We start from the raw sequence: 144,179 nt of genomic DNA on the forward strand, positions 1-144,179 counted from the left end.
ACCCCACACCTACAGAGAAATTGGGTACAGAACATTCAGTGAAAGTATTTAGGGCTCTTCACAACTATTCTGGTTCCTCTCTTTCTGGTCACATGGCTTTCCTGAGCCTCCAGCATACTGACCCATCCTCCAGATCTTGGGACTTGCCTCCCCCATAATTGTGTGAGCCAGTTCCTTTATAATAAATATCTGTCTTTCTCCGTCTCTCTGTCTCTCCCTCCGTGTCTCTCCCTCTCTCTCTCTCTCTCTCTCTCTCTCTCTCTCTCTATATATATATATATATATATATATATATATAAAGAATGTATATATACACACATATACATATATATACATATACATATACATCTTATTGGTTTTGTTTCTCTGGAGAACCCTAATACAGCATGGCATGTAAAGGTGGACCTAGAAGGACTGTATATTTTCAAGTTTTTTCTCTTTGACTGGTGCTCAAGGCCCTTCCCAATCAGGCCTAGACACCAGCCTTTCTACCCAACACAACCAATAATGCAGCCTCACTGGACTTCTCAAACATGAGGGAATTCATTCCTCCATGCCTTTGCATACTCCTTTTCCTGTGCCTGGAGTGCCCTTCCCTTCCTCTGGAAGTATCTTTTTTTTTTTTTTCTTGTAGCCATCACCACTGTCTATTTCCAGAACTTTCATATTATCCCAAATATAAACTCTGTACCTATTGAACAATAACTCCCACTTCCCCTTTCCCCAGTCCTTGGTAGCTTCTATTATTATACTTTCTCTCTTCAAGAGTGTGCCTATTTTAGGTACCTCATATGAGCGGAACCATACAGTAGTTGCCCTTTTGTGTCTGGCTTATTTTACTTAGCACAGTGCTTTCAAAGTTCATCCATTTTGTAGCATGTATCAGAATTTCATTCATTTTAATGGCTGAATAATAGTTCATTGTATATATATGCCACATTCTGTGTGTCTGTTTTTGAATTGGGTTGTTGATTTTGTTGTTGTTGTTGAGTTGTAGGAGTTCTTTTTATATTCTGGGTATTAATGTGTTATCAGATATAGGAGTTGCAAATATTCTCTCCTATTCTAAGGATTGTCTTTTTAGAGTCTTGATAGTGTCCTCTGATGTAAAACATTTTTAATTTTGATGAAGTCCAATTTATCTTTTTTCTTTTGTTGTCTGTGCTTTTGGTTTCATATCCAAGTAATCACTGACAAATCCAATGTCATAAAGATTTCCCTTTATACTTTCATCCAAGAGTTTTACAGTTGTGAATCTTATGTTTAAGTCTTTGATCCATTTTGAGTGAATTTTTATATATGGTGTGAGGTAAGGGTCCAACTTCATTCTTTTGCATATGAATATCCAGTTTTCCGAGCACCATTTGCTGAAAAGATTATCTTTTTCCCATTCAGTGCTCTTCTCACTCTTGTCTAAAGTCAATTGACCATATAGGTGAGAGACTATTTTTTTAAATTACATAAAGGTTTATTATTTTTGGTCTGTTATCTTGAAAGCTATAACAGAATATAAAGAGGTAAAAAATTTCTCATAATTTACTACCCAGATCAACATATTAGTATATTCTTGTTTTTTTTTTCCGATTATATAACAATGCAGATAAGTGTAGTAGGTGTAAATGGAAGACAAATGGAAAAGGTTAAACAGTATCTGTCTTAAATTTGTATTTATGTTTGTTTTTTGTAATCATTCAGATTTTGCTATAAAAGATATATATATATACTATATACACACACACATTTATATATATTTATATATAAAAGTGTGTATGTGTGTGTGTGTATATATATATATATACTTTCACTCAGCATTACACCCTGGATATCTGTCATGCAATACTTATTCTTGGAAACATATACCATTGTTTAAGGTACACCTCACACGTCACCATTTCTGAGAAACTTTGCCAGCTCTTCCTGTCCCCAGATAAAATCTAGGTACATTCTACACTCTTGGTACCCTTGGGTACATTCTGTCTTCCTGCATAATGGCACTTGTGTCACATACAGAGCACATAGTAGGTGCTTAGTAAATGTTTGTTGCATTAGAGATGGTGCTTCACAGAGATTGTGTTCAGTAAATAGTCAAGATGAACATGTGACATCCTCCATCCCCTCTTCCTTTCTTTTTTTAATCATATCACTGGGCAGCAGCAGGATTTCAGGATAGGTCTGACGAGTGCCGGCTAACCAGCAAGTATTATGGAGACCATCAATATTGTGCACATGGTCCAGGCTTGGTTCCCAAACCCTCAGTGACTGCAGAATATGGAAGAAGTCCTGCTCAAGATGCCCATTCAATTTTATTTTGCTCTGCTGCCCAAAAGATAAGGCAAACTATTTGCAGGAAGGAGGAAATGAAGTGATAGTCCTTCTACACAGGTGTTACCTCACTACTTCCTTGGTATCCCTTGTCTTGAAGGTACCTGCAGTCTGAACAGTACTGCTGTTCCCAGGCATTAGGTAGCCTGCCATCCTGACACCCTGTGGCTGTCCTCAGCTCCTCAGGGCAAGAGTATAGCAAATGCATCCTCAGGTAGTTCCAATCGCTTCAGCTCCTTTCCCCTCTCTCCCCATACCTTACACTGAACCCAGGAAGTGGCAGTGGACTCAGAGCACCTCGACTCTGGCTATACTACTTATTTAAAAGATTATGAAAGTCATAAAAATGTCAACTTCTGTATTTCAACTCTGTAAACTGCACATGCAGAAAGCCCTCGACTCAATCCCCATCTCTACAGCTTGAGCAAGAAGCCTTCAGCTTCATGCTTGAATAACAGATAGAATGGCATCCACCCCTTTGACAGGCTGTCTGCGGATGTTTCTCCAGCCCCCTCACCAGAAACAAGTTCCAGACTGTAGAAAAGAACACTCTGGGACTGTCATTCTTACCCTTACCCATTGGCATGAACAAGGCCCTTTGAGGAAAATCTGTCTGGTTAAATGGAGAAATATCAGTTACAGAATGATACAAGGCTTAGAAAGTATGTGATTTCATGGTATTTATGTAAGTAGCTAATGCTAAGATAAAATGGCAGCAAAGACAAATTAAGCTTCAAGTCTCTGCCAGACAGTCAGCTGAATGCTCTACACACTTTATTTAATTTTGATGACACTATGACCATTTTATAGTTTAGGAAATAGATCTTCAATCGCTTGTTGAAGGTTGCACAGCTAGTCGGTAGTTTCTTGAAAATTGGCAGTCTATCCTCACCAGAGCCTAATCTCTTTCTCTCATACCATCCTCCCTCTTATTAACCTTTATTCAGGCTCTTTAATTAAAAAGAAAACCAATGTATATGTCTATGTCTATGTATATATTTCACTGCAAAGTTAGAATGCATGCTGCTTAAATAGTTAAAACTAGTATCTATGTGTGGGCATTGCTGGAAGAATTTCTCCTCTAACCTGAGAAAGAAATGTTAACAATACTGGCTGCCTCAGGAGGGGGAACTTTCCATCCCTGGGAGTATTTAGGCAGGGCTGAAGGATTATTGTTAGTCAGTAATGTTGCAGAACAGATTCTGCTGTGAATGGGTAGATGGGATAAAGCTCTCTTTTGTTTGTAGGATCACAGGTGAAAAGACTCCAGAGGATCCCTTTTAGATTTTCTGTGGTTTGCTTTCTCTGGGACATTCCTCACCACAATCCAGAAGGACACAGGAATAACCTTTTTGAACTCATGTTGTTTCAGCCTGACTCTGTTCCTTGCCATAAACAATTGGACCAGAAAAGTTACCGGATCCAAAATGAGCCAGTTCGCTTCCCATCCTCCAGAATTTGGAATTGGGATGAAGAAAAGCAAGTCCGGGTTGGTCTCTTAAACAGGGGAAGTTTAAACCAAAGAATGCTGTGCTCACGGTGGAGATCAGGGTTAGAGGGACAGAGTGCATGGAGTGGGAGAAACAAGGGTGACAGGTGGTGGGGAGATACCACTGTATCCCCAGTGGCCTCTAAGTCCCAGTTCCAGTTCTTACTGAGGATTTCGGCTTCTGTGAGACACTCCTGTATCTTTATAGTCAATGGGTTTCTGTTACTTGCAGCCAACAAGAAGAGGCTCAACTAAGAAAGGGACGAATAGGGATCAGCCCTCTCTTTGAACGTTGGCAAAAGGACAGGCTGGCAAGTCTCTGGACTGGGATCCCATTCCTCCATTTACTTTGCCTTTGCTGCCCAGGAGTCTGTGAAATCTCAGGAAGATCCATTTCTGTGTTAGGGGAGTTGCATGAGTGCAAGGGAGATTTGTGGGGCTTTGTTTGATTTAGCTGTGGCTTAGAAGGTTTACTAAAGAGAAGGGCGCAAGTGAAAGAAAGGTTACCCAACAAAGGAAGCTCAGGAAATGTGTGTTTTAAACCAAATCCAACCATTACATCTCAGAGTTTGGCCCAAGTCTCGTTCTCTTTAGGTGTGTGAGACGTTGTTGTCACTTCTATAGAAGTTCATAGAGAGTCTTGGTTCGTACATCATAAATCACCTCTGAGAATGGCTTTAGGGTGAAATGAGTGAAACCTGTCTGCTGCTTTTCAGTGAAAAATTTGGGGCCACCTCTTGAGCAAACTCTCGCATTGGGCATGCTTAACCGGGAGAAACATTACCCCAGAGAGACAAATAATCTTCCCATTCTTAAGGAAGTCTGGACTGTTTTTCTAGCACACATGGACAACTCATAATTATTCTTAAGTAACCCTGAGAATTTTAACATGAATTGAGTTATGTGTTTCTTGTTAAATGGATCAAATTTCAACAAAGCCCGGGAAACATCTTGAAAAATCACATGAATGCAATTTCCAAAGAAAACAATCCAAGAATTACTGCCAAAGAATTTTATTTCCACTAGGAAGGAAGAGAAGAGTTTCATTTTGCCCCCCACACAGACTGTATGTTCAATTTGTGGTCTGCAATGGAAAATTTTGCTGATTTTGCTGAATTCAGGGGAGGAGTGAAATGAAGGAGACTATTGTTGTTTGAGTGATAAAACTGTCTTTATTTCCCTTAGTGTTAATATATTAGCATTTTCATTTTGATTCTATAAATACTAAGTTTTAATGGCATGTGAGGTACCATGGGAGGGGAGACAAAGAACTTATCCCATGATGCTGTCCCATGAGCCTTATAAATAGACCTACAAGTAGGGTACTGCCAAGCCCACACAGTGCCCTTGTGTAAATTAGAAAAAGATGCCCCTTCCCAGCAGATGTAGCCTTGTGGTCAACCAGTGAGCACAGGGGACATTTGTGGAAATTAGGAAAAAAACACCTCTTTCTCTGGTGGGTACAACCTTGTGCCAGGGTGCAAATCTTGATTTTAGCCTCCTTCCCTTTGGCCAGTTGCCCTTATGCTGGACACAACTTGACTGCACCGTTTCTGCTGATAAGACATGTAAAGGGCTAATCTGGGAGTCATCCATCGCCTAAAGAGATACAATACAACTATCATTCTCCATCTTCAGTGAGTAGAAGAATCACCTGGGAACTTGTTAGAAATGTCTGAACTTCACCCCAGATGTTCTGATGCAGGTCGACTAAGATAAGGTCTAGCGATTGCTGCTGCAACATACACCCCCAGGTATTTCTGGTGCTGGTGATCCAAGAACAATAGTTTGAGAAGTAAAGAGGTAAGAAGTAAATGATCTGGGTCATCTGGAAAGAGACGAGATCAAGGCTGACTAAACTTATTAGCGAAGACCTACAGAAGATGGGGAATTTTAGTTATGTGATAACTAAACTGTAATTTCTGGAACTTTTGCCTTAGTAGAAAAATGTTTTTATTTCCCAAAAATGGATGAGAAAAGCTCAGCTACGCTTATTTGAAATTGTCCAGAAGAGAACAATGATAGCTGAAGAAAATTGTTTCTAAGATTAATGTCTGAAATAAGCTTTGTTTGGGGAACTAAAAACTTTGCAGCCACTAGTGCTAACTTCTGCCTTTGGACAAAGAATAAGTATAAAGAACAAACATGCTAGCTGGGACTAGGCAGAGATTGACAGTAACACCAAGACACCCAGAGACATGAAACCTCTGCAACTGTCTTTCCCTTCTCCTTCCCAGAATGTTCCTCCAGCGGCACCCCCAACTCTCCAAGGCACCTCTGGTAATATTACTGCATACTTAATAACAGAAAACAACTCTGGCTTCTGGCACAACAAGGTTTCCTTTGGAAATGGGATTGTGGTGCACATGGAGTGGTGGTTTCCACTGAAAAATTTCATTAGAGGTTTTGAGGCCTTCAGCCCAGAGCTTTATGTTTTTCTAAAGAACAATAATATTCTATAATAATAAGCAAGATATAATCTAAAATATTCTCTGGCACAGAAAACTTTGTTGTTTCATTCTTTCCATAGTAACAATTATCTTTGTTGATTATATTATATGAGGTGGTGTCCTCCCCATCATTATTGGGCAACCCTCTATCTTTGCATTTTGTCTGTGGTGGAGGCAGTAGTTTTATCTATAAAAATCACATTTGAAAAGGCCTAGAATGAGAAAAGTGGGAAGAGAGAGGAGTAATTGCAATCCATAATATAGCAATCCACATGCACCAACAGTCTGCATGCTGGATAAGAACAGGTGAAAAGCATTGCAGCTGTTGATCAGTCATTAGAAACATAACAAGGTCTTCACCTGTATAGAACCTTGAGCAACAGAGCATTTTCAGTCGGTTCAGATAACCCCAGCACAAGGGCAACAAGAAAACTGGAAGTTACCCCACTTGAAGTGATGGTGGGCCTTTCCATCCTCTCTTTCATAAATCAAGTACATATCCAAGTAACAACAATTCAGTTTATTTCTTCTTTCTTGTCAAGTTCATTGATTTGTTAGTGCTTCCTCTTGGAGACCAAAACTGAAGAGAAAGTCTATGTGAAAAGGGGAAAATTAAACTCTTCTTTCCTGTCAGTTTTCTCCAGGCCATTCAGGCCAGTTCATTTAGGAAAGCACCCTGGCAGGTAAATGATCTATTAAGGCTCAAATAAAGTAAGCAAATATCTTTTAAAAAAAAAATCCTGATTCCATTTCAATTCAACATCAAGTATGAGTACCTTTTATGAAACTGGAACTATGTAGAGGGATGGAGAGGCAGTATAGGATGTACAATGGTTAAAAGCATGAATTTTGGGTCAAACAGGCAGATCTTGGTGTGACTCATAGGTCTGGGACTTATAGGCTGTGTGTCTTCAAGAAAATTGTTTACCTCTCTGATTTCTATAGAACCAAAGTAAGAACATGTAACCTCATAAAGTTGTTTAGGATTTAAAATAAGCATGGTAACAGTGATTGACACATAACAAGCATCCAGTGTACGGTAAGGATTATTATATAAAGTTGAAAATCATATCGTTCTACCTTCAAGGCACTCAGAGTTTAATCTTAGGGATCCACAAGATTTTTCTGTGAAGAGACAGGTAGTAAATGTTTTGGGCTTTGCAGGCCATTTACTCTCTTTCATAACTACTCAACTCTGCTGTTGTTGCATGAAAGAAGCCATAGACATTTGTAAATGAATGAGCATGGCTGTGTTTTAATAAAACTTTATTTACCAAAAGAGCTCACAGACCAAATCTGATGACCCCTGGTCCAGTAAAACAGCTTATCATACTAAACTCACTGAAAGTTAGAACTAGTGCTTATGCTGTCCTCTGTTTCCTGAAAAGAATGTTTGGTGGCCCACTAAATAGTTTTTTAATACTAATTGGTATTCTCCCTGAATACACCTTCTACTTTATGGAGGAAATAGGTTATGTGTAATGATGTCAGCCTTGATGTTAAATTTTTCTGTTTCATTGAACCGTGGATTCCTGTTAACTAATAAATTAACACATTTGTAAGCAATTAGTTTAGAAATGTCAAAAAGCAATAAGTTTATAAATGTCAAAGGAATAAGTTCATAAATGTCAGTGGCTCAATATCAGCTTTGTCTGGAATATGACTCCAAGGAGAAAGCATAGCTCCTGATGGCAACAAGTGATTGAGGCTGTCTCCACCAAATCACTAATTTTAAGGACTTATTGGTCTTTCTTAAAAGAAAGCATCATCCAAAGGTGTTTGATACCTAATTATGGTCATACAAATAGTATTCTAAAAATTCTACTTGGACTATGAGATAGTAGTCTAAGCAAACCAACACAAAGGGTCTAATGAACCACTCCCAGGGTCCTGCATGCCCAAGGCCTCTAGCCCAGAGTCTGTCTTCTACATCTGTAATAATCAATTAAGTACTACCAGAAATTAGAATCTCTCTATATTGTATTTCAAATATTTTTTTTTGAAAATAACAAAATATTGACTCAATTTAAGCTGAATAGTAAGGGGACCTTATTGGTTCATGTATATGAAAAATCCAGGGTAGGGATTTATTTCAGATGAGGGTTGATCCAACAGCTCAAACAATGTCAATAGAGTCTTATTTCTCTCTCTCTTTCTGGTCTGCCTTCCACTGTGACGTCTTATTCTAAGACTGTGTTCTTTCATATTAAAAAGATGGCTTGCAGCAGCTTCTGGCTTACCTGTTTCTTTAGTCACACGCTGCGGTAATGAGAATGTATTTTTGTCCCAATATTCTCAGCAAAATCTAGAGAACTGCCGCTTTTAGACCAGCTTAGGTTGTGTGTTTACAACTGAGCTAATTACTGTAACCAGGCAGCTAGGGTGCTCTGATTGGCTTAGCCTTTATCCCACCTTCCAGTGCTGGAAGTCAAGGTGGTGTTGGTTCCCCTGGGAAACTGGAGCTGTTGGAATAGGGAAAAGAGGAACTCTTTTCCCTATTCCCTATACAAGGAGACAACCAACAAAGGACCAAGAAAGGTCTTCTGCACCCACTGATGAGTGATTTATGCAGGTTGAGGATAGCACATAGAAATGAAGAGTGTTTCCTGTGCTATCACAACCCCTCACCCCCATCCCCTGCTACCTGCCACTGGCCACTAGAGGATGTGGTGACTTCTTACCTTGGAAACTTGCAGCCAGCTAGACCCAACATGTCCTACATCCCTTGTAATCTTTGGCCAACTCCAGATGTGAGGCCACCTCCTCTGTCATCTGTCCTCTTATGTACTCTTGCTCCATGCTTTATGCCTGGCCAAACATCCCTCTTCTCTTTTCTTTCCCAGCCCTTCCCACTATGCCCTCTGAAACCTCTATTAGATGAATAACATATACGCTGCCTCTTCAACTGTTTCACAGAGTCAACCTCACCCTCCCTACATGTCCCTCTGTCATTTTTGAACTGAAACCTAGATCTCCTAAATTCTAAGTTTTATGTCTCTGTCCAAATATTTATTCAAAGTTTCTACTTGAAAATTGGAAAGAAACCTAAAAGCCAGCATGCCACACATGTCCACTCTTAGTTCTGTGTTGCAGAGATTTCAAAGCGTGGCTGAAAATTCTGATGTTCCTCCCTTCAAGAGGTGGGACTATGTTAACTTTTGGATCTGGGTGAGCTTGTAACTTGATCAACAGAGTACATACAACAGAAGTAATGCAGTGTGATTTCTGAGGATGAGTCATAAAAAGTCTCATGGCCTAGCCTCCACTGTGCTCACTGGAGCACTCATTCTTAGAACTCTCACCTTCCATGTAAGAAGTCTGACTACCTTGAAGCTGCCATGCTATGAGGAAGCCCAAGGCACGTGGAGAGGCCATGTGTAGGTTCTCCGGTCAACAGTCTTGGCTGAGGTCAGCCTTCAAGTCATGCCAGCCTAGACCCCGACATATGAGAGAGGAAGCCTCCAGACAATTCCAGCCCACAGCTGTTCTAGTCACCCCTAGCTATTTGAATGATCCCAGCTGAGACCCCAGACATCATGAGGCAGGGATGAGACATCCTCAATGTGCCTTGTCTGAATTCCTGACGCATAATATTTGTGAGCATACTAGATGGTGGTTGCTTTATGCCACTCAGTTTTGGGATAGTTTGTTATGCATCAATAAATAACTGGAACGCCTGTCGTTCTTAGTTTGATTTCAAAGCTTAGTGGCTCATGGCCTAGGCTTCCTTTTTAAAATAAAAGCAACTGTTAATAATTTTGAGAAGAGTTTGTATATTTCATGACTCCTCCTTTCAAACTTTGATGTAATTTGAGACACCCTGGTTAGAAAAGGTGTTTGATATTGAGTTCAGTTTCCTTCTTCTAGAATTTGAAGGAATAAGATATAGCTCTTGAAATATATAAAAACTAAAACTTTTTCTGAAATTCTCAGTTCGGTGCTGTGTCTCTCTGTATCTGTCTTGAGAGATTTTACTTATTGGACAAACTTTAAATCAGTTTTTTATACAATAAATAGCTCATTAAAATCAAAGTACCCTTACCCTCTAGTTTTGCTTTTCATTATCTTTGCCCTCCTACATTGTAGGCAATATTGAATAGTGCCAGACTTTTTAGCATCTGGAAATCATATAAAATTCAGTTTGTGAATAAAAATATTCTCCCATTTCCTGGTCAATTCATTTTGCTAAATACCAAAATTTGGCTTATTCCTTTGTAAATGATGAAGAGGGGCAAAAACTAATGTAATGAACATCCTGTTCCATAAAATAACTCCATATATTAAGTAACTTAGAAAATATGTTTCTGACTAAAATCCAATTCTAAAAATGAAACCATTCATTGATTCATTCATATAAATATTCGTTCAGTAAATATTTATTGAGTACCCACTATGTGTTAACCATTATATTGGGTAATGAGAATTCAGAGGTGAGAAAATTCAAAGATTTCTCTCAGAGGGATTCTAAAGAGTCATAGAAAATGCATTCCATGGGCTTTCAGTCCCAGTTTTGCAACAGCTGCAGAAGTTTCTCAGAAACACATTTGCGGTATCTCCAACTCCTTTGTCACTGCTGGCAATAAGCAGAAAGAATCTTAGGTGGAGCTGTTCTTTTAGCAAATTAAACACTAATCAAAACTTTGCTCATTTTTTCCACCAGTATTTGTCATCTACTTTTCCATGACCGTTAAGACACTGTGTGCGTGACAAGTATATACAAGATCATACATATAACAAAAAGAAAACATGCACACGCACAGAAAATAAAATATACTAGGCAAGGCAAAATTTGTCATGTAGTTAAAAAAATGTGTATTCACCCCTTAAAAAATATTTGCTACTTTAAGATTTTGCAAGGGACATCTGTTGTTTTGCCTGATCAGTGTAAGTTCCTTTTTCTAGTAATATCACCCTAATTTTGCTTGGGGAAACCAATGCTGTTCCATTCTCAGTCTATGTGTTCTAAGTGTGGTGAATCCTGCTCCCCAGATCCAGGGGTGGGCATGTGACGTAAGCTGCCAGTCAGCAAATGCCAATCCTCAGGCCACAGTTATTGGCTCTGGGGTGTTCACGTGACTCAAGCTAGTCCAGTGAGAGCTTTACCCAAGTTCCCAGAAGAGCCTAGAGAGGCACTTGGTCTTCCCTTTAGGGTTACTAACAGATTACGATGCATCCTTGAGGCTTCAGGCTGCCATCTTACTACCACATGGGAAGATTCATCCAGAGAGTGGAGCCAACCCAGAAGGCAGGACAAAGACGAGGAGAGAGAAATCACACCTCCCAAGATATTTAAGCCTTTTCCCCCCAGACTAAAAATCCCTTAAAATTTTTTTGTTTGCTTTTTTTATTAGCAAGTCTGTCACTTCTGGTAACTTCTGCTTCTCTAGATGTTTATAAACCAGCATATATGTAGTACTTAAACACTCCCTTTGCTTTAATAAGCTGCCTTTCAAGCCATTAGGGAAAGATTTAGAGGTTAAAGAATGATGTGATAGGTAATTTATGTTTGAATCAACCTCCTATTTTATAGACTATGTTAAAAAGTACTTATAAATATTTCCACTTGGCATCTTCAGTAATCTTAATGGGTTAAGTGCCAAGCGTGTTCTACATGTTCTTCAGTTTACAGTGATCTACCTGAGCAGACGTGGGCTTCCCTCCCATTTACCATTTCCCTTTTCTTATTTCCAACACACACACACACACACACACACACACACACACACACACACACACACACACACACAGTTGACCCTTGAACAACATGGGTTTGAACCGCCTAGGTCCACTTATCTGTGGATTTGTTTCAGTAAATATGTACTACAGTAATACATAGACTGCGGTTGGTTGAATCTGTGGATGCGGAAACACAGATACAGAGGGCCCACTATAAAATTACATATGGATTTTGGATTTTCTACTGCGAGGGGGTGGATTCTCCTAATCCCCGTGTTTCTCAAGGGTCAACCATATATATACATATATACAGTTCTTGGCTTTAACTTCCTGATTCCAATTTCAAGATTCTGATTCCTATAAACCCAGGTGGAAATTTAGAAATATACATTTTTCACTAGAAACTCAGTAATTCTAATCCATGTAAGCTACTCTTTGTGAAGTACTGGTTTAAGGGATTAGAGTCCTGGAGAATTATAGCTGGAGGAAACTTTACATATGATCTAGTCCAATCTTCATCCCCCACATCTATTTCACAGTTGCGGAGACTAGGACCCAGCCCCAGAGGTGAATGCAATTGGTGCCAGCGCTAGAGTCCAAGTCTCTTGACTCTGTCCAAAGCCTTTTCCACTGCACTTGTGTGGTCTTCACACTCAAACCTGAAAACAGAACACAGCTGTGCTCTCCCCTGCAGTCTGAACTCAAGGTTAAATTTTTAGAAAAAGAAAGAGTAAAAGAATAATGTGAAACCTCTTAGCTGATTTCATGCTATCCTGCTGTGGTCTCCGGTCAGTTATTTCACATGTATAATGATCATACACCTACAGGTTTCTCAGGCTATAATATGTGCCAAGCACTATGTTAATGCATGTGCTCTCTCTTGTGATGCTCATATCATCCTTAGGAAAGAGGCACTAGCACTGCTTCCGGGTGTGAAAAGTGAGGTCCAGTAATTTGCCCGAATCCCTCAGCCAGGACTCAACTATGATTTCAACCCTAACAGGCACTGGTAGCTTGCCATACTTCCTTCTCCTCTTCTTCTTTCTCTCCCTCCGTCTCTTCCCTCTTTCCTCCTCTCTCCCCTCCTCTCCCCCCTCCTCTCCCCCTCCCCCTTCTCCTCCTATTTTTTCTTCTTCTTCTCCTTCTCCTTCTTCCTAAGGACTAGACTCTTGACCTCAGCCATCAAACCTGCAAATGTAGGCCATTTGTTATGATATAGGAGTAGCTAGCAATGTGTACTATGCCCACAATGTGTAATATTCCCTGGCACTTTGAGTGGGGTCAAAAGCTTTGTCTTTGCCGACAGAAGATGACTTGTTCTAAAATAAAGGCCTAGAAAATTTGGCTGCCTGGGACATGTTGGAGATCATTGAGCTTGAATCCCCTGAGGTAGGAGGAAAGTCTAGAATAATCCTAATGGTGAAGATGGTGATGATAGTAATGATGATGATGATGATGATGATGATAAACAATAGCTCTCACTGAAAGCTAGTGAGTCCCAGACAATGTTCTTAGGGTTCTGTATACATTATTTCTTTTACTCCCCACAACAGTCCTAAGCCGTAGGAATTCTTATTACTCTCATTGTTTCTGTAAAGAAACTGAGTCAGAAACAGTTTAAGGAAACTGCCACAGTCCTAAGTAAGTAGTGGAGCTGTGAATCAAACTCAAATAGTTAAGTTCCTTAGCTTATACAAGATAGGATTGTGGCGAAATAGTATAATTGAATGACTTGCCCAAATCGGGAAGGGTAAATCCCCAATTGAGAGTCTTTAGGAGTATCCAGGAAGACTGTATCTCGTGCTTCTTTCGTACCTTTTCAAGTCCCTTGGACAGTATTAGTATGGAGAATAATGACAATAATATTGTTTACTAATACATTTGGAGAATGAACGTTGGACACTTTAAGCCCTTTGATAGCATTATGACATGTAACACCATAGTCAGCCCATGAATTGGGTACTGTTACTAGATTCTTCTTGCAGATAAGGGGTCGCATAACTTGCCAATGTCATCGCCCAAGTTTATATCAAAGTCCTTGCTCAGACACACTTACTGAGTTACTCAAGAGAAGTACTTGAGCTCTCTTTCTTCTAGGTCTAAAAGTGCTAGAAGATTCCACTACAAGAGCTTGCTTATCCCTTACAGAAATAACCCAAGTCTTAGTGTGGCTCTTGGTGGCTGAGTATCCTTCTGGGATATTGTATCTGGAGTTGTCATTAATGTTTTTCTATGACACCAGAGGGCAATGACGCAAATCCAAGTGTAACTCATAGCAGAGAGGCCAGATAGGGTCGGTCCAGGACTCACTTCTCCTGAATAGAAGTGAACTTGGTATTGTATTCTTCCAGAACATTCCTGATATGGGGTCCATTGGAAATACCCAAAAGGCATACCCTTTCAGAGACTGCTTGATAATTCCTCAACAATGAATTACCAAAAAGGAAAATTTAGAAGTCATTCAGCTTTATATCCTGCAAGTATAATTTTAATAGTTCTCTTTCCATTAAAGCTTCGTTATTTGTTGTTTTTTTTTTCTCTCTCTTACTAACAAAGCAGCTCCCTAGCTGATTTCCTGTCTGTGGTTTTGAGTTGAGTTAAGAGTGTGTGGGTTGAACCTGCAGCCCACAGTGTGCTCTCTCCGGTACCATCTGCACACCTCATTTAACACTGAATCATGCATTCTTCTGTCTTAATGTGTTTCTCATATTGCAGCTTGTATTGTTATTTAAATTTTTGCCTGCTTAAGTCTTGTCTCCTCAATTAGCTTGTAAGTTCCCTGAGGTCAGGGACTATGATTTATTCTTCTTTGCAGCCTCCATATTGACATTCAGTACGTTGTCAATGAAACCTATTAAAGGAAATTACATGCTGGGTTCTCCATGCCTTACACATTGTGGTGACTTCATAATCTTCATAAACTTGAAGTTCTGTCACTTTTCAAGGCACAGTGATAGATTCCCCAGGAGGGCTTAGTAAGAAGTGGTGGATAAGGGTTAGACTGCATTGGCTTCTATACCAGCTCCATTACTCATTAGCTGTCTGACTTCAGCAAATTTTTTAATCTCTCCAAAGCTAAGTTCCCTCAGATATTACAGTGCTAATAATCGTGCCTACATCCCAAATTTGGTTTAGGGATTGAGTAAGTTAACACATGTAAATTGCTTGGAAGGGGCCCTGGTGTTTGGTAAATGATCAATAAATGGTTGCTATTATAATTGTTATCACTATTATCAATGTCCTTCAGCCAAAGACCACTAAGAACACATTTGTAGTTGGACAAGTTGAGTTTGTTACTCATTGCAATGAGGGAGAACACACACCATGAGGAACAGTGGGTCATCTCAGTAAGAGGGCATTAGAAAGAACTTATTACAGGATTTGGACGAGGGTTTAAGAAAGCAGGGTTTTGCTCTGGATGGATGCTTTGAGAAAGTAGGGATAATCCTATGATTGCCTATATAAAGAAGTCTTATTTAGAAGGAGAGACTATAGTTGAATAGCTAAATGAATCTTATATAGAAGTAGGGAACACCAGACAATGCTAAGGCTGTAACTTGTTAAGAAGTAACAGTCACTCGTATCAGCCAGGAAAGAGGGAAGTTTGGTTATTTTTCTGGTTTGGATGCTGTTCATGTTTTTTCTATATTCAGACATAATTATGGAGCGGTCTTATTTTTGTCTTGATCCACTGTGGTCACAGAGTGGTCTTGTCTGATGTTGATGCTCTGTGAAATGGTTTATGTTACATAGGAGAACATCATGGCCTGGCTGACAGAGCTAGGCCAGCTCCTGGATGTCTGAGGTGGCTTGTCTCTTTCTCAGTAAAGTAATAATAGCCACCATTGATTGAACAATCTTTGCTTCCCAAACATTGCACTTACATCATTCTTACAACCACCCTGTAAAGTAGGTATCATTATTAACAATTTACAAATGAGGAGATTTAGGCCCGGAGGGGTTGAGCAAACTCAGCCAAGGTTACAGAGCTGGGAAGTGGTGGAGCATTGTGAGAACCCAAGACCACTCTGAAATCTGTGATGTTCAGCCCTATGACAGTAGCAGCTGATTGAGGACCTACACTGGGCCTGGTGCTTTGCAAGCGCTATCTCATTTATTCATGATCATTCTCTCAAAATCTTGTCGTCTAGGATGAGATGCACGACTAATATAAACTCTATCATGCTAAGCAGTCCCAACTGTGTTATAAGTGTGTAAAAGAAGGAGTGATACACTCATTTGTTCAGTGAATATTTATTGACCATCTCCTCTAGTGTGGAGGTATCATGCTAAATGCCAAGTCTAGAGTTGTAGGAATGAAATAAATTAAGTCCCTGACCTCTTGCAAATTATATTTTGTGGGAAAGATTAGCATTAAACAAATAAACAAATATATATATATTATATATATGTGTGTATATAGATCTATATATACACACATACAATCAGAAAAGGCCTATGACCAGGGGGTAAGGTGGGGAGGGATAAATTGGGAGATTGGGATTGACGTATACATACTACTATATATAAAACAGATAACTAATAAGGACCCTACTGTATAGCACAAGGAACTATACTCAATCCTTGGAATGTCCTATATGGGAATAGAGTCTAAAAAAGAGTGGATATATGTATATGCATAACTGATTCACTTTGCTGTACACCTGAAACTAACACAACAATGTAAATCAACTATACTACAGTAAAAGTCAAAAGAAAAAAAGAAAGAAAGAAAAGGCCTGTGAAGACAGGAAACACATTGCTATAGTAGGCAGAAACAATACAAGGGTAGGACAGATGGATAGCCCTAGGTAGGCAGGGAAGGGTCTCTGAAGAAGTAACATTTCAGCTGAGACCTAACAACTGAGGAGACAGCTTTGAGAACAAGCAAGGGAAGAACATTCCAAACAGGGGGAAAAGAATCTGTGAGTAGAAAAACCTAGGGAAATCCTGGAAAGTGAAGAGGATCCAGGGCAGCTGGAACATATGGCTTGAGATGAGATGGGAAGACAGCAGGGCAGATCATTTAGGGCCTGCTAGGTTTAACCAAAGAATCCACAGACTCTTCCCTCAATGCTATGGGAAGCCATTAAAGACTTTTTAAGTAGAAGGATGAATTGATTGTAAACTAGAGCCTAAGGGTAGCAGAGAGGTGTTTGAGTTGAGCCATGGAGGATGGATATTATTAAGAAAGGTGGAGAATGATATACCAAAAAAAGTAGAGTGTGAAAAAAAAGGCACAGAGTGGGGGAACCACAGAACAGGTGTCAGGATAGGTAACTGCGTGCTGCTGGAAAGGAGGGTTCATGCTGAGGCCAGAGGGTGCAGTGGGAAGGTCATTCTGGGAATTGTCCTTGGAGTCAGAGTGTGGGACTCAAAGTCCAAATTTCTGTAGAGAATGGAGAGTCATAATATCCAGGGATGTATGATTGACAGAGGAAACAAGGACCTAATTTCTGCTCCTCTTTGATGCTTTCTTATTTCTATGGTTTGGTTTGTGAGTACTCATTGTTTCTTCTCAGATAAAACCCAGTGAAAACAGAGCCCGAAAGACAGACTTGGTTTGCTTATGAACACAAACAAAACAAACACAACCTTTGAGGTTTACAATATCAAAGAGATCATTTTTCCATGTTGCTAATGCTTTGTATTGTGATTAGTATTATTAATTAAGTAGTTCTTCTCAAAAAGCCTCAGACTTCTAGGTTTTGGCTGGTACTAGAGAAGCCTGATCAATATTCTGGACAAACATGTGGCTTTTCTGTTTAAGGAACAAGGACTTTATAAAAAAAATCTTTTCATAATATTGTCATTTTGGCCATATTTAGAAGTTCAAATAAACAGCAAAACTTTTTGCAAATGAGTGGCAAGATACCGATATGGCTGAGGGCCTGGCGTCTGTTCCTGTGAAAGGACCATGTGAAACTGTAGAGAGGCAGGAGATTTCTGGAATGTTGTGTTGTAACTGTGGGCTGTATTATTATAATTGTTAGAATTCTTTTTAGTTGTAACAAACTTAGTCTTCCTTAGCTTAGGACAAAAATGAGGGGTATTTAAATAAGAGTAGGGGACACTTCTTATGATTTTCGATCCTTACTATCTATCCACCTTGTATATGGTAACCATGTATTAAAGCCCTCTGGGCAATCACCTCTTCCCCACCTCAATCCATGGGCTTCAGCAGAGCTGGCTTGGCTTTCGCTCTGGCAGCAGCCTGGCCGTGTGATTCAGGCCTGCCAGGAGTGCCTCACATTCCCCCAGGCCCTGGGTATTGGCTTAGGATGGCCAATTTGAGCCATTGAGAAGTGTTCAAACTTCTACTGGCAATCCTGAAAAAGGGTCTCACCGAGAATAAACCTAGCAGAATACAGTGCCGGGAGATTCTGGGAGCCATCTTGTGAGTATGAGGGGTGAGTCTGCCAGAGAGCTGGGAGGAAGCAATGGAGAAAGAGACACAGTTGCATTGCTTGAGGCCTGGAGCACGCGGTGCCTGAAGCTGTATAACCCCGAATTGTTCACTAACATGAAACAATAAACTCTCTCCCTGCTTTAGTCAGTTTGGATGGAATTCTTCTGTCCTTGCAACTGAAAGCTATAAGAGGGTGGAGGGGATCTTATGAAACCAAAGAACAGGAGTCCTGATGGGGGTCAGAAGGGGCCTGGAAGCAGAAAATAGAGACCCATCCAGAACTCCAAGCAGACTTCCTTTTTCTTTCTCTCTACTCTGATTCTGCCTGGGTGCCTTTTTACCCTTCTCTCACTGCAGACTGGCTGCCTCTCTTCAACAGTTGCCTCCTCAGGACCTGGGAGCTACCAACAGCTCCCAAGTATGCATGTTACACCCCAGTTGTTGGAAGGGATGAACCTAGAGCCTCTCTAGATCCTACTTCCAAATCAACTGGAGAGAAGCCCTGAATGGCTTGAGTTGGACTGGGTAGTTTTAGGAATAAATTCTATTATCTGAGCTCCATGGGAAGCTTTGGATGTAAAACGTTCTGCTTCAGAATGGGTTTATTAGCCCCCCCTCCCCCCAACGCCACCCCTCCTTTCTCAGAGGTTTAGAAACAGGGGTCATGACAGGCATGCTCAGCTTTGACAGAGATGGGAAGTCATGTCCATTGGAGAAATATTTCTAACTTTGACAAGAGTCATCTGTGGTCAGTCCTTTACAAGCTGGACCAACTATCTCAGTTTTTCCAGGACTGCAGGGTTTCCTAGCACAAGGGATTTTAGTGCTAAAGACAGGACAGTCTCACACAAATCTGGATGGTTGGTCACCCTCGATTTGCTGGGGGCAGACTGAGTCTTTATTCCTAGACTAGGACAGGAAGCTAGCTTCATGGTACTCCAACTAAAATTGTGGTTTCAGGAGTCATGCAGAGGCATTCAACCATCTTCTCCTTGTTCGTACCTCTGATCAGTGTCATCCTGTGTTCTGTACCATTGGACGAAAAACAGCAATCGCTCATTAGCATTTCTGTGTAACTAATGAATGCAGTGCTGGTAGGTTTATGAACTGATAAAAAGAGACCACTTTCTGATTTTGGCCAGGGATGCAGGACTCAATGGAGAGAAGGTGGCTGCACAGAGTGGGGGCAGATACAGCATCTCATGGTGTGACTTTCCCTGGGCCTTTTGGTCTCCTACAGGGCACACAGCTGTCACCGACCCTCTCTGGAACTCAGGGACCTGCAAAAAGAGAGACAGAATCTCACTTCTGGTTCCACCACTGCCCTTTAACATTCAGGCTTGTATCACCATCATGGGAGATTTCAAACTAACAGTCTAGAGTTTCAACTTAGGGAGGTAGCTCCTGACCCTGGATGCATATTAGCATCACTTACAGAGCTTCCAAAAAATATCCCAGTGCCTCTTCCTTCCCACCAGACTAATTGGATCAGGATTGCTGGAGTAGGAGTTCAGGCTTTTGTGTTTAGAAATTCTCCTTGGGTGATTCTAAGGGGCAGCCAGGTTAAGCATCTCTAGTGTAAAGGACCAAACACTGCATTGCAGAGTGGGAAGAAGTCCAGCCTCCTAACAATGAAGATTTTCCAGCTTCCCCATACAGCTCAGGTGTCCACTGTGTTCTGTCAGCCATGTCCAGAAAGGTAGGCATCATCTAGTGTGGGCTTGGCTACTGGGGCCCCAGCCTGACCCTGTGGATCTGGGGGCAGTGCCTAGTCAAGGGAGCCATTGAGAGTTGGATAAACACTCCAAAAGTGTCAATATAGTCATCTTTTCCAAAAAGAAATGCCATTAGTGGAGATAAAAGGGACATTAATGGGGTCTCATCTCCTGTACTTCTCATTAATGAAACCTAACATCCCCTCCAAACCCTCCATCCACAATTTGCTGTTCTTTGTGAAGAGAAGAGTGTGCTTGGGAGGAGAGAGAAAGAAATAATGGAGAAATATGGCAAAAAAAAATGTGGGTGAAGGGCTGCGAGGGCCTTGGGGAAGTGTTGGAACCTGCTTAGAAACAAAATGTTTGAGCCCAAGTTGCTGAAAGAATAGAGGGCAGGGAAACCTACTCCCTTATCCCAACCAGTACCATAAACTTCAGGGGGGAAGAAAACCCTGACTTTGAACAGCTGGAGTACGGATTTAGTCTAGTGCACTTGATCTGTCTGGGTATGCCCCTCCCAGGAGCAGTTAAACCCCTAGCATCAGAGAATGCCTGGCCTGCAAAGGGCCTTAGTGCCTGTCAACTCCAATCACTCACCTTACCGACGGGGAAATGGAAACCCCCCTCCAGGGGAAGGGACTTGCTAAATAAATGTCTCAGCTAGTTAGGGGTGGGGCAGGGACTAGCGATGTCCCCTGACTTTGGAGATTGTGAGTGTTCTACTTAGAAATAGGACTTCCCAGAAAGAGCCCCAGTGGACCCTATGTCCCCTCTTTCAAGACACAAGGACATTACCTTCCCAACTGCCACTCCCACTTCCAACAGGGTCAACCCTAAGTCTCATTGTGAAATAACCACTGAACCAACAGATGGATTTCACTTTTGAAGCAAATATCACACTCACAGTGAGACTTACACTGAGAACTTTCAACCATTTTGCCATTCTGCAGTATGGCTGTTTATTATATCATCATATAGCATTTTGGCTTTTAAAATTTTTTTCTTTCATTCTTTTTTTTTTCTTTTTTTAAGACAATAAACCATATTATTTCAGAGTAGTGAGACATATCCACGTAGACTAGTGACTATGACAAATTTGACCATGTTTTCAAAGAAGAGTGTTTTCATTACTTGAAAGTATGCTCCATAAACCCAGTTAGGAGACTCAGTTTCTTATGAGAGGTCATTAAGGTCTTCTTAAGTAACACACATTCAATAAATATTTTTAGTGCCTGCTCTGTGTTGCTGTGATTGTTGTTGAAATTACAAAGATGAAAACAGTTAATCTCTGCCCTTAAGTTTACAGTAGAGTGGGGGTAGAATAATCAATTAAGATGATAGTTGTTTGCAGGATACTAGCATCTCTAAACTGGTTGATAAAATGGAGCTTTTCCATGCATCTGAAACATTTTCCAGTCTTCTGCCTCAGAATTTTCTGCATGCTCTTAACATCCTCAGCAAACCTTTTTGTTATGCAAAGTACAAACAGCAAGATCAGCCCAGCTCCGCTTCAAGGGATTACAAACTCTGACTCAGTGGGGCAAGATTCGATGAGGTAGTCCTTGTACACAGCAACCCCCCGCAGAGCACATGACCTTTCTCGCCCCAAAGTAACGAATTGGATGTGTGTATATGCTGGTCTGTAAAAAGGCAGTATATCTCAGTGTCCTGACCTCTGTGAAAGATGTGAGGGTGTGTCTCCCTCTGGCCCCATCTCTAAATACCCTGTAGCCCTGAAGTCCCAGCCTGTCCCCAGGTGTCAGGGAGAAGGGGCTCCTGTTATCTGGCTTTGCTGATATGCCAAGCTAATGGCACGAAGCTCTCTTGGCCGTCCAGAATGGAAGAAACAGAACACCAATTTAAATCATGAAAAAAAGTCAGTGAATCTATCATCATTAATCTTGCTGTCAGTTTTAATTTGGGGGACATTACCTCACTCAACACCAGTTGAAAAGAGCTGCCAAAGCCGATGATGTCATCATCACTAGCTGCATCTGACCCTGCCTGCTGATTCTCAGAGCTCGGAGCAAGTTAATAAATCCCCTGGTACTTGGACACACAGTGGAGTTTTATTACAATGAAGGTATAACCCATGATGTTGTTTCAATTAAATGGTCTGAGAAAATACTTTCTTGTGTTTAGCAAAACTGTAAAACATAATTATCCTCATGCAGTTGGGCCTGTTCACTGTGCTGATGTGATGATTATATTCTCTTCCCCCCCCCAATACACATGCATGCACGCGCACACACACACACACAAACACACAAAAACAACCTCAGAGAGGAGTGGAAGGATGGCTCTAAGGACAACTGAATATTCCACATAAGTACCTTTTCTAGGTCACCACCTAGAGACCTGGCTGGTCGCTGCATAGCTTCATAACTACACCGAGGCATCCAGGAACCTTTTGTGTACCAAGCAATTGAGGGAAGTCTGGGGCTTGGGATTGGAAATCTCAGTCGGGGCAGAACGTTGACTCTCTAAAAAGGGGGCTGATACACTGAGGAAAACCTGGAGACCAACAGCTGCCCACTCAAAACTCGGACCTCTTTGCTCTTCAAATATTTATGAATAATTTCCTTTGACATGTTTGCTAACCGTTAAGCATATGAGGTTTTGCCGGTTCTTACTCATGGCCCATCTGAAGTCCCCTGGCCTGACCCTCCTGTGAAGTCATCCTGCTGAACGGGCGCCATCGTGTCAGGGCCATTGCCATAGCGTCGGCACACTGGGAGTAAACACAGGCTTTGGCGGATCCCTGCCATTTCAGCAGGAGGGGAACTGGCGGTAGGTGAGAAGGCTCCTTCCTTTCAGCCCAATGTTCTTTTCAGCAACACGGCAAGTTTAGAGGACACCACACTTGGTACGTGAAGTAGATGAGCAATGTTTTCAAACACTCCTTTGGGGGTGATTATCAACTCTCTGCACCGAATACAGGATGTTAGGTATGTGTGACTGCATGAATGTATACATGGACACACACACACACACACACACACACACACACATTTTAAAGCTTTTAAACATAGTGAGAATTGGTTAGCATCAGAAACCTGGCCCAATTCCCCATGAGTCCTTTCCCTTTGACTTATTCCAAGTGACTCCTACAAACTCTTCTTTTCCCCCACCCCAGTGAGCTCCCCTAAATGGCCCTCATCAGTCATGCCAAATGGTACAGTTGGTTTTGCACGGAGCACAAATGAGGGCGAGGGGAAGACCCCCAAGCTCATTTTTCATGCCCATCTCACACAGGAACTGATCCTAGGTCTCCAGGGGTGAGCAAGTGGTACACAAATTCACTGTCCCTCTTGCCCTCCCAGATAGAGGCCCTCGGAGATTCTTTATTATCATTTTTAATGGTCTCATATAAAGTGTATCTATTCACAAGATACATTGCCTGATGTAAGAATCTATAACTGCGTCCTGTTAGCAATTCCTGTTGTTTATGGAGTACTGTCTTGACATACTTGTTAAACCTCAATAAATATGTTTTTAATAACCATATGGTATTTAACATATAATAACTGTCTTATTAGGTTTAAATTAAATTCTTGCTCTTGACACTTAATTTAGAGTGTGACCAGTCTTTTCCTGGCTAAGAAGGGATTTGAAATAACTATGGTAAGGATACTTCTTTTGGAGAGAAGAGAATGTTTAAACATGATGTGTTTTGATGATATGATTAAAGCAAGTTGCATTTTTAAAAATTCATACATGGGGGATCCTAGTGAAAATAACCTACAGTGGAGTTGTAACGGTACAGGAAGTTGACTAGTTAAAGGGCCACATTCAGAATGCAGTTATTTCATGCCTGGTGCACGTAAGTCTCTAAGGTATGCTAAGAGTACAGCTGGGGCTTATCTCCTTTTTTGTTCTTCGTGTCCTTTATCACTGCACAGCATGAAGGTGGTAGACAGTGCTGATTCTGGGCAAAATAGTGAAGAACAAAAAATTAGGTCACAGTGCACTCACTTCCTTTATAGGTGACCCCCCTACCCTTTTTATTGTTGTTTTGTCACTACACTCATATTGTCCCTTGGTTACTCAGTTTCCCACACAGGTGCCTGAAAAAGGCTATATATCCTTTCATGCTGCAACACTTTCCTTAACACTTTGATAGTCCCCAGTGTGGAGCGGGAACAGACAGAAAGAGGCTTGCCGAGAGCTGGCTGGGGAGATGCGTGCCATGGTTGTGTTTGGATGTTGGAATTTGTTCAGGCAGGGAGATTGCCCATAGTGTTCTGGAGAAGCCAGAGAGAGAAAGTGAGTGTAAGTCTCGGCCTAGGAAGCACCTGCTGTGCGGGGCTGGGTGAAGCATGAGGGAAAGAAAGCCCAAGTGAGAGTTGGGATAAGTGGAAGAGAGAGATTGAGAGGAAAACCAACTGTTTGAGGAGTCTAAGAGTGAGCTGATTTCAGGAAAGGCTCTGTGAAGGAGATGGCACTTGATCTAAGCCTCAAAAGCCTTATTTAGGTAATAGTAAGCCCTGGTGAAAGCAGAGGTCATCTTAGTCTAGGCAGTGGTCCTGTGGTCCCCGATCAGCAGCTTCCGCCTCACTGAGGAACTCGGTAGAAATGCACATACTTGGGCCCCATCCCAGATCTATGTAACCAGAAGCTCTGGGGACGAGGCCCAGCACTCTGAGTTCTCTAAGGCCTTCAACTGACAGATGCATGCCACCATTTGCAATCTGCTGCTCTAGACCAGGCTTTCTCAACCTCAGCACTGCTGACATTTGGGAAGGATCATTCTTTGTTGTGGGGCCTGTCCCTTGTGTGGCAGGATGTTGAGCAGCATCTCTGGGCTCTACCCACTAAATGCCAGGAGCACCTCTGCCCCCTCCAGTTGTGAAAACCAAAAATGTCTCCAGACATTGCCAGAAACCCCCGGCGAGCAAAATCGCCACCGCCCCCCTCCTGGTTGAGACTCACTGCTCTAGAAGAAAGAACATATAAAAAATTATGGCAGTAGAAATCTCAGGGCATGTTTGGGAAATCATGAGTGGTCCATCATGATGAGCATTCCAGGTACGAATGTAGGAGTTCTGGAAAATAAGCTACAAAGGGAGATGAGAGACTGAGTCTGGACACCATTGAATGGTGGGTACATTTGTTTGGACTGAATCTGGAGGGTACTGTGGAGTCACTGAAAAGTTTAGACAGAGGGAGACATAACTAAATCTCTGCTTTGGAATACATTAGATTAGGGCAGTGACTTTCAAACTATTATAAGAAATTTATTTACATAATAGTTTAGAGCATAAAAATACACATTTAACAAAACTTTTACAAACAATGTTTATGTTACATGTAATGCAGTCTGATTTTTTCCTATTTTGTTCTTAAAATGCCGGTCGTGATATATTTTATGATTTATAACCCATTAGTGGGTATGAAAGACATAGGAAATGAGGGACCAAAGTGATTGAGAGGGGAATATTTCAATTGCTAGGCAAAAGTTCATGAAAATCTAATACTAGGATGGGAAGGGGCAGAGGAAAGAGCCGGCAGAGACATTTCAGATATAGAGACAGTAAGGAAGAAGGAGAAGTTAAAAAAAAAATTCATGGCTTTTATCAATTTTCATAATTATTATTTTTTGTGCCACCAACATAAATTGATGCCAAAGTAATAGAGTTGGAGAAGGTTGGTTTTTTGTTTTTATTTCTTTACTCATTTTTGGCAGGGGGGAGATACTGTTTCTGGCTCTGGGCCTACAGAGTTTGAGCTGCTTAGCATGGTAGAAATGTCCAGTAAACCACAGGAAAGGTAGGCTGTGGCATGGAGGAGGGTCAGTGTGGTGGTGTGGATTTATGAGTTGTGCCCATGTAAGGCCTGGTGGATGAGGTCACCAGAGGAGAGGGAATGTGGTTTCTGAGACTAATAGCCTCTCCTTGTATATTGATATCTATCTGAGTAATAATATTCGTTTCTAGTATAATAAAGACCCACTCAGCAGATGGTATCACATCGTAAATAAGTCAAAGCAAACTCAAGACGTGATCCTTGCCCTTTGTGAGGCTATAATTCATTTAGGCCCCCTGGCTTGAGCTGAATGGTATTTTCATATTTATTGAGCACCAACTATCAGCTACACACTATTCAGAGTGCTGAGAATAAAGCAGTGAACAAAATAAATATTCCTGCCAGCATGGAGCTTATTCTCTAGTAGAGGGATACACACAACAACAAAAAAAAGAAACAAATAAACGAAATATATATTATGTCAGATGGAGGTAAATGCTATGGAAAAAAATAAACCAGGGGAAGGGAAGGGATGCTGGATGGAGAAACTGCAATTTTAAATCAGGGGCGTCGTCTTGAAAACTGGTGATTAAGCCCCCTGGGAGTCCCTGGTTTCTTGGGATGACTGACATGATAAAAGCATAATGAGACTAGTACTGATGGTCTCAAGACAGAGCATGGGGGAAGGCTGTGAGGGATAAGGGCAGGAGGCAGGGCAGGGGGTAGGGATCTTCAAGGAACATTCGACTCTGGACTCCACTTTTCGCTACTGCTTTGGAGGCCAGGGGAGAGGTTGCCCGACTTTGATTCCTGCCTTCTTTGTCTTCCTACTTTCCCATTTTTAAAAATATTTATTGGGGTATAATTGATTTACAATGTTGTGTTAGTTTCAGCTGTACAGCAAAGTGAATCTGTTATACAAATACATATATCCATTCATTTTTAGATTCTTTTCCCATATAGGCCATTACAGAGTATTGAGTAGAGTTCCCTGTGTTATACAGTAGGTTCTTATTAGTTATCTATTTTATATATAGTAGTGTGTATGTGTCAATCCGAAGGGAGGGGCAGAGATAAACTGGAAGATTGGGATTGACAGTACATTCTCATTTTTTAATCTCTTCTTTTCCAAAGCTCTTTCCCTTCTTAGTTTTCATTTGGAAGTCACAAAACTCTGAACCCGAGGATCTTAGGACTTAACTCTTGTGCCAGGTGAGAGGCACTGGTCTTGTGTTCTAGGTGTGTCTGCTCATAGCTGACTATGGGGCACTGGTTCTATGAGATGTTAAGAGTTATTACATGAAACTAGGATTTTGTGGTCAAATTAGTTTGGGAAATTCTGAGCTAAACAAGCTTAATGGGATTTTTTACTGTAGTACTTCACAAAATCTGTACTGTGCTGTTGAACACTGCAAATCTCCAAGAGGAAACAGAGTATGCATGATTTCCCAAACTTATTTAGCCATGGAAACCCGTTGTCATGGAAAGTCTCTCAGGGAATCGTCGTTGGAAGGTACACGCTTTGGGGAACAGTCAGCAGACTGTATTGTATGATGATGGGCTTCTGAGTCTTACTTTTCTCATTCATAAAATGGGAATGTTGGCCCGCTGCCCAAAGAATGTCAGCAGTACCACAGGGCTCTGTCCTTGGCCTTGAGGTTGTTCAGAATTTTAACAGTGAGCTCGGGAAGAGAAAAGAGATAATTATCACATCCGGAGATGACACAGGGCTGGGAAGGGTGACTAATAGGTCAGATGACAGAATTAAGACTTACACTTGTCTTGACATGTTAGAATGGTAGGCCAAATGGATTTGCAGAAAATTTAATAAGGATAAATATATGGTCCTGCTTTTAGTTTCATAAGACTGGTTTTTAAAGTATAAGACGTGGGAAAGTAGGTTTGACAGCAGTTTAAGTAAAAAAAAGAAAAAGATCTTAAGATTTTGATTGACCACAAGTCCAAGATGAGCCATCAAAGGATGTGGCAGCTCTAAAACTGAACGCAGTGAGGCTTTATTAACAGAAATGATTCTATTCTGAGGGAGCTATGGGCTCCCTTGGGGCTGGTCCTTCTGGTCTGTTGCCACCTGGAGTATTAATAGCTAACATTTTTGAGTGCTTGTTAAATGCTTGTCGCTCTATTACGCGTGTTGTGTGTGTTATCTGGTTTAGTTCCCACAATAGGCGCATCAGGTACTGTTATTATAATCATTTCCAATCTACAGATGAGGACACGGAGGCCCAGAGAGCACACAAAAGTAAGCTGTGGAGCCTGGATTTGAATGCAGGCAGACTATGTCCAGAACCTGGATTAGCCTCACTTCTACCAGGATGGCAAGAAATCTGGGAATCGTAAGATCTGAAGGCATGAGTGATGCTGTTTGAAAGGATGAAAGGGCCAAAAATGAGCCCTGTCTCCTAACATACAGAAGCTCCTCTGCTGAAGAGGCCTCAACTCTTGCTATGCTAGTTTATTGCGTGGAACTAGGAATGGCTAGTGGAAATCACGGGGAGAAAGATTTCAATTCAATATAAGGAAAGACTTTCTAAGGGCTAGACTAATCCAAATTGCATTGAGAAACCTCATTAAATCTCCCTCTCCTCTCTCTCCCTTTCTCTGTCTCTCTCTCTCTCTCTCTCTGTTTCAGAGTATTCAGGTGGAGGCTACATGATCATGGGTTCCAACTGTTGGTAACATTTTGACCTTTTACTGGGCTCATAATTCATGAATTTAGTAACTCAGTCGATCTATTTGTCTATAATGCTTGAAACACTTTGGGATGCACAAAATAATGTGACAGAGTCCCTGCTTTCAAAGAGCTCTTCTAATCTAGTCAGAGAGAAAGATATGTAAACAAATTACAGGTGATCTTGGACCTACAGTAGCTTAACTTGTGAGCTCTGCTTTCATGACCCTTTTTACCCTAAACGTTACCCCCTCAGAAACAACCAAAACTTGTGTTTGGGGTTGTCCAGTGGTTGCAAAAGACATAGTCTTTCAACAATTAATGGTAGTCAGGGTCTAAGGCAATTCAGGGCGCTCTGGTTGAAGTGAGAGAGCAAGGGATCATGAGGAGGAGGGCGGAGTTGGGGCGGAGGGGAGGAGATGGGAGCAGTCTCAGCAGCTGAGGAAGGGTAACATGGGGCCGTGCCACCAAGAAGCTGTTTGTCCCCGACACCTTCAAATGCATTCAGAGTCATTAGTACCTATGGAAACCTAGGGTTTTGAGACTGGTGACCATAGTTGTGAATACCACGCAGGTCATGGCAGCAAACAGCACCTATGTTTACCCCAAGGAGAGTAACCAGGAAAAGAGAGCATGTCCAATCCAGCTCACTGGACTTTGTTTTAAGAAGCCTCATCAAGTCTAACCCTTGATGAAACAGTCCCCCACAAAGCACTTTCAGAATGAAGCATTTGTGTTCAGTGTTTTACTCTTAAGCAGTGCATTCTTACAAAATCATTTTTTTTCAATTCACTTATTCATATTAAGTTTGGAATTTTTATAGATTTATGGGCTTACTTAGAACAAGCTTTACCCTCTATGTCAAAGAACCAATTGGGTCAAAAGTAGAGGTCATCAAAAGTAAGGCAGTGCCTCTCCTGTAACTGAAATGTATGTAGTTACAATGGAGGCACCAAGGAGGGGGTGACCTACTGACCCCAGGGGCCTTGGGGGTCGGGAGGGTTCATGGTGAGGTGCTACTTGAAGTATCAGTAGGAATTATTCAGGCAGACAAGAGGAAAAAGGGCTATACAAGTGGAGGAAGTAATGGAATCAATACCACAAAGGCCCAGAAGAGTGTGGCTATGGGAAAACCTTCCACTTCTCAAATTATTCTGTAACTAGATCATTCTCTACCAGAATTATGGGATATCTGTTGCCTAAGGCATACAGGGTGATTTTAAGTGGGTGGCACAAACTCATGGCGTCAGATAAGGCTGAATACTGAAAAAGTTATTCCTTTTGAAATTCTCTTTTAATCCTTCTGATTATGTCAAGGAGAAAGTCTTAGATTTGTGCTGGTTTGCACACTCACACAGCCTTTAACAGAGAGCATAGGTCTCGAGTTTCTCTCTCTCTGCCTCAATTGTCTCATCTTCAAAATGAGGGTAAGAGGGTGATAATAGGTACTAAGTCATAGAGTTGTAAAGATTAAATGAAATATTATACATAAAGCACTCAGAACAAGGCCTGGGACATACTAAGGTCTCAATAAATATTGCATCTGATTATTTTTGTTTGCTATTGTCTTCCTAGACAGGCAACACTTATCTGGTTAGAATTTAGTACTATGGCTTTGTTTTTATCAAGTATATTTTTACAGTTACCTTTTGTATATTGTAACTGACACCTTTTTTTTTTTTTAAAGATTAGATTTATGAAAATGAATAATAATAAAAGGGGGACATGGAAAAGGCACAAATCAGTCAGGCAGAATGTGAATGAACACAGTTTGGGGAATATAAACCTGAATGATCTCTAAGGGTCTTTGTAGCTGTCAAAGTCAAAGGCGGTACTGATGAAGGAAGGAGGCCCAGAGAGGATGGGAGCATTACCCAAGGTCACTGGGCTCATTAGTGACAGAGCAAGGAGTAGATCCAAGGCCTCCAGATGCTCAGACTCACGTTCTTCCCTCTGGGTCTTGCTCATGGTCCAAAGCCCTGGACTTCGCAGCTGAGAGAGCCCTGTCTTGGCCTTGCCCTGGCAAAAGGGCTACTAACAGGGGTGCAGTCCTACAGAAAGCTCTGCTCACTCACGACTTCAGCAAACCGTGCCATATCCTAAAACCAACAGTTGCCTGCCATAATCTCGCTGCATTCTTACTGAGCCCTGACACCACGTTCAACACTTGGAATTTGGGTGGGCCTAGAGTGCCTTTAGTATTACTGCTATAATTCAAAACATCCAAATTATTATCTTCACAAGATGAAGCCAGGAGAGTGCTGTTAAGTGGAGAGAAAAGTGATTGTTACGCTAGGCATGCCAACAAAACATCCTCCTTTGCTGTTAAATCATAGCATATCTTTTTTTTTTTAATACATCTTTATTGGAGTATAATTGCTTCACAATGCTGTGTTAGTTTCTGTTGTACAACAAAGTGAATCAGCCATATTTTGCAAACTTTGGCAGTGCCTGAAATTTGGACATTGTGCAGAATTTTTTTCCTCCTCTTTCTCATTTTGTGCTTTTTCTCCAAGTGATCCAGAGAACTACTATTCGCTGGCTTTACTTTTCTTGTTTGTCTTTCCTTACAACCCAAGTTGTTCACTTTCCCCAAAGACCTCAGATAACTTGATTTTTTGCCTGTAACTTATTTTTTCAATAAATAATGAGGGTAATAAATAGAGACTCAAGAGAACAACCCATTGCCTAAATGGGTTGTTTCTCAGTATTCCCCTTTCTCTAGGATTAATCATGAAAGGCTTCATGGAGAGAGATCTGTTTGTTACCTTGACGTCCTCAAACAGAAAATTAATGAGGGTGTATCGACATGGCAATTAAATCCACAAAGACTAAAGCTGATCAATTAAATCTATGAAAAATGGCGTTGACCATATTAAACCCTCCACTGAACTGGACGAGTGCAGTCTTGTGTTCTCTGTGTGAACAGGGCTAACATGTACCTACCCATTCCCCAGTCACCTCCACTTCCACAAGGCAGCTCTGGGTGGAATGGACTTACTCAGGTCCCAACTTTCCTCTCTTCTCTTAGTCTTTACTAACAGGGTCTGCACAATTCAGGAGGGTAGCTTCTGCATCCACAGCCTCAGTGTTGGAGCTCAAAGACTAGGATTAGCAGCCGAGAAAATCCATTGACAGGCCTGGGGTGTGTCTGGGCCTACAGCTGGGCGGCTGTCCTCCTACAAGACCCTGGGGACATGGAGTAGGCCTGAGGTTGCAAGTCAGACAACTCTGCCTGCAGTCTGGTTTACATTAAGGAAAATCCCCCCTGGTGATTTGGGAGGCAGGACTTGCCTGCTCCCCTGCTCCCTGGCCCAGGAGCACACCAGCCCACTTCTCTCAACGTCTTTGGGCAGTGTCTCTCAGTAGGCTTGGCTGTATCTCTCTCTGGGCCTCCTCTTTCTCCCTTTCCTGCCAGCTCTCCTTCCTTAAACAATTATTTAGGCCTATAACCTAATTTTGGAATGTTTGGACTCAGAACTCAGGGTACAAAAATGATAAATAAGAGCATTTTGGTTCCCTGGCTTGGCCTGGGACTGGGAGATGCTCATTAATTGAGTATCTTGGTGTTCATTCATTCACTCACTCATTCATTCAACAAATATTTATTAAGAATTGTGCCAAGCACCATTCTAGATGTTATCTATGAACAAAACGGAGAAGAATCTCAGCTTACATTGGAGCTTACATTCTTGGGATCAGGACCAGCTTCAATGATGTGCAGGGCCCAGTGCAAATGAAAGTACAGAGCCCTTTGTTCAAAAATTGTTAAGGATTTCAAGACAGCCACAGCAGAGTATTAAACAAAAGGCGGGAGCCTTCTAGGTCTGGGGCCCGGTGTGACTTGCACAAGTTGCACACCCAGGAAGCCGGCCCCCAAGGGATAGGTAGAAAGTGAACATGTGCATTACCAGTGGATGGACAATGCAAAGGATGGGGCACAGTAAATCTTTCTACAGGAATGACAATAGTTGGATTCTTCTTTGGTAATTCAGGAGTCAAGACAATTTTGGGGTGTCTCAGGTTATCATTACATTATCATTTGTCATTGCACAGTTAAAGTATTGGCTTTGGGAGCTCTGAGTAGCAGGGTGATGGCTTACGGAGAGCTGGTGTGCTTGGGGGTTCTAAAAGGAATCATATGCCTGCAAAAATGATACTTTTTAAGATTAAACTGAGTAGGGTTACTTCTTCTGATTGCTTCCCACAACCTCCTGAAAATCCTCTCAATATCCAAACAAATAAAAGTAAGCATGCCATGTGAATACCAAAATTGTTACAGCTGCACATATGTTATTCTGGTAATGTGGGACAATCTGTTTAGAAAGGACTCCAGTGGAGTACCCGTGCAGAACACGGGTTCAGGGGTTAACTTCTGGATCTATAGTCCATATAGATCCTCAGTGTGATTTTGAATGCACTGACTGCCGATATCTGTGAATGGCTAGTCCATCATTTCCTGCATTTCAGGCCCCAAGCTTATGCCAGGCCCTTCCATTACCCTTGTTCAAATGTTTTTCTTTCATCCAAAAGTAATGAAAAGAGAGCCAAGGCTCTGACCGTCAGATTCTGTTAACTTCATTTTTGGAAAATAATACCGAGAACATGACTTTCAATTCCAAGCCCAACTGACAAGGAGAGAAACTCAAGTGAATGTGCTGGCATATGCATCCTGGAGTTTTATGAAAATAAAAGAAATCATGTAGTCTTTGGAAATGAAAACCAATTGGTAATAGCACTGTGTAGGAAAGGTTTTGTTCTCAAGGTGACCATTTCACAACTTGGACTATTTGGGGGCTAATGCATTTAACAAGTCACGTGGCTTGTCATCATTGACTAGTCCAGTGTATAGAAAGATCACTGAATGAAGAGTCAGAATAACTGGTTTTGAGTCTTATCTCTGCCATTAGGTCAAGTTTCTAGTTCTCTGAGCCTCAGTTTCTCATCTGTAAAATGAGGAGACCAATTATCCATCACTGAGTGTTACTGCGATGTTCACATTATTGATATGTATGAAAGTACTTGTAACCTGCATAGTGCTTTACAAAATGTAGGGTTTATTATTATTGTCATTGCTATTATTATTAGTTTCTGTTTTCCCATGGTGAACTCTTTACATGGCAAATGCAAAGATGGGATGAAAGAGACATTGGAGGTGGAGCCCTCTGATTATTCACTTTTGGGGGGAAGCGGATAAAGTACAAGATTTTGCCTGGCAGTGATGGTGGAGGGCAGCTGAATTCTGTCACAGAAAATTTAAAGGCCCTCCCCTTTTTCATTTCCCTCCATGAACTTCTGCCTGTAGTAATAAAAAATCCTGTGTTCATGCCTGTGTCACTTCATTTTAGGAGCTTGACTTTTATATGAATCTTTGTCCCTGTGTGGGTCTGCTGAGTATTATTTCCGCCTCATCTTACCAATGAAGAAAGGGAAGTGTGTGACATTAAGTGATTTGTCCAGGTCACCCAGAAAGCCAGTGATGGAGTCTCCGAAAGAGTCAACTGTTATTTTTCATTCTCCACCCCAGTCACCAGAGGAAACCCCACAGAGTGTCCTGGATATTCTAATATTCAGCCCTACTTTCTGCCAGGACCAGAGGCCGTGGTTATCCCTACATGGACACACGTTTGACCTCCTCCTTGTCCCAGTTTGACTGGTAGAGACTTTTTTCCTGTAAGACCAACACATTATCAGCACATAAGGATTATAATCAGTATTCACTAGGTACAGAATCCTTAAGGCTAGATACTGGCAGGTACCAAAAGGGGACCTACCATATTGACAGCGAAAGCACAAGCCTAGGGAATGGAATTGGAAGAGTTTAGAAGGACCTGCTCTGAAGAGTCGTTTATGACTGGCTTTGAATCTCAGGGTAGCCACTCACCAGCTCTATAACTTTGAACAAGCGAGCCTATACTTGTATATACAAATATGGGCATATGTGGAGAATGAGGTTAAGAGAAAGAAGAGAGAGAAAGAGAGACTAGTTGATGTTTAGTACATGCTAGTAGTGAGAGAAACAGCATTTCCATCTTTCTTTCCTCAAAATTGGCCTGCTATTAATCCCGACAGTCTTGACTATAAAACACTTCTCAAGGGCTATCATAAAGCATTATGGTTGTATTTGAATTGAGCACTATATACATCGTATTCCCAGAGAATTGCTTGATTGCTTGTTTGTTCTTAGAAAGGACAGTTATTTTATGATTTCTTAAAAGAGGATAGGCCTCAGAGCAGGTTAGGCCTTAGGTATTGTGTTCCTGTGGCTCCCTGTATTTCCCCACCATAACCCTCAGTAGGGCTAGTTGCTTTGACTTGTTTCAATTTCTGTCTTTCCTGCCGAGCTCTCAGCCCCCTTAAGGCAGGGACAGTGTCTGTTCTGTTCATCATTGTTCCCATAGTGGCATCAAGCCTACTGCTGGCACATTCTGGCCAACGTGTAAATGTCAAGGAATGATTGTGTGAAAGATTAACAGGGCTTAAGTTCATGGGTGCTAGGTTTAAAATGGGTTATTAAGAAGCTCAGTGCATTTCAGGTCCATTTCCATCTTTTTGATATTGGTGTTTGTAGGACAACCTGGCTCTCAACACAAGTTCCTTGTGAAAGCAAGAAACTTGGTCTGGCAGGGCTACATGTTCATTCATTCAACAAAATACGTTAAGCATCAGCTATACCACAAGGACTGTTCTACCTGCTGGGATACATGCAGAAGTTTCCTAAAGAAACCTAAGTCCCTACATTCAAGGAGATTATATTCTAGGGGGAGAAAACAGACAGTGAACAAATAAACATACGTGTCAGGTGGTGCTAAGTGCTGTGAAGGAAAAGGAAGCTGGATAAGAGAGCCAGAAAGTGAGAGGGGTGCTATTTTGGATAGGATAACCAGAGAGGCTGCAGATAAAGGGCAATTTGAGCAGAGGCCTGAAGAAGTGAGGGACTGAACCTGTGGGTACCAGAGGAAGCGTGTTCAGAGTCGAAGGATCAAAGTTGACGGTCACGATTGGCTTTGATAGAGGTTGGAAGCCATAGGGGTGAAGGGAAGCTATTGGAGCCAGTATGGTGATTGCGAAGAAAATATTATGCTTCGCAGAGCTTGCTTAGGGCAGTCCTGGCTCCTCTTTCAGGCAAATGCAGGTGACCATTCTCGTCTTTGGGTTAGAGAAACAGTTGTGGCTTTGTTTTATATCTCGGCCAATATTCTTACGAAGTTTTTAATGATGGAAAATGCAAACCTGCAGGAATGATTCCCACACTACCTGAAGGCCAAACACCTATTTACATTACCCAGGTTGCTGCAGGGCCTGGCCCTGATTCATTGGCTCTGGGAGGGTACTGGCCAAGAATATAGCTCCTGGGAGCCAAGCAAGGCAGATAGCAGCCTGCCAGCCACCCCCTACCCCCGGCCCCACCCGAATCCTTCGCTGTTGGATAACAGAAGAGCTCAGGCAGGGAAGAGGAGCATGCCGCTCATCCATGAACATCCACTGCAGCAGTGACACAGTTAATCTTCCATCTAGAGAAATTTTCAGGCAGCTTAGAGAAAGGACATATTTCCAATTTCTCCTGAGAGGAGAAACTGATGGGAAAGTTGCACCTCCCAGTCAGTCCCCAGTTCACAGTGAAGAGCCTGGAAAATCACACATGAGGAGATGTGAAACAGATCATCGGAGCTGAGAGCTCCTCTGAGAAGCTCTGAAGCGCAGTGGCAGCTGGAAAACCTTGTTTTCCTCAGGTTTCCAGACTTCCCTCAATGAACTTCACTGTTGGTCTCCGTCTGGTGTGAAATGATTAATTCTTTTAAATGATGCAGGGAGTTGTAGAGATCCAGGGCTGCTTTTCTCTTTTCTGAAACTAGCAAGAAACAGACTTTGTCACTACCTTCTAATTTTTTTTTTTTAACCTGACCCCCTCCTCCATAAATATTTATGGTGGCAATTTAAAATGGCCAAGTGATACTGTACTTACCTGGGGTGAGCTTACCCTCAGTCATCGTTTTTTTAAATTTTATACCCTATCTGCTTTGGCCACAGGACACATTTGTCTGCTGATCTAAAGAACTAATATTCAGGGACTTCCCTGGTGGCGCAGTGGTTGAGAATCCGCCTGCCAATGCAGGGGATGCGGGTTCAAGCCCTGGTCCGGGAAGATCCCACATGCTGCAGAGCAACTAAACCCGTGTGCTACAACTACTGAAGCCCGCGCGCCTAGAGCCCGCGCTCCACAACAAGAGAAGCCACCGTGATGAGAAGCCCGCGCACCGCAACGAAGACCCAACGCAGCCGAAAAAAAAAAAAAAAAAGAACTAATATTCACTTATTCCCTAATCCCAGGGTGATGCAGTACTTGGTAAAGTGGGGGGTGGAGGGTGCTGACCTGGACTAAGGGGCTATGAGAAGGTCAAGCAGGTTGAATGGCTGCTCAGTTTTGAAATTGTCTCACAGTGTTTTGTGAATTGTTCATTGATCCAAAATTATTTTTATGAAGTGCTGTTTTGTGCTGGGTGTGGCGGTTACAAAATTGAATAAAATGTGACCCACAATCTCAAGGAGATCACAGATTGGTAGGAGAACAGTATGAAAATAGAAGACCAGTATGACAGTAGTGTTGGTGGTGGTGGCCCAACGAACAGCTTTCCCCCCCCCTTTTCTTTTTCTCTCCCTCCCTCCCTCCCTTCCTTCCTTCCTCCCTCCTTCCCTACCTTCCTCCCTCCTTCCCTCTTCATTACATATGATTGAGCACTTCATCTGTCACAATTACTAGTTAACAAACAGAGCACAAGACTGAGCTGTTACCCTCAATACACTGACTTTTTAGTGTCATCCAATATTGTAGTGAGAAATGTCTGCTTTAGAGGAGCACTTCCTCCCAAATTGCTGGTCCTTCATTTTTCACCCCTTCAACTACAATCTCTAGAAACCTCTCAGCAGACTACAAGCAGTTCCTGAGGGCAGGCACTCAGTTTTTCTGATTCTCCTGTACTTCCTGTTTACCTGGCACAGAGTAACAGCTCAGTAAGTACTGAATGAGTGAGTGAATGAATGAATAAAATATTCCAATTACCACAAAGTGTCTGGGAGACTTGACAATCCACCGGAAAATTGGATCTCCATAGGTGGCCAAACCAGATAACTCAAGCCACAGTTGGAAAATTTACTTTGGGGTTTGAGTTGTATGCCATAGACATAACTCACTAAAAATATGTGGCTTTCCTGCCCAGGAGGTTTCTAGACCCATCTAGGAATGACACTCACTCAAAGTATTCTGGCAGCTCTTTTCGCAGTTTTTTTCACTGCTTGCAAGCTGGGTTTTAGTAGCAAGAATGTTTTACCGACTCTTACCTGGAAGGTCCTAGTTATGCCCAAAAAGGGAGCCTGAGGATGCCTTGGGTGGAGTCCACTGTGCCTCCCGCCCGGGCTGATCCCATGCCCTGTTGCTACAACTCTGGGCCTTTGGATTTTGGCTTGCTTTGTGTCAAGTGCCTGATGTGATGGATACTGCAGAAGTTAGAATTTGAAGTTATAGGATTGAAGGGCAAGTAGCAATATAGGCACAGTGATCTTGAGCCCCCTATCAGTTTCCTGTCGAAGCTATAACAAATTACCATGAACTTAGTGGCTTAAAACAATACAAGTTTGTTCTCTTATAGTTCTAAAGGGAAGAAGTAAAAAAATGAGTGTTAATGAGGGTCAAGTAAGGTGTCATGTGGGTCAGCTGTCTGGCAGCTTCAGGGTGAGTCTGTCCCTTGCCTCTTCTACTGGCTGCATTATCCCAGTCTCTGCTTCCGTGGTCACATTGCTTTCTCCTCTCTCTTGTACTCCGATCTCCTTCTGCATCCTTCTCATAGACTCTTGTGATTACCTTGGGCCCACCCAGATAGTCCAGGATAATCCCCTCATCTCATGATCCTTCATCACATCTAAATGTCCTTTTTGCTATATAAAGTAACATTCACAGGTTCCAGAGATTAGGAAGTGGATAACTTTGGGGAAACATTATTCAGCCTAGCACAAGCCCTTCAGTCTTGCTGAAGATGTGTGTGTGTGTGTGTGTGTGTGTGTGTGTTTATGGCAATAAAGATGAACAAATGTTTACCTGCTGTTTTCCATCACTCTTATACTGTAAGGACTATTAAAACACACAGTTTATTGTCATTGTTATCATTACTAATACTCTACTGAAGAATCCCACTACATATGCCAGCTAAAGCAAGTTGTCCTCAAACAGGATTGTTTTAGTGGATTCCCCCATCTCCATCCAGGCCCAAATAAACTGTGGAACAGCAAAATTTGATTGATTGTTGCATTTCTTAAGGTGCATTACATTTAGTAAAGCATACAAATCTTAGCTACAGCTCAATGAAGTTTTATATATGTTTACCCTCTAGTAACCAGATGCAGATCAAGATATAGAAAATTCCCAGTACCTTAGTATGGTTTCTTCATGCCTCCTCCCAGTGGGTTCCCCCAGGTAATTACTCTCCTATCTGGATGCTTTCATTCAACACTATGTCCCTGCGGTTCCTCTGTGTTTTTGCAAGAACCAGAGGTTCATTCTTTTTCCATTGCTGTATAATAATCCATTATGTGAATATGCCACAATTTATTTACCCATTCTATTGTTGATAGATATTCAGGATATTTGCATTTTGGGGCTATCATAAATGAACCTGTTGTTAATATTCTTGCATATGCCTTTCGGTGGATATAAGCAGTCATTTCCAACAATCAAGAAAAAGTCCACTGTAAGGGAGAAAAATATGGAGAGGCAAAGCCAACTTCACTTTTAAATACAATTTCAAAAATGATAACAAATTCCATCCAGACCCAGATGTGGAGTTCTATAAACACAAAACACAAGGAAATGTTCTCATCCAAGTTAGGGAGGTCAGCTCAAATCCAGTGGAAGAATATCTGAGAAATTCACAGTCAATTTCATGGCCATGATTTTATAACTGAGGAAAGAACTTGGGTCCTCTGTAGGAGCAGCAAGCCCCAATCAGATCAAGTGTACTAGCTGACCCACATCCATTAGGATAGAAATCTCTGGCAGGAATTGAATCAAACTCTGGCATGTCTCTCTGTAAAAGGTGGGTAGGTAGGTGGTAGAGGGCACAGTTCAAAGACAACTAGGGAGGACTGTGGTTGATGACAAAGGAGGAGGAGTCATTGGCAGCTTAAGGCCATGGAAGTGTTGAAACAATCCATGTCAGTTTATTTTATGATCATTCCTCAGAGTTTCCTCCCGCATCAGATTTTTCTGGAGCAGATTAAGAAGGGGAATCAATTAATGTGAATCTCATGTTACTGCAAACAGTTGGAGGTTTTAATTGGGCCAGGAGTGAGCAGGTGGTCCTTCACCAGTCAACTATCCTTTCACCTGTCAGTCAAATGAGAAGAGGGCCTCCATTGCTCATTAGCAACCATTTGTCACCTCGAACAGAGCTTTGAAAGGATTTCTTTGAACTTCGTTTGGGATTGATTTTCTGCATATGCTGAGCTGTTACTGACAAAGTCTGGGTGACTGCTCCTCTGTAACAAATACGTATGTATATGTATAGCTGATTCACTTGTTATACAGCAGAAACTAACACACCATTGTAAAGCAATTATACTCCAGTAAAGATGTTTAAAAATATATAAAATAAAAGCAATAGTAGAACCTAAAAAAAAAAAAAAAAAGAAAGGGTGAGAGGATTTTAACAGCCTCCACATTACGTAGCCTGGAAGGGTAGGATTCTTTCCCCACCTCCAATTCACCTCACAAAGCCTTCGCTTTCTGGAACTGCGTTATAATGAATAACAAGAACTTTCTCCTTCTAAGAGAACTGTCCTGAACTTTCGATTTTTTTTTTTTTTCACTGCCACTGGCTCCAGACTAACACTGATTCATAATGATTCTTTTTTTTTTTTTAATAAATTTATTTATTTATTTATTTATGTTTGGCTGCGTTGGGTCTTTGTTGCTGCACGCCGGCTTCCTCTAGTTGTGGAGAGCAAGGGCTACTTTTCATTGCAGTGTGCGGGCTTCTCATTGTGGTGCCTTCTCTTGTTGCGGAGCACAAGCTCTATGCGCGCGGGCTTCAGTAGTAGTGGCACGTGGGCTCAGTAGTTGTGGCTCGCAGGCTCTAGAGCGCAGGCTCAGTAGTTGTGGTGCATGAGCTTAGTTGCTCCGCGGCATGTGGGATCTTCCTGGACCAGGAATCGAACCCGTGTCCCCTGCACTGGCAGGCGGATTCTTATCCACTGCGCCACCAGGGAAGCCCCTCATAATGATTCTTAACTAAGAATGGACTTTATACTTTGGCTTTGTCTCTTACTTTTCAAGGAATATTTGGGGAGAGGATTTGCATTATCCAGGACTGGTTTGGAGCCCTCCTCATTTGATCCTCGAGATGCTCTTTTAGCCTCTTTCTTCCTTTCTGACCCCTCTTAACGTCAGGGGCTATGGCTGGTTTGCTCAGTACTGTATCTTAAGTACATTCCACTGTGTCTAGCACAGAGGTGATGTTTAGTAAGTATTTACTGAGTTAATCAATTCAAAAAAATAACTAATTATTATTTTGTCTTGTGGCTTAAGCGTAAAGACACATTGTGACTTGTCATAGCCAAAGAGAGTAGCCATAGTTCAGTAGCCAAATAAATTATTGGGAAGAGCCAGTTTTATTGATTGATTTATTTGTTTTTACTGAGTATAAGAGCAAAACTTAGGCATTACGGAAATTTTTGAAGAGATATGTAATTCTTGTGTAGCTGTGATATCCCTTCCTACAGAGCAGAGCTGTATTTAAAGAGGCATGGGTGGTCCAGCCGGAAGTAACCATCTTCACCCACATTTCTGTCAAACATGGAAAGACACTGAAGACCTTACAACATGTGAGCTCTTATTTAAATCTCTTATTCACATTTCTTCTCTAGTACCAGAAAATGTCGAGGGTCTCCATTTCTCTTTCCCTCTCCCTCTCTCCTTCTTCCTGCTTCTCTCCCTCTCTCTTCTTTCTTTTCCTCCCGCTTCCTTTTTTTCTCCCTTTCTCTCCCTCCTTCCCTCCCTCCCTCCACAGCAGAACCTCTCATCCCACTGCTGCTGGCTCCGCCCATTGCCTTCCCAGTCCCCTTGCTTCTCCCACCGCAGGAGGGAAGTTCATCTGCTGTGGCTCTGAGGACATTTTCTAGAGAGAATCTGTCTAAACAGCTTCAGTTCTTTTTCAGAGAACAAGGAGGGATGAAGGGATGGAGTTACCCTGCCACACACACATTAATAATTATCATCCCATCTCATGTAAAAAATATTAGAAAATTAAATTTAAAATTAAATCTCACCATATACACATAGCCATTTTACACTATTTTGGTGACTGTACTATAAATTCCCGTATTGAATCCCACTTTCTAACTTAGCATTTTGAATATTTCCTCATGTAATTAAATAATATCCCAAAACCTGATTTATAGGGGCTGCTAATTAATACTCAGTCTTATGGAGACCACGTTGTTTTAGACAATTCTGTTGTGGGCATTTGGGTTCATGTGAGTTTTTGATACTTCTCTTCAATTCCATGCCATAGGGAAGACCTTGGCTCTAAAGAGTGGACTTTGCCAGAAGATAGGAACAAGCGTAATGAAAGGAGGGCACTTTCATTATGGACCTAGGTCTCAACATTTACTATACACATTTCCTTCTTGCTGGTTTGGCCTCCTGGGGGTCAGAAACTGAAGCTGTAATCAGGGGAAGCCAAGTGTGTGGGCTGCCAACTTGAGTCACATTAGGAAGTTCCCAAATCTCCTGGGCTGTATCTTTCTTCAGAACCTGACAGATCCAGGCATCATGCAAATTAAATAGTATGAGCCAAGCCAAATCTCCCCATCTTTCAAATTTCTGACTGTAGGTCTGGAGCAGCAAGGGGACTTTTAACACTGACCTCTGGTAAAAAATGATAACACTCTTGTGTTAATGGACCTGGAAAACCCCCATGTGCTAGAAACAGTGTAAAGGGGGTTATTTTGCATTCTCAATTTTATTAGTTTGGTTCACTCCACCAGATTTTTATGCTCTGTTCCTTAGGAACCATGGAATGCCTATAAACTCTGAAAATTGCAGCGAACTTTGGGAATTGATCCAGCCTCTGGTTGCTAAAGAGATAAAAAATAGAAAAAGAGGAGCTTGTCAGAAGACAAGCTTCATTTCAGTGCTTGACGTTCTTCATATGGGCAGTCCTGGGACCATTTCTGCCTTAGCTTATTTATAAGGGAGATAAATGATTGTCTTGGGGGGCAGGCATCTGCCATGTGCCCTGTATATCCCACTGCTGAACACTTGCTTTCTGGAGGACATGGGCTTTCAGTGGGCAGAGTTCTTTGGGAGTCAACACAGATCTATATGGAAAGCCATGCTTATCCTTGCCTTTTGGCCACTCCAGGTATTCGTTTCGGGCCAGGATCATGTTTTCGGATCACCAGAGAACGCATGCTTTTTGGTGTGTTTTCTTTTCCTCTGGCTAACATTATGCCATTTGGTTAGGGAAACGAAGTAGTGCATCATCTCCCTGGTTTGCTTGCAAAGGTGGTCATTCTGGCATTACATGAAAAAAAGAAATAAATGTGAAAAATGTGACCAAAACCCAGATAGTGACATTAATAAGTGATCAGATTGGGTTGTATGTGAGACAGGGGTGAATGGGACACTGGTATCTAATGGCTGTCTCTTCAGGGATGTGTCATAATTTCTTGACACTGAGCATGGACAAACCAGAGGTTGTGTTAATTGGGAATGACAGCCTGTATCCTGCCTGTGCTCATGTTTTGTTGAGGTTGACAAAAGTTGACTAAGCCAGGTACCTTGGGCTGGCAATCAGGCATTGTTTTTGACACTGACCTATCCTTTTCTACTAATATTAGCTCTTTAATGAGGTCATGCTGCTATCAATTTTTAATATGTAAAAAAATTCGTAAATATCTGACCTTTTAGCTGCTGAGGAGGCCTTCATAATCTTGTCATCATCTGCACAGATTTCTGTTTTGCATGTTTTCCTCATATCTTCTTTTATCTTCATGCTTTTTTCTTTTTCTTTTTTTTTAATTCAGAAAAACCAGAATCAGTTTTCGTGTGGGAATTATGTATCATACCGTTGTTTTAAGAGCCACTCTATGAGTCAACTACCTCAAAGGATGGGACTTACATTCTTCCCATCTCTGTATTAATATACTTATATCATTCTTCCTCTAGTGTTATGGCAACTTTGGAGCCCTTTAGAAACCATAGAGTATTCTCATGATGCACTCCTTCCAGATCACTCCCCCAATGAATACCAACACAAAAAACGCTCTTCTAAAGATTTAGTCCTATATGGTACTATGACAGATCTTCCAACCTTCTGCATTGAAGTCAGTGTTGAAAGCAACCTTTCGAGTTACTATATATGAGATATAAAGTATCTGTGTCTGGCTTGCTATTTATGATTCTAACCCACCCATCATATTAGAGAAACAGAGTAGCTTTGTTTAACAATCCTTGGTACTCTCTGAAAATTCCTTCATTTGCCTCTTTGTTTTCCTCTTCAGTTTTGCCATGTGATGTCAATATTGAAATTAAACTCTGCCAGTCTGGATTCGGCTAGATCCCACCAAAGAGCTAAAGAATGGAATTCATAGCTTAGATTTTCCCACCTGTACTTTGGGAATAGTATTTAAACATACAGCACCAGGTACTGGCAAAACTATAAGTTAAAAAGGACTAGAGGAATAGGATATCAGAAGTTCAAATGAGAGCGGGAATTGAAGAGGTAGAGTAGGTAGCTTCATAAGACAATTTGGAGCAAGAGAGAAACTAACGCAAAATTAATAATGGCTTAAAGTGTTGACTCTTTTGACAATATTTCTATTTACTAAACTGGAAAATCTTTAAGAACCAAAAGACTGACTCTGTAACAATAGAGTATCAGACCAAATGACAGGTGGTGAGGATAATTTGGGGGCAGGGATCTTAGCTCAGGGCCCTTAAGTCACTGAATAAGCTGTCCCTGTTAAGAAGCCTTTTTAAGCTGAGTTTTGATAGGCAATGCCCCTGGGCTCTAAGTCTTTGAAATAAGGCAATTTCTCAGAAAGAGTAATTAGTGCCTTGCTGTAGCACTGCCCCTGGGGCCTGTGCTTTGGGACCACTTTATAACTGAGGCTGCCTTGTCACAAAGTGCTTCAGGTGATTGTCAGAAACAAATCCTCCTTAAGCATCCCCTTTCCTTCCACCTGATGGTTTTAATCTGTTGAAATCTGGAAATCTGGATAAAAGTGAGGTGGCAAAGGCAGCTTTGAGCAATGGAATCTGTACCAGAGTTTCCTTGGACCTGGGTTACACTAGAGCATGCACGGCACAGGCTCCTGACCAGACTCACAAGGACGTGGCAGGAGACACTGAGAGGTCTCAGTACCGAACTATTTTCATGGGAAATGTCTGATCCCAGGTGCCACTGGATAGATATTTTGGGAGCTAGCTGATGGTGGTACCTGGAAAGTCTGACAGTAGGAAATGAGCAAAAATTCCAGACAGGTAGGCAAACTCCATTCTTACTATTTCTAGAAACTTCCCTGATCTATTCCTGCCTGCCTTTGCACACCATCTCTCACTACTCTCCCCTCATGCATTGTACTCCAGTCAATAATGATTTTGGAACAGGCCAAGTTGGTTTCTGCCTCAGGACATTTGGACTTACTGTACCAGGTGTCCCACCTTCCTGTGTTTGACTTCTTTTCATCTTTCAGGTTTCATCTTTAATATTATCTCCTAAGATCATGTTCCCCTAATCAATCTACGTGAATTACCCTATTACTACCCTAGTCGCATAAGTTATCTGGAATCATCTTATAAATTTGCCTGTTTATTTCTATCTTCTAGAATATAAATTTCTTTGAGAATAGGGAGGTGCTTCTGTTCTGTTTGGCACTGCCTTCTGGGTACTAAGAACAGTTCCTGTCATATAGTAACCACTGTGTATTTCTTGCATGAATGAATTAATAATAGGACAAATAGGGGAACCAAGATGGGAACTGAGAGGTAGGTAAAAAGAAAGCTTTGAGATATAAGGTCATGCTCTAATCACAAAGAATTAAGTAAGGAAACAATTACCAGGACCAAATAAAATGTCAAGCTGAGCTTAGCAGTAAATACTGACTTGACAAAAAGCCACTGACGTGGTGTCCTTAAAGTTTCCTCTAATTAATGGTCGTTTTTAGGCTTGTAGCCTGGAGTATGGCTGAGCCCGTAGTGGAGGGTAAGTCATTTCTAGAGATAGATGACTTGAGTTAGAAAGCTAAGTCAGTATTATGGACAAAATCTAAAACCAGAGTGGAAAATCCTGGGCTAGCATTGGTACTGCCACACCCATCTCTGGACCCATGGCAGACGTCATTAATAGATCACAGAATCTTTACTGCTAATCCAGCAACCACCAACCACTAGAATGTAAACTCCTTTAGGGCAGGACTTTTGTCTGTTTTGTTCACTGTTTTCTTCCTTGCATCTAGAACAGTGCCTTTTACTTGTAGGTATGCAATAAATATTTGTTGAATTAAATATTTGATGAGTGACTCAGTTGGATTTGGCATATGAGATACATTTTACTTGCCATCCCTGACCTAAAGCAAAAAGATAAGGAATTAAAATTGGATTCAGGGAATTGTTATCAAAAAAGAGTAGCAAATAATGTGATGGTCCTAAGAAGTGTATCCATGCTGAGAACAGACAACTGTCTTGACATCACCCTGAAGTACAAAGCCCAGGGCTGTTCCTTCAGTTAGCTGTGTTTGAAGCAACTCGGCTAAGGTCCAGAATGCATTCTCTTTGCACCAAATTATACTACTTAGCAAAAAATGCTGTAGCAGTATATCAGGTAATTGTCAATGCTGCAAGGGTATCAATTCAACATTTTTAAAACTGCCTACCATATACCTGTACTATCGTCTGTGATGAGATTTTTGAGCCTGAATTTCCACTTCTGAAGAGAAAGATTTCTCCAGCAGTCATTTCTCAAAGAATGACTGTTAATAGAGAGATTTCTCTGGCGGTAATTTTATGTGTTAACATACTGTTTAAACATCAAAGGGACTATAGCTTGGATCACACGTGGGTTTCATATAAAAGAACATGATCTCTTTTTACTCATTCGTTCATACAAACAGTATTTTTTGAGAACCTACTGTGTGTCAACCCTGTGCTGAGGATACAGTCATGAGCAGTAATGTTCTATAATAAACAAAACTAAGTTATTTTCATGGAGACTACATTTTAATAAAGAAGATAAATAATGAACAAATCAAATCATAAATATATAATTTCAGATAATGACAGATTATTTGTTTCAGTAGAGTAGTAAAGACAGGAACTTGATTAGAATAGGTTCAAGAAGGAATGAGATGTTAGGAAGTAAAAATAGCAATGTAAGACAAATTTTAAAAATGGGTTTTGTTTTACAGGGATGCCAAATAGAATTGGTTAAAGGTGTAGGAGTATTGAGGTCAAAGATTTTGTTACGGTAAGAGGTGGTTTCAGAGCTGATGGCAGTGATCCACTGGATGGGGAAACTTTGCAAAAGAGAGAGAGGATAACTGTAGGAACAATGTCCTGGTGGAGACATGAGGGGGTGGGTTGCGGTGAACAGATGCACCTCTACCAGCACAGAGCTTTTCTTTTGAGGAGGGTCAAGGCCAGTCTATGCGTGAGTGCTAATCTGTCCAGGAAGAGTTCAGATGTGCTTCTTATTGTTCCCATCTGTGTTTCTTCATGCCAGTCTATTTTCAGCCACATTGGGGAAACTGAGGCAGTTCAGTAGCTGGCTCACAAGTGAGCCCTGGGATGGCAAGAAAAATTAGGTAGAATTCTTGTCCTCCAGGACATCTCAGTCTAGTAGATTCCTGGAAAAATGTATTCCTCTCCTTATGTTGACAAGAGGTTTCTCTCAAAGAGTGACTTGATTATTTAGTGATTTAGTTGAGTCATTTTAAATCCAGATTTTTATTAACCCCTCTTTTTTTATACCCATTCTTGAGTATATTGCCTTGAATTCACAAACTCCAATTAAGTATGCTTGGCTAATAACTTCACCATGAAAATATCTCAAATTATTCATGTCCTGAATAAAGTATTCTGCTGTTGACACTCCCCACAAACCTCATAGGATTTGAAAAACTTGAAGTATGCAGAGGGAAATCAGACTAAATGCTCACATATATTTTATTAGAAACATTTCTTTAAACATATGAAGACAAGGAAAAAAAGAGACCAAGTTCAGTTTTTGAGCCTGGCACTACAACTTCTCTACACATCACTCTATTCTAAACGGGAAAAATAAAATCAGCTTTGTTCCTGAGCGTATGTTTTGACATTTTTTTTTTCCTTGAAGTCTGTGAATTATTAATGAACTAATTTCTCTTTATAGTTCAATCTTTGGAGATTTAAAGTGTTCACTCAAATGCACAGGGAAGAGATAGAGCTTGAGTTCCAATCAGCTCCAATCCTCTCTGGAGATGCTGGCCTTGAGGTATCTCTGAGCCTTTGATATCAATCTTTGATTCAACTGGGAATTTCTGATCATTTTTAGAACTAGTCTATTAATACCACTTAATGCCCTGTTTAAGTTGGGCCATTTCTGCTAGCTGATTTTATGCTTTCATTTCGCTCCTGAGATATTTTATGTGTGTGTTTATGGCATATATATGTACATCTCTCTCTTTCTCTAGTTATACTTGATGGATTACTTCTTGGCGAGTTGTACTGGAAGGGCAGGGCTTTTGATAACAGAGGATGTCCAGTAAAGTGGCAGCTCCTGTAATAAACCATGCGGGATCTAAGTACCACCAAGAGTACCTCCTCCCTCGTCAGTGGAGCTTATCGAAGAGAGCTTTTGGCTCTGTAGAGAAAATAAGTTTGCAAAACCCAGAGCTGGGCAAGAGTAGAATGCATGAGCTCTGGGTTAAGTTCCTTCGCTCCACCTTGCACCAATAAGTGTGTTAAAAGGAGCATCTGGGTGACCAATAGTCAGAGGTGAGGGAGAGGGGATTCCTCCATCAGCTGGGAGTTCACATAATTTAGGTGAAGTCCCTGAAGTCACTTCAGACATTATAATTCTGTTGCCTCCTGTGGCCTCAGTGTATGAAAAGTATCATTCCTTTTTTTGTTGGTTTGTTTGGCAGGGGGTAGGGGAAGCAGAGGAAGAAACTGAGACACTGAATTTAATTGACTTGCCTGATACCCTGCATACTGTATTAAGGGACTGAGCATGCTTTCCCATCTATTTGATAGGACTTAGGGGGATTCAGATTCTGGATGAGGTCTTCTGCCTCTCTGGTCTATTTATTGATCAAAAAGGGGAAAAAAACATCTAGCAAACACAGATCAAGCTGTATGTACCAGTTCCCTGCTCTTCTCTCCTCTGAGGGAACTGGTTTCAACACTGAACTCACCCCCACCTTTATTTTCCCTCTGCTCCTCCTTTCATAACCTGCTGGATTACCAGGGTACAGTGATCAAGCAAGAGAGTCACCGGGCAACCATGCTGAAAGGGCCGCTTAGTGGGAGTGCAGAAGGATTGAGATTCCACACTAATAAGAGAATCTTTCCCAACGTGGCCAGCTCATGCAGAGAGCAGACTTGCTTCTTTCCCGAGGAGGCCTGGATCAGAACCTGAACCACAAAAAGGAAGGGGGTGGGGAGAAGGGAAGGCAGAAGAAGAAAAGAAAGCTTTTCCCTTTTTATTTTTAAAGCCAGTTCTATTCTGGGACTTTATTTACTTTTGTGTTCGGCTCCAGGGGTTAAAGGGCTCATAGTAATGGAAACTGGAGGTCGCCGATTTATTGCTCTTCCTCTGGACTCTCTGAGCCTGTTTGCTTGGTGGTGAGTACCAGCGTCCTCAGCCTTTCTCACCCAGGACCTCAGCCTCATCCAGCCTAAGGACTCCCTCACTCCGGGACCTGGGAAAACTCAGCTCCGCTGTGGCCAGTGCTGGGCTCCACCAATCAGAGACTCAAGTGATTGTCCGTATAAAACAGCATCTCCTGTAACCAATATCTGCCCTTTTCTTTAAAGACCTGGAAAGCTTTGGGATGAAAGGACCTGTTTGTCAAAGAAAAACTTTTTTTCTGTTTTGTAAGATTTTCAGACTTCCCAAATTTCCTTTTGAAGGGTTTGGTTTTCCCTGTCCCCTCAATCAAACTCCTGGACTTCGTATAAAGAGATACTTTCTCGTTCCACTATTATTCATATTGCCAAAATGTGCGTGCATGAGCCTGTCACATTTCTTTGTAGAGGTGGAGTTGATATAATTCGCATCTTATCTCTTCCCGGAAGGGACAAGAATATCTAGGAATGGCATGAAGAGTCTTTAATAGGCGCTGTATCAGTCAGGATTCTCCAGAGAAGTAGAACCAGGAATTGGCTCACATGATGACAGGGCTGGCAAGTCTGAAATCCATAGGGCAGGCCAACAGTCTGGAAACTCAGGCAGGAGTTGATAGTACAGTCTTAAGGCAGAATTTTTTCTATTCTGGGAAATCTGAGTTTTTCCTCATAAAGCCTCCAAAGGATTGGATGAGGCCCACTCACATTATGGAGGCTAATCTTCTTTACTTCAAGTCAGCTGTCTATAAACGTTAACCTCATCTACACAATACCTTCATAGCACCACCTCGATTAACGCTTGGTGAGGTCACTGAGCTGTATAACCTAGCAAAGTGGACACATCAAATTAAGCATCATGTGCATCAAGTCCTCTCATTTCTATCTACTGTCTCTCAAGTTCATTCACTTCTCTCTGTAACTCCACTCACCACCCTAATCCAAAATGCCATCATCTCTCCTGAACCAATGCAATTGCTTCCTAATTTGTCTCCCTGCTTAAGCTTTCCCCAAGCCATTCTTCACCCTGTAGCCAGAATGATCTTTTCAAAATGTGCACCCGATCCTATGCTCCTCTGCTTAAAATCACTCAACTGCACCTGCCTAGGTCTAGGATCAGTCACAACTCCTTAACGCCACCTAGAAGGTTCTGCTGGGTCTGGCCCCTGCCCACTTCTGCAGCCTCCTTCGTGCTTTCTGCATTCCAGCCAGACTAGCCTTTCAGTATCTTGTGTTCTTCATCTGTTCCCTTCTGCCATAGAGCCTTTGCAAGGGCTCTGCCTTCTGCCTATTAGCCGGTCCCTCTCCCTGGGCCTGGGTAACTCCTACTTATGGCCATCGTAGTCAACCTTATTCCCCTTCTCCACCACCCTGACCGGATCAGATCCTCTAAATGTATATTATCATAGCCCACACCTCTCCTTTGGAGGACATGTGCATTGGACAGTTTACATTTATCTGTGCGATTATGTGATTGGTGTCTGTGTCCACACAGAAGTTGCTCTGTGAAGATGGCAGCAATGCCTGACTCGTTCACCACCACCTGTATAATGTCTGGTATGGTGCTGAGGCACAGAGGTACTCAGTAAATATTATGGACTGAATATACGGGTGAATTATCTGAGTTAGGATGGAGGTCAGGAGAAGGATGCTGGTTACATCCTGCCCCTTCCCTATACCCATTTCCCATTCTTCCCCACACATCTTGAACACAACCACAGCTTCCTCTGATTACAACTTTATATCACAGTTGGGCACTGAGACTAGGAGTTTTTAAAATGGCCAGGAAATCAATGGTGTTGACTGCATTTCCATTCATTTGGCTGTTCCGCTGAGCTTGTTGTGGCACCTAGACACATATATCTAGTGTCTTTAGTTCACTATCCAGTTTTATAAGTTTGAAGACATCCCCAATATTTTAAAATTAGGAGATTTCATCTAAAAATATAAATTTATGAGTTCTCATTGAAGAGGAAAAGAAAAAAATATCTGTCTACCCTTGGCCTGCCATCCCATATGGCAAAAATCAACTTGAGTTGAGCAGCAACTGTCCATATAAGAAAAGACAGGTGGTATCCTCAGGTCAGCACATTCCTATAGGCCCCCCTCACTCATTTAGATTACCTACGTGGCCCCTGTGTATACTGGCGTTTGAGTTCCCTGCTGTACATCGGTTGCTTTTGTCTATAGAATGGGAGTGAAAATACTTATCATAACCGACAGCCAAAATGGCACAGTATGAAGGCCACGCACACGAATCTTTTATGGCCTGACTTCTCCCGGGAATTTAAGTAAATTCCCTGAGCTTGTGACCTTCCATTGGACACAATACAAAGGGTCATTATTTGCTTGATTCTCATGCTTAAAGGGGGAAAAAAAAGAAAGGAAGTCCAGATGAAAGTTAAAAATAGGGCATGTGAATTTAATGCAACTTTCTCTGGGATCATAAGTCTGGTGAAGGGAAGTAAAGAGAGAAGAAAAAAATAGACACCGTATTAAATGAACTTCCTGGAAGAATGTTATTTGCTCACAAATGTTTATCCAAAGAACTCCTCAGACTAATTCCTCATTAACAAGTTCGTCCCGGAATGTAGGTGGAATCCATCAGAACATCCTCGAAGGAAATTTGAGAGCTAACTCAGAAAAATCTCAGGCTTAGAGACATTTTTTTTTTTTTCCTGCTCTGTTGATCTTTCCCAATTACTCTTCTCCCTTTTTATTAAGTATTTTTTTCACCATACCTAGAACATGTACATATAATACTCCCACCTTCTTGGAAGTTGAAATTTTGCTTTGGGTCATACGGCTGAGTTAGAAAAGAATACCCAAATTCCAGGAGTCCATAGTAAAAGGGGCCTCATCTACTTTGCAGATACGATTCACTATAATAAACAAAGATTGTTTTCTGCAATTTGGTCTGGGGGGATAGCTGAATCTGAACTTCCAACCCTGCTTCTGAAGCATAATTCCAATCAGGGAATTATGTCGCAGGTGGAGACATGTCCCTGGGAGAGAAAGCATCTGCTTTCATACAAATGTCATCAGTAATAAGGAAAGATGGGGAAGTCATGTGATCTGGGAATTGGATCGTGTTCATATCAGATCTGCTTTTCAGTTGTAAAAACAGTAAGTTATGCTCCATTATTCTTATAGATGCTGTAAAAAAAACCCTTTTCTTAGGGTCCAGAGAGAGACACGAGACCCTGACGAAGGCTTTAGAAAATGATCATTTCTGAATTCTGCCACAAACTCTAAATGCCACTTCCTGGTTCAGAAGCAAGAGGCTTGGGGGAAAATAAGTTTAAGCTCATAAAAACACTCAAAGGGCATACTGGTCATCAAACAGCTCTGAGCAAACTGCATTTGCAAATGAATCTGAAAACATGTGGATTCAATTTTCCTTGAAATGCCCAGAGGTTAAAAAATTAAGGGGGGAATGTTTGGCAGAAAGAGCCTGGGGTTTGGCTGTGTGCACAAGTTTCTGAAAAATAAATTGATTGTTTTGCCAGAGAGAAAATATTACCTGGTCCCCCTTCTCAATCACATCTCTAACTTAATTATCAGTGGTCCCGTTTCTCCTTGTGCTTGCAAAGTGGACAGGAGAGTTGAGCACATTTGAAAGAAAGCAAGTTTTATTCCTTCCCAGGGTGGCCTTCTGTGTGGCCGGCCCAGAATCTCGGCACCGTCGTGGGTTTCAACCCAGTGACATAGTGGCGAGAAGACCATCTGCTCCTCTGCCTGTTGCCTCCCATCTGCCTCCACCCACTTTCTTCCTTCCGCCAGCCCCCCAAATAATACCTTTTTTTACGACCACATAAACACAGGCAAATGTGGAACTGCTTTAGAGCAAATCCAAACTGTTTTAAAAGATCATGAAAATAGAGTGGGTGGGGGAAAAACTACATCTGTGAAAAAGCAGCGATTAGCCTTAAAACAATGTGAGGCCAACGGCACAGAGTCCCATTACGAGATGATGTGTGGTGCCTGTAAGTGGCTGTTCCTGGTCTCTGAGGTAGCACAGTTGTCACATGATTCCATTGTTGCCATGGCAATAATCTCTAATGGTGCAGAAAATCCACAGAACTCATGAGCAGCTCCTTAGTGGATTGGGCTGAAAGAAAATCAAACCCGTGAAAGCCCTGAATTGATGTGGTTATGAAAGCACATTGGCCAAGCTGGTCCAGTTGAAGCTGACCTGATTTTGTGGATTTCCTTCCCCTGGTCCCTATCTACCTTTGGTGAACTCCCTCTTTATGTATATTTTCCACAATTTCATGTTCATAAGTGGTGAGAGGTATAAATCCTTGTCAACTAGGGAAATGCTTCAGCTCCTTAGAATTCTGAGCATGCAGTTTGGAATCTACAGGTTGGGAATGATGGCTTCTTTGGCTGCTGGAACCTCTAAACCCTAGACTAGCACTGAGGACCAAGGCCTGATGTGTACATATAGGTGAAAAAAGATTAGAGGGTCCATAGGGCCAGGTGGGTATTTCTACCCCCGCAAAGGCACCAAGGATGTACTGGGCAGGAGACTGGTGCAGCGAGGATGTGTTGTTTCTGGGGTAACTTGGCAACAGAGTACACACACATGGACAACACACCCATCTGAAGGCATGCCAAGACTCGCCTTCTTTAAGGCAAGCTAATACAAACCATGCCCCCAGTGCGGCCGGGAAACAGAGGGTAGGTAGCGTTTCTCCCTCCTGCGCTAGATGCTGTATGACGTTTATGCATGTATCAGCCGTCAACCCCAAACGGTTGAGGGCATGAGTGAGTGTGGGGTCCCCTGATAGAAAATTGAGCAGGAAGAGGAGCCAGACTAATCACTCTCATGTTCCAAACTTCAGTGAGAACCCCATGGGAATGCAGCTTCCAAGTAGATCCCATGAGAACATCTGGGATGAAGACACTCAGGCCAGGCCTTAAACCCAGACTCATTAGTAATAATGCTTCATTTTTTTTCTCATTTATTTATCCTCCCCTCTACCGCAAGTATGATTTGCTTTCCTTCTGCCCATTTTCCTACTGGGAGCAGGAAAAGGAAGGTAGAGAATGAACATCAAGCTGTACATTCGGGTGATTTCGCTTGGATACCCCCTCATTTGAGGTTAACTAATGGCAGGTGACACTTTGCTTAATTTAGACAGGAAGGAATGTAACATAGGAGAGTGGAGGGCTCGTGGATTTGGAGAAAGTCTTGAGAATCAGGGTAGGAATCAGACAGGAATCTGACAGCTTAGGGGTCTATATAGCAAGACAAAAATATTAACAGCCTGGTCCTATTTCGTTACTAGAATATTTAGCTTCAACTATTTTTTTTTCTGTCATTCTTTGCAAGATTCAAAGTCTTGGGGGGGGGGAAGTCCAAATGGCCTAATTTGGATCATGCACCCAGTTCTCTATGCGGGAGATGGGTGTGAGAGGGAAAGAAGGGAGACAGTAGACCTTAATTTAGAGTTTCATCAAGACTCCATGAAGTGAGTGAGAGATAATTTCTCAAAATGACAATTAAAGTGCACTTATGGAAGGAAAGAGATCAGATATGGTGATGGTTGTGGTGTTGGTGTGGGGAAGGGAGAGTCCAACAGCAAATGTCCAGCAATACGGCTTGAAGGGAAAGTTGAACAGTGGAAGTGCCCATCGACTGACATATTAGTAAGCCTGAGCTGAGACTTGCTGAGGAAGATTGCAACAGAAAGGTAGGTACATGGAGAATGAGGGAGAGTCTAGAATATAGTTTGTTTGGTGCCCTCTTCCTGAAAGAATCTAGAGGGAAGACAGCCACGTGATTTGACACCGGACAGCCACGTGATTTGACACCGGCCATACTAATAGGGCAGACTTCCTGCTAGTCAAAGCTCCTGGTTAATGTACACTTCTCAGCATGTCTGATTATGGGTTGAAGTTGACCAACCAGCAAACTACTCAATTATCAGCCCATCTTCTCCCTGTGGTGCCACTAATTAAAACAGGAACCACGTTGCAGCTCCCACATTCCGTGGAGGTCTACCTTCCCAAAGCTGAATTAGTCACAACCATTAGCCACTGTCAGTGAAATTCAGCCTCCTCTTTCCTTTTTCCAACCCTATTCCTGTTTGGTGTGAATTCATCTCTGAAAAACCTTCCCTCGGGATTATTGATCCCCCCCCCACCCCATACCCTTCGCTGCGAGAAAGGAGCACATGTGGCAGGAGCTTTGAAATGGAACCTCAAAATGCAGCTCTGTGGAAATCTCAGTGTTCTGGAATGCTCTGACCAAGCGCCACTTTTCTTCTGAACTCACGTCATTAAGGGTATTCCTACGTGCACTTAATTTTTAAGAAGAGAGAGAAAAAAGATATGGCTCAGTACCCATCCATTTGCAGGAGAGCTGTTCTTCAGACAGCTGGGACAAACTGCAGTCCCCCTCCTTTTTTTTTTTTTTTTTTTTCTGTCTTGATAAACATAATGGGCCACTTTGGTAATTTCAGCTGTAAATGCACTTCTCTATAACAGGACAGTGCTTTCATGTGCAAGAGTGGAGAGAGAAAAGATGTTGAGAAGCATTATGGTGACAGGCTAGCAGAACAGGGGCTTGCTACACAACCACCAAGCATATGCCAGACTCTTCTTGAAGGCCAAGTCCATGGCTTTCTGACCAGAGAGAGAAACTTTTGTAAACTCCTCAAGGTCCTGTTCAGATCTCCATTAGTATTAAGATCGATACCCCTGGCTGGAAACAAGATGACACTTCTGGCATCCTTCCAGAGAGACTAGCCTCTAGCGGAAAGCTCCCTGCCCACACTCCTCCTCTTAATGTCCCTGCTCCCTTGAAAAGATGCAGCTCCAGGTGCCCTTGCCTTTTAATACATACTTTTCCATTCAGCATTGGATGACTCCATTGTTTTTTCCCAAAAAGAAACCTCTAAGTTCCTCTATCAAAATAATTTCTTCTCAAAACAACTGGGCACATTTAAAAGTTCCTAAGAAAATCACTTTGCACCCAACTGTAGAGGAGCAGACCAAGCTCAGAGTCACTGCACAAATTTAGTATCATAGGTGAGAGTAGAGGTAACAGAATGTTCTGTATGACATGATGGTTAAGTGCCCTGACTCTGGAATCAAAAAGACTTTGGTTTCAGTTCTGAAATTACTAATTTGTCCCTTTGGGTATCAGTTTCCAAATCTGTAAAATGAAGAGTAATAGTGCCTACCTCAAATGGTTATTAGGAGGATTCAATGAAATGATGCACATAAAGCACTGGGCTTATTATGTGTCATATAGAACATAACTCAATACATGGCAAGAGTTATTAACAGTTGACATCTTCAGAACTCCTGAGCATGGGGCCAGTCAAAATGAATGAGGGGGAAGGAATGTCTGGAGCTCTGGAACCCTCACGACGTGCTCACAGTGTACCAGCAAGGGGCTCCTGATGATCTGTGTGTCTCCATCTTACCCATATCTGTTTGCCACTTTGTTTCCACCACTGACATGTTTGATACGGTCATGCCTCCAGTTCTGCAGCTCCTACTATGGGCAGGCTGTCCACGATAGGATGTGGGGAGCTGCAGGTGACTCATAAAGTCTCATTTATCAAGACTCTTTATCTCCCAGGGCTTCAGTAGACCAGTTGAATGACAAAAATGGAGCAGTAAACCCACATGCACACACACACACACACACACACACACACGCTAAACCAGAGTCATCCTGTGCTACACATCTGCACACAAACACATGCTCTTAAAGCTGAACACTCAGTGATAGTCCCCTTATTATTCCTTGATGGGACATTCTGGAAATGTAGACCATTTTGTATAGTCCCCATGTTAGAGACTGATTCAGGTTAAGATGACAAATTGATATCAGCCAAAGCTCAGGTCAGTTCAGAGATGGACAGATGGGGTCCACCAGTGGACGTTTTCTTCTAACCCAGCGCCTTTCCAACAGTCCACAGTCCACACAGGGAACAGGGGATAGGCTCATGAGGATTTTTAAAGGCAGGACAGAGTGACATGAGGGAAATGGTGGGTGGGGAGCAGGAAATAGCATGGCTAGCTCTTACACAGGCTCAGGTTGCTCACTGTCATATACAATAAATCTGTTGAAAATGTTAAGGCAATTAAATAAAATAAAGAGAATACAAAAGTGGAAAAAAGCTATTGTAATTGGATATTGCAGAACTTGAGACCCAGGCATAATGTTTTTATAATGGTGTATATAAGAGAGTGTTCTATTCACTAACATAACAACGATTAAGTAATTGAACAACATTCTTTCAAAATATTTTCTGGGTTGGATCTTATGTCCCAGCATCTCAAACACACGTAGTTCTAGTCATGAGAATCTGCAGTGTTAGGACAATGAGCTCCAGCCTACGGAACATCTGGCTTCAACCAATGTTCCCAATCTCTTGTCTTTATAAGCAATAAATTTGGAGGACCAGGTTTGCATGCTTGGGTCATTTGATTCACTTGAGGCACAGATACTTTTGGCCACTTGTTATGGCTGGTAGTCAGATATACCTGACTTCAATCCCTAAGAGTAAAAATCATTCTTTTCATTTAGTCACCTAAGTGTTTTATAAGTCCCTGGTACCTACATAATACTCTGTGATGGGTCATGATTCAGTCATTTACAAAAAATACTTATTGAGAACCAACCATGAGGCAAGTTCCCTGCTCTCACAAACTTACAATCCAGCATGGGAGACAGATATTAGACAAATTGATGCTTAAATGGTTATTTGGTTACAGTTGTGGAGAATGATTCAGAGGAGAATAATGGGGTGTCATAAGGCAGGATGTTCATCTGGCCTGGAGGGCAGCAAGGCTTCTCTGAGAAAAGCACCATTTAAGGCATTTAAACCAATGGCTGACTTAGTCAAGAGAAAAGGGAAAAGGTAGGAGGGGAAAAGGCATTCCAGAGAGAGACCAGTGTGTGCAAAGGCCCAGAGGCAGAAGGGATGAGACATATTGAGGAGCTGGAGGAAGGCCAATATGGCAGGAGCGTGGGGAGCTGCAGGGAGCTTTGCAGGAGAGAAGTGAGGAGGCAGGCTGGGTCCCTGCTGAGGACACAGGTAGTGGGGACCTAGATCTAATATACAGTTGCTCCTTGCAGTTTGTTCCCACTACTGGCAAAAGCAAAAAAGAAATGCAGCTCAAAGTCTTTCCTACTCATGGTGGGTTGGTAAAAAGCTTAGTGCATTTCTGTTATCAGTGTTTCCCAAGTTTGGGTCATTCATGACTGAAAGGGTTAGCCAGAGTTCTCCAAAGAATCAGAATATGTATATAAGGAGGAATTGGCTCATGTGAATATGGGGGCTGAGAAGTCCCAAGATCTGCAGTCGGAAAGCTGGAGATGCAGGAGGGCCAATGTGTGGTTCCATTCCTCTCCTGAAGGACTGATAAGCAGGAGATCCGATGGTATAAGTTCCAGTCTGAAAGCTGGCAGGCTCGAAATCCAGGAAGAGTCAATGTTTTAGTTCAAGTTCAAAGGCTGGAAAAGACCAATGTTTCAGCTCAAGCACTCAGGCACTGGCTCTTACTCAGCCTTTTTGTTCTATTCAGGTCTTCAACTGAATGGATGAGACCCACCCACATTAGGAAGGGAAATCTAAGTCTACCAATTCAAATGTTAATGTCACCGAGAAACACCATCACAGACACACCCAGAGTAATGTTTGATCAAATGTCTGGACACTCTGTGGCCCAGTCAAGTTGACATATACAATTCACTATTACACAACCGTAATGATTTTTGCCACACACATGTAACACCCATATCCTAGTTTATATGCCGTTCTTATTTAAACAAAATCTTCTTTTTCTTAAACACTATCTATAAATGGAACTTTAAATCACCACTGTAAATGGAGGGTCAGTATTACCTGTCCTAAGTTGAAGGTATACATAGAAGTAAATAGAATAGTAAGAAAGCAATGTTACTGTGTGCTTGATAATCACTGTGGTCTACTGGAGTTCTTAGCCTGTGACCTCATCTCCATTATAGTAAAAAGAGATTAGCAAGAGGTAGAATAAAAATATATGCTAACATCAAACAGAGACTTTTTCCTTGATTCTATTGCTTGGTTTCAAAGAGAATTGAAAAGGAAGACACTTTCCTCACTGTGTAATACAGTGTATGTAATGTCATGTCAGCGTACCACATAAAAACATCCACAAACCACTGGTGGCACGTTTCCCACACTTGGGGATACAACGTTATTTCCTAGATAAATGTAAGCGAAAAGTATACAGTCTTAATTCATCGAAGGAAAGCAGGCCAATCCTTGCCATGGCACTGAATGTGTGCCTCACTTTTTGGAAATATCGTAGACACTTTGATCAATTAGGTCATTTTTCTTAGAGACAGACATTCTTACAGACAAAAATCTCAGAGATGCTTTATCTGGAGCAGGACTTGGCCCAAGTGGACCTTGAGACTAAGCCAACCAGCCAGAGGGTGGACCTTATCATAGGGCAGGACAGACAGGGTCGGTGTCATGCAGTCTGGGGTGGATGGTGTGGTGGGTGACCACTCATAGAGGTTTAGTGGAGCCCGACAGCAGTCACAGGAAGACTGCTGTCAGCATTCAAGCAGTATTCAATAGACAGAAGCTCTTAAAATGGTTGATGCTGGTGTTAGCATTTTAAATATAGGTGCCAGCTTGTAATTGGCATCAGCAGAGTCAAGCTGTTGGCAGCAGGGACTGGGAATCAAGGACACCGTTCCTGTTGGGGGAGGGCTTGTGAGAGTCAACTAGGATCCAGGTCTTAGAGGAAATGGGCTATTGGCTGTTACTCAGCCAGAGCCTGAGGCACTGGGGGAATGAAGAGAAAGATCCACTCTTGGAATCTGTAGGCATTTGGCCACCGGGAATGAGGTGGGTGCTCTATACCTTTTGAAGCAAAAGGTCAGTGCAGAAGAGAGGCTGACCAGATATTACTTCCTATAAACACAATGTAACTAGTCTAGGCTAGGGCTCTCAAAATGCAGCCCCCCAACAATCAGTAGCTGTATCATCTGGGGACTGGTTAGAGAAGCTAATTCTCTGACCCCACCCACTGCCTATTGTACAGAAACTTTGGGGGTGGGGCTTAGCAATCTGTGTTTTAATAAACCTTCCACACGATTCTGGTGCATGCCAAAGTTTGAGAACCACTGGTCCAGAGGAAGGCGTGTGTTAAAGTGCGCATAGCTAAGGGACAACAGGGCTGCTTCCCTGGCAGGGACATGCAGATGTCAGGATGCTAGTCAGGACGTTGTCCAGCTTCTGTTCTGACTTCTCTTCCCTTGTTAGTGGCTTCTCACACTTTAGCAGTCACTTTCTCTGCCCTGCTTCTCTTTGTGCCCAGAAATAAGCATCACACTTGCAACTGGTAATTAGAGGACTCTCTCATTAATCACTGTTAGTTTTTTATTTAAATTTTTTTTTTTTTAGGTAGAGATTTGGGGCGGCAGAATTTGAATACATTTCCTACTTTATCTGATGTGGTGGATAATATTATGAACATCTCCTAAGGGTTTTGGGTTTTTTTTTGTTTTGTTTGAAAGCAAGGGCTCCTCTGTAGTACCCCATGCCTAACGAGGTGCTCGGTACTTGTGTTGGAGAGGACAACCTGCAGCTTCTCCCTCCCCATCCAAATGCAAGTTTGGAATAGTTCTGGTGAAGAGGGTGATTTTGCAACAAAGATCTGACAGGGGGAGGCAGCATAGAAGGTAGCAGAAACACAGAAGGTGTTGTGGCAGAAACACAGATTATGAATCCAGACACACCTGGGTTTGCATCTTGGCTCTGCTGCATGCTAGCTGTTAAACCTAGGGGAAATCACTTAATCTGTCTGTGCCTCAGTTTACTACTAATAATATAACAATTTCATAAAGTTATTAGGAGTATTCAAAGAGATAATGTATGCATGTAAAATGCTAAGCTTAAATTAGTTGCCCAATAAATAGATAAAATAAAATTGTATTTTTCCCTAACCTCTTTCCCATGCTTCTTGGGATCCACAGCAGGGTAGTTTACTGGGTACAGTCTGAGACCTAATAGCCAACGTTTACTGAGTTCTTATCAGTTAGATGATTTTACTCCATGTAACCAAACCAGTGTAAATGATAAGAAACTCTGTTACCTAACAGGAAATCCAAAGAAAGGAGGGATTCCAGGAGTGATGCAATCAGGGCCCCAGCTCTGTTTTTCTGTTATTTTCTTGGTTCTGACCTACTCTGTATCTCATCCTTCTCCTCACACTGGCTTCCTTCGTGGTCACAAGATGACTGACAGAAATAGCTGAAATTACATGCTTTCTCGTTCACATCCAGCGAGGGAGGGGAAAAAAATACCTCTTCCAGCCACTCTTATTGGGCCGACATGAGTCATGTGCTTTCCCTGAGAATAATAACACGCCTCGATTGGCTGTTTTTCAGAAGTCTGAGTTTTTGATCCAATCACTGACATCTCATTTCAGTGATCTGTTAGTCAAACCAGAACCATCTCTGAACTTGGGGGATAGTACCAGCTTCCCCTGAGTTTCACAGGCTGAGTTTTGATGGAAGGATGAATAGCTAGAAATAAAGAAAAGGAGAGCCAAATATGTTCACCACAGTTTTCTACATCCCAGGGACTGTGCTAAGCATTTTATATGTATCTTCTTATTTGATCTTAACAGCCACCCTTTGAGGTTGCTCTCTTTATGGATAAGGAAAGAGAAACACAGAGAAGTTAAATCACTTACTTGCTCTATGTCCCTGGCAAGGTTGACAGAACCAGGATATAGACTCAGGCCCAAGAGTCCTCAGAGGCATGCGCTTCACCTCTGCACTGCCTGGCTGGCTGACCTCTTTGGGGTACCGGCTCATACTTTGGCCCCACAGTCCAGGGCATCCAGGGATCCTGGCACTAGCCCAGTGAGGTGGACTCGTTTTTACCCCATGCTGAGGAATAATGGGAACACTCTGGAATGAACTTGAGCTCTGCTCTCAGGTTTCTACAGTTATTTGTCTGTTGTTACCAAACACTAAAGACTTAAAAAATTCACTGTGGTCATATAGGCAGGAAAAATGACCTCATGCTTGCAACCACAAATCCAAAATGCTCTGGAATCTGTAAGATGAATTGCATTTTAATTAGAAGAGAGAAAGAGCAATGAAGACGGTTCTTGGATATTTTTTTTCAAACCCTCCCCTGGCTTGCCTTCAGGCCAAAATGTGACAAGCGCCCTAAATCTGATAACAAACACACACTTCTGAAATCATTGTTAGCTTTCCTAAAAAGAAAAAAAAATCCCATTAGTTTCCTGTTACCAGTAAGAGTTCAAGAATGCATAGCCTTGAAATGCAGCACGTGAGAACACAGGGAACCAGCCCCCATGAAATATTAAAAAATAAAAATGGAGCTCTCAATCCATTTTCTTCTCTGCTTAGAAGGTTTTTTATTATGTCAGGTCCTCGGAACCTTGAACTGGGCATTATTAAAAAGGCTTGTAGTTTATCCCTAAAATCTAGTCATTGGTTATTGCCCGTGTATTATTCTCAACCATTGGGTCAAACTTCCTAGCTGATGATGAGGTTTTCCCAACTGACGGTGGCGAGCAATAATGCAGTATCAATGAGCTACTACATCCCGTGGTTTGTAAATAGAAACTGTTGGCCTTTGACACAGTAGCTGCTTAATCAAAGGTTGGTGGCAGGGAAACGAGAGGAGGGAACTTTTACATGTTATGTGTATATTGTAAGGCACACACTTTCCTGAGAACCTTATATGTATTATCTCATGCAGTACCCTCAACAAGCCAGTGTGATTTTTATCCCATTTTATAGGTGAGCACACTGAGACCTAGAAGTATGAATTATGTATAAGTTAGAATTCAACTAAAACTAGGAGAATATGCAATTGAAAATTAAAGGTTAAAGCAAGGATCTGCACACTCTTTCTGTGAAGAGCCACATAGTAAATATTTTGAACTCTGTACACCATAACGTCTCTAGAAGGATCACCTAACTCTGCCATTGAACCAAGAAGGCATCCACAGATGAAATGTAAACAAAAGTTACGGCTGTGTTCTAATACAAATTATTTATAAAAACAGGCATTGGGCTAGATTTGGCCTGCAGGTCATAGTTTGTTGAAACCTGGCTTCAAGCAATGCTTCTCAAACTATGTGTGACCAATAACCAGACAACTTTTCCTCTTAAGTTCCAGTATATCATGAGTTGATACTTTTGTAAAATACAATAAAATGAATTAACAGAGGATGAAATAAAAAGGCAAATATTCAAAAACATTTTTATTATTGGATTCAATAGACATAAAATTACTCCATCAAACTGTGGTAAATGTTCATAAACATTCTCAATTTCTGTACTTAACATGGATCAGTAACAAATAGTCCATGGAATGACACCATTCTGTGAATGACACTTTTGAGTAGTTGTGCTTTAAGAAGTAAGATGTTTATTATTTCACCTAACAGTTAATGTAGAGGTAGGCAGGTTTGACTGTTCAGCCATGTTATCAAGGGCCCAATTTTTTTCCATCTCTCAATTTGTGATCCTCAGCATTTGTCTCTCTTCCTGATTCAAGATGGTGGCCACAGTCATCACTGCATTCTTACGCAGCAGTGTCCAAAGCAGGAAGGAAGGAGGAGAGGCAAAGAGAGCTTTCTGCTTGGGCTACTATCTCTTTTATGAGGCAGGATAAAATTTTCCCAAGCAGCAGTCTGCTCCTATGTTTCTTTGGCTGTGGATCACATGACTCATACATATACCAGTCTCTAGGAAAGGGTAATAGGGAACCCATGGCTGGCTTAGCCCAATTTTGGTTTGTCCCCTCAGACCGGACCCAGAGCCATCTGATCAAATTAAGATTTTGTAAACCAAGGAGGATGTCAGTTCTAAGAGTGTGCTTAAGGAAACCTAGCTATTTGTTTAAGAGCTGGGCCTGCAATCCTAATCTGTTCAACACAAAAACTGTGCTTCATTCATTCTGGTATTCTATCCCAGTGAAAGAATTCTCCTACTATGGTTCTGGTTTTACGATCTGTGTACGTTTAATCATTTGTGTGGCGCTTTAAACATTAGAGTGTGCTTCCATGTGTATTATAAAATTTTAACGTCAATGCTTACATGTTTATACCAATATTATGTCAGAGGATGGAATTTAAGCCCAGGGATGATGCTTAAGATCATACAACAAAAAGAGGCAACGTCAGAACTCTGGTCTTGGGCTTCTGACACTCTTCAGTGAGTTTGTCCCAAGGTGTTTGACGATTTGTTCTGCACTGATCAATCAGCAGCAACAAAACAGCAGTCAGCCAATCTAGGCAACAGGTCAATTGATTGTGATGAATTGACTGGTTGGGTCAACAGAAAGGACCCATTTTTTATCATGTTGATCCAGATGGTGTCCTGTAGGGTGACCAATGGTCCTGATTTATCTGGGACTGAGGGATTTCCTGGGATGCAGGACTTGCAGTTTTAAAACCGGGACAGTCCTAGCTTTCAGTTTTAAAACAGGAGAAGTCCCAGAAAAACTGGGACAATTTGGTCACTCTAGGTTCTGGCCTCTATCTACTGCCAAAATGTGCTTTTGTGCATTTTTTTCTGTACTAAGTTTACAGGCCCCTAAGTTTTCCTAGCAAATCAGTAAACAATGTGTCTAGTTTTGTCTTGTGATATTTTTTCCCCCATCATTAAAACATCTAAATTAAGAGAACCACAGATACATCTTAGATATTCTTTGCTTCTTCCACTGTAGAAGATGTCCGTGGGAAAGTTTTAGGAATACTTTCCCTTGATTGTGAAGAAAGGCAAACAGGAAGACCCTGTAAACTTTTACTTCTGCTTCTTTTCTATCTGCTACCAAGCCCAACACAGGCACCTGGCAGCAGGTCTCAGAACCCGCCCATGGAGCTATATGTATTTAAAGACACTTCAGCCTCTTCACTGGTTATACACTGCTGGTCTCGAACTGTCTATTAGAAATTACCTAGGGCCCTTTAAAAAAAATTAAAATTCCTGGGTACTATACAATGCCTGTATTGGGAAGCAGGTGTGCATAGGGAATGGGGAGTGGGTTTGGGGCCCAGGGACTTTGACTTTTCATAAAGTTCCCCAGGTATTCCTGACATGCCGCCAGCTTCAGAAGCAACTGGCTAGAATATGTCATCCAGCCTGTCTGAGTGACAACTAAAATTGTAATTACACTGTTAAAAGAGAACCTTATGAAATTGCAAAATTGCTCATCTTTGCCTGTCTTACCTTCTCTCTCTTTTTCTCCCCTTCTTCTTCCTTTTCTTTCTTTTCTTCAATGGTAGTAGTTCATGTGAACATTGGCGACAATTTTAGGAAATGTTCATGGAATGAAACTTACAGATCTTTGAAGTGAATTTAAATATGCCTTCTGAAAATTCAGGAGGCTGTTTGCCACTTAGTGTCTATAGGGACATGAGGCTTGAACAAAAGCTTGAAAGAAAGAGATCTCTGGGTTTATTCCTAGCAAAGGATATCCCAGGCTGTGTTATTCTTCCACTGTCATCGTCCTTCTGGTCCCCTACTTCTCATGCCTTCGTAGTCCACATCCACCTGAGAAGCAGTGGACAGAAGGGGATTTGATTTACATTGCTTATTAGGCCACTGCTCTCTTGGCTGAGCCAGGCCACAGAGATAAGAAATCACAGCCTTGCTTCCTATAATATGACAAAAGCAAGCCGCATAGCAGTAAAGGTTCTCATTAGGGCCTCTTTAACTACTCAGACTGATTCTATTTTTTTCAGCCACCAGAATAGTTAATACAATGTGTGGGACAACATGATTTCCATTGGGGCGCAATCAAAAAGGAAGCTACTTTCCGCACTTTCTTTAATCTCTCTCCTTACATCAACCTGAAGCAGAGTAGAGGTCCCCCTGGGATTCCTGCTCGTCAGCCCTGCCTCCTACAAAAGGGAGATTTTGGCTAGACAGCTCCAAAGAGTCTTGATTCAAAGGTAAAACAATTAGTACACATTAATCATCACAAGGATGGTACTGAAAGCATAATCCTCTTAGAACTGGAACAAATTAAACTGAAAGTAGCAATATAAAATCAAGCAGAAAAAGACCACACAAATGCAAGGAAGATGAGAGGACACTGCTCTGAAATCCCAAATCTTGGGCACCCTCCATCTGTGATCTTGACACCAAAGTTACCCTGCCTTCTTCAGTTGCCTGTAAAACCCAAATGCTCTCCATACTAGGGCCATATAGCCATCTTCTCACAAGTTTAGAAGCTTTGTGAACACCTGAAGCTACAGTTACACAGTCTGATATCTGACGTATTTTCCAAATGTGGAAGGTCGCCCCAAAAGCCTGGAATCAGCCCCCCAAGGACTTCTCCAGGAGGATGAAAAAAAAAAAACCTTCCTCTTCTGCAAAAGGAGGATCTTTGCTCAGATTTCCAAATGGGGCCAGCTCTGGACCAAAGGTTGGTGTAGACAAGGAATGTTAGTTTCGTTTACACCCCACTCTAGGACCCCCTTCTTCCTTCTTTACTCTTTTCTGAGCTTCAGCCTGTGAGGTGAGAGCTGTCTGGGAAGAGAAGCCATGTAATGCAAGAAGTAATGCTGCTGGCATGCCCCATGATAGCTGGAAGGCTTGTAGGATGGGTCCACCAACGGGAAAGATAGACTTTTACCTACAGCCAATGATAGATGTGCCTGGGAGGGTGCAAAGGTATCTTTCCTACTTCCCTCAAGTTGCCCTTCCTGGGTCCCTGAGTGTTCATCCTTGGCCTCCTTCATTCCTTCCATCCTTTTTACACTCTCCCACGTTCCCAGCCGTATCCCTTGTTATAGAGACACTCCCATTTCAGGTCAGTATCTTTCTTCTGTAGCCAACAAGGTTAGTTTGCTCCAGATCCTCAGAATATCAGAGTAATAACTGTACACCAATAAACTCACAAGCTTCTCTCTTGTTCCCTCAGCATAACTGATGCATTATTATGTTAGAAGACCTCCCTCCCACCAAAAATGAGATAAAGAGGATCAGAGGGAAGGAAGAGATCAGAGAACCCACCCTGCCACCAAAGATGTGTGGAACTTGCTGTTTCCTTATACACTAAAAGAGAATTATATAAGAGAGGACAGTGCTTAAGGAATTACGGGTGGACTTTGATGCCAGTGTGGGGACTACCAGAGGTAGCTGTATCTTCTCAGAGCCCATATATCCCAGCTTATAAATTTGGAATCTCTTCCAGATATAATCAGGTTTCTTACTATGAGAGGAACCTAATTTATAAGTTCAGTTCCTTTAATTTATTTTAAAGCTCATACTGCTGGTGAATTGCCCAAGATTTTAAACTGTTTTTGTTCTCACCTTTACCCCCTTTCTTCCTCTCAGTATATCACTGCTGGAAACAGATAACATGATGCTAGGGAGAAGGTCAACAGTCATTGGCCTGAGTTGAGACTCATGCTTGCAAGCTGCCCAGAGTCCTCCTGGGTCAGTGTTGTGTGTCTGTAGGACATATTAGGGAGGTGTTTGGTTTACCCGCCCATGGCAGAGTTCAGGTCATGTGATTATGAACTTTGTGCCATTTCCAAAATGGAAAATATTCAGCTTTTGATGAGATTATTAGCTTTCCTCCTGTCCGGGTCCAACAAATGAAAACCAGATTTGCATGTATAAATAAGAGTCAAGCGCTGAAATGATTTATTTAGTGAAGTTACTGTTTTGGAAACTAAATCGATGTGTCATGTCAAGATCCAATCTGCCATTCACTCACATGGCAAAGGAAACTTCTCCAGGGTTTGCTAGGAAAAAAAAATGTTGGAATCCTATTAATAGTTTACTCCTGCCACGTGAGAATTACAGTGGAATCCAGCTATGAGAACAAAAGCACAAAATAATGTTTCCGAGAACATCCTGATAGTGGCGTGTGCTATTTCTTATTGTATTCAAGACACACATGAATAACTCTCCCCCAGAAGGAAAGGAAACAAAGCAAAGGGCAACATATTTTCCCACTGTGTAAAGTTCCTTCCTCCAGTAGAAATAGTTAGAATTGGAAGACAAATCCTATGGTCATTACATGTCAGAATGCTGACATGATGACAGCTTCAAAGGTGTGTCGGGCTACACTTGTGAGTGCTCTTTTTTAAAAAGACAATAGGAATTGAAAATTAAACACTGCATCAAAGCTTTCTAACTCTATTGAGACAAATCTGTGGAAAACTCAAACCAAGATGCAGGGCTGTTTCTGCATAAATTTTGTGGAGGATTTGGTGCATGAGAATCGCATTGTCTAGAATGTTTTGGAGGCAACATACAACTCTGATCTGAGTGGCATGTCGGAGCTGATGACTACAGCTAGTATAGAACTATCTGCAGCTAATTCTAGTTATCCTCCTGGCATTAAACCAAGGCTTGTAATTTGAATCAGTTCTCTAAATGCTCAGGGACTCAGTATAAGGTGGGCTTGGATAGTTGATGGTGCCAACCTGGAGATCAATTGAGGTCCAAAGACCAGAGGGCAGGGTGGGCTGGGGGGGCATGCATTAGACCAAATCCCAGCTCTGTTATTTACCAGATGAATGGCTTTGAGATAAATTGTTTAATTTCTTTGAGCCCTTGTTTCTTCATTTACAAAATGGGAACAGTATTATCTAAGTTGCAGGGATATTGAGAAAAGCAGAGACACTGCATGTGAAGTTCTTGGCACAAGTAGGGTGTGTACTGCTTGTTTATTTATATTTCTTTACTTACTATAGCATCCAATGCATCTCTATAGCAGAGACTCTTAACCTGGGGTTTAAAGACATAAGGGACCTAAACTCATCCTCCTGCACTGAAATTGTATGCAAAGTCTCACGCACATGTGCATTTCCTGAGGACTGGAGTTCATAACTTTCATAATATTCTTAAAGGAGTCTGTGAGCAAAAGAAACAGTGAAGCCACTACTTTCTGATTTGGCTTCGCCTATGTGTTGATCCCACAGCACGGAATTAAAAAAAAGTTTGTAATTTGTGATTCTTTCCTTGTTATATGTATGCTGTACCTAGTTATTCCCTCTCTAAAGTGAAGCCAAGTTCTGCGTGTGTATGGATATGTGCGTGTTCACATGGAAATGCATGCTTGTGGGTTTAGGGAATGCTAATTTTATAATGAGCCACAAGTTTACTGAGAAAAAACAGAACAATTGGGAGACCAAAGAAGTTGATGACAGATGTGCACATGGGGTGTGGTGCATGGGATGCTGTGGGAAGAACACCAAAGGAGGAAGCAGTGGGAGATGTGAAGGAAGAAAACAGAGCTGGGGCAAAGCTGAGAGCCCACTGGGGTTTGTTTTGCCAGGGACTCAGCAGACACAGAACCCCAGTGGACTTGTGGGAAGGTTGTTACTGGGAGCATGTTATCAGGTGCCAGGTATGGAGGCAGTTTGCGGGGAATCAGCAGGAAAGAGTGTGAGGTGTCATTAAAGGAGACACCACGACGTGTTCTGGAAGAGAGAAATATATGTCCAAGGTAGAGGCAAATTATATAACATAGGTAAAATAAGTTATAATCTAGTAGGCAAAAAACTCACAGAGATATAGGCAGATGCAGAAGAAAAATTCATAGACCTGTTGCTTCCTAGTTCAGTTGGCATCCCTTGGCCCAGATGCCAGTGGTTTACCTCACCCCAGGGTATGCTTTGCTTGGTGGTATTCACACATACATGTACATATATTCATTCAAATGTGTGTATACATGTATCACGCAAGCTCTTGACCAACCTTCTTGAGCTTCTTCCCTGCAGGACATAGCTATGTGTGTACATGCGTACATATATAAATATAGCAGCAAACGTGCCTTAATGTTGACTGTTTGCTAGACGCTATGCTAAGAGCTTTAAAGCTCATTCCTATTTAATCCTTAAAGCAACCCTATGAGATAGGCATTATTACTGGTTTCCATTTTATAGATGAAGAAACTGAGGCTTCTGAAGGCGAAGTGATTTTTCCAAGATCACACATTAAATTGTTTAGCTGGGACTTCAACTAAAACAGTTTGATGCTGGAGACTATAATATAAATTATATTCCTAGGGCAGATGGCATCAATTTACAAAATGCTAGGGCAGTAATTTAAACAGAAGAAGAAGAGCCAGGGACTCAGGTTTGAGGTTTGAGGCTGCTTCTGAGTCTCATGGAACCGTTTCATAATACTCCCCAACGTGGATGTATGACATCTTAACCTTGTACTGTGCTCTGCCGTGTTTTATTACTTCTCTGTACACCAGGCAATAGAACTCTAAACAGAGAGGAGAGGTCAGCTTAAGAAAGGAGCATAAAACTATTGAGAGCCCTTTTATTTTTTCTACACCAGTCCCACAGGTCTGAGAAAGTCAAGGACTTGATATTTACCATTCATTGGCTTGACACAAATGGAAATCCACACTCAGAAGCCACAAAAACATAAGAAAATGAAGTTCACCACCTCCCAGCAGTCCTGGTCGTGCAGAAAGGACATGTTGGAGCTGATCTTTGATGGCTGCTGGTTAGTTCCTCGTGAGCAGTGTCAGGCTAGGGACCAGCAGGGAGAAAGGGTCCCTTCTGTTATGAGCTTGGAGAGTGTCTTGACCTTCACAGATGTCTTATATATTGCCTATCTCTGAAGATTAGAATTTTGGTGAAGTTTCTCAAAGGTCACAGAGGCTTCTGAATTCCCAACAATTCATCAAGTACTGCACACTCTTCTGCCTCAATTGTTTGCATCACCTTTCTTCTCTGCAACCCCTGCAGCTTGCTTCTTCCTTCATATTGCTTCTCTGTCTTTCACTCTCTCAAATGAGAACTGCATTGGAACCATGTTAAGTTTGAGATTGAATGGCACGGACCTGGGAATACGCAGCCAGATTTCTGCTGCCTGAATACAGCTCCTGAGGTATTTGGGGCTTACTTAGAAAAACAGGGACATTACAACACATTGGTTTGGATGGATGCTAGTAGCCACAGGCATGCAGGTTTCTGTTCACTTCTCTGCTGAAGTTTTGGATATACTCTGAGGATATCATCGAATTCAGAGAAAATCTGTGATAGATTAAATGCATAGTAGATGTGTGTATTTTGTTTATTTATGTAGCCAACATGTATTCTCTACCATTCCTAGGTATAGAAGCTTCTGGAAATTACTCATGCCTGTCATTTTCATTACTGTAGTCCCAGCTCCTATCATGTAGTTGGTACTCCATAAATATTTGTTGAAGAAATGAATAGACGGCAAAGTGTGAATTTGAATCCCTAACCAGATGGACTTACTCATCTTTGAGCCCCTAGTTCCTACCATAGTGCACAACTGTGGTCAATCTAAACAACTGATGGAAGCTATTCCTGCAAATTCTGGGTAGATGGGCTGTGGTGTGCCATCAGTCATAAAGAGGAGCAGGCCAAGGCTAGGCTTTCCTTTGGGGATCACACTAGGGCAACAGATGCAGGGAAGGAATTGGGGAGAATCAGTCATCTCTGCTCTTCAGGGCCCCAGTATTACCTGGGCTGACAATGCTGTCCCTTGGTTCATCGGAATCTCCTTACTCGGACCCCTACCCCCAACTTGACCTTTTCTGTACAGTGAAATCCTATTCACGTACCCACTTCTACCTTTGATCCTAGGAAATATTTCCATTTTAATAGGACCGTTACCAGTACTGAACTTTCATCCACAGGAGAAGCCCTAATAGTGGGTACTTCAGAGAACAGAACAGGCCAACGGGGGAGTTATTTGGAGGCAGGTGGTTATTTTCTGTTTGTGCTCGAATTCTATCATTTTGGCATCATTTTGCTCTACCTCCACAAAAAGGGAGTCATTTCCCCAGTTACTTTAGTGATATTTCCTTTATTGGAGGGAGAAAGTGACTCTCAGGGAAGCAACCAGACCAGCCTAATTGAAAAAAATAAGGCTCTTAGAGAATCCTTAAGATCCTCCCTCACTTCCTCTCTACCACCATTTCCAATCAGCATTCTTGGTAACCACTTTAGAAGACTTCCGCCTCCCTTATGATTTGTTTTTAATAGATCGTTATTGGAGCATAATTGCTTCACAATACTGTGTTAGTTTCTGTTGTACAACAAACTGAATCAGCCATATGCATACATATGTCCCCATATCCCCTCCCTCCTGAGCCGCCCTCCCATCCTCCCTATCCCACCCCTCTAGGTGGTCACAAAGCACTGAGCTGATGTCTCTGTGCTATGCTGCTGCTTCCCACTAGCTAGCTATTTTACATTCGGTAGTGTATATATGTCAGTGCTACTCTCACTTCGCCCCAGCTTCCCCCTCCCACCATGTGTCCTCAAGTCCATTCTCTATGTCTACATCTTTATTCCTGCCCTGCAACTAGGTTCATCAGTACCATTTTTTTTTTTTTTTAGATTCCATATATATGCATTAGCATACGGTATTTGTTTTTCTCTTTCTGACTTACTTCACTCTGTATGACAGATTCTAGGTCCATCCACCTCACTACAAATAACTCAATTTCATTTCTTTTTATGGCTGAGTAATATTCCATTGTATATTTGTGCCATATCTTCTTTATCCATTCATCTGTCGATGGACATTTAGGTTGGTTCCATGTCCTGGCTATTGTAAATAGTGCTGCAGTGAACATTGTGGTACATGACTCGTTTTGAATTATGGTTTTCTCAGGGTACATGCCCAGTAGTGGGATTGCTGAGTCATATGGTAGTTCTATTTTTAGTTTTTTAAGGAACCTCCATACTGTTTTCCATAGTGGTTGTATCAATTTACATTCCCACCAACAGTGCAGGAAGGTTCCCTTTTCACCACACCCTTTCCAGAATTTATTGTTTCTAGATTTTTTGATAATGGCCATTCTGACTGATGTGAGGAGATACCTCATTGTACTTTTGATTTGCATTTCTCTAATAATTAGTGATGTTGAGCATCTTTTCATGTGCCTTTTGGCCATCTGTATGTCTTCCTTGGTGAAATGTCTATTTATGTCTTCCGCCCATTTTTTAACTGGATTGTTTGTTTTTCTGATATTGAGCTCCATGATCTGTTTGTATATTTTGGAGATTAATCCTTTGTCTGTTGTTTCATTTGCAAATATTTTCTCCCATTCTGAGGGTTGGTTTTTTGTCTTGTTTATGGTTTCCTTTGCTGTGCAAAAGCTTTTAAGTTTAATTAAGTCCCATTTGTTTATTTTTGTTTTCATTTCCATTACTGTAGGCAGTGGGTCAAAAAAGATCTTTCTGTAGTTTATGTCAAAGAGTGTTTTCCTATAAGAGTTTTATAGTGTCTGGTCTTACATTTAAGTCTTTAATCCATTTGCAGTTTATTTTTGTGTATGGTGTGAGGGAGTGTTCTAATTTCATTCTTTTTTATTTATTTATTTATTTTTGGCTGTGTTGGGTCTTCGTTTCTGTGCGAGGGCTTTCTCCAGTTGCGGCAAGCGGGAGCCACTCTTCATCGTGGTGCGTGGGCCTCTCACTGTCGTGGCCTCTCCCGTTGCGGAGCACAGGCTCCAGATGCGCAGGCTCAGTAGTTGTGGCTCACGGGCCCAGTTGCTCCGCGGCATCTGGGATCTTCCCAGACCAGGGCTCGAACCCGTCTCCCCTGCATTGGCAGGCAGATTCTTAACCACTGCGCTACCAGGGAAGCCCCTAATTTCATTCTTTTACATGTAGCTGTCCAGTTTGCCCAGCACCACTTATTGAAGAGGCTGTCTTTTCTCCATTGTCTGTTCTTTCCTCTTTTGTCATAAATTAGGTGCCCATACGTGCGTGGGTTTATCTCTGGGTGTTCCATCCTGTACCACTGATATATATTTCTGTTTTTGTGCCAGTACCATACTGTCTTGATTACTGTAGCCTTGTGGTATGGTTTGAAGTCGGGGAGCCTCATTCCTCCAACTCTGTTTTTCTTTCTCAAGATTGCTTTGGCTATTCGGGGCCTTTTGTGTTTCCATAAGAATTGTAAAAATTTTTGTTCTAATTCTGTGAAGAATGCCATTGATAGTTTGATGGGGATTGCATTGAATCTGTAGATTGCTTTGGGTAGTATAGTCATTTTCACAATATTGATTCTTCCAATCCAAGAACGTGGTATATTTCTGCATCTGTTTCTGTCATCTTTGATTTGTTTCATCCGTGTTTCATAGTTTTCTGAGTACAAGTCTTTCGCCTCCTTAGGTAGGTTTATTCCTAGGTATTTTATTTTTTTTGTTGCAGTGGTAAATGGGAGTGTTTCCGTAATTTCTCTTTCTGATTTTTCATTGTTGCTGTATAGGAATGCCAGAGATTTCTGTGCATTAATTTTGTATCCTGCAACCTTACCAAATTCCTTGATTAGTTTTAGCAGTTTTCTCATGACATCTTTAGGATTTTCTATGTATAGTATCTTGTCATCTGCAAACAGTGACAGTTTTACTTCTTCTTTTCCAATTTGTATTCCTTTTATTTCTTTTTCTTCTCTGATTGCCGTGGCTAGGACTTCCAAAACTATGTTGAATAAGAGTGGCGAGAGTGGGCAACCATGTCTTGTTCCTGATCTTAGAGGAAATGCTTTCAGTTTTTCACCATTGAGTATGATGCTTGCTGTGGGTTTGTCATATATGGCCTTTATTATGTTGAGGTAGGTTCCCTCTGTGTCCATTTTCTGGAGAGTTTTTATCATAAATAGGTGTTGAATTTTGTCAAAAGCTTTTTCTGAATCTATTGAGATGATCATATGTTTTTATTCCTTAATTTGTTAATGAGGTGTATCACATTGATTGATTTGCATATATTGAAGAATCCTTGCATCCCTGGGATAAATCCCACTTGATCATGGTGTATGATCCTTTTAATGTGTTGTTGGATTCTGTTTGCTAGTATTTTGTTCAGCATTTTTGCATCTATGTTCATCAGTGATATTGGTCTATAATTTTCTTTTTTTGTGATATCTTTTTCTGGTTTTGGTATCAGGGTGATGGTGGCTTCATAGAATGCATTTGGGAGTGTTTCTCCCTCTGAAATTTTTTGGAAGAGTTTGAGAGGGATCAGTGTTAGCTCTTCTCTAAATGTTTGATAGAATTCGCCTGTGAAGCCATCTGATCCTGGACTTTGTTTGTTGGAAGATTTTTAATTACGGTTTGATTTCATTACTTGTGATAGGTCTGTTTATATTTTCTAATTCTTCCTGATTCAGTCTTGGAAAATTGTACCTTTCCACAAATTTGTCCATTTCTTCGTGGCTGTACATTTTATCAGCATATAGTTGTTTGTAGTAGTCTCTTATAATCCTTTGTATTTCTGTAGTGTCAGTTGTGATTTCTCCTTTTTTCATTTCTAATTTTATTGATTTGCATCCTCTTCCTTTTTTTCTTGATGAGTCTGGCTAAAGGTCTATCAATTTTATTTATCTTCTCAAAGAACCAGCTTTTAGTTTCATTGATCTTTACTACTGTTTTCTTCATTTCTATTTCATTTATTTCTGCTCTGATCTTTATGATTTCTTTCCTTCCACTGATTTTGGGTTTTCTTTGGTCTTTCTCTAGTACTTTTAATTGTAGGTTAAATTGTTTATTTGAGATTTTTCTTGTTTCTTGAGCTGAGATTGAATTGCTATAAACTTCCCTCTTAGAACTGCTTTTGCTATGTCACATAGGTTTTGGGTCATCGTGTTTTCATTGTCATTTGTTTCTATGTATTTTTTAAATTTCTTCTTTGATTTCTTCAGTGATCTCTTGGTTATTTAGTAGCGCACTGTTTAGCCTCCATGTATTTGTGTTTTTTACAGTTATCTTCCTGTAATGGATTTCCAATCTCATAGCGTTGTGGTCAGAAAAGATGCTTGATACAATTTCAATTTTCTTAAATTTTCCGAGGCTTGATTTGTGACCCAAGATGTGATCTATCCTAGAGCATGTTCCTTGTGCACTTGAGAAGAAAGTGTGTTCTGCCATTTTTGGGCGGAATGTTCTATAAATATCAATTAAATCTATCTTGTCTACTGTGTCATTTAAAGCTTGTGTTTCCTTATTTATTTTCTGTTTGGATGATCTGTCTGTTGGTGTAAGTAGGGTGTTAAAATCCCCTATTATTATTGTGTTACTGTCGATTTCTCCTTTCATGGTTGCTAGCATTTGCCTCATGTATTGAGGTGCTCCTGTGTTGGGTGCATAAACATTTATAATTGTTATATCTTCTTCTTGGATTGATCCTTTGATCATTATGTAGTGTCCCTCCTTATCTCTTGTAACAGTCTTTATTTTACAGTCTATTTTATCTGATATGAGTATTGCTACTCCAGCTTTCTTTTTATTTCCATTTGCATGGAATATCTTTTTCCATCCCTTCACTTTCAGCCTGTATGTGTCCCTAGGTCTGAAGTGGGTCTCTTGTAGACAGCATATATATGGGTCTTGTTTTTATATCCATCCAGCCAGTCTGTGTCTTTTGGTTGGGGCATTTAATCCATTTACATTTAAGGTTATTATCAATATGTATGTTTCTATCACCATTTTCTTAATTATTTTGGGTTTGTTTTTGTGGGCCTTTTTCTTTAGTGTTTCCTGCCTAGAGAAGTCTCTTTAGCATTTGTTGTAAAGCTGGTTTGGTGGTGTTGAATTCTCTTAGCTTTTGCCTGTCTGAAAAGCTTTTGATTCCTCTGTTGAATCTGAATGAGATCTTTGCTGGGTAGAGTAATCTTGGTTGTAGGTTTTTCTCTGTCATCACTTTAAGTATATCCTGCCACTTCCTTCTGGCCTGCAGAGTTTCTTCTGAAAAATCAGCTGATAACCTTATGGGGATTCCTTTGTATGTTATTTTTTGTTTTTCCCTTGCTGCTTTTAATATTTTCTCTTTGAATTTAGTTTTTCTTAGTTTGATTAATATGTGTCTTGGTGTGTTTTTCCTAGGGTTTATCCTGTATGGGACTCTCTGTGCTTTCTGGACTTGGGTCACTATTTCCTTTCCCATGTTAGGGAAGTTTTTGACTATAATCTCTTCAAATATTTTATCAGACCCTTTCTTTTTCTCTTCTTCTTCTGGGATCCCTATAATTCAAATGTTGGTGTGTTTAGTGTTGTCCCAGATGTCTCTGAGATTGTCTTCAGTTCTTTTCATTCTTTTTTATTTATTCTGCTCCTCAGCAGTTATTTCCACCATTTTGTCTGCCAGCTCACTTATTCGTTCTTCTGCCTCAGTTATTCTGTTACTGATTCCTTCTAGTGTATTTTTCATTTCAGCTATTGTGTTGTTCAGCTCTGTTTTTTTGTTCTTTAGTTCTTCTAGATCTTTGTTAAACATTTCTTGTATTCTCTCAATCTTTGCTTCCATTCTGTTTCCGAGATTCTGGATCATCTTTACTGTCATTAGTCTGAATTCTTTTTCAGGTAGATTGCCTATTTTCTGTTCATTTATTTGGTCTTGCAGGTTTTTACCTCGCTCCTTCATCTGTGACATATTTTTTTGCCGTCTCATTTTTTTTTTTTTTTTTTTGAATGAGTGGGATTGTGTTCCTGTCTTATTGGTTGTTTGGCCTGAGGCTTCCAACACTGGAGTTTGTAGGCTGTTGGGTAGAGCTGGGTCTTAGTGCTGAGATGAGGACCTCTGTGAGATCTTACTCTGATGAATATTCTCTGGGGTCTGAGGTTCCCTGTTATTCCAGTGGTTCGGACTCAGAGCTCCCACCACAGGAGCTTTGACCCGACCCCTGGCTCATGAATCAAGATCCCACAAGCCATGTGGGGTGGCAAAAAAAAAAGAGAGAGAACAATAACAAAGTAAAAAATAAACTTAGACTAGGAAACTAACAGATATGTTAGAAAGAATATAAAAATAAAAATATAGATGAATCAACAACCGGAAGGTACATTAGTACCACTGTAGTAAAAAAGAGGAGGGAAAAGAAAAAAAAAAGGGTGGGGAAGACCTTGGCTGTGGAGGGTGGGGCCTAAGCAAGGGCATGGTTTGGGTGGTGGGCTGGGCCTATGCTTAGGACCCACAGGGCTGGAAAAGGCCCTGGGAACTGTGGGGGGTGGGGCTTAGGCTCAAGGAACAGAAGGGGCCCAGGCATGCCCCCCACCCTCCCCTGGTCTCACAGGGCAGGGGACCTCACCTGAGAGCCCATCAGGCTTCCTGGGCTTGAGTGTTGATCTTCTCCTCTCCTGCTCCTCTGGTCCTGGATGGCCCCTCCCACCTGCCTCTCCTGATCTCCCCGGCCTCCCTCGTGTGCCCCCAGGACCCACGCAGCCTGGAGGGAGCTTTGGAGGGAGGGGGTACTGGCCTGGGAGCTCAGCAGGGTCCCCGGCCCCAGTGGGCCAGGCGATCGCCCTCCTCTCCTCTCCTGCTGTTCCTGGAGGGTCACTCCTACCTGACTCTCCTGATCTCCCCGGCCTCCCTCCTGTGCCCCCAGGACCCACGCAGCCTGGAGGGGGCTTTGGAGGGAGGGGGTACCGGCCTGGGAGCTCAACAGGGTCCCCGGCCCCAGTGGGCCAGGCAATCGCCCTCCTCTCCTCTCCTGCTATTCCTGGAGGGTCACTCCTGCCTGCCTCTCCTGATCTCCCTGGCCTCAGGGGCGCCGATCCTATCTGGCCTCCACTTCTCCTCCCCCCTCAGTCCCCCCACATCCTACCGGTTCACTTGGGGGTTCCTCCCATTTCCTTGGGCATCAGGGTCCCCCACCAGCAGCTGGCAGGTGCCGTAGTTGTGGGGAGACACTAACTCGGCGTCTTCCCACCCTGCCATCTTCCCTTATGATTTTTTATTAGGAAAAGCAATCCCACTTGGGAAAAAAAGGCATTGCAGCTAGCATATTTGAAGACTATATTTTATTGATTGATTTTTAAAAAACATACATTTTTAACATAATTTTTGTTGAAGTTATATTTATGTGGTATCAGCCCTTGGATAGAATGTGACAATGTATGCACAGTATAAATGAGTGAAATTCTGCATGTACAAGATGTCAGTTAATGATGTATGAAATATGTTGCATGTAATTTTCCTTTGTATAATACTTACATCTAGAGTATTACCTGTTTCTTCAGATTTATATGATGCTGGATATCCTCTTATGTGGCTCTGAAAGGAGCTCTGGACCAAGAGTCAGGAGCCTCTGGGGTTTAATCTTAACTCTGTTTTTACCTTTCCCTTGGGCAAATAAGTTTTCTAAACCTCAGTTTCATAGTTTTTAGAAGGATATTATTATAGTTTACGGAATAAAAGCTCTGGAGCTTGACAGTCTTGGATTCCAGCTAGACTCTTACAAGCTACATGATCCTGTGAAACTCGTTTCTCCTCCCTGATCCCTTTATAGGGATAATATCAGCCCTTACCTAACAAGTTTACATATTAAGAGATATAATCTATGGACTCCTGCCTCAGAGTTGGCTGTAACAGGAATATGGTAGATAAACACTGCCACTGTAATAACCAGGAAAAAAATAAATTACAAAAATCAACTTGTCAGAACAAAAGAGAGCTATAGGAGCAACAGGAACTAGATAAACTAAAACCCCAGAGAAGGAAGATCCCTTTATAGGAAATCCAATGGTCCTTGGCAGTTTTCTTAACTGCAGGCATTTGCAAATTTTAAGATTGGCCTAAGGATTGGACTTAAATCAAATGGAGGGATTTTATGGAGGAAAGATAAATCAGGAGAGGTTTTGGAAGTCAAGATCAGGCATGATAAACTGGAAAATAGAGGAGCCCCAAACACAGGGAAACTTGCTGAGTTCTAGGAGGATATGGGAGACTGGGCGGCTGAGTGAGAACAGAGAAGTGAAAACTCCCACACTCTTGCTGTGCTTATAGTGTGACCAGTTGTCTTAGTCTATCTGAGAATCAGAGGGTTCCCAGAATGTGGACCTTTAAGTTTTAAAACCAGGAGAGTTCTAGGCAAACCAGAATGAATTGGTTACCCTAGGTGTTTAGGAGAAAAAGTCCCACTGTAGGGAGGGGGGCGGCTACAAAAAATACATAACTCATCTCTTCCTCAAGACATTTGCCAAATATGTAACTTCTAGAAGGTGTGGAGCTGAAGAATTAACTTCAATGTATACAAAGTTTATACTTTCAGAGTTGAGGAGATTGAGACATCAAGGTTCCCAAACAAAAGCCTGGAAGGGGCATGCCTGAGGAGCCAAATATGCAATAAATCTTACTAAAACTGCAACTCAATCACAACGCAATCGATCCATGATAGGAGTATAGTGATCAGCTCCTCACCGTCTCTGTGTAACAGAGGAAACGGGGACCCCTTTAGGTAGAAAATATCATATGAAGACTCTATGGTTCTTTTATCTCAATGTTCAGCATAGAATAAAAATGACTAGACACAAAAGAGGCAGGAAAATTTGTGCAATAATCAAGGAAAAAAAAAAAAACAGCCAATAGAAACAGACCTGCAGGTAAGGTAATAGAATATGCAGACAGGGAGCTTACAATGACTATGATTAATGTGCTAAGGAAAATTGAGAAGATAGATGAAAAACTGAAAGATTTTAGAATTCAGTGAAGAATTGTATATAAAAAGAATCAAGTAGACATTCTAGAACTGCAAAACACAACATTCAAACAGGAGTCTGGACATAGCAGAAGATGTAATTAGTAAACTCAAAAACTGGTTAATGGACGATATCCAAATTGAGACAAAGAGAAAAAGGAATGGAAAGAACAAGAACCATATGGAAAACAACCAAAAGGTATAATACATGCAGTTAGAATTCCAGAGGGAAAGAAAACAGTGAGGCAGAAGCAAATATTTGAGTAGAAAATAGTCAAGAATTTTCAAAATTGATGAAAACTCACAGATTCAAGAAGCTCGATGCACTTTAAGAAGATAAAAGCAAAACAAACTACATAGGCACATCTTATTTAAGCTGTCAACAGTCAAAAGACAAAGGAAAAAACCTTAAAACAGCCAGAAGAAAAAGACACATTACCTTCAAAGAAGAAATAATAACTAACTTTGTATTAGATGTTATTGGAGCCAGAAGGCAATGGAATTACATCAATAAAGTGATGAGAGGAAAAAATTGCCAATCGGTATTTCTATACCCAGTAAAAATGTTCTTCTATAATGAATGATAAAGAAAGACCTTTTTAGACAAAATATTAGAGAATTCATTGCAAACAAGTAGGTATTCCAAGAAATACCGTAAGAAATTCTTCAGGCTGGAGAAAAATCCCTAGTGGAAGCAGGAAGAAATGAAGAGCACCATACGTGGTAAATAGATGAGTAAATATAAACAAATACTATCTGTTTTAAGCAACAATAATAAAATTGTCTTGTGGAGTTCATAACATCATAGAAGTAAAAGGACAGGTCAAGAATAGCACAAAGGGTGCAAGGGCAGAAAAAGTAATGAAGCTAATGTTTCTTTTGTTATTTAGGAAGTGGAAAAAGTACTAACTTAACATAGACTGTTAAATTCAGGATTGCATATTGAAATGTTTAGGATAATTACTAAAAATAAAATACAAGGATATATAACTAAAAAGCTAATATAGAAGAAAATATTGAGTATAAACACACTTGAGGAATTCAAAAGAAGGAAGGAAAGCATGGATAAAGAAATAAAAATATGTGAAAAATAGAAAACTAAAAGCCAGTGAGTGTCATAATTACAATCAAGATAATTGAATTTTTAAAAGACTCATCTATGTGTCAATTATAAGAGACATAAGTTAAATGTGAAATCACAGCTAGGTTAAAAGTAAAAGGATGAAAAGAAGATGCATCATGAAAACAGTAACAGAGAAAAGCACAGTGCCTGACACATAGACACTTAATAAGTACTTGATAAAAGAAGGGAGGGTGGATGGAAGGAAGGGAAGGAACAGAAGGAAGGAAGGAAGAGGGGAGGGAGGGAAGGAGGGAGGAATGAATAATACATGAAAAGTGTTGAGGCAGAGTAAAGTAGAAGTGGGGGCCAGTTCAGATGCAGTGAATTTCCAGGTAAAAAGATAATGGTAGCATGGAATAGGTAGAATAGGTGGATGCAGCAAAAGATAGGGTGAAGTGTACAGATTTGAGACATTTTAAGGAGACAGACTCAACATAACTGCTAATGAATTGAGTATCATGGCTTGGAAAGAGGTATCAGTGGTGATGTCCAGTTTCTATTATGAACACCTGGGTAGATGAAGGTGCCATTTATTAAGCCAATTAGGAGCAGATTTAAAGAAAGATCTTGAAAGTCTCTAATGGACTTTCCTTCCTTTCTGCAGAGTGAAGTGAATATAATCCAGTCTCTCTTTGAAGACTGAGGAATTTACAGAGGCAAAGCATACTCCTTGGGCTCAGCAGGGAATATTGCCCAGGGCTGTAGATAGAGATGCAAAGCTGTAGGCACTGAAGCTGAACCATTTACAAAGAAAATCACAGTGCTTATTAATTAATTAATTAATTTATTTTGGAGTGAGGCGCTTGTCCTTGATATCAGTTTGTTTACTTAACAAATTTGGTCTTTTTGTCATAAATTACTGTATTTCATGATTCTAAGATGCAAATATATTTACAGCTTAATATCTCAGAAATTGGGATGTGTTTTACTAGTCATAGTGCATGCCTGAGAATTACTATTTGTAACACCTGAGGCAGATAGTTTATTTGGGAATGAGTCTCCAAGGTCAGCAGTGGGTGAGTGAACAGGGAAGGAGAGAATGTCAACGCAAAGTAGTGTTATTGAATGGCCAGGGCTGTAGGTGACTAGTAAATCATCCTGGAATTTCTGTGGAGACCCCTGTAAAGTGTTGCTCAGAACCACCTGCCTGAGGACATTGCTTACTGTTGGTTACAGGTTGCCCCATGGGGCATGAGCTCTGCACATCTTTTGTTGCAAGTGTGCAAGTACCAAACCTACAGGCATCCCACACAGCAGTGTCAGAGAAATTCTGGAGCATAAAGCAAGATAGAAGTGAGCCAAAGTCTGCACAAAACTGTTGAATGTGAAGTAGTGCACAAAAGGCATCTGTGGTTTATGATTTAATTGCAGTTCTTTCTTTGTTTCTTTGTTTCTTTCTTTCTTTCCTTCTGTTACCTACAATAATGGTCTATCTTACAACTGATGACATCTTAGATTTAATGGAACACAACAGACTTGTGTTCCATAGGTAGGTAGGTAGGTTGACCTTGCAAAGATGAATCTGGTTGAAGTGAGATTTGAATAAACAACATTTGTAAAACTAAATTAAGCCACTGGTGTCTGCAAGGCAGAGATTGTAGTCCTTGTATCACTTGCCCTCACTGGAACTATACAGGTAAGTTTCCACATACAAGAATTTCTCTACTATGGAAAGTTTTTCACCTGGAAAAAACAAGTAGAATGGTAGGATGGTAATCTGTCATATAAACTGGTAGAGAGGAGAATTTTCATTTTTGTTCCTAAACAACTGAATCCTTTTTTTTCAAATGAAGTCTTTTCCAGAACCCTATTTTTCTGTTTTGTAATACATAAAAATGGAGATTTATATACTGATTAAAGCAGGATTTGGCAGTCCCAAGACTCCACAGCTGTATGACTCCTTATTTCCTCTAAGGGGCTTCTGAGGTTTTCATATGGAACCTCAGAGTTCCAACAACAGGATTAGGAGCCTGTGATTCATAGGAGATTGTCTATTCACTCTTATTTTAGCCACAATTCTAACAGGTTTAGTTATTTGGTTTCTTAGCTTAAAACAGATTTATAAGCAATAAATTACAGGGAAGGAATAGCTAGTCAAGGCTGGCGTGGTGATCTTCACACAGAACAGAAGCTGGAAGCTAGGATTGTTAACTGCAAAATTACAGAAAGCAGCTTTTTAAAAAGGACAGTATTCAAAAATACTTAGCATGTGGACAACAATCCAATCCATGTCAATAGTTTATGAAAGTGTCAGAATACTATGGGAACATGGAGGAGATTTTTAGTATTATAAGAGCATTAGCAATCCTCTATTTGGTATAATTCTTAAGGTACCGAAACATAATATAATTTATAATAATTCCCACCAAAAACAGCTTAAATCAAATAGATTTGATATATAATGTGTCACATATCAATTAGGTGGAACATTTGTGTGAGTAGAGCATTTTATTCCTCCACGTTATTGAAGAAATAAGACATCACTGTGTGTATTGGTATTCTTTTTTCTGTAAGTGGTAGAAAATTCAATTGTAACTGGTATACAGATAAAGGGAGTAGTTGAAAGTCAAGGAGCTTCAGGTGGGGTTTGACCCAGTGGTTTACTCATGTTACCAAGGACATGATTTCTTCTGTTCTTTATTTTGCTTTCCATGTTTCCCATAGGTCTGCCATTTCATGGCTACAGGATGGCTAGTTGCTTCTTCATTCATGTCCAACAGGAGTGGGGCAGAGGGCAATGAAGGGAGAGACAGAGAGGAGTTAGTGTTCCTTCCTTAATCATTAAGAAAGAGTCCTCAGTCTGACTGGGACAACACAGTTAATATACCAATCTCTGATACAATGACTATAGCAATAGGAATGAGATTTTATTAGTTGTTTTAGGCCAATCAGGGTCTACCTCTTGAGCTAAAGATGGTGTTAATCCCCATGGGCTCCATGGTGATATACATGGAGAAATAAATGCGTGGGGTGGTAACAGACCTTATCCACACCATTGACTTTCAAGGTAAGTATTGACCAACTGACTCTAAGCTCAACGAAGTCAGGAGTCATCTTTCTCTTGTCCATAAACATAGCTCCAGCATGAGTTACAAGGCCTATCATCACAAGAACTTACAAAAATATCTATTTATGAATGAACAGATCGATGTTTTTCTGTTTGGAAAAATGCACAAGATTTTAATTTCATTTTTGTGCTTCTTGATGCACCCTGGTTTCAGTTGGTGAGGAGCTTTTTTTGGCTTAACAAGAACCAGGAAGCATCAGGATCAGTATTGTCAAACAAGAAACATTTTCTCCAAGATGTTCAGCACTATTTACAACACAAAAGAGGTTGAAATCATTTGGAATAAGGCAAAATGAAGTGAGTCATTTATTTCTCTGATTGTGGATATCAAAAGGAAGAGAGAGGAGGTGAAAGAGAAGGGCAGGAAGAGGAAGGAGTAAGAAGGAGCAGAAGAAAAATAAGAAAAGGAAGGAAGCAAAGAAGAAAGAAGGAAAGGGGGGGGAAGAAGGAAAGGGGGAAGAAAAGAAGAAAGGGAGGGAGGGAGCTATAAGTAGAATCTGGCTTCAGGGCAGAGGCACTTTGAGATGGTGGTTAGTGTATGACATGAATTTGCTGAGTGTGTGTGTGTGTTTTCCTGATGAAGTAAACATCAAGCCTAGTTTGAGGCTTTAAAATGGACCAAACAGCTATGAGAATGTAGACAGCAAGTTATAAATCACCCAGTCATTTGGGTGAGGATAAAAGTCCTGGGCCAAATACCTGAGTGTCCACTTCATAATAGGAATAATAAGTCTATTTGAAAACATGACCCAGACCCCAAGCTATAGTTTGGTTTTTTTTTTTTTTTTTCCTAGAGGACTGTCTGACATGTTTATATGCACGTATTGGAATTGTATCCAAAGGGGTAAAAAAAAAACAATTGACTTTCTGACTTTATAGCCTGTCATTGACTTTTAAGGTATTTCATGAAATGAAGTAATAACTTCAAGATCAAGGGCATTTTCCTTTGGGTCTTCATCAATTATTTCAGTTTCTCTTGGCAATTGCCTCCACCCACTTCTTCTGAAATATCAACCACCGGGCTGACGTTGCACTGGAAAAACTTACTCTCTGCCTTCCTGAATGCGTGTTTCATGCATTAAATTGTTTTAATCACTTCAGCTTTTACTAGAGTTTGGCAATTGGTACATTGCTGAATTGTGTGTTCCCAACTTAATGCTTTTAGAATGTATTTAAGTAAGTTCCAATGCATTTAGTCATTGCTCTTCAAATGAAAGAACCATATTTCAAGGAACAGAGTCCAAGGAGAGAGATGAGGTGAGTAATGGGTAATAAGCAAAAACCATCTATCAAGGCACATTGGGGGCTGAAACAGATGGTGAAGAAATGCCCCCGAGTCTATTCCCCTTGGCCGTGGAGGGCCTACTAGTTTTATTTCCAGCAAACATACACTTTGGCTAGCTTCCCCTCATAGCTTCTGGCTGATCTTTCCTATTTTAAGATCTTGGTGAAGTAGGAAACTTACTTGTTTCTCAGACCTAAACTCATGAAAAAGTCAGCCCCATGGGGAAGATAAAGGTCAAACTTAGGAGCCCAAAGCAGCAGCTGACATTTATGAAGGGAGGGCTGGCACAGCCCCCATCCTTAGTACTGGTTTCTAATGGGTGTTAGTAGGAATAGAACAAAAGGACAGTGGAGTTGAGAGCACACATTCCAAGTAGATGAAGTGTGTCCCCTTCTCTCTACTTTTATTACTCATCCTCCAGGTTCTCAGGACATTTTGTGGCACCACAAATGCCCAAGTTTTAATGCTGGACTCCTCTCTTTCTTTGAAAAATTTACCCAGCTTCTGAGCTTCCAGATCTTCAAGTAGAAAGTAGACAGGTTGATACCAACTTCTCAAGTTGGTATGATGTATGGCTTACACAAGATAATGATGTGCTTCCCATTCCACATTCTCCCTACCCCAGTCTTCTTTGCAGAATCAGGGGAGCTAAAGATGAGCTAAAAAGGCAGGTAGGTCTCCATCACAACTGGGTGTCTAGGACTTAATATTTGAAAAGTAACCCTTCAGGCAATTTAGCAATTGGTATCATATCAGCAGTGTGGCTCATCCAGAGCAATCCTATTTCTATGAATTTATCCTAAGGAGACATTCACCTAAGTATGCAAGGTGCACATGTAACGATCCACATCACATCATTGTTTATAATAACAAAGAAGTACAAAGCACCTAGATGACCATCAAAAGGGTACTGGTTAAATATGGTACATCCATAGAATGAAATAATATTCAACCTCTAAAAATGATGTGCTAACTCTTTAACAGTATTAACATTTGTCCATGTCACATTGCAAAATAAAAAATGAGTTTACAGATCAGCATGTATAGTGTGATTGCATATATGAATACATGTATCCACAGCTGTATCCATACTTCATAGCTATGCAAAATCAGATGGCTACAGAGAGATGTCTGGAAAGATGCTAAATAAGATTTTAACATTGTTTTATCTTAAAGTAGTGACAACTTAGTAAATTCCACTTTTCTTTGTACTTTTCTACCTTAGGTGAATTTTTTTTAAAAAATGGGCCTATGCCATATTTATCTAAAACACTAAAACTGTGTGTTCCCTGAATATTTTTGCACCAGTTTGAAACCCTGAGCACGGATATTTCTATCTCAGTCTGCACTGAACTGTACCTCATCTGTTCTCTAGTGCTGTAATTACCTAGGTAGCTGATTATTTTCCCACTAGACTGAAATCTCCTTTAAAATCAGGATTTCGCCTTTACCCCAGTCCCCAATGCCACATACCATTGCAATAACTGATACTTAGTGAATGGTTTCAATTTTTGAATCTAGAAGTTGGGTGATCTGGAAGCTATTCCACATTCTGGCCTTGCCTGGCAGCGAGGCCATGATCAACACCTTCTCCTGAAATGACTCATCCTAAACAAAACTAGAATGACCTTGAAGTTTCCTTCTATTCCTAACCTTGTCATTCTGAAACTGAACTTGTTCAATCCTCCCAAATCAAATGAAATCAAAGAATATAACATACATGGATCAGCTTTATAGATTCTAAAATGCTATAAAAATATAATGTGGGATTAAAAAATTAAAAACCCAATACCAACGGTGATAATAGTGACCTGCTGTATATTGGTGCTAACATAGAGAAAGCAAATTCTAGTAGGATCTAAATAATTTCCTATTGCCCTTTCTCTCTTCCTGCCCTCACCTCTGGGCCTTAATTGCTTGTGGAGTTAACACTGATACTCAGTTTGGGGATAAAAGCAGGACCTGACCTGGATTTGTTCCACATTGCCCATGCCCTAGATTGAAATGTTAAAGGACTTAGAATAAAAAAAGTTGCATTTTCAGTAACAGCTTCACAGTGATAGGGGAATTAGTGTCAGCCAGGCAGTGATTTCCCAGTGGTTGGGTTTGTAGCAAAAGTCTTCAACTTTTATGTGTGGCCTGTTTGAAGTTGAAAATTGTTGTTAGACTCTCCAAAGTTGTTTGAGGTGTCACTCATCCTTCCCTTTTGTGTTGGGGTGAGGATGTGAAGCACAGTGGCTGGGAATAGTTCTGTGACTACCACCCCCAAGGCAGGTCTCTGCCAGGGCCCAGTTGAGCCCATCTCCCAGGGAATTCAAAGCTTTCAGTGCAATGCAGCTCGGCATCCATCTGCAGCCTTATCACCCACTACTCCCTTGCAGGAACTCTCCACTCCAGCAGGAGGGAGGATCTCATGGCCCCAAGAATGTGCCATGCAAATGCACATCTCTAGAATTTTTATTCAATATACAATTTGCCCTCGTAGGATATCATTTTTTTTTTCAGGGAGGCAGCGGCACAAGGTAATAATAATAATAATAATAATAATAATAATAATAATAATAATAATAATAATAATAATAGAATAGCAACAATAGTAGTACTGGCAGCTAATGTCTTATTCAGTGCTGATTATAGGCCAGAGACTTCACATAAGATGATCTATTTTGATTGTCTCAGTAACCCCATCAGATAGATATAAATATCACCATTTTATGGATGAGGAAATTGAGGTCCAGCAAGCTTAAATGAATTAACCAAGGCCACACAGCTTATAAGTTGGGATTTGCATCTTTGAGTCTGACTCTAGAATCTGTGCTCTTTGTCATTATCAACACCTAAGAAGGCACAGTCTTGGAAGCAGAGAAGGCTACCTTCCAGTCTTGCCTCTGGCACTTACTGATTGTGTGACCTTGATCAGATGTCTCCCTCATCTATAAAATGGGGGTAATACTGTTTCCCTTGCTGGGTTGCTGAGAGAATCAGAGTTAATACTTGTCAGATGCCTAACCAATGAATGGTAGCCACTGTCACTGACCTTTGTTCATTTTCATTCTAATCATTTTTCTAGATCGTGCCCTATTTCCCATTTCTGGCTACCTGAGCCCAGGGTGATGGCTCCTTCCTCCTGACCTTGTATTACTCAGTAAACATTTTGTGTTCATCTCCAGGAGAGACGAAAGAGCTACGAGGAGTCCAAAGATCTAAAGCTTAGGTGTTCCTCTGCTAATAAGCCTGGAAGAACCACACAACCCAACATTTGTGGGTCTGAATAGACTGGGAGACATGGCGTCCCAAACAGACATCTACCAGTGTACAGTAGGGTAGCAATTCAATTCGTGGACTTTGAAGTCAGAGTTTAAATTGCAGCTCTTTGACTGCTCTGGGTGAAGCAAATGGCTGTTACTATAAGACAGTGCACCCAGTGCTCATTTTATGCCCTGATAGTTTGACATTCTTATTATAGAGACTGGGAAGCTAACAATGGCATTGCCCAGACTCCACTGCAGTTAGGGCATCCATGCAAGATTGGAGGCAGCCCTGAGCAATGGGAGGTGGTGGCTGTGGGCAGCGAGAGCAGATCTTCCTTGTGAAGGAGGCTTCTGTCTGGCCCATACAGCTGTAGCACCATTTCCAGTCTCCAGTCCCTAGAGTCAGACATGCTGATTGATGGCCAATGGAGTCGGTGGTGTAAGTCAGCCTTTCTCCAGGATGGGTCCATATACTTGGCTAGTAGTACCCAAACCCAGTTCTCTGGCCCTCTAGGAGCTTCTGTAAGCTACACAGTATCTTTTAATAAAATTTTCCTGCTTGAATCGACTGTGTTCTGCAACCAAAGGTCTTGACTGATACACTAGAACTGTTACCGTAGACTAATTAACTTCTTTGAGCCCCAGTTTCCTCTTCTGCAAAATGGTGTATAACAAAGGCTTGCCTCAAATGAAATAATGCTAAATGTAATGATAATAATGATAAATGTAAAATATTTTTCACAGTATTTGGTACAAATGAGCTCCCACAGAGGACAAGAGAGTACATAGGAAATTAGAATTAGGTGTGATACATAGCCAGCGATGGTAGAAGTCACACAGAACTTTGCAGTCCAAAGGAGGAACACGAAACACAGATTGTCTGGTCAGGAAAGGCTTTTTGGAAGAAACAAAACAAAACAACAAAGCAGTGCTAGGTTGAGATCTAAAGTCTGACTCCAAGACAGCTGTGTGCAGGGGGTATGGGAAAGGAGGAATGGTGGTGGTTGAGCCTGTTCCAGGAAGAAGGAACAGGATATGTGAAGGTCCATAGAGAGGAGAGAGCATGCCTTGCTTGAGGAACTGAGAGAAATTTATTGTGACTGTAGTGGAAAGTATAAGGAAGGGATTAGGAGAGGGTGTAGGTAGACCAGACAGTGAACAGCCTGGAAAACAGCCTGGAGGGGTTTAGAATTCATTGGCCTTTCCCATGAAAGCCACTAGTCTGGGAAATGCCTAATTTTGCTCCCTCAAGCCATCCTTTTGCAAGTATACATAAACTCAGTCCAACTAGACTGCAAATTTCTGGAGGGTAGGGAATGTATTTCATACCTCTCAAGGGCACTGTCTTGCCTATGTAGCTTCTCCACAAATATTTATCAATTGCACTTGGTGTTAAGTAAAGTTTAATGGAGCATGTACTTTTGTCTGGAATACTTTGTGAAATAGCAAATAGCTTTCCATTTGAGTAAAGACATTTGGGCCCCACCCAACACTTGTATGGAAAGTTTGTTCCCTTGAACTAGCATGTCTTCGGTGCGGTGAGAGCTGTTTACAAAGTGAAGGACTTATGGACAGGATCCCTCTCTCTTTTGGCCTCGTTTGTTTTTTTCTTTCCTACTATGACATTAATTATTTCCTAACCACTTGAGTTTTGTTTTGTTTTTTAACTTAGAAATCATGCCATAAGGTTGAAAGGGTTATGTGCAGATTTTTTTGTTTGTTTTTCTTTTGTAAGATGGTATTTCAGCATTCCAAAGAACACTCTTTAGCCTAGTTGGGCATTTCTGTTTGCAGGATGAAGGGCGAGTCTGGAATCACCCTGGCTATTGCCCTGTGGATTTTGGAGAACATCTTAAAAGGTCTTTGTAGTTTCTTGAGGAAGAATTGAGACTGGAATTAAGAGGAATTTGGTGGATGCTCATCAGGAATCTAACAAATGTTGCCATTTCTTGGGCTAAATAGGCCACAAAAATCCTTTGGTTTTCAATAGTGTGCTAGAGCTGGCTCATAACGGCTTATGAAAACCAGTGATTAAGTATTCAGGAATGTCTTGAGCCTCCTGTCAAACCATTGGTAGCTTGAAATTATCTATAGTGGAAGTATTTATACCATGGAAATTGGCTAGTATTGCAAATCCGGGCTTCTTCTTTCCCTTTCCCCCCAGAGCTGGTTTATCGGCACATCACAGGGTCTAGCCCACGTAGAGGAGAAGTGTTTTATAAGTCCAGATAAAAAGCCTGTGCTTGCAAGCACTGGGAGCAAATGTATGGTTTAAATTCCATGTAGGCAAAAACCATGTGTGTTTTCTTGGAGAATTTATGCCTGACAGTGGGTAGCACAGGAGCTGGCACAAAGTGCTCGGTAGGTATCCGTTGAATGGATGCAGTACTAGTGGGTTGATAGGTATCTCTGCAGCAGCATCAGGTCAGGCTAAACCATTCTCCTGCAGGAATCCTTCCTGAGCTGCATATTTCTCTACAGTCGCCCAGGAAGCAGGTTGTCACTCTGTTCAACCACCACAGTAGACTTTAAGCTCTCAGAGCAGAATTTGTCTGATTTGTTGCTTTTAAGTAGCAAGTACTCAACAAATTTACTTTTAAATGAGTGAAGAGATGAAAAAAAAATCGTGAATAATAATCTTGTACAAGGGCACAGCACTTCATGGTTTCCAAAGTATTTTACGGATGTTGCTTTACTGATACCGTAATATCCCTGTGAGTAGGCAGAACAGAACAATTATCCTTCCCAGCAGCTAAAACAGTGCCTGGCAAGTTGAGGACATTAAATATTTGTTGATTTAATTATTGGTTCATCATCCCATTTCACAGATGAAGAAACAAGCTTGTAGAAGTTACCTGACATAGTTGAGTTTTAGTTTGTATCATTTCCATTTGCACTATGCCACCTCTTAGTAGTCCCTCAACTTTTAAAAATGCTTTATTGTATATCCTTCCATTTATCCCCATAACAACTCTACCAAATGGGCAGGTATTTTTATTCATGTTTTAGGGGATCTTAAGACTGTGACACAAAGTTTTAGTAATATGCTTGAGGATACACAGGGACTTGAGGGTAAAGCTGGTATTAAAATTTATATCGTCTAAGGATTCTGTATTTTATATGATTGTATTCTATTTTACTTACTTGTTCCTTCCTTCAGAGGGAGAGAGATGATCAAAACAGGCTAACTAAAAGCATTGTACCACAGCACATTCAGAAATGCCTCTCAAATATCGCCATGAGTCCCCCAAGCTTGTTTCTTTCACTTGAAACACCTTAAAACGTGCTGGTGATTAGAATTTGTGCTTTGCCAGTTAAGTCTACTGGAGATGCAAGTTGAAGGTTCAAATATAAAATTATAGGAAATTACCTACTTTCTCTTTTGTGAATGGAATCTTGATTTTTTTAACCATCTGAGAAGGTGCTGGTTTTCCATGAATATGGAAATTCCATGATTTTTCTTTTCCTAGGACTCTAACATTTCAAAATGGCCACAAGACTCCTGTAGGAATTATGAAAAGGATACAGAATTAAGCATGATGACTTTTAAATTTATGTTGTAAAATCCAGTGTTATTCCCAGCACAGTGCCTCATTTCCGACGGAAAGCGTGCTGCCAGCTCCCCACTTTTTCTATGGACAGTATCACCACTCATTTTATTAAAGCCACCAGACACTTATGGAAACATGCACGATGCCTTTTTTTAATGTGAGGGAAAAGAATTTTGGAAATGGGAGCTAGTTAACATTTCTTAAACATGTTTTTTTATTCTTGTCTTTCCCTTTTCACCTTCCTGAGGATGCATGTGGGTGTTAAATTGTTACCAAAGGGAGGGGACATTGTAACTACAAGGGGATACACACACATAAAGACACACTTTCCCACACACAGGACTTGGCTCTGTTACACTTTAATGGAATGCTGAATGGGAAAGAGGCAGGGTGTTTTTGATCTGCAGAAAAAGCCAGCTAGTATAGCGTCCATCAATTTCTTTTTTAAAACAGCCAGATTAACATTTGGGTTGGAAGGCAGTTGTGTGTGAGGGGAGAGAGAATGACTGGTGAATATTTTTCCTCTCTTTTAAAACTTATAAACATATTATATTCTGTTTATAAACATTTAACTAATAAAGAGGAATGTAAAGTGAAAAGTAGATGTCTTCCTTTCCCCATCTCTTCTAACTCCTTAAACAACTTGACCTTTGTCTGTGTAGAATTTTTTCTGCTAATTGAAGAACCATTGATTGCGATTCTACAATTTGCGTTAGTCATCTCATTTGAGGGCGAGAGGTTGATACAAAAATGTATCTTGTGTACATATTATCCTGCATCTTGCTTTTGTTCATTTAAAAATGTATTCTGGGTACATTTCTGTCAGGGTAGACTTCCAGACTTAGGCCATTCTTTTTAAGGGCTGTGTATTGTATTGGCTGTGCATCATTATTATTATTATTATTATTATTATTATTTGGCTGTACCATGCAGCTTGTGGGATCGTAGTTCCCCGACCAGGGTTTGAACCCGGGCCCCCAGCACTGGAAGTGCAGAGTCCTAATCACTGGACCACCAGGGAATTCCCTGTGCCTTATTATTATTTGATTGATCCTCTATGGATGAGCATTGGGATTGCTTCCAGTATCCGCTGTTACTCACAGTGTCACCTTGAATCTCTGTCTTTACACATTAGAGTTGTGTTTCTCTAAGACTGATTCCTGGGAGCAGAATTTGTAGAGGAAGCAGATTATTAATATTTGTAATTCCAGGGGGAAATATCTTTATTAAGAAAAGGCAGAATTTTCATTGAGCGACACACAGCAAGACTCGGTTGCATGTAAGACAGGAGTAGTTCCACGATTTATTCCTGTTTTTCTCAATACTAGCTGCTCACTAGATGGACTTGGTGGAGAGGAGCCGTGTAAAACAAACTAGTGTCTAGACATCACCCTGACAAATTACATCAGAAGCTCTGGTGTTAGAGTCCAAGTATCTGTATATATTTTATTAAGCTTCTTAAGCCAGATTGAGAGCCACTGCTCTAATGAAAGTATCTCCAACATAGCAGTGAATGTGCCATTTTTACTGTTGTTCTGTGCCTATCTAAATATATATATATATATATATATATATATATACATGCTCAAACATATACAAGCAAGTATGTTTTATGTAGTTAGGATAATGTGATTTTTCTACCATTGGCTTGGCTGTTTGGTACATTTGGCCTCAATTGCTATCAGTTAGCCCAGAGATACAGAAATATAGTATGTGTCGTGTACAGCTCTGCATACAAATAAAGATCAGGAGAATGATCAAAGAGACAAATGGGAACTCTAATGGGGGAATGGTGAGAAGTTCTAGATGTGATTAAAGAGAAGATAAAAGAGCCATTAAGCAACTGTGCAGAGTAATTTTTAGACTGAAAAATTGTAGACAGTCCTATATAAACAGAATCCATATAGTACATTAACTACCAAGGTAAGTGACCCTTTGTCTTCTACTCCTATATTTCTTCAACTTACAAAGTTTGGTTGGCAGATGGTGATAGGATGCAGGATATTCGAATAAGTGTATACAGAGGGAGAGTTATACTGGATGGGAGCTGTTATTTAAAAATACTCTGCATTTATAGTATACTTTACTATAGCAAAGTATACTATAGTATAGTATAGTATACTTTACTATAGTATATGAATTGCATTCATGGGCATTATTTTATGTGACCCTCACATCAATTCTGGAGAGAAGATGATGATCCCTACATTATACAGAAGAAGAAACTGAGACTTAGAGAGAAGGGAGGAGAACAAGATCATAATGCTAACACATGGGAGAGCTGAAACAACATTTTACTTCTAATTTATGTCTTAGTTGAACTAGCCCCTAAATTTCCGATTATTTGTGTTCTTTATGCTAATATACATGTCACCAGGGGTGAATAGTAGAGAGTGGTGTAGACTGTGGCAATTAGGAAAGAGCATGCCCCGTCTAAAGTCGTTCAAATTAAAAATTTTTTAAATACTGTGTGAGGAAAAAGAAAAATCTTTTGGGCCAGAATCAACAGACAGGCTTTCAATTTGTGACCATAATTTTAGAAAATCGAGGTTTTGCATGACAGAAAACTAGAGGAAGAATCTACCTTAGAAGTTGACAGCAATATTTCATAGACACTTAAGTAAGAAGATATTGGAAGAAGATTTTAAGCATAGATGAATGTAATCTGGAAGTAGATGCCTTCTAGAATCATTTTCTTTTTGTGTTTAAAAAATGTATATTAAAGCATTTATTTGTAATGCTACTTCCCTCCAATCTCCTCTTTGTTAGAAGACCTTGACATTGCTGAGCATGGTTTTGTCAACTCTGGTAATTTTCATGAACATAACTTCCATGGTGGTCCAGGGATTGTTGTTTGTTGCCTGGAGAGGGAACAAGTTATGACCCATTCCCTCACAAGTTGGATTGTTTTCCCAATTAGTGAGTAATCATCTTGCTGAGAATGTACAAGGCAGTGTGTCAGGATGAGGACCAGTAATTGGGGAAGTTCAGGACTGAGAGGGTGGGAACAGATTGAGATTGGAAATAGCTGGGAGAGCCAAATGAAGCCAACACCACAATCTAGACAGAGAATGAGGGAGGCCAGTGGGCACAGCCCAGACCCAAAGCCTGAACTGTGAGTTTGAATTATTCTAACCTTATACATCAAGGACACAATTTATATTTTTTCTTAGCATTGTCTTCTCTTGATTTTCTCAACCATCCTGTGAATTCAGTGGGGAAGGTAGTATTAGCTGTAGTTTTTAGATTAACAGCAGCAGAAAATGGTTCAACTGCCTAAGGGTCAGAGTACAGCATTGATAACACAGCTGAGACCAAAACTCAGGACTCTATACAGAAATCCTTGTCTCTGCATCTCATACTTCCTCTTCCAAAACTGCATGGGGGCTGGCCTTATGGTGGAGTCCATCTGGCAGCTGACTCTTCAAGAAACAAGAGGACCTGTCTTCAGGCTCACATGTGGGGCATGAAGAGGAAGGGAACTGCTTCATTTCAGCAGGTGAAAAGGGAAATGACAGATGAGCCACAGTGTTCTGTGTGGAAAGAGAAATTTATTTCTCCCCAGACTGATAGGGAAGGGAAGAGGGGGAGGATAACAACATGGGTGTGGGTGTGGACATGGATCCCATATTCTGTTGTTAAGCAAAGCTGTTTGTAATCTTTGAGACTGTTTCAGGAATGAGCTCCATGCCAGAATGCTAGAGGCAAATAAACATTTTAATGATTTTTTTTAAACAGCAAATTCTGGGAACTATAGACAGGAACTTAATTTTAACTGCACTTGACCAAAATTCTAGGGCAGGCTGTTGACTAGAGAAGCTTTGGAACGTGAGCAAAGAATGTGGCAAATTGTGAGGACAAGCATCAGTCCACTAAAAATGATGCAGGCAAGACTAACCTATTTCCTTAAAGAAAAAAAAAAAAAAAAGTGTGACCACATTGAGAGATAATGGGATATAAATCAAGCTGAGCTGAATTTTAGTAAAGCTTTTGTCAGAATTTCCTTTTGGAAAAATTAGTGGGCTGCATACCAAATATTAATTCTGATACATTTTAAACTTGTTGGATAGTAAATGGTCTTAAATGTTATCAGTGACCATGGAATTGAATTCCGTCTAACGTTGGGCTTTGGGCAACTCACTACACCTATACCAGTTGTGAAGTTCAGTAGGTATGATAACTTAGTATAGTCATTCCAATACTATTCAAGTGAAAGTGATCTTGGTCAACCTAGAGCAGGGTCTCTCTTGGCATGCCACGTGATTCTACCATTGACTCAGTCCCAGTGAAATTGTTAGCAAATATTTACATAAATATGTGCTTATAACATTTTCAGATCAGGAGAAACCTGAGGGGACTATTGCTTATGATGTTGCAGAGAATTGATTGATCAGAAATTACTCATAAGAATTTTAAATAAGAAAACAAGTGAAAAAAATAAAAAGAAATACATGTCTGGGGGAAGGTGGAGGAGCTGGGACTTCCCACATTTTTCCCGTGTATGGTAAGGGAAGGATGGGTGTTATAGAGCTTTCAACCCATCCAGCCATCCTTAGCGAACCTAGCATGGCTTGAAGCAGAAAGCTCAGCAGGGACTTTCAGCTTAAGAGCAGCAGCATGACTGTGGAAAAAGAGGAAAGATATTTGGGGAGAAAGCAGAAGGGTGGTGAAAACAATTGTAGAGAGGGAAAGAGTGTAAGAAGTCGGAAAGGAGGAGAGACCTTAGCAGCTGTCCTGAGAGATTTTTTGGAAAGGAAAAGATTAACTACACAGAACTTTTGAGAAGCATTTTCTACACTACCCCTTTTAAAGAAACTCTCAGGAAGAATTTTACATTATTTTTCAAGATTTTTGGTGTTTAACAGTTATATCTTTGAATGTCACACAGAAAAGCCTGAGCCATGGGGGGGTGGGGGGAGGGGTCTCAGTTACATCTAATCTGCACTATTATGACAGGTAACAAAACTAACTTTCATGGTGGTATAAAAATGGAAGAACCTCAGGATTTTATCCTGCCCCCCTTGTTTTCTCATCTTCTCTTCTTGGAAAATCTCCATAATTTCCATGAGTTTAGTTACCAAGAAACATAGCAATGACTATTGATTCAGTTGCGCTGTCCCAATCCTCTCTTCTGAGTTCCAGCTTGGAACTCTAACTGACAGCTGGTTACATGAAATTCACAACCACTTCAAGCTCAACTTGTGCAGTAAGGAAAACAATATTTCTTCACATACTTGGAGGGGAAGCCGTATAGAAAAAGGAGCACTCAGTTTTCTTTTTCTTTTTTAAATTAATTTATTTATTTATTTATTTTTGGCTGTGTTGGGTCTTCGTTTCTGTGCAAGGGCTTTCTCTAGTTGCGGCAAGCGGGGGCCACTCTTCATCGCGGTGCACGGGCCTCTCACTATCGCGGCCTCTCCCCTTGCGGAGCACAGGCTCCAGACGCGCAGGCTCAGTAATTGTGGCTCACGGGCCCAGCTGCTCCGCGGCATGTGGGATCTTCCCTGACCAGGGCTCGAACCCGTGTGCCCTGCATTGGCAGGCGGATTCTTAACTACTGCGCCACCAGGGAATCCCTAGAGCACTCAGTTTTCTTAACTGCAAAATGAGAAGCCTCAGTAATGAGATGCTAAGCCTCTTTTCAACTGTAACGTTTTATCAAAAAAAATGGGATAGTCTTGTTCTTCATGTTCTAAAAGACCAGGGTGAAAGTTAGCAAGAGGCAGATTTAGATGTCAGATTAAAGTGTAGAACTTTTTCAATAGAGCTGCCTCTGAAGATAGTGAGTCACCCATCATATGAGGTAATTAATTCAGACCAACTGTGGAAATACCATGGGATGGATTTCTCCCTGCAAAGATTATACTGATGACTTCTGATGCCCCTTTTGGCTCTCTATATAATATATATGCTTAAATTATACATACGTACATATAGACATGTGTATATACTTTAAATTATATATAATTCAGGCATTTTTTTCACACAGTTAAAATTATGAAAAATTTCATAAGAACCCATCCAACCTGTATGGTAAATTTTATAAATTCCTATTATCTTGTTAATTTTTCTTTCCTTTTTGCAAATAAAAATTATGTATGCTATATATGCCGTCACATGAGACCTCTTAGGTTACTTCATTTCTAATTCTTTTTACAGTTCTACACAGCAAAGTCATTCTTTTTATTAACCACACCCCCTCCAAAAGAACTTAATGGGGTTGACAATGCAGTTCCTACTACAGCCAACTTTGGCGCTGTGCAAAGTAAGGGCACTATGCTCACCAGTCCAAGCCCGTCCCAAGTAACCTTGGTCCCAAGGTCTCATATCACAATATATTTTCCATAGCAACAAAATCACATATTCAATAAAAAGCAGTTGCTCTTAGCAAGAGTGAAACCCCAGGAGATGGAGCAGGAGAGCAGTATTTTTTATAATACCTAGAAGACCTAAGTTCTCTTAGAAGAAAATACAGGAGGAAAGCATAGTATAAAAAATGCCTTCCTGAGAAAGGGCTCCAGAGGGTAACTGGGCATTTTTGCTGTAAGAGGGGATATACTTTCTATGTCTCTCAAGGTAAGAGGAAACAGTGGTGGTCAGAGCTCTGGTGATTGCTCCAGTTTTTCCCATAGCAGTGCCTTACTCTAATAATGAAATGGAAGGTAATAATCATCATAATAACAGTTAATAGCATTTATTAAGTGCCTACTATATACTACACTGTATTAAGCATCATACATACTTTATCTCATTTAATCCTCACAATAACTCTCTCATGTAAGTCTTATTATTATCCCCATTTTTAAGTTGAGTGAACCAAGGCTTCATGGTTTGTCCAGTATCATAGCTAGTAGATCTCTGAGTCCAGGGCCTACATTTTCAGCCAATTGGCTATATTTCCTTCCAATTCCTGTGCTCCAGTTTACCTCCAACAATGAGGTAGTCATTGGTCATTGGAGGAAAATCATTATTAAAGGTCATTATCTCTCTTTGAAATTCATCTGGAGATTTTAAGACTTCAACTCAAAACTCAAAAACTCATGAAAAAGATTGAAGAATGTCCTCAATGTTCCAGAAACAGAACAGTTGTAAAATATGGCCTCTGCCCTAAGAAACTTATAGTCTTATTTAGGTCTTTCTACCTATGCAACATGATTGGAAATCAGTTTTTGTGGTCCAAATCCTAAGAATTCAGAAATAATGGAGTTGACGTTGAGCTTTATTAGGCAAATTGTTGTAGAATGTCCTCCACAGACCTCTATTGGAGTACAACCTTCATATGTATTGGATGGATAGACAACGGATAGATGCGTTGATGGATGCACCCTAGGTGATGGAAGGAAGGATTGTACTTCAGGTTGACCCCAAAGTTTGGGCAGGGTTTGAAGAGGTGTGGAAACAAGAGTAAGACTTGGAGTTGATTCACCTGTGTCTTACTTGAGTATGAATCTCAGTTTGGTTACTTCCTAGCTATGTGATTTGGGGCAAGTTATTGATTTCTCTAAGCCTCCATTTCCTCATTCTTAAGTTCATGATAATAATTTCCATTCTGTTTGAAAGACTAAAATGAGGTAATGTTCTTCCCTAGATCTTCTCATGGCTGACTCCTCATTATTCAGGTCTTAGATTCATACATCAGCACCTCAGAAGGAACTTTCCTGACCTCCACACATGAACTGTTCACGCTGGTCACACCACTCTCTGCTCCATTGCCCTGTTTTATGTTTTTCAGATATTTGTCACTCTCTGTACCTAATGAATTTGTATATTTGTTTAGATACTTACCGGCCTGATTCACTGAATAGAATGCACACTGTTTGAGGTTGGGGAATTTGTCTTTTTGTTCACATCTATATCATAGATATAGAAGAGCGATATAGAAGTGCTTAGAAGAGCGACTGCCACAGGGTAGATGCCCAATCAATGTTGGTCTGATGCAGGCTTCAACGAGAGAAAAACTGGTGGGACTTCCCTGGTGGTCCAGTGGTTAGGACTCTGTGCTGTCACTGCCGAGGGCCTGGGTTTGAACCTTGGTCGGGGAACTAAGACCCCACAAGCTGCACAGTGTGGCCAAAAAAAAAATTTAATTTAATTTATAAAAAACTTAAAAAAAAAAAACAACAACTGGTAACCACCAGGGTGTTTGTTAAACATACAAATGTCCTGGCCCCAACCCTAGAGACTGATTCAGAGTACCAGTTTGGGGGATTCCAGGAAATGAGAATTTTACAAAGTTCTTCATGTGATTCTAACATGCAACTAGGTTTCAGAATAATTATGTTGTAAAAATTGCTTTTGCTCTTAAGCAACTTTCAGTCTTAAAGGGCAGACATGCCACTGCTTAGAGAAGGAAAGACAAACATCTCCACCAGTGTGATCACCATAGGCCCAAACATGGGCTCCTTTGGCCTTTCTGAAGAAAAAGAAAGATTTTTAAAAAAGAGGAGATAGAGGAAATGCGAGGAAAAAGCAAAGATAGCGTAGGATGAATAAGAACACGATAAAACGCCCCTTGGCCGCGGTCTGTTAGAACAGTGATAAAGAAATAAGAAGGAAAATGCAGAAGAAACAGATGTAGCTGCCACAAGTTAAATACACATCTGTTAAGAATGTTCCTCTTATATGCAGGGTCAGAAAAATATGTACAAATGTAGCACCTCGCTGATTGACAGAAAAACCTCAGTTCTGGCACTGGGAATCTTGTTTTCTTGACAGCACTTTGTTTTAAAGCTGGAGGCAGAGAAATGTCTTATGCATGTCCTTAAACTGGAAGGCCTTTTGTTCAGGATACTTATACCATTTGCAGATAATGATGTGCATAACAGTTTCAGCTGTCTGCATATGCATTTTTATGTTTTTTTATGACAGCTCTGCGTACTGAACTAAAAGGCCATTTAGAACTGTCAGGCACTGACAAGCATTACCCTTTACATTTACAATTCTGTTAGCGTGCATTGTCAGGTGGGCTCACCAGACTGCAGAAATGTGATTTCCTTTGAAACCTATGTATGACTTTAATTTAATACAGCAGCCTCAAAAAGAAAAAAAAAAAGACTGAGTGTGAGCCCAAGAGAGCTTTATTAAGTATTCTTTTTCCATTAATCTCCTACTTTTTTGTTTTTATAAGACCCTTCCTTTCTTCCTCGTCTTCTCTCTTCCTTTTTCTCTTCCTTCTCTCTCTCCATTATTTCTTCTTTTCTTCATTCTTTTCTGTGACATCCTTCATGTCATGTAGAAGAGAAGCCAGGCTAGGGAAATGACCTGACCTGTCTGAGCCAAGCCAGACCATCTCTAACTTTCCATATGGCCTGAGGTTAATTTTCAGTCAAACCCATTTTTTAAAGATGTTTGGCTTTGTGTAGGGCTGGGTGAATATTCAGGACCTGGATAGTGGGAGCATGGAAAGAATCTACTTAATCCAACTAATGACTTATCATTATCATTACCACCTGTCTTTGGGACTCCCTTTCCCTCCCCAGACAACATTGTTTTCAACAGCATGGAGAGCCTGTCCTATAAAGGACACTGATGTGTACAGTCTAAGAGGCAGGAAAGCAATGTGGTTTTGCACTGCAGGATTTCATAGTTCACCTGGGGTAGCCGCTCTGTGTGCATGAAACAGAGAAATTTCAACACTAACTAGGCTGAACTGAAATGCTCACAGGTAGGTGCTGAACTGAAACAGATTTACCCAAAGGCAATGAAGTTTGAGCTTTAGGGAGTTCCTCTCACTTGCCTGACCTATATGCTCTCTGGAGGTGGTTTGGGAACTGATGAGAGTTCTAGGTGCAGAGAAGAAGCCGAGTTGCTAACGGGTAGCAGTTTTATATGAACACAGCTGATCAATTGCTTAAAGAGATCACAGGATAAAAAAGGGACTGAAATCTCCAGTCTCCTTTTTGTAACCTAACTTTGTATTCATTATTTTGTATTCTATATTTTATAAAGGATTCGGCATATTGTATATGCCTCAAATCCCATAACTCTGGACCTACCTCTGGTTCTGACAGCAGGTCCTGTAAGGGGTTCAAAAAGTATTGATCTAGTTTGGGCAATCAAGGTAGGTTTTTGTTGTTGGTGATGGGTTTTTTTTGTTTGTTTGTTTGTTTTTTAAGTTTGTCTTCCCCTAGCCCTTAATAAAGCACAGGTTTTGGCTAGTTAGAGAGAAGTAGGCCATTGTCAGTGAACAGAGAGAGCTTCAGGAAAATAATGGTCTACAGGTAAAATTTTGAAGACCAATGTTTTTGACAATCGACAAAATGTTTTTTACTTTCTAAAGCTGAGATATCCATGAATCACTACATGCACCAGACTTAAGTGCATGGCTAGATAAATTTTACCGTGCTTAATTAAAACCGTGGAATCACACGCAGATCAAGATATAGAACATATCCAGCTCCCCAGAAGTTTCCTGACTTCTGAGCATGAAATTCATAATCCCCTCTACCAAGTTTTTCAGAAAGGCACGGTAGGGCATACTGGGAATGCTGAATATGGTATCAGGAGGTCATATTTTGTGTTGACCTCCTAATGGTAAGACTGTTCAGAAAGAGAATTCAACCCCATGGTGTGGGGAGTTGCCTCTCTTCCTTTCTTCATGCTAAAGATCGGGAACACCCTAGCACCCTGATTGCCATCTCCAGCTTTACATGCGGTAGCAAAGTGTTATGTGTTATCTAAATGGTGACTTGGAATTTCACTGATGCCTGCAGGTTCCCCTTTTAGGTCATAAGGCTATGGACTAAGCATTGCCCTTTGCCTTCGGTTCTTTGAAGAGTCCTACTTGCCACATTCAGTCTGGGAGGGGTTTGCATCAAGTTCCAACACTTTTCTTTCAATCTGCTAATCAGTAGCTTTCATCTCTGGCAAAAAGAGGTGGAATGAGGCCCACAGGCTCCTGATGAAGGGTGGAGGAGAGAAAGAGAGCTCTAATGGGGAAGCAGAGCAGGAAGGGGGATGGGGAGTGCAGGTCAGAAGACTCCAGCTCTGCCCTACACCTAGGCTGCCTTCCCCAGCGCCACTGTGAGCCAGGCTGGCTGAAGCCCCCTCCTGGGGGAGAAAAGGTAGAAAAGAAAACAAAATGCATACAGTGCACTCCCCCTCAGCCCCTCCTCTTCTGTCTCCTCTGTGGCACTAACCTCGAGTGCCCTGCGGGAACCAATTACAGTATTCTAATGAGTGCAGTTTCCAATAACTGCATTTGGCGGGCGTGTTACCGCCTCATCCACATGCTGACCACCACCACCTCATCTCGGATCACCTTTCCCAGAGATGAGGGCGCCTGCCTGGTGCTTACAAGCTGGCTGGGCATCTCCCTGCAGAGTCACCAGGGATGGGAGACCATAGGGACAGCCGTGGGGATGCTTGTGTTTGCAGAATGCAAAGGACTGTGGGCCATGCCAGCAAGGGAATAAACCAGTCAGGTTGGTAGCTTCACCTGCTTGAAACAGTCTTTGGAGACTAAAATGAAAAGCCACTTTTTAAAAAAGTCCCAATGGCCTGGATATGATTATAGAGAAGGGGTAAAGTGTCGTGGTTAAGAGCGTGGATAGAGGAGTTAGGAAGACTTACCTGAGGCTAATGTCTCCATCACTTCCTTGCTGTGTGACTTCCAGCAAGTTAATTAATTCCTAAAATGAGCCTCAGTTTCACCATCTATAAAATGGGAATAATAAGAGCACCTACCTTTTACAGTGGTTGTAAATGTTTAAAGAATAGTCAATATGCAAAGCTCTTAGCACTTTGTCTTGGCTCACTGACTAAAATGGAGCTATTATTATTCTAATACAACTTGGTCTAATAAAGATGGAAAAAAATATAAAGAACATGAATTCTTGTCACTCACTGGCCAATCCCTTTCCACTCTCTCTGGCTCTATTATTGTCTCTGCCCGGGTCCAGTCCCAGGACTCTATTCAGCAATTGTATCCACCTCTATTCTATGCTGCCGTTACAAACGTGATAAATCTCCATGTACTTAGAGGTAAACGATCTCAGACATAACAAGTAAGAAAGGTACACTTTTATCCATGATGTATATATGTAGGTATGAAAATGTATAAAAAGGAGTTCCCACTCCAAGTGAGGAGTGAGAATGATGGGGATGGAACAGGAAAGGAGGTAATTTCACATTTTACGCTGGTTACTCCTAGATTGTCCAAATCTTTTAAAACAAGAGTGTATTCACACATTACAGGTGCAATCAAAAAAAAAAAGAGAGAATAAAGATGTGTTTAAGTGGTCCAAAGTTCAAGGTTGTGGTATTGTTGCTATTTGGGGCCCCAGATGTTCTCCATACCCTGCAGCCCTCCCCACTGAGCCACTCCACAGCCCATCTTGCAAAATAAAATACCAACCCCTTCCTTATGTGTCAATTATATCTCAATTAAAACAATATTATCTATTGATTTTTTTTAAAAAGAGCAAAACAGCCACCCTTTACCACTCTGCTACTTGTTACAAGTCCTTCTTTCTTATAAGTTTACTCAAGCTTCTGACCATCTACCCATTGATGGTAAGGATTTGGGACTTTTATAATCCTTTAAAGTGTTTTCTAAAAAGTGACGGAGAATGAGGAAGAGAGATTGTCTCCCATTTTGTCTCCGAATTGTAAAGAAAATCCAGAATTACAAATAGATCATTTGGGAAGTGACTGTGTCTTTGTATGGACAGTTGAGAATCTATGGAAACATTTCTTTAACTATTTGGCTCCCTTATCCACAGGCGTCTCTTCTTCCTGCTCACCAGGCACAGGAAGGAGACTGGGAGGCAGTATTGGTCGGTGCTGGAAATTAAAGATCAATACCAAATACAGATAAACACTCCATGCCAAGACAGTGAGAACTAGGAATGGGTCAGCAGAAATCTGATGGGCACTCCCTGTGCACAGTGTTTTCTTAGTTTGCAATTATACATTCAAAGTCAGTAGAGCAGACAGCAGGTGCCTTAGGGAGTTTGTGTTCTGTCTGGTCCTCTAAGAACGTGAAAGACCACAGAGCTTGCTTGCTGTCTGGAGAGAAGACCAAATCCACAGAACCTTGGTGTACGAGGTGAACGCAAGATGGCAGGCCTGCTGAGAGTCCAGCAGACGGTCACCTCACCCTTTCCCACCTTCCAGTGATTCTGCCTTCCTGACCTTCCAGCAGACGGTCACCTCACCCTTTCCCACCTTCCAGTGATTCTGCCTTCCTGACCTGGCAACTTTGCACAGGCTGTTCCTTAAGCCTCTAACACTCTTCCCCCAGTTCACTGTCTCAAACTCCTGCTTGCCCTTCAAGTTTCAACTCCTAAACCTTCTGCTTAGCCTTGACCTGTCTGAATGCTCATCCATTGTAAGTTTGCTCCCTTGTTATTTTTTTCTCATAAACCCAAGTTATTTCCCTTTACAGTACTTACCAATCACAATTTGTAATCATGTATTAATTTGTCGATTGAATTTATTTAATGTGTCTTCCCAAGATTATTAAGCTCTTTGAGTATAGGACTCTGAATTGTTTTATCTCCTTGTTCAGTGCTTAGCACAGTGTTTGGAGTATAGTAGATGCTCAATAAATATTTGTTGGCTAAAATAGTAAATTAACTAAATAATTGAATTAATTGATTACTATAGGTGTCTTATAACAAATCCTTATAAGTCTTTATATTCTCTGCTCTATCTCCCTGAAAAGTCTTCTTCATTTGTCCAGATCTTCCTCAGCCTCAAAAGGCAACAACAACAGTAGGGATAATGTTGGTGATATTAAATACCTTCTCAACCCTGTAATGTAAGTTTAAATGTGTAAACTTACTTGATCTTTATAACTCTATCGTTATTATCAAATATCAAAGCACAGGCACTCAAAGATCTTCCAGGAATGCAGTGATTCAGCAATCTGCATCTGAGAGCCCCAGGTTTGCCAGGGGAATTGAAACAGTGAGGACAGTGGCCTGACGTTTTGTGATTTGTATGTGGTGTCTCTCCAGTGTGTCTGTATTTTGAAGTCAAGGGCAGTGGCTGTGGCTTTCTTGCTTTTGTAATTCTTTCCAGCACTCTGGATCTGCTGGATTCTGCTGAGGAGGGAAGAGCAGAGAGAGATTTGTTACTGCTTTTCTGATGCTTTCAGTTACTTGGTCCTTGGGGGGTTATAGGTAGGGAAGAAGCATGGGATACACAGTAGCCCTAGCCTATTAAGACATAAGGTGGGTGTTAGAGAAAGTAGTATGATTTGTGAGGCAGTAAAAGTTATTACTCCACCCCCCCCATTTAGGCACCCCACCTCCATCTTCGCCATAAACTCCCAAAGTACAGAGATGAAAGGGAACGGTGTCTTCGGGGACTAGTCTGCTGTGCACAAGCAGCCCTGCACGGGGAGCTCAGCATCTACATTGAGAGTCTCAGTTTCTTCATCTCTGAAATGGACATAAGAATATTTCACATCCCATAAGGTTTCGTGAGGTTTCAGTGGAATAGCACGTATGAAACCTTATCATGGTGCTTGATACAATATCACATTTTCAACAGACATTAGTTATTATGTGTATTGTTTATTTGCTAAATGTCTGAAGTTAAGCATGAGTCTAAATTCAAACCCAGATCTTTCTGATTCCTAACTGCATTCTTTTCAAATCACTCCTGATCAATTACAGGACTATTTGCTTGTACTGTGAACAGAGAGGGAGGAAAGGGAAGATTAATTAAGAAAGAGTCATAAAAAAATTCACTGAATATCGAATGGATGTAATATTAACATACGTAATTACTTCTCAACTTCAGAAGCTGTAATATCAAATATAAAAATCATGTCAGCTTCAATCTTTTTCTCATTGTAGATTCAGACCATTACATTAATGACTAACTTTTTGAGCTGCATAATTTTCTCTTGGAAAGATACCTTTTTGGGGAGCTAAGCACAGAAGCCCTTTCCCAGGCACACCCTGAACTTGAGGGAGGAAGGGGAACATCCCTGTTGAGGCCACTCCCCTCCCCTCCTACGGCCCTGATCAACAGCGAGTCCACTCCCTTTGTGAGGAAACAAAGGCAATTAATCACACAGGCAGCCAAGTCTAGCCTTTGGCTGGGCTATGGAGTTGGCTCCCAGGACTTCACTGGGAGCTGGGAGCCCAGAGTGCGTGACCCCATGAGTGTCCGTGGTTCAGAGGCTGCTCCAGTAATCACCAGCATCTGGGCGTTGGCTCATTCCTGGAGAAGAGGTCCCCAAGTATCTTGAAACTGGGCCTTTGTTCACTTTAAACAGAGGCCCTCACTCCCATCTTTCCCTTCTTGGCTCTCTGGTCTGAACCTTCATCTGAGAGACAGAGTACAGCGTCTGTGGGAACCACCCTTTGAAACCCTCTCCCTGGCACTAAGCCAGTGTCTCCTCCCAAGAGGAAAGAAATGAGAGCTATCCCAGGGAGATTTGCCATATAGGATGCAAGTCTAGCATCTTGCTAGGTTCTTCCCCCTTTTCAGGACCTCAGGATAGAGTTGGATCGAGGAGAACCCCATTTCTCAGACTCGATGTTAAGGGGCCTGCACAATGTCACAATTGCTATTAAATGAAACCAGAAGTGGTGTTCTCTTTTTATAGTCTTCGGAAACAATGAACAGAATGGGAGGAAAAGAAGGTAGTTTGGCTTTTTTCCTTTTTTTTCGTATTTTTCTTTTCTATTGTTGCCCGTCCCTCCTTTCAGGCCCTCCCACTCCTTCTTCTCCCCTTTCATTAAGTGTCACCTGAGCTGCTCTGAGCACTCCCTTCCCAAAGTAGGGTCTTTTCTCTGGACTTCTCTTCTCTCCCTATTCCTATGTCACATACAAACTTTTTACCTGCCCTCTGGTTCTTTCCTTCTGTGAGCTCTGACTCAGCCAACTAATTATGGAAACACAATTTTCTATTTGTTATCTGTTGTCCCATCCCACAAAAATACCAATAAGTTTAAGATGGGCTGACTTATTGTTGAGGCTACATAAAATAAAATCTTCAAAAGATTGGCAATCTCCTTGGAGAGCGGTCTGTGTGATTCCACTTGGGAGAGGTATACCTTGAATCCCGAGGTGTTCTGCACAGAGAAACTAAACAGTGCTTTTGTTCCCCTCAAATCAAATCAATACTTGACTGGGACAAGCATAAAAATAGAGAGCCATGTACCATCTGTCCAAAAATGTAAGTTATAACTCCAGAAATGTAAGTTATAACAGCTAACCATTAATAAAATGCCTTTGCCTCCCAATTTGACAAACAGATCTTCATAATATCCTATAAAGCTATCTTCTAATTTAGAATTCTTGGACTCCTTGGAATTAGCTTCAGAACATGGAAAAGCAAGGAGACTTGACCCATGGTGCCTGGTCTGCAATCCCACTCTCTTCTCATCACACGCCCAATGCTGTCCCACATCAGGAGGGTCTTCATATGCACTTTGATACCCTGGGCTTAGTCTGTTACCTCAACAGCTGCCCCTGCTCAGCCCTTGTGACGCATATGTTTGTGCATACGTTCCTGCAGGACAGCAGACTAAAACAAGACTATTCAGGTTCTGAAAGTGGGCTGAGCCATTTGAGCAGAAAATTCCAAAGTCCTTGGTACCCAGAGTACGGTCTAGAAGGAGGCATGGATGACACATTCAGTCTAGAAGGAGGCTCCAGATGGCACATTCCCATGACCCTGTGGACAAGGTCCAAGGCGGGGACCTTCTGAAGCTCAGGGCCCCGGACAGGATTCTTCTTGCCCAAGTCTAATGGTGCACTAACCTAAAGGGCCAATAGTCCCTGTTACATCCATGCACTTGCTATCAAGCTGCTTCTAATATGGGCAACTCTACTTCGGATGCTCTAAGTTGTTTAACTCCAGAGACTGTTGATTTAAGAATGGTTAATGAAGCATATGAGTTCACATTAAGATAGTTGATCCCTCCTGAATAGCACTGACCAACACGTAGTAGGTATTTAATAAATGCATTATGTATAAATAAATGAATGACCTACTAGAATTTTATAAGCTGTTTCACATATGAAAGGAGTGACCAAGAGTGGAAATTTCAAACACTAATAGTAGATGAGAGAAACTTTAATTGATTTGTAAGCTTTAAAAGGAATCTGGTTATTAGAGGTAACCCCTCTATAATAGCTGAAAATACAACCTGTTCCTACCTGCAACACATGCATGGCTGCATCCATAGTGCAGAGAATGTATGCACAATGCTACTGAATCAAATATTTTTAGAGCAGGATTTCTCAGCCTATTGTCACTACTGACATTTGGGGTGGGATCATTCTTTGTTGTGGGAGATTGTGCTGTGCATTGTAGGATATTTAGCAGCATCCTTGGCTTCTACCCACTAGATGCTCGTAGCATTGCCTCCCAGTTGTGACAAGCAAAAGTGTCTCCAGACAGTGTCAAATGTTCCCTGGGTGAGGGTCGAGGGGAACCACCTCTGGCTAAGGACCATTGTTCTTTAAGAACTGATTCTTTTCTTTTGAATTTTGGAATTTTCTTTATTTTTTTTATACAGCAGGTTCTTACTAGTTATCCATTTAATACATATTAGTGTATATATGTCAATAGAGACACAGATGTAAGAACTGATTCTATATAGCTTGGCATCATTTGTACCCAGCCAGAGTTAACACCAAGCAGAACTCACAACAGGCTTCAGTTGCACCCAGATTTATTGTCGAAGGAAAATGAGAGTCAAGGGAAATCAAAATAATGTTGTATCAGTTTGCTTTGTTTCATCAGTCTCTAAGATTATATAGCAAATGGCGACTTTAAGCTAAAAGATGAAAATGTAGAGTAATGATGTTTAAATCTCTTATAGCAATAGCTCTACTAATTTCTGTTCTTTGTTTTTTCAGTGCTAGGGAATGAGCCAATGTGAATGTGCTAAAAGTTCAAATTTAGAATGAGGATGAGAAACAGGATGAGAAAGCATAAGCCAAGAACATCTCTACTCTAGCCTCATGTAAGCTCTTTTGGGGGGATTCAGGAAAGGATTATGTGGTACAGAGGCAGCCCCCCTCTGTTTCCATGGAATTCTCTAGGTCTTTTTTCTTCTTCTGGTCCTCCCATCTCTGCGTCTTCCTATATTTCCTATATCAAAGCAGGACGTTGTGACTTAGTGACTTAGCAGTGTGCACATGTGTGCTTGTCATTACTTGCTGAAACCAGGACTTCATGAAGTTTCAGCCTGTGTGGCTGTAAATGTTCTTATGGGTCCAGAAAAACCCCAGGATGCAATTAAGCGTATTTACTTGTGTTACAAGGACAAAAAAAATATTTATGCATGAGAACACACAGTTTTGCTTCTTCCCCACTTTTTCTGAGCAGGAAAGGATTATTTCTTGCTAAGTTAGCGTCCAGAATCTGTTTTTGTTGTTTTTTGTTGTTGAGAATCTAGTTAGTAAAATTAAAGAAAGACCTAATTTAAACTATATCATAAAAAGCAAGAGTGGGTAGGGGATGGAAGACCATGTATCCGTGAAAATGCCTAGAAGAAGAAAAGGAGGGAGAGAGAGATTTGGGGGAATAGCTGCCTTACGTATGGAGTACACTGTTGAGGATCAAAAATATTTTTAAATTTATTTTTTTTAATTTTAAAAGTATTTTTAAGTATTTCATCACATGTTAAGACTACTTGGAGTAAAAAATAGAAGTTCTTTTAATTAAAGTTTAGCTACAGGATTGAGGATTTTTTTTTTCTGATTTGAATAATACTAGGTCAGCCAAGACTGAGCCATCTGGGCTCAGGGCTAATTCATGGGCTACACTTGGAAGTGACGGATTGTAGTAACTTCCCTGTCAGGCTCATCTTCACACCTACTGTGAGGCTGTTATTTTACATCTAATTCCTCTCTTAATTTGGTGTCTTGGACAAGAGGGCTAAAGAAAGATTTGTCAGTCAATATACAATCCACCATATCATTCATGAAATACAGATTCTTTAATGACTATCATGTGATGGTGCTGTGTGATATTCTGGTGACAAAAAGGAGAGGGAGACCGGGCCTCTACTCTCAAAGAGCTTATGGTCTTCTCTGTAAGTAATTTGTTGATAAGTACATATGGTGACCCCCATATAAGCTAAATGTGTGTGGTCAAATGAACCTGGTATTGTCATAACAATAGAACTTATTCCGAAATTGTACGTAGCCCTCTGCAGAATCATTAAGATTTGTAGAATTTTCCAGTTGAATTAGATTGGTGTATATTATGTGAATAACTTTGTTAGAACGATTCCAGTCCTCACAATTTTTGGACATCTCTAAAATAACATGATTCAGAAGATGTTTATTACATGTTTATTACATTCTGTACTTTCCTTGCTAAATCTGATATGGCTCCAGCTATGAACAACACATCTTTCTAACATGATGACTCAGACTCAGAATCAACACAATATCAGGAGCAGGAGAGGCAGATGAGAAACTGCCTCACTGATGCATGCCCTCCGTTGTGTTTCAGCCTGATGCCACATCAAACTTAAAATCTTTTTACTGATCCTTAAACTAACCATGGGAAGGAGCCTTCTATTTTCCCCTCTGGGTCTGGGGACATGCTATATTCCATTTGCAGCCTCTCTGATTTTTCATCTAAAGCTCTTTCCTTGCCTTGGATATTGGCTAACATTTTCCACTGGTCAGAAACTTTGTTTATACAGCTGATCAAGTTAACAGTTCATCTCCTCTGCTCTGTAGGCACTCCAATTCTACCGTCATCATAACCTGGATTGGCTATTTTACTTGGCAGAATTATTTCAGTAATCCAAGATAACCAAATTGGATTGGTGATCGATCAGTTTGTTCAGCACTCATTCCAGTAAATAAAACCAACTAGGTTCCAAATGGTTGAATTGTTATTACAGTAGAGGCACAATGTGAATCAAAGCTTAGAGACCTCAGGGAATTTCATAAAATCCTACTCTGCAACCAGATGTTTGTCCTGTAATATATACCGTATACCAGAGACCCATATGTTTCAGCCTTTCTTGGTGGAAATAGCTAGTTTTCTGTGATACATAGATGAGAAGTACCACCATTTATAAAAGTTGCCCTTGAAAACCTCATTTTTTTCCCATTTATTCACTTTTCTGTTTACATTTCTGTATAAAATGCTGGTATGAAAGGAATATGGCAGGTCATCCTAATCTTTGCATTGAACACAGAAGATTGAGTGTTGAGTCATAAATAAATGAACTTAGTTTTTAAATATCTTGTTTGAAGGGAAAGATGAATTTTAAAAAAATGAAAACTGATAGGAGCTTCAGAGTTTATTATACAAGATATAATGGAGATTTTATCATAAGATTCAAACTGTATTTTTCAAAAAATAAATACCAAATTCTAGAGAGAGCTTTGCTACTGACTTGCTATGTGAGCTTAAAATATTTTGTTTTGCACTGTCATTTCCAGTAGAATAAAAGTAATAATTATGCCCCTCTCCATCACCAGAGTTATAATGAGAACCAAATAGAACATTGTATATGGAAGCCCTTTCTGAAGTCTGAAAAGGTGTTAAAAGGCATGGAAGTGTGAACTGGGTTCCCTAAATTGTGGGATGTGTAGCTGGTGAGATGAGAGACATACTACATTGTTCAGGGTTTCGCTTTAGGAGATGGGCATTAAACTGTGTGGAACTACATAGTGAGAAAGTTAATCCTTTTTCAGTTCTCAGGCACCCTTTCTGATTCCAAAAAAAGAGCAAGTCTTGCTTTGGTGCTAGCATGTCTCCAGCACATCTTTAACACTTGCTAATCTCCCTTTCCTTAAAGGGAGAGCAGCCCTCAGGCACAGAGCCTAGAACAGGCACATAATTTAGCTAGACTTTAATAACATGGTTCAGTTTTCCTTGCTCAGGTATTTTTGTGGTAAACTCTTTAATGGCATGTGGTAATGTTTTTCCATTAATAGCAGTAATATAAAGTTTTGTTTCTATGCAACTTTATCTAAGTGGGGGAAAAAAAGAGCCATTTTGAAGAAAAATATTAAGTAAATAATAGTCAAGTGATTTGTGAATTTGACAGAAATTGTGAAAGTGAGATGAACATGTTTGAAGTTTGGGAATGTATACACTAGTGAGCGTAATACATAGGCCAAGACCTAGTGTGTTTGTCATTGAGATAGTTAACACTTTTTAATGTACCTTTGGTTTATCCCTCACCGTTCTTGAACAATCCTTACAAGGAAACCGTGGGGGGAATAAAGGAAGAAAATTGGAACTTTCAGCTGCCATTTTAACTTCCACTGATAAAGCCATCCATTGAGAGAATCTAGGCACTGGAATCCAACTGTAATCTTCTAAACTTTTCAACATTAAAAATTGGCAGAGTTGACTGTGCTAAAGAGACAGCCCCCTCCTCAAGAGTCTAGTTTGTGTCATTAACCTTGGAAAGGGAACCCAGCACACAGTGATTGACCTGGTGCATTTGGACACACATATGTAGTACATCAACCTCATTCAGAATGGGCTTCAACACTTTGATGAAATACATCTTGCGCCATCCTCTAGAGACCATATGAATCCACAAACAATTACAATTCAAAAAAAAAAAACTGTGGGTAAGTGAATCCCCTGTGATCAGAGTGTTTTCTCACCATTTTTCTATTTTCTATTTCTTTCTTTCTCTTTTTTTCCCTCTCTCTCCCGATTGAAAAAGAAGTAGAAAAATCTTCAAACAGTTGTGTCAGAACAAGAAGGGCATTCTGTGGCATGGAAAATTTGTTGGTTGATTTTAAAAATACTGTTTCTAAAAATTTATAGATGAGCTCAATTTAGAAAAAGTGGGGAAAGCACATGCTGACATGCAGTCAGCTTGGGAGCCTATTTTTTCCTACATGATGTTGCGCTAAGTAAAATCCCAAAGTAATGATTTCCTCTTGTTAATAAATAATTCTTGTTCGAAGTGAGGAAGTCTTGAAGGAGAAGAAATAAAAATAAAAACACCACTAGGATCATCTTCATTCCTTTCAGATGTGTTCAACTCCAACTCAGGAAAAGTAACTGAGCCCCTTATCCCAATATCTAATGCTACGTCTCCTGTGGGTTTGTTTTTTTTTTTTTAATTGGTATATCTTTTTTTCCTACAGACTTCTAGCCTGTGTTTATATAATTATTGTTGTAAATCTAGGTATTTGACACTTTAATAACATATTATTGCACTTTAAGGAAAATACACCCTTCTGTACTATCCTTCTTGCCTGGGTGTAGAGCTACTCTCTAGAGCAGATGTTCTTGGCTGCTATGAAAGGGCTTTAGAATGCTGGATTCAGATGAAGCTTGGAGGCGAGTGCCAATTATGTCATATGGTGTCAGTGCCCAGTTACAACACTAATAGGACCAGCTTTTTCTATTATTTTTAATTTTTTTGGTTTTAATTATTCCCATGTATACTTCAGGACTCTCATTATGGAAAGCCAGGATTAGAATTGCTACTATGTTTTTTGCCTAAACAGGCCAGGGAATTTTTCATAGTCTGAAAAAAATTTTAGGAGTATTGGGAATGTCTTAAAACAAACAAACAGAACAAAAGAAAACGAAAACAAAAACCTCTCCCATAGCCTGGCCGCTGATGACTAAAAGTATGTTTTTTATGTCTGGCATGCCACAGGTTTCTAATAAATTTGGGATGAATGAATAAATACACTAACACCATTTTTCTATCTTTTTTTTTTTTTCTTTAGTTCAGTCACAAGCCTTCCTTATTTCTACCATTCTTGGGGTCTGCAACCACTTATACTTGTGTTCCCTAAAATAAGTGAAATAGTGGCTCATTCACAGGAGGGCTATTTAATCTTTTAACGTACACCTCCGTGCTCTTCCCACATTATTATTATTATTTTTTTTAAAGAGACTTTTTTTTTTTTTTAATCTTTTTTTTAATTTATTTAAGGCTGTGTTGGGTCTTCGTTTCTGTGCGAGGGCTTTCTCTAGTTGTGGCAAGCGGGGGCCACTCTTCATCGCGGTGCGCGGGCCTCTCACTGTCGCGGCCTCTCTTGTTGCGGAGCACAGGCTCCAGACGCGCAGGCTCAGTAATTGTGGCTCACGGGCCCAGTTGCTCCGTGGCATGTGGGATCTTCCCAGACCAGGGCTCGAACCCGTGTCCCCTGCATTGGCAGGCAGATTCTCAACCACTGCGCCACCAGGGAGGCCCTTCCCACATTATTATTATCACGTTTACTTAATGCAGAGACAATGGAAATAAATTTGTTGGGAATTTTGCGGAGATTTTATTTTTTGGTTATTTGTTTGACAGCCAACCATGGGCCCACAGAGCAGATTCAGCCTGCCTTATGTTTTTATAAATAAAGTTTTATTGGAACACAGCCACACTTATTAGTTTACATATCATCTAAGATGGCTTTGGTGCCACAATGACAAAGTTCAACAATCATGTCAGAGACCAGATACCCTGCAAAACCTAAAGTAATTATTATCTGGCCTTTCGCACAAGAAAAATTTGCAGACTCTTAGACTATAGGGGGAATTTTAGAGGTAGACAGGAGTTAGTATTGCATTCTTGAAATTCTTTTTAAAGTGTTTGTTAATTCAAAGTTTGTCTTTCTGTTGACTCAACAGAAAGACGGGCTTGTCTTTATAAAAGTCTTAATATAGCATGGAAGTCAATATATCAGTTCATTAGTACTAAGTTTTTACTCTGATTTTTAATAGTAATGAAAATAGTAATAATTGTGACAAAGCGCTCCCTTTTTTGATGGAGTAACAGAAATAGTCTTTCCTGGGATTGCTGTGGTAAAATTTGCATTCATAGAAATAAGCAGCAATGCCTTGTATCAAGATTAAATCAAATGGGAACTTCCCTGGTGGCGCAGTGGTTAAGAATCTGCCTGCCAATGCAGGGGACACGGGTTCGAGCCCTAGTCCGGGAAGATCCCACATGCCGTGGAGCAACTAAGCCCATGCGCCACAACTACTGAGCCCACGTGCTGCAACTACTGAAGCCCAGGCGCCTAGAGCCCGTGCTCTGCAACAAGAGAAGTCACCGTAACGAGAAGACCGTGCACCGCAACGAAGAGTAGCCCCTGCTCGCCACAACTAGAGAAAGCCCGTGCACTGCAATGAAGACCCCACATAGCCAAAAGTAAATACAAATAAATAAATAAATAATAAAAAGATTAAATCAAATGTATGAATGACACAGTTTGTACCTTCCTTTCCCCAAGTGATTCAGTTTCGCATAACAGTAATCCAGTGGGTCTCAAAGATTTAGAAATCATCTGTGTCCTGGAGATCAGTACTATTACACCTGCTTAAGTGCTAAGGTATTTTCTGGCAGGAGTAGCAAAATGCGGTATCTCAACACACGAATGCTACTGTCAGAGACTTGCTGGCTTACTTGGGGGACTGTACTGTTGGAAGAAAAACATCATGTGGGAAGGAGGGTGATTCGGTTTTCTCCACTGCTTCCCAGCCAAGCCCCTTGGGCTATGTGTCTCCACTCACCTTATGTGATGGCTCTGGGCCAGTAAGCCTGTATGCACATGACAGCATCTTGAATCTTGCTAGGTGCAAGAGGGAGCCCTGGGTACAGCATTGGAAAGAAAAGAAAGGGATTTGGTCAAAGTAGCCCACCATCTCACTCAAGAAAAGAGAGCAATAATTAATTACCATTTTATTTGTGTCTTTTGTATGCTAAGCGCTGAACTAATTAAATGTGCCCCATAACTTACCCCAGCTAATTGAGTCCTACCCAAAGTTCAAACGTGTGTTGTTATCTACATTTAAAGATGAAGAAACGGAGACTCAAAGAGGTTAAGTAATTGGTCCAAGGTCACACAGCTGCTAAGTGGCAGAGCAAGGATTAGGCTCCGGAGACTTTGTTCTTTTAAATGCTAAGTGATGGACTTTTGGGGAAGGATTGGGTTTCCTGAGTGGGTGATGTTATTTGAACTCTGAACTGAAGTTGTTTAATATTAAAACCCCCTCTTCAAGGAAGTTGTACTATCAACCTTAAGCAAAAAGAACTTTTGCTGTATTAAGTATAAGAACATTCTCTCTGTCCACCTAATTTGACTTTCCCAGAAACCTAGGCTGCTTTTTGGTGTATGGTGATCCTTTCCCACTAACAGTCTTACATCCTGACATTAGAATCACACACAGGATTACTCTGCTTTTGACTATAGATCAGGTCACCTGAGGATGTTCAGCAATTCCCAGATTTTCAGGGGACAGGGCAGCAGCCCCAGAGTCTCCAACTTAAACGCAAGATTTCCCAAGCCTCTCAAAAAACTTGTCTGCAAACCTATGTGTCTGCTCCTCCTGCCAAGCTGTAGGGAATGCTGGCCAGGCATCTACGTGGGGAACAGGAAATTAGAAATGGTACAGAACAGAGGGGACACACACACACACACACACCCCCACATGTTAGGACCAAAGAAGCTCTCCCGGAACACTGGCCTAGGAGCATGTGTTCAAAAAGAGTAGGTGGTGCTGACCTGCAACCCCAGAGGGCTTGTGGGCTGAGGCTCATTCCTTAAACTCCATGCTTGATTTCCAAGGCTCATACCTGTGTCCTGGGTCTCGGGACAGTTGTGATTTCAGAGAAGTAGGTACAATCTTTTTGGGCCCCTGGGAGAAATGATAAAGGAAGCTGGGGGTCCTGTAAAAGGCCTGTGATCACCAGTATGGAATTTGTTTTTTCCCAGAAGGAAGAAAGAGATACAGACTTCTCCCCAAATAATCATTACCATTATTATAATGCATGGTGATTCTTGTTAGCAAAGGTCAGCTAGCATTTAAAGATCACTTTGTGCCAGGCAATATGCTCAGCACCTTCCATGCACTATCTCATTAAATCTTCCCAACGGCCCTAAACACTAAGTGCCATCATCATTCTTATTTCAGGAAGAATTATTGAGGTCCAGGGCTGCCCTGGGCAACACGGCAGCCACTGGCCACGTGTGGCTTTTGAACACTTGAGATACGCTGTAAATGTAAAATACACACAGGATTTTGAAGACAGTACAAAAAGGAAAAAGGAAAAAAGCAAAATATCTTATTAATAAATTTTTAATATTAATTACTTATTGAAATGATAATATTTTAAGTATATTAGATAAATCAAAATATTAAAATTATCTTTTTTTTTAACTTTTTCTAATGTGGTTACTAGAAAACTGAAAGGTACTTCCGTGCCTCGCAGATGTGGCTTACTCTCTATTTCTATTGCACAGCTCTGGTTGAAAGCAGAGGTCAACAAATGAGACCCACAGCCTGGTTTTACACAGCTTATGAGCTAAGAATGCTAGAATGATTTTTACGTTTTTAAAGGGTTGTAAAATTAAAATAAAAACAATGTGGCCTACAAAGCCTAAAATGTTTGCTCTCAGCCCTTGCTGAGACCTGGTCTGGATGATTCAGGTCCAATCCAGGACCACTGACTCCAAAAGCTGTGCTTTACCCACTCTGAATACTAGCTTTCTACTAGAGGCCAGACATTTCACAGAATCTTTATACACAGTGCCTTATTTAATCCCGAGATTAAATAAGATTAATGAATCGTGTTTATTCATAATGTTACTCTAATACTACATACAACGAATAGTGTTATTATATCCATTTTGCAGATGAGCAAGCCAAGGCTTATAGAGATTCAGTAGCTTGTCTTAAGTCACACAGCTAATAAATGATGGGACTGGGATTTGAATCCACTTCTTCCTGAAAGGTACACCTGTAGGCCCCTTGCTATCCTGCCACTGAATTCTTGTTTAGTCAGGGCCAGCCTCTCCATGGATTAGCGCTGAGTTACCTACTCGCTGAGTTTTCTCTGTGATGGTTTGGTCTTCCATGAATCTAATCCAGGGCTCAACAAACTATCGGGGGCCCCATAGGTCAAATTTGGCCCCACTGTCTTTTATATACATATATATGTGTATAAAATTAAAGTTTTACTGGAGCACAACCCTGCCCTTTTGTTTATGCGTTGTCTACGGGTGGTTTCGTGCTAAAACAGCAGAGTTGTCTAATTATAAGAGAGACCACACATCCCACAAAGCCAAAAACATTTACTGTCTGGGCGTTTACAAAGAAAGTTTGCTGACCCCTAATCTAACTCTTTTAGGACAGGGATCACATGTGACCCACAGGGCCCAGTACAGTGTGGGGTTAGCGAGGGCCCAATAAACATGGAGGAAGCGAGTGAGTGAGTGATGGGTGGGAGAAGAGAGTCTGGAGAGCACTTTCCTCTCTCTTCCTAGTCCAGAGCCCACTTTGTTAGTGCACACGTGTCCTCACACCCCTGAGATGTTGCCATCTCTCTAATTGCTGATGTTGGGATTCACTCAGATTCTTTCCCCACTTCCATCCCCGATAGTTGCTTGACCAGGGACGTGTGGATTACATTTCACTTAAAATACACAGGGAATTTAAAATTAGAGGAAAACATGTTTGGCAAGAACTGAAATACTTTGCAAACCATCTGGGATGTTCTCTTGTTTGCACTGGAGCTGAGTGCCACTGTCCTCCACGGAGAAATGATTTTCTCAAAACCCTCATTAGTTTCAGGACAATGGGACTCTTCACACTTAAGTAAAACCAACAGGAGTGTACAATATTGGCCTCACTATGGCTTGGGAAAGAAATTGGCAACCAACTGGTTGTAAAACAAAGGTGGAGATTCAAGGATATTTTGGGGAGAGCCATGGCAAGGATTGTTGCATGAGGCTGCCATGTGCCATTGCCAAACTGTGTGAGAACTGCTACCATTACTGAGCATTTCCTATGTTCCAGGCACTTTTCTAAGCACCATCTACCCTTTACCTCAATCAATCCTCCCAACAACCATATGAGATGGATCCTATTATTGTCCACATGTCTAATCTGAGGAAACTGAAAATTAGGCAACTTAAATAACTCCTCCCAAGACCACGTAACTCATAAGTGGCAGAACCAGGACTTAAAGCCAGAACCAGGACAAGCTAACTGCAATGCCTCTGCCCCTTATTATTATTCTACATGAGACAGCCCATAAGTTCACCAGCTATGTTTCCCATGCCTTGTGACCTACAGCCGTGCTGGGCACATGGTAAGCACCAATAATTACTAATTTCCTCATTTAAGTATTCAAAAATATATATTTAAGCCTACTTTATGGTAGGCATGATGTTAGGTGGTATTCAGTTGTGATCTAAGACAGGTGGCTTTAAATAAAATTAATTAAAAGACATACCAGCTATCTCTGCATCTAGAATATTCCAAACTCATGGAAGTTTTGTCCATTTTATTCTCTTTGCTTATCCATTTCTTCTTACTTGGAGGATGATTTGTTTTCTTATTTCCCTGTCCTTCTTGCTCTGCCCCTTCCCGCCTCTCCAAAAATCCCAGTCCCAAAAACAGTCTACATAGTGTGAAAAAGATTTCTTAAACCACAGGAGTGATGTAACTCTAGGCCTGTTTCTTCTCTCTTACACACACAGAATATTGGATATGAGTGAGATTTTAAAAAATTGGTTTTCAAATGTGATGAAAAGTGTGTCCTTTTTACCAGAACAAAACAACCCCTAATGCTGAAGCCTCCTTCCTGATAGGGTTGATTTCCAAAGATGAGGAAATCTGTGCATTGGACCACAGCCTCCAAACCAGTGCAAAAGACAAAGGGAAGCTATGGATTGGAAAGAGCTTCGATGTATAGGATGAAGCTGGAGGCGCCTTTTGGGCTCTGGAGGCTGTGCTTAAAGACATGACCTGTATTTAGATGGGCAGCAGCCCAGAAGCCTCGCTTGCAATCCAGCTGATATGACAGGGTTTTTGCCATGGAAAGTGTTCGCATTGGAGTGTTTCTCAGCTAGTCACTAGCCATCAATTACTTAAGAGTCAGATCTTGGCCAGAGGCCCCCATTCCACAAAGTATGTCATTCTGTGTTCACAGAAATGGAGTTTACAGTCCTGCCACTAAATTAAAACTGGTGCTTCCAAATTAAAAGCAGGCAGGACAGATGTGCAGGGAAGAAATGGAGACTCACATCTCTTGTGAATCAGCTAATCATTGTGCCAGAACTTGAAATCAGCTTTTCCTGTCGAGGCCTCAACTTAACCACACCTATGTAAACCGCATTAAATGAGGTGGAATGAAGATTTTACCAGTTATTTTTTTCCCTCTGCCATCTGGAGAAGGATAAAGAGCTCAGTGAAAGTCCAAATCCCAAGGACTCTGCAACGTGGGAGCATGGGGTCAGCACCTGAGAGTGACCTCATCCAGCTTGTCCCCCCGTTGAGCATTTAGGGCACGAGACAGTGGATGAGAAGCACACAGAACCAAGCCGGCCACTCATAGGACAAAGGGTGCAAACATGACCCCAAAGCTTTTGGGGCCTGCATTCCTCAGGAAAATGATTAAAACTTAGGTTTTCCATACTTGACCTGCTGTCTTAATGTATTCATGATATAAAATTAGCTTTAATTTATTGAGCACTTACTATATAAAATTTGAAAAACTTCAATAGGATCATGTGACTCCCTGATTAAAATCCTTCAGTGGCTTCCCACTGCCCTAATGATGAAGACCAACATCCTTTTTTGGGTCACCAAGGCCTGTAGGGTGTAGTTCCTGCCGCATCTGATATCCCTTCTCCCCTCCCTCTCCGAGCTCAGACACATTGAATTTCTCCCCCACACCACGTTCTCTTCCGCTTCAAGATACTCCCTCTCTGCAGTGCTCTTCCAACCATCCTTTTTCTATTAAAAATAATTTACATATACCATACAGTTCACCCATTTAAAGTGTATAGTTCCATGAGGGCTAGTATATTCACAAAGTTGTGCAAGCATCACCACAATATATATTATTTATTTATTTTTAATTTAATTTTTATTTTATATTGGAGTATGGTTGATTTACAATGTTGTGTTAGTTTCAGGTGTGCAACAAAGTGATTCAGTTATACATATACATGTATCTATTATTTTTCAAATTCTTTTCCCATTTAGGTTATTACAGAATATTGAGCTATACAGGAGGTCCTTGTTGGTTATCTATTTTAAATATAGTAGTGTGTATATTGTCAGTCCCAAACTCCCAATCTATCCTTCCCCCACACCTTTCCCCTTTGGTAACCATAAGTTTGTTTTCTAAGTCTATGAGTCTGTCTCTGTTTTGTAAATAAGTTAGTTCGTATCATTTTTTTAAGATTCCTCATATAAGAGATATCATGTGATATTTATCTTTCTCTGTCTGACTTACTTCACTTTGTATGACAATCTCTAGGTCCATCCATGTTGCTGCAAATGGCAGTATTTCATTCTTTTTTATGGTTGAGTAATATTCCATTGTATATATGTACCATGTCTTCTTTTTCCTCTGTCGATGGACATTTAGTTTGCTTCCATGTCTTGGCTGTTGTAAATAGTGCTGCATTGAACATTGGGGTGCATGTATCTTTTCGAATTATGATTTTCTTCAGGTATATGCCCAGGAGTGGGCTTGCTGGATCATATGGTAGTTCTATTTTTAGTTTTTTTAAGGAACCTCCATACTGTTCTCCATAATGGTTGTACCAATTTACATTCCCACCAGCAGTGTAGGAGGGTTCCCTTTTCTCCACACCCTCTCCAGCATTTATTGTTTGTAGATTTTCTGATGATGGCCATTCTGATTGGTGTGAGGTGATGTCTCACTGTAATTTTGATTTGCATTTCTCTAATAATTAGTGATGTTGAGCATCTTTTCATGTGCTTTTTGGCCATATGTGTATCTTCTTTAGAGAAATGTCTATTTAGATCTTCTGCCCATTTTTTGATTGGGTTGTTTGTCTTTTTGATATTGAGCTGCATGAGCTGTTTGTATATTTTGAAGATTAATCCTTTGTCGGTCACTTCATTTGTAAATATTTTCTCCCATTCTTTGGGTTGTCTTTTCGTGTTGTTTGTGGTTTCCTTTGATATTCAAAAGCTTATAAGTTTAATTAGGTCCCATTTGTTTATTTTTGTTTTTATTTTTATTACTCCAGGAGGTGGATCCAAAATGATACTGCTGCAATTTATGTCAAAGAGTGTTCTGTCTATGTTTTTCTCTAAGAGTTTTATAGTATCCAGTCTTACATTTAGGTCTTTAATCCATTTTGAGTTTATTTTGTGTATGGTGTTAGAGAATGTTCTAACTTCATTCTTTTACATGTAGCTGTCCAGTTTTCCCAGCACCACTTATTGAAGAGACTGTCTTTTCTCCATTGTATATTCTTGCCTCCTTTGTCATAGATTAATTAATCATAAGTGCATGGGTTTATTTCTGGGCATTCTCTTCTGTTCCATTGATCTATATTTCTGTTTTTGTGCCAGCACCATACTGTTTTGATGACTATAGCTTTGTAGTATAGTCTGAAGTCAGGGAGCCTAATTCCTCCAGCTCTGTTTTTCTTTCTCAGGATTGCTTTGGCTATTTGGGGTCTTTTGTATTTCCATAGGAATTAAAAAAATTTTTGTTCTAGTCCTGCAAAAAATGCCACTGGTAATTTGATAGGGATTGCATTGAATCTGTAGATTGCCTTGGGTAGTATAGTCATCTTGACAATATTAATTCTTCCAATCCAAGAACATGGAATATCTTTCCATCTGTTTGTGTCATCTTCAGTTTCTTTCATCAGTGTCTTATAGTTTTTGGAGTAGAGGTCTTTTGTCTCCTGAGGTAGTTTTATTCCTAGGTATTTTATTCTTTTTGATGTGATGGTAAATGGGACTGTTTCCTTAATTTCTCTTTCTGATCTTTCATTGTTAGTGTATAGAAATGCAAGAGATTTCTGTGTATTAATTTTGTATCCTGAAACTTTACCAAACTCATTGATGAGCTCTAGTAGTTTTCTGGTAGCATCTTTAGGATTTTCGATGTATAGTATCATGTCATCTGCAAACAGTGACAATTTTACTTCTTCTTTTCCAATTTGGATTCTTTTTGTCTTTACTTTTTTTTTCTCTGATTGCCGTGGCTAGGACTTCCAAAGCTATGTTGAATAACAGTGGTGAAAGTGGACATCCTTGTCGTGTTCCTGATCTTAGAGGAAATGCTTTCAGCCTTTCACCATTGAGTATGATGTTAGCCTACAATATGTTTTAAAACATTATCACCCCCAAAAGAAACCCTCTGCCCATTAACAGTTACTTCCCATTGCCCCTTCCCACCTCCAGCCTAAGGCAATCACTAATCTCCTTTGTGTCACTATTCTATCTTCTAGGGTGGACATTTCATACAAATGGAATTATACAATATGTTGTGTTTTGTGTCTGACTTCTTTTACTTATCGTAATATTTTCAAGGTTCATCCACATTGTACCATGTATCCGTATTTTGTTCTTATTGTTAGGTAGTATTCCATTATATGGCTATACCACAGTTTGTTTTTCCATTTGTCACTTGATGGACATTTGAGTTATTTCCACTTTTTGGTTATTATGAATAACACTGTTATCAACATTGACATACAAGTTTTTGTGTGGATATATGTTTCCTTTCTCTTGGGTGTATACCTAGGAGTGGAATTCCTGGGTCATATGGTAACTCTGTGTTTAACTTTTTGAGGCAACCATCATGTTTTTGACCTAACATTAACTACTACTCATTCTTCAAACTTCAACAAAAGTGTACCTTCCTCACAAATGGATTTCTGTTCCTGTCCTTCCGTCCTAAGACGTGCTCTAGTTACATACCTTATATAGCTTACTGTCTTTTCCTTCATTGTCTTATTCTAGTTAGTTATCATGTCATGTGCAGTATAGCTTGGTATATGTCTGTCTCTCCTACTAGACTCTAAGTTAGATGGCTCTTTAGCTCACCACTGTATCCTCAGAGCTTATACTAAGGCACTGTGACAGCCTTTAAGAAGGCCCACAATGATTCCACTCCCTGGTATTCATGCTTTTATGTAATACCTTCCCCTTGAGTATGGGCTTGACTTAGTGACTTGTTTCTAGCACTTAGAATAAATAGAATAAGGTGGAACTAACAATATTTTATTTAGGGGACTAGGTCTGCTCGCTCTCTTTCTTTCTCTCTGATCACTTACTCTGGGGGAAGCCAGTGGTTGCCTCATGAAGGCACTACAGAGAGAGGCCCACTTAGCAAGGGACCAAGGCCTCTTGCCAACAGCTACATCAGTAAACTGTCTTGGAAGCAGGTCCACCAGACCCAGTCAAGCCTTCATATTGCTGAAGCCCTAGTCCATGTTTAACGGCAACCTCATCTGGGATCCTGAGCCAAAATCATGCAGTTAATTCCTTAAATTCCTAACCTGTAGGAATTGTGAGATAATAAATAATTGTTACTTTAAGCTACTAAATCTTGAGGGTGATTTTTTACACAGCAATAGAAATGGGTATAGTTATACTTCCTGGAACATAGAAGAGCTCAGTAAATGATGAGTAAGGGAATGAATGAGTTAAGGAATAAAAGCCATGGACTTTCCAGAAATGAAGATATTAAAAGCTACTTTTATTGAACATTTCTTAGATTTAAGCATTTATATCAGAATCTCATTTAAGGACCCCATCAATCCTAAATGGTACACATGATGACCAGTATTTTACTGATGAGGAAACTGAGGCCCAAAGAAGCTGGGAATCAAAAGCAGACCTATGTGACACCAAAGCAGGAAAAAAAAAAATCATACCACACTGCCACCTGCCACAGAAGATGGTTTCCTCCCTCATCCAAGGAAACTTTTAGCAGTTCTGGAGCATGAAGCAAAATGAAATATCACCTACATAGAACCATACCATTTCATTTTCAAGCTTTTTGTTCTTATGTTTAATTATTAATTTATTTTTTAGAATTTTTTATTGAGGTGAAATTCACGTAACATAAAATTAACCACTTTAAAGTATACAATCTAGTACATTCACAATATTGTGCAACCATCACTTCTATCCAGTTCCATAATAAATTGATTTATTTTAGACCTTGGGTGCAGAGAGTCGAGTTAGTCACACTTCTCAGTTCATGGCACATTAACATCATTATCTGGGCAGGACCCTTTATGATTCTCTTTTATGCTCCATCCCAGGAGCTTGGTCTACTGTCACTTCCCCCCCCGCCAACCATGCTAACATGTCTAATGTCTATCTTATTCTTTATATATGCTTTGTTTTATAAAACCCTCATGCACTCTCCAACTTTGATCTTCCATTTTTCCTCGACATTAAGAAAATAACAGGACTGTACAGTTCTTCTGTCCTTTAGGAGGAAGCTTTGTTTTTACAGAAAAAGTGCTAAATAAATAGTCAAGAATCCTTTGTTCTAAACCAGAGGTCTACAAGCTACGGCCCAAGGGCCAAACCCAGCCCTCAGCCTGTTTTGTGAATAAAGTTTTTTGGAACACAGACACGTTCATTCGTTTATGTATTGTCTGTGGCTGTTTTCTCGCTATAGTGATACAGTTGAGTAGTTGTGATAGAGACTACGTGGCCAGCAAAGCTTCAAGTATTTACCGTCTTGCCCTTTGCAGAAAAGGGTTGCTGAGGCTTCTCTAAACCACAATCTGTCACCTACAACTCTTTGTCTGATCATTAGGCAAATCTGTTCACTTCTTGAGCTTTAGTGTCTAGTTCCTAAAATTGAGATCAGGGTACTAAAACTATAGTTTTTAGTTCTCTTTTTTGATTTTCATTTTTACTTTCTTTCTCTCTACCTTGTGCAGTAGAACGTATTTTTCAAACAAAATATTTATGAGAAAATCCAGTGTGGGAAATACAACAGTGAAGTTTCTCTGGTGGAAGCAGAGTCCTGCCTGGCTGGCCTCACCCTCATCTACCTCATCTATCACCTCTCAGATGCTATATTCATATGCCAGTGCCCTGGGAACCTCTGTGAGAAGAGCAACCCACCTCTCAGCTACGTTCAAAGTCAGTTCCCTGTATGGCATCTTGCTGTTGGATGGTAGTATGGAAAGTGATGAATTTGGGAGTTAAATTCCAACTCTGACATTGGCTGTGCGGCTTGGGCCAGTCACTTTAATCTCTCTGAACCTTAGTGTTCTCATCTGCAAAGGAAAATATGGATACATAATCCTGACATCACATGTTGGTTGGTTGTGAGGATTTAAATAATATTTCTAACATACCTGGCTCAGGAATCTGCATTCAGTGAATGGGAGCTACGAAGCATAAAAAATAATATTTGTGTGAAGGACTCCACGTGGCGCCTTCTTTGTGTATGTTGGTCCTGAACCCCCATGTAGAGTACAGGTTTCTTGAGTTCAGTGTTCATTTGAGTCATCACTTTTTGTATATTGCCACTGAGGCTGGAAAGATCAGCCTCTTCATTTGTGTGAAAATCTGTTACTTATGCGCTATGACATGGGGACACTCCCCAATATCTATCGTGACTGCAGATGGCATCAACAGTGTCTGTGTGAGTGCTTGATATCCAACATTAGTCTTTAGCAGACTCTGGGCTATGATGGTGCATCTTCAGCCAGAGAATGTTCCAAACAGGAATAACATGTCAAGCCGTTATTTTCTGCAGGGGGTTAGTTTGAATTAACAAATTTATCAAGTTTAAATCACTGATGGAAAGAGGCATAAATAAGACTTAGGAAAGGCCCATAATGTGTGTAACCACTTCAGAGAATAGACAGAGGTCAACTGCAGAGGCCAAAGAGGAGAGTAGAAAGGGCTCTTTTAGGAAGTCATCCAGAGTTGTTTCTGCCCTCATCTCAGACAGGCTATGTGGCTTGAGGCAGTCCTCTAACCTCTCTGAGCTTCAGTTTGCTCAAAAAAAAAAGCTTGAGAATTCTGAGTGACCCTCCAGGGTTATTGTGAGCATCAGTGTCTGGTCTAGTTCCTGGCATGTGGTGGGCATTCAATCAGAACTTCCTGAATGAATCAGTACAGTGTCACAAGAGACACACGAGAGCACTCTGAACATCAAAAATTATCACGTACCGCTGAAGCTGTTACATAGTGGAATGCAAGTAAGACGCATTAATGACTGGGTGTTCACCTGGGCACGCTGGGCACCCTGGGGGCACTGGAAGAGGGAAGAAGCATGCAGAAAGGTAGGGACACATTGATAAAGATGAGGGGCAAACATGGCTACTAAGAGTACCTGGGATCTACCATGGACTATGGTTGGGAGTGATCAGTGGTTTGATCTGAGTCAGAATTGCACTGAATCAAGTCAGACAGGCGCTGAGTCAAAAGTAGCAGCTATCATCAGAGCACACAACAGGCACTAACCATGTGCCAGAAATCGTGCTAAGCATTCCATACACAACCTCATTTAATCTTTAACAACCACAGTGAGATGTAAGTACTTAGCCTAATTTACAGTAACAGCCACTTCCATGCAGTGAGACTAGCGGGATAGAACCAGCTCTGGCTGCAGGACTTGAGTAGGAATGCCATGGGGCACATCTGCGCTTGCGCAGAGAAAGGCAGGCGCCATGGAGCCTCCTTCACCTTCTTTTTCTCGGCCATGGCAAACTTGAAAGCCACGGGGTGATGGGGCAATGTCAAAGAGGAAAAGATCCTAGATCGCCAAGTTGCCTGATAGAGAAGAAATCCCTCCATTCACATGAGTGAGAAGTAAACTTTCATCGTGTTAATCCACTGAGGTGTGAAGGTTTATTTTTGTCTGAGGCAGAGCTTGATGCATCCCGACAAACACAACAGCCCACATTTAGTTAGTGCTTGCTACTAAGTTAAGGACTCTATGTATATTTTTAGTTTCATTTCATCCTCACAGCAGCCTCTCATTCTCATTCTGCAGGTAATGAAATCAGTAAATTATCTGAGAAGACAGTTAGGATGTGAATTTGAACCCTGGCATTCTAATGCCAGAGCTGCCTTCTGAACCGCTATGCTTAAACTACTTTCTTAGGGAAGGGAAAGAAAGTTGAGACGTTAAGGAACTTGCCCAAGATCACAGAACTCAGAAATGGCAGAACCGTGATTCAAACCCGTATCTGTTCGGCTTCACACACTGTGAAAGCTGCTGCTGTCTCTCGAGCTCTGCTTTGCAGTTTTGGTCCAGCCTGATCCAGAGTGGCCAACGTGTCTTTCCCTGGTTTTTCCACTCACTGTGCAGTACGTGGGATGTGAACACACTTTGTAAAGTGTGAAGGGTTGTGCAGACACTGAGACAGTGTGGGGTGTAGGAGTGGGCACAGGTGGGCTGGCTTGCCTTGTGCTCAGATCCTTGTTCACAAGGGAGGCTGCAGACGCTCTGGCCTGACAGTGACACAGCCCTTGCTCTGGGCAGCACTTCCCATCACCATTCCTTGCGGGGTGGCTTGCAAAACTCAGCAATACCGCCATGGGTGGTCCCTGGAGACGCCAGGAGTCCTGCTATTGACAGGTGTATTGAATTTAAAAGCACAGTGTTGGAGCCTCGGGGCACTCTTGGACTCATATTTCCTTTTTCAGTCTATAATGCTGCAAAGGTTCAGAGAGACAGCCCTGCCTGAGTGGGTAATGAAGAGGGTACTGTGGCTTGAAGGGAAAGAAATGAAAGAGGTAATAACAATAGCTAGCATCCGGGGGCACATGTGCCAGCTAGTATTTAGGCTGCTCTGTGGGCAAATATCATGGAATCCTCACAGCAATGCTGAGAGATGGGTATTATTTGATTTTACAGGGCAGAAAACTGAGATTCAGAGAGATCATGTGATCTACCCAAAGTCGTACATCTAGGAGTTAGAAATTATATTGGGTTCCTCTGGAATCAGGAATCTTAATTTGCTTGGCTCTTTCAGTGCTGATTTGCTTTATAAATGCTTTTCTATGTGGGTTCACTTGACAGGTTAGCTATAATGAATAGTCCACTGGGGTTCTTACCTTGCAAACAGCATTTGTAAATGTTAATTTGTTTGATCCTCACAAAAGCTTTGTGAGGTAGAGAGGATGTATCTGATATCCTATTCAAGGACACTGGGACACAAAGAGGTAAGCATCTCACCTAAGGTCACACAGCTAGCAACAGAGGCAGGACCTAAAACCCACGTGTTCTGGAATCTGGCCGGATGTCTTCCCATGAACCCCCCAACTCTCCTCTTGGAAGCCGGGAAGTGGCCAAGAGCATAGGCTTACACATGGGGCCATCTTGGATCTGAGGCATAGTGACAGCTCAAGAGCTATGTGTACTTGTACTATGCAGAGTCTTTCTGGGTCCAGGTTTCCTTAGTCATAAAGTAAGAAGAATAATAATAATACCCACCTCATGGTTATTATGAGGATTCAGTATAAGTGCACATAAAGTCAGTGTTCAGTGGATAGAAGCTATTATTTTTCTTATACTATAAAATCTCTTCATCTGACTGTTGCTGTCTGAGAAAGGTCTACACTGAAAACAACCCATCACGATGTGATAGAGCCTGAGACTCCTACAGCTCACTGTGTATGTTTCATCCTCTGAGATTTCCAGGAAACCTCACTGTGCTCAGTGCCAGTTTTCTGGATTCACTGGAAAATAATGCCATTTGGTCCCCTCTCTGCTGGCTTCTGGCCCTCCAGAGGAGAGGTTGGGTTCGGGCTGCATTAAAGACCCTGTCTACCCTACCCGTGGATGGCTAGAGGTCTACACGGGGCTGGGAGCTGCTGTCCCTCTCAGCAACTTTAGTTGTTTCCTGATAACAGTGTTATTCTCTTCGGCCTTCTGGGAGCCCCACCAGCATCATTAATCAAAGCACCACGTTGCTTACTCGTACTGAAGTATCCTCACCGCCTCATCAATCATAAAAGCAGCAAAGGGTGTGCTTTGGATTTCTAAGGAACGCTCCCGACAGCACCAAAAGAAAGAAAACCATGTGAGGGTGGGGGGAGCTTAAGTCCCAGCTGGTCCTTGGCCCATCACTCACACTGGAAATGTCTTTACAGCTTTATTTGGGTTGTGTCTCTTTTTAAATCCTAGTAAACAGCCATTAAGCAAAAAATCCTCATTGCTTGGCACAGGGAGCCCCACTGGTTTTCAGGCTATTATTTTAATAAGGCCTATTTTACAATTAAGGCACCATGGGCTTTAAATTACATATAAAATAAAAAGTGGAAATTGAAGCATTAAGTGTGTGTCTGCCGTTAGAGAAACAGCAGCCCCTCTTTGTGGTAAAATGCTGTCTGGTATAAAACGGACAGAACAGAAGGCTGGGGTTGTGTACCACCATGACAATAAAAAAAAAAGTGCACACACGTACCATGAGAAAGGCCTGTTTACTCTTCTGCAGTCAGGCTTTGGGCTCATGCCTAAATGAGCTAAATAATAATAATAACCATAACAATACTGTGAATATTACTAGTAATAATAATAGCAGCTAACGTTTTTTGAGCACTTGCTATGTGCCCACGCCACTGAGAACTTTCTCATGCACCGTGTCATCCTCTCACCAAGTGTAAGAGGGAGGTCATTCTTTTTTCTTTTCTTTTTTTTTTTTAACATCTTTATTGGAGTATGAGGGAGGTCATTCTTATCTCCACGACAGAGAAGGAAACGGAGGCTTGGAAAGGAGGCCACCTGTCTAAGACCTTCCACTGCAAGATGAAGCACAGCCTGCACCGCAGCCTGACAGAGGGAACACGTTTGGTGACTTCAAGAAACTGAGGGGGCTTCCCTGGTGGCGCAGTGGTTGAGAATCTGCCTGCCAATGCAGGGGACACGGGTTCGAGCCCTGGTCTGGGAAGATCCCACATGCCGCGGAGCAAGTAGGCCCGTGAGCCACAACTACTGAGCCTGCGTGTCTGGAGCCTGTGCTCCACAACAAGGGAGGCCGCGATAGTGAGAGGCCCGCGCACTGCGATGAAGAGTGGCCCCCGCTTGCCGCAACTAGAGAAAGCCCTTGCACAGAAACGAAGACCCAACACAGCCATAAATAAATAAATAAATAAATAAATAAACCCAAAGTTTAAAAAAAAAAAAAAAAAAAAGAAAAGAAACTGAGGGAAGCCAGAGAGGTCGCAGGGTGGTTCGTGAGAGAGGGTGGAATAAGATGAGGACAGGGAGGCAAGCAAGGGTCAGCCCACTCATGACCACAGTAAGGAACTGGCTTTCTTCTAAGTCTTGGGAGAATCTTAGGCAAGGGAGGCTGACGCTCCAATTTTAAATAGATAACTTGGGCTGCTGGTGAGGACGGATTGGAAGTGAACAAGAGTTAAAGCAGGGAGAGCAGTCAGGAGGTTGTTGCAGCGGCCCGAGAGGCCGCAAAGAGTTGGCAATGGAGATGGAGACTGGGTGGTTCAAGTTGTGTTTTGGAGATGGAAAGAGCAGGGTGATTGTCAGTCATCCGTCTCCCGCGGTTCCCGTCAGTCTCTGTGCTGTCCTGACATCAGTCCTTGCCCTCCCAGCAGAGATTCGCTTCACTCCCTCAAGCAGAGCTTCATATTCCAAACTCTTCTGCCTCTCCCTTTCTAGAATGTTCATAGATTTATTAAGGAGCTTTGTTAGTCTTGCCAGCTACCTCCTCATCCCTCTTGCAAAAACAAACAAACAAAAAAGGTTTTTAAGCTACCACCCACTCCCACCACCCTCCCTATGGTTGGCATTTAAGGCCAGAGAGTTCGAAAAGGTTTGGAGGATTCTCGTACATGTTAAACGAGCCACTTGCAGATCAGACCTGCCTGCCTCTGTAGACAGCTGTCAGGGGAGGGTGATGCCACAAATGCTCATTTGTCTTTACAAAACATCAAAGCCCCATGGGGCAGGAGGCTTTTACAGAAAAGTGCTGGGGGATTGGACAGGAGCTGCATCTACTCTGGTGACCAAGGGTTCTCTGGTGGCAAGACCTCGTCTTCCTTTGGAAGATGAACCTCCTCTCTGAGGAATAGAGGGTGTGCCCAGCTATGTCATAGACTTGGAAACTTTTCACTTCTTGTCCACAAAATCCAGCTCCTGGGTGGTACTGAGTCAAATTCATTAACATCTGACATCTGTTCAGTGGTGCATGGAAAATGAGTTGCAGCTTCGTGGTTGGATTCCCAGTTTGGCTTTTCAGAGCTGCAAGCTTCCTTGGCAACCATGACAGGGATCCTGGGATGGGATGAAGGATCTTCAGAAAGGAGTGGTCCTGTTGAATTCTGCTTATGTCCAAGAGACCAAAACTGGCAAGAGTGGAGCTTAGAACCTTCCAAAGGTGTTGAATGTAGGTCTCTCTCTCTCTCCTAATGCTCGGGGAAGCATATTGGGAAAATTCTAGATATTTATCGAGTTGTTTGTCCAGCCCACCTATGTGGAATGTATCTTCTGTTTCTAAGAACCGACTCTCTCACGCCCTCAATCCACATGCTTCCTGTGGGAGAAACTGTATTTCTGCCATGGGCTCTGTGCCATGGCTTCAGCTAATGGAAGACCAATCAGACTTCTTCCCCTAGGAATGTAGAACCAAGATTAAGGTCTCAGTGGGGCCCGTCTCTCTCTCTTTTTTAAATCTTATTGAAGTACAGTTGATTTATAATGTTGTATTAATTTCTGCTGTCAGCAAAGTGACTCAGTTATACATATATTCTTTTTCTTGTTCTTTTCCATTATGGTTTATCACAGGGTATTGAATATAGTTCCCTGTGCTATACAGTAGGACCTTGTTGTTTATCCATTCTGTATATAATAATTTGCATCTGTTAATCCCAAACTCCCAATACTTCTCTCTATGTCTGTGAGTCTGTGTCTGTTTCGCAGATAGGTTCATTTGTGTCGTAGTTTAGATTCCACATATAAGTGATATCATATGGTATTTGTCTTTCTCTTTCTAACTTACATCACTTAGTATGATAATTTCTAGGTCCATCCATGTTGCTGCAAATGGCACTATTTCATTCTTTTTGATGACTGAATAATATTCCTCTGTGTGTGTGTGAGTGTGTGTGTGTGTGTGTATACCATATCTTCTTTATCCATTCATCTGTCGATGGACATTTAGGTCATTTCCATGTCTTGGCTATTGTAAATAGTGCTGCTATGAACATAGGGGTGCATGTATATTTTCAAATTAGAGTTTTCTCTGGATATATGTCCAAGAGTGGACTTGCTGGATCATATCGCAACTCAATTTTTAGTTTTTTGTGGAACCTCCATACCGTTCTCCATAGTGGCTCCACCAATTTACATCCCCACCAACAGTGTAAAACAGTCGGCTACAAAGCCGACTCCTCCAAATGCATCAGTGTAAGAGGGTTCCCTTTTCTCCACCCCCTCTCCAGCATTTATTATTTATAGACTTTTTAATGATGACCATTCTGCCTGGTGTGAGGTGGTACCTGATTGTAGTTTTGACTTGCATTTCTGTAATAATTAGTGATGTTGAGCATCTTTTCATGTGCCTATTGACCATCTGTATGTCTTCTTTGGAGAAATGTCTATTTAGGTCTAGGGCCGATCTCTTGAGCCCTACTAGCTGAGGAAAATCAGGTTTTCCCCGAGGTAGTATTAGGAAATTAGTGCTACTTACCACAGTGGACAAACCCTGAATCTCTGTGGCTTAACACTATGAGTGTATTTCTTATTCATGCATATAGGAATGCCATGTGAGCAGCCTTCAGGTTGCAGTGGCAGGAGGAGAGAGAGGTGGAGGGTCACAAGGGATATTTTTAAGGGTCAAGACTTACATCATTTCCATTTGCATTCCATTGTCCTGGATTAACTGAGGTGGTCCAAACATAACTACACGAGAGGCAGGGAAACAGAGTCTCTCTGCGTGTCAAGGAAGAGGAAATGTTATAGTGAGCACGTAGCATTGCTTCACCACCTAGGTGAATCTGCAAACAAAGAAAGTCAGACCCTAAAGAGAAGAGGAAATGAAGCAGGCACAGGCTACAAATAGCATCCCTATAGTGAACTTCCATTGTGGCCTCAGGTAATTCCAGGGGTCTTTGTACTTACAAACAAAGAGTAGCGTACAAATCCAGCCTTTAGCATCCACTGCACAAAGACACTTTAAAAGACTTGAAGATAATATGGCTCAAGGTCAAGCCCAACTCCTCACGGTGATGAAAAGGTGAAGTTCTACATACTTACAACTCTGGGCTTCTAACCGTAAATGACCTTGAGAACACAGGTGTTCTGGTGCTGTGGAGGTCTGTTGCCTTGGGTTTAAAAAGATGAAAATTTTCACACCACCAACTGAGAGAGTACCCTTCGATGCAGTTATGATTTTTTTTTTTGAAAGAACATACTGTCCTCTTGCAAAGGTCGTATGATTTTGCATTTCAGACAAAGGGCTGTAGATCAGGGAGGAAACCTGAATCCAAGGGCAGAGCAAAGAAGACAAGTGCACCATTAGCATTGGGGTAGTTCCACATGCAGATGGAGCGGGCAGCATCCTGGGTGCTGATTTCAGTGGTGTCAGGAGAACCTCAGAGGCTCCTCCTGCTTAGCCCTGCAACCCCATCCTAAGAAATTCATTTATTCCCTTGGCTTAAATCTTTACAAGTCTTCCCAACCCCATCTTCTTGAACTCAACATTCCTGCACTCAACATTCCAAAACTGGTGATTCCTCTCAGATTCCCCAGGCTCACTCCAGTCTGTCACTTTCTGTCCTGCTGTGTCCCTCTCTCTGCCCCCAAAGTCCTTGGCCTCCTCTTCCTCATGGAAAAATCCACTCACTTTCCTCCAGCCCTTTTCAAAGCTTTCCCTGTGCTACCAACAAAGATCACTCCTTCTGTGGCACCATCACGTCTAGTATGGCTCTGTCTTGTAATTATTTGCTTCTCATTTGGTCTCCCCTGTCCCTGCCGAGCCCCCCAGACCCCAGCCTGGCACTCTTTGAAGGTAGGATTTTTATCTTAATTGTATTTAAACTTCTATGGAATCATCTATTATCTGACACATAGTAAATCATTGACTAAATAATTGACTAGATAAAATGAACAAGCAAATGAATGTATGCATAAAAACAGTTACCTCTAGGAAGGATAGCCAATCAAGTCTTAGCAAATATACAAGTAAGTAGCAATCAATTGATTGGAGCTTCAGAGTCAGTGAGGACAGGTTTTGTTACTGCTACTAGAAACATTTATTTTTTCCTCTCTGGCTTTACCCCCTGGAGTGCTCAGGCTCTCAGCTTCTCCTCTCGCCTGTCAAAATTCATTTACTCCAACTTCAGATTTTTCTGCTGTCCCTTTACTTCTGTCTCTTGCTCCCAAAACCTGCCAACACAAATTCATTGACATACTTAACAATATTAGAACATTGGTTCCATGGGAGGAAGCGACTATGCTTGTCACTCCCATCAGCATCCCCAGTGCCTAGAACAGTACCTGGCGCAGAGTGGGCTCTCAATAAGTATTTGTTGAATAAATGAAAGAATCAACTAATCAATAAATATGTGAAAAACTAAAGTCCTTTCCATTAATATGCTATTGATTTTTTAGAAATTAGTCTGGGTTTTAGATAGCATTTTTTCCCTGTTATAAGAGATGATAAATTGGTTTTATCTCATTTAAAATCGTGATTAACTGGCAGTGGCTAGTTGGAACACTCTATTGAGAAGAATTCAAGTTGAGTTCAGTGGAAAAAGAGGACCATAATTGATTAGTGATGTCTGTATTGGGCAAAGGAGGAGAAACTGGTGATGCATCTTTCATCCCTGAAAGAGAAAACTCCCAGTTAATACATAAGTAATATTTGATCATGTGGTTCAGGCTGTAGACATCTGTGTAAAATGGTGAGAAATAAAGGAGGGTTGGGATGATGTAAATGTTTACAGTTCCCAGGTAACTTGAATTTGAAAACAAAATTAGTAGTAATTTTAAAAATTTGTTTAAAAAGTTCTGTTCAGATATATAAATAAATCTATCAATTTAAACTGCCAAAGCACCAAAATACGAAACTGCAAAAAACTACTCATCCAATCGTATTATACATAGACTGAAGCAAGTGTTTGGGTAATCTTGGTAACAAATCAGCTTGAGATTCTCCGTAGTATTTATTAGTACCATCCATCAAATATTCCCAGTATTTCTTCTGCTAGGTACATGGTAAGATTGCATCTTCTCTGGCTCTTTGAAATTGAGTGTGGTCATAGACTTGCATTGGCCAATGAAATGCGAATGGAGGTGAAAGGGGCCCCCCTCTGGGCAAAATCTCTTAAGGGCCAGTGTATGGCTTGCTCTTCCTGGTCCCTCCCACAGCAACCAGCAAAGCTCCAGGCAGGAGGTCCTTCTTTAGCCTGAATCTCTGCCTGAAGACAGCATGGAGCAGAGCAGAGTCTCCAGCTGAGCATGAAAAAGAAAGAAACCTTTGCTAACATTTTTAAGCCACTGATATTTGGGCTTTGTTTATTGCTACAATATAACTGAGCCTGTCCTGACTGATACATTTAACAAATTGGGAATTTGCAGTATGTCACAGCACAAGGTAGAGATGAGACTGGTCGCTAAGGACTAGTTACTTGGCTAAGCATCCCCTTCTCTAAACTGGCTTCTGTTCACCTGAAACATTTAGGAAAAGAATCAATAGAGGGAGAAATGAAAGCTCTGCTTCCCACTGCTCCTTGTCATGAACCTTGTGCTCCAGCCGAACAAAGCAATGCACTGTTCTTTGTAATCACCCCCAGGCTTTCTCATTTCATGCCTTTGTTCCCACTGTCCTCTCTCCTTAGAAAACCTTTCTATCACCTTGCATCCAAGTCACTACCAGCTCCCAAGAACCAGCTACAAAGCCGACTCCTCCAAATGCATCTTCCCACCAGCTAGGAGTGATGTCTCCCTCTTCTGAACTCTCAAAGCACTTTACCATTCTCTCTCATTATATTTTTCATTGTCTACTGTAAAGGTTTATTGATGATTATATGAAGGAATAGAGGGATGGAGGAGAAGGGGAAAGGAGAAAAAGAAGGAAGCAAATTTAGGGGATTATGGGTGGCAATATAGAAGTAACAGTTGCAAATTTGGGCAATTGGTCTTTGCCTCTCTCTTTTATATTTTGGGCTTCCCTCCATAAATTGCTTTTTATTCTAGTTACCCTCTCTGTGCTAACCCACTTTTTCTGTGCCCCACAGTTGCTTCCTCCCCACTGTGTCTTCTGATGGGTTATAATGGGTTAATTATTCAGATAAGATATATCTTTGCCAACAGGTGAAGAAATCTATGATCCTTCCTGATTAAAGTAATACATACTTCTGTTGGCCTTCCCTTCATCTCTTGGTGGTTCATGATACACATTGATGGCAACTCTAAGTCGTCAGGATAGACAGTTTGAAAAATTCAAACCTTAATTCCTTTAATGGCCCTTTTGAAAGAAACAAACCAATTTGCAGTGCTTGGCGCAAAATGAAATTTCTGGGTCTCTTGTTCAGAAGTTATTGAGAATTTCAAGATGGCAACAGCAGAGCATAAAACCAAGGGTGAGGCCCGTATAAGTATGGGACCCTGTGTAACTGTGTGGGTTGCATACCCATGAAGTCAGCCCTTGTGTGTGATATGGGAGTTCTCAATGTTTTCAAATCCTGCAATGTAGGTGACAGTCAATTCTGGTTATGTATAGAGCTTCTCCAAACTGGCAACACCTTTATCTCCGTCCTCCTATCTACTAAGCATGTCCTAACCATCGTACGAAGACAGTGACATCCAGGAATCAATTACCTGAGGAGACTAACAGCCTTCAGGAATGTTGCCTGCTCATCTTTGCTCTCTGAAGAGAAAGCGGGATGCATTCCAGCATCAAAGCAGCAGCTTCACTAGGCTTCCTCCAGCCGACTTTCAAGATGCTGCTATAGATTGTTTGTGTCCCCCCCAAAATTCATATGTTGAAACTTAATCCCCAATGTGATAGTATTTAGAGGTGAGGCCTTTGAGAGGTGATTAGGTCATAAAGGTAGAGCCCTCTTGAATGGTATTAGTGCCCTTATAAAAGATACGCCGGAGAGCTCCCTCACCCTTTATGAGGACACAGTGAGAAGACAGCCGTCTATGAACCGGGAGTCCGATCCTCAACAGACACTGACTCTACCGCTGCCTCCAGAGCTATGAGAAATAAATTTCTGTTGTTTATAAGACACTCAATCTATGGTATTGTGTTATAGCAGCCCGGATGGACTAAGACAGATGTCAAGGAAGAGTTTTGATTTGTCCTCATTTTCCTTTAACAGTTTGTCGACTAGAGCACATGTCTATTTCTTGACAGAGTTGAAAGTTTGCCCACATCTTCTAAGAACTGTGGTCTTGATGGTCTGGGAGTATGTTTTATTTTATCTTAAAAAAATTTTTTCTCCTACCTAAATCAAAGCGAAGTTGAGAATACTTTTAGCTTATGTTGTCTAACTCCTCTACAGTTCAATTCCACATCAAGGTAACAGAGAAACTGTGGGATGTTCTCCAGTAGGGCAGGCCAGCAGGAGTCCCCAGCATGGATCTGTGGTGCTCTGTGATCCACTGGCAGCTTTGGAGAGTACACCACACACAGGGGAGGACAAGTCTGCTCCGGTTCAAAATTCCAGGAAACACCGAAAGATTACTACAGGACCTGGAAGTCATATTGCTATTGTCCTTGCCCTGCCTTTGACAAACTAAGTCAGTACATTTGGGAAGAGAGTGCATAGGACAGATGAGGTCAAAGTGGTGGCTTCAATCCCCAGAGGGCCGGGATGCTCTACTTTGTTGTACTTGTCGTTTATAGTTCGTATCTGCAGTTAGACCACCATCCATTCTGATGTCATATCAGTTGGTAAACTTTGTTTACTGTCATTCCTGGAACAAACCACATGCTCATTTTCAGTTTGGTGTCTCACATATGTATAACTTAGAACTACCGGAACAGTGGTCTAGGAAGCTCACACCATTCTTCCCAACCCCATATTCAGTGATGCAACATTGGTACCTTAGAATCAGCCTTAGTGGGAGCGTTTACACTGCAGAAATCAGCAAGTACTACAAATCAGAGCTTTTTTGGTTTTGTTTTCAGAAAACCAGCTTATCTGTTCATCACACATCTCAGACGGATGAGAGATGTGTGACTCATTTGTTTAGTTAGTCATCCATTCTTTCACCCATGATACAGTCAAAAACGTTTATTGCTGTGTAATTTATCTCCCAGACTAGGACATTTTCAAGAGTGAAAGAGCAAAATTATACCAGAACAACCCAGAGTAAACAGAGACTGTCTTGGGCAAGTGAGAATGTGTCGGCACCCTCTTACAGTGCCTCTAGGCACTGCGCTCGTGGTTGAGGCTACAGCGGTCATATGAAAGACATGATCTCAATCCTTCTGACATTACAGCCTCGTGAGCTAAAGGAATATATCAATAAATAGCATTATTTACTGCTTCATCTCCCATGAATAATATCAAGAGGTCTCAATCAAATACGATAAGGTTAGTTCTGTGAAAACCGGTTTTATCTTGATCATCTAACTTTAAGAAATTTTGAGTTGTGACTATATCAAGTAATTTTGCTGTCTTAAAAAACAAACCACATAAACACTCTTCACATTCAAAGTGGTCACCCTAAGAGGCTGTATATTTTTCCCAGGGAGGCTGCCATTACAAGAACACCCAAGACCTAAGGGTATTTTGATTGGCTTTGACGGTGGTCAGTCTTCATCCCTGCTGCACAGATTTAACTTTTGAAATGGACCAAAAGTTACTTGGCATTAAGTGTAATGAAGAAAGAAAATGACCAAGCTGGGCAGAATACTTTGGTTTAAAACAGGGTGGAATCATAAGGTCATGAGATGAAGCATCCCGTGTGGTTAGCTAAAGTGGCTTTGCAAATAGATACTCCCAAGAAATCTTACCAAGTGAAGTCTTGCTCGATTTCTTTGGATAAGCATTCTTCATTTTAAAAATCACCCTGAGAGCTTTTGGCCACATCTTTTACAGATCAGGTATGGGAGAAAAGCAAGGCTGCAGTAGAATAAAGAAATCTTAGTGGTTTGACATTTATGTCATAGCTTCACCAGAAGCTTACTGATAAAAATTTTTTCAATCTGCTACAAGAATTGAAATAGTTAGTCAAAGTCAAAATGTCCTAAATATGGTTAATCTTTAAATGTTACTATGGAGAGAGAGTAGTTGCTGGTTTACTGATGTTTAAGAGGTGCTGCTCCTCACACAAATTCGTATTAGTGGAAACTGAACTCAAGCCCCGGTCTTGCACCACATTCATTCAATCATTACAGGGTAATGGAGCAACTACCATGTTTCAGCGCTCAGCCCTGGGCATGTGGCAGCAAGGAAAAGTCGCAAGTCTCCTATTTTCTTGGAAGTTATAGCCTAGCAGGCTTTGATCAAACAGTATGCAAATAAAAGGATAGTTTCAAACTGCTATGCTAAATTCCATTAAAGGAAAGTGCAGGGCTCTATGAGAGAGTATAACCCTCCTGAGGAAGTAAAGTTCAAGCTAGGACGTGAAATATGAATAGGAATTAACTGGACAAAGTGAGAGAACAAACTGTGGGAGGAGAATAGCATGGGCAGAAACTCAGAGGCTCATGTTAGGATCAGGGAATCATTCTAATTTGGAGATCACATGACCAAGCTCTTTTTTTGGTAAGTGAAGAAAGTGAGAAGGTCACTTCTAGAGACCAGATGTCTTGACTCATACCTCATTCAGGATGACACTTCTTGAATTCCAGATGTGTCTGGAGCATACAGAGAACCTAAGTGTTGAGATGGTCAGCATGTATTGATCTGGAGGTTAGCATCTGGGGCTTGCACACACACACACACACACATGCACACACACCCGCACACATACATGTGCACACTCAAACACATATGTGTGCATATGCACACACATATATACACACAAACGCACATTTATATTTACATGGGTGCACACATATACACACCTATATGTATTTTTTGCTTATGAGAATGACTCTTTATCTACTTTATATTGAGCAGCAAGGTAGAATAACAGAAAGAACACTGAATTCCACTCCTGCCCATATTGGTACAAGTCACTACATCATTCCATGCCTCTGTTTCCTTATCTGTAAAACAGGGACAAATCTTCTGGTCTAAATAATGCATCGGGTTTTATAGGTGCTAATCAGATGGTTAATATGAAATCGTTATGTATACACAATACATTAGTATATTATTATTAGGTAGCCAGAAAATTAAATGGTGGTTTGGTGAGTTCTCTTTTGTGGTGACGCTATGACTTTGCTTCCTTCTTTGACTGTTAATCTGGAAATTCTTCACCTCTACGTGGCCATTTGGTGCAGGCTCCACAGATCTAGAACCATGAGAACTGCCCCACCAAGCTCACAGCCCTTCCAGGTAGGATTCAGTGTCACGAGGTTTGGGTACCAGACCGTTATCCCAGCTTCGTTGCTTTCCAGCTCAGTTCCCCTTGAGAAAGCTGCATAATCTCCCTGAGCCCCAGTTTCCTCATTTGTAAAATTCAGATACTAATATTTTCCTCACAGACTTGTGAGAAACAGAGGCTATTTTTGGAACCCCCCTGGGCCCCTGTCTGACACCCAGTAAGCCTCAGGAGGCTGCATTTGGCAGGGCCAGTGCTTTGCTCCCAGCATCAGCCCCAAACATTGCCAAACACCCAGAAGTCCTGTGCATCTGTTGTACCATTATGGATCTGTCATTCTGTGAATGTTAAAACATCTTTTGAGGGTACTGTTTGTATTTTCAGTCTGTCCCGTGTCTTGGGGTTGATTTAGTTGTTTGTTCACTCAACAAACATATAGTGAGCACCTACTATGTGCCAGACACCATTCTAGCCACTGGGATACATCATGAACAAGGTAAACCAAAAACACTACTCTAGTGGCGGAAGACAGACAATAAACTATAAACACAACATAGTAGTAAATTCTGGAGTATGTTAGAAAGTGATAAGTTCTGTAGGAAATAGAAGAGCAGTGTAGTTGTTTAATGGGTGTAAGGTTTCAGTTATGAAAGCTGACTAAGTTCTAGCGATCTGCAGGACCACATGGTGCCCACGGTTAACAGTACAGTGTTGTGCACTTCAAAATCTGTCAAGGGGGTGGACCTCATGCTGAGTGTTTTTACCACAAAAACCAAAACCAAAAACCAGCAAACAAAAACCAAAGGGATACAAAGAAACTATTGGAGGTGATGGACATGTCTGTTACATTGCTTGTGGGGGAGGTGTCATGGGTGTTTGCATATGTCCAAATTCATCAAGTTGTACACATTAATCATGCACAGTTCTTTGTATATCAATTATATATATCAATTATCTATTGCATATTAAATTTATATGTAATATAT

Source organism: Eubalaena glacialis, chromosome 4 (genome assembly GCF_028564815.1).
Source record: "Eubalaena glacialis isolate mEubGla1 chromosome 4, mEubGla1.1.hap2.+ XY, whole genome shotgun sequence".
NCBI classification, from domain to species: Eukaryota; Metazoa; Chordata; class Mammalia; order Artiodactyla; family Balaenidae; genus Eubalaena; species Eubalaena glacialis.